Source organism: Leucoraja erinacea, chromosome 31 (assembly GCF_028641065.1).
Source record: "Leucoraja erinacea ecotype New England chromosome 31, Leri_hhj_1, whole genome shotgun sequence".
Lineage (NCBI taxonomy): Eukaryota > Metazoa > Chordata > Chondrichthyes > Rajiformes > Rajidae > Leucoraja > Leucoraja erinaceus.
This window is the reverse complement of record NC_073407.1, coordinates 25546003-25690181: the sequence shown is the minus strand read 5'-3', so window position 1 is coordinate 25690181 and position 144179 is coordinate 25546003.

The window sequence follows — 144179 nt, the reverse complement described above, 5'->3', positions numbered from 1 at the left end:
CGTACAAACTCCGTAGAGACAGCACCCGCGGCTAGGATTGAAACCGGGTGTCTGGCGCTGTGAGGCAGCAACTCTACCTCTATGCCCTTCGAAGCTTAATGATCAAAATATCTTTCAACTAGGCTGCTTGTTCAATAAATAGTTCTCCTTTATATACAATATATTGAGATATTGTCTGCTGGCTTCAGAGATTGGAACAAAGTGATTTTGTTAATCTAATAAATGCACAATCTTCATTTTATTATCGTCATTCACACAGCATTCAATTATTTACCACAAATTATTGATAACTCTTTGGTGCTGTTTAATTTGCACTTTTCTGAATTATCCATAAGGTCTTTGTGTTATCTTACTCATTGAACTGATCGTACTGTTAATCTGACCCCTGAGGGTTTTACACTCAGTAACAAGCGTTATGGCACTCCACTACATTGTACTAACAAGTTATTGCAGTATGAATTTAAGGGATTTTAATGGCCCAGCCAGCAGGCTTTTTTATCGTGCACTGTAAGCAAAGCCAATTTTAATAAGTTAATAAGTTCAAGGAGGAGAATAATGGGCCTGTCCAACTTAGGCGACTCTTTAGGCAACTGCTAGGGACTAATTTGAATGGAATTAACCTACGACACCTGGCAACCTACGACAGCACCTACGTCTACTTACGACAGCAAAAATTGTCGCCACTGTCGTCGAAAAAATTTCAACATGGTGAAAATGTTGCGGCAGTCGCATGTGCTCGCCCAAACTCAAACAATCGCCTAAGTTGGACAGGGGATATGGGGAGAAGGCAGAAACTGGTACTGATTGTGGATGATCAGGGCCAGATTTGGATGAAAACCCCCTCCGCATTGGTTTTCAGCGCTGGCGGCGAGGCAACGACTGGACAGCCATGGCGGTCAAATCTCCCACAATTCAAAGCGAGGGAGAAAGTGCTCAGCGCCGACCAGTTGCCATTGCAGTGTTGAACGGTAGGTGTCCTGCCTTGGCCAGAGGCCCCCCCTTCGAACTCGAGGCCCTAAGCTTCAGCTTGTCTTGTTTATGGGTAAATCCGGCCCTGTGGGTGATCAACCATGATCACATTGAATGACGGTGCTGGCTCGAAGTGCCGAATGGCCTACTCCTACACCTATTGTCTGTCGTCAATTGTCTATTGGCAGGCCCATAAGGCTACTCGGCCCATGAAGTCTACTCCGCCATTCAATCATGGCTGATCTATCTTCCCTCTCAATCTTTGTAGGGAGATGAATATATCAGATGACTCATTGCATCTGTGTCAGTTCCGAATTTAGTTTAGTTTAGAGATACAGTGAGGAAACAGGCCCTTCAGCCCACCGAGTCCGTGCCGACCAGCGATCCCCGCACACTAACACCGCCCCACACAAATTAGGGACAACTTGCAATTGTCCTCGGAGTGTGGGAGGAAACCGGAGCAGCCGGAGAAAATCTATGTGGTCACTGGGAGAATGTACAAACATCGTACAGACAGCACCTGAAGTCAGGATCGAACCCTGGTCTCTGGCTCTGTGTGGAGCTGTGAGCAGCTCGACCTCCTGTTAGCTAATGGTAGTTGTGGGCTGGGTGGGCCAAGGAGCATGCTCCCGGCCTGCACCTTTCTTAGATTTGATGTCTTTACCAAAAGCCACCTTTGTTTGGCCCTGACAAGTTTCGCACATCCAGGGAGATATTTGATACTCGGCTGATGTTTGTGTTTTTGTCGAGATGCCGCAGCAACAGCATGGATCAGGCAAAGCACAGATAATCTTCGCAAGGAAAATCTCCTTGTTAGCAGATTAAGGTGACAGATGTGGAACGCTTCTGGTGCTTTTGCATGACATTTACAATCTGTGTGGGACGCAGACAACTACTTGTCTTGATTCTTGATACTTGATGCTTGTCAACATCGGGGCTCAGAACCCTCGGCGTGCAGCTGGAGAGAATCGGCCTGAGCTACTAAACTTTTCTTGATTAGAACGGGTGTCAAGGGTTAACATAGAAACATAGACAATAGGTGCAGGAGTAGGCCGTTCGACCCTTCGAGCCTGCACCGCCATTCAATGAGATCATGGCTGACCATCCAACTCAGTATCCTGTACCTGCCTTCTCTCCATACCCCCTGATCCCTTTAGCCACAAGGGCCACATCTAACTCCCTCTTAAATATAGCCAATGAATTGGCCTCAACTACCTTCTGTGGCAGAGAGTTCCAGAGATTCACCACGCTCTGTGTGAAAAATGTTTTTCTCATCTCGGTCCTAAAAGATTTCCCTCTTATCCTTAAACTGTGACCCCTTGTTCTGGACTTCCCCAACATCGGGAACAATCTTCCTGCATCTACCCTGTCCAACCCCTTAAGAATTTTGTAAGTTTCTATAAGATCCCCCCTCAATCTCCTAAATTCTAGCGTGTACAAGCCGCGTCTATCCAGTCTTTCTTCATATGAAAGTCCTGACATCCCAGGAATCAGTCTGGTGAACCTTCTCTGTACTCCCTCTATGGCAAGAATGTCTTTCCTCAGATTTGGAGACCAAAACTGTACGCAATACTCCAGGTGTGGTCTCACCAAGACCTTGTACAACTGCAGTAGAACCTCCCTGCTCCTATACTCAAATCCTTTTGGTTATGGGGAGAAGGCAAGAAGGGGCAGGAGGCAGAGATCAGCCGTGATTAAATGGCGTAGTAGACTGAATGGGCCGATCAGCCTAATTCTACTTCTATAATTTATGAACTTGTAAATGGAAGCAACTATTAATTTGATGAAATGAAAGATCAGCTAGTTATTTGTTCTACAGAAAGACACAAAACGCTGGAGTAACTCAGCGGGTCTGGCAGCATCTCTCGTCAAGAAAAGGGATAGGTGATAATAGACAATAGACAATAGGTGTAGGAGTAGGCCATTCGGCCCTTCGAGCCAGCACCGACATTCAATGTGTTTCGGGGTGACGTAGACTCGATGGGCCGAACAGCCTAATTCCTCTCCTATAACTTGTGAAAACCTCTCCAGCACCCAGCCAGAAAATGGGCAAGACTTTTTACTTTACACATACAGGGTGAAAATAGGTCTTTCGTCCTACAGAGTCCATGCCGACCAGCGATCCGCATACAGTAGTAACCTAAACTAGTACTATAGAACACACTAGAGACAGTTTACAAATCTCCCCCAAAGCCAATTAACCTACAAACCTGTATGTCTTTAGAGAGTGGGAGGAAACCAGAGCACCTGGAGAAAACCCACGCGGTTACTGGGAAAACGTACCCACTCCATACAGACAGCACCCAAAGTCAGGATCGAACCCGGGTCTCTGTCGCTGCAAGACTTTATCTAAATGGTCCTACACAAGTTTCATTCATAGACGCTGAAAGCTGGAGTAACTCAGCAGGACGGAATGGGTGAGGAAGGAATGGGTGAGGAACTCCACCCCAAAACGTCACCGATTCCTTCTCTCCAGAGATGCTGCCTGTCCTGCTGAGTTAATTTTCTCCAGATTTTGGTGTCTATCTTTGGCTTAAACCAGCATCTGCAGTTCCTTCCTGCACGTTGCATTCCCGTTCCCCTTGTCCCCTAGCTTGTAATATTTCCCCCTCTCTGCTATTTTATTGAACACAGTTGTGAAAGTTGCTGCTGAATCGTTCTCCACTGACATTTCAGAAATTCTACAGCCTATCAAATTTAAAAACAAATCTGCATTTGCCCTTTGGGTCTTATTTGCCAAAATGTCCCATCTCTTTTATCTTTGTTCGTTTCCATTGTGCATTTTGTGCAGTTTTCCCCACATTGCTCAGACTGTTGTTTATTTTGGCTGCCAGCGATATAGTCAATTCAGCTTTCCAGCGCGTACATAATCCGCTTAAAAAGTTAAAGCTTATGGAGATTACTTGTTAACTTTGAAGGTGTCGTGGGTTGCCGCCATCAAATGCAGCTTCCATATCTGCCGTTTCATCGCGGACTTTAATCAAACGCGATCTGCCATCTTCTCTTGCGATTATACACCGTCAGCACTCAGACATGGCTCTGCTTTTACGCTGAGCTTGCAAAAAACAAGCCAAAAGAGTGCACACTGTTAATGGGAATGGCAGAGGGAGGGAGGAAGTGTGAATAAAGATCACACGTTCCGTAAACTTTCCGAAAGAAAAGCAGTGGGTTAATATTTGGTAACGTTTTCTAATTGAAATTCATCTTTATTCTTTATTCTCCCAGCGTGTGATGTATTAAAACTTGCACATTAATCTCCTAAAAATTGATTTCACTGATTGATTCGAGTTATGAGTAAACTCCCAGTGTTTTCTATATACCATGAGAAAATAGTTTTTGTTAATAGGGTACGTGAATAAATTATAGCGTCTCTCTTATGGCGAGGATGTTTCCACTAGTGGGAGAGTCTACGGCCCGAGGTCATAGCCTCAGAATTACAGGACGTTCCTTTAGGAAGGAGATGAGGATGTATATTGACGTATGTACATCCTATATACATATATTCAATGTATATTAACGATTTAGACGAGGGAATTAAATGTGACATCTCCATGTTTGCGGATGACACAAAGCTGGGTGGCAGTGTGAGCTGCGATGAGGATGCTATGAGGCTGTAGGGTGGCTTGGATAGGTTGGGTGAGTGGCCAGATGCATGGCAGATGCAGTATAATGTAGATACATGGTATCCACTTTGTTGAGAAGAACAGGAAGACAGATTATTAACTGAATGGCGTCAGATTAGGAAAAGGGGAGGTGCAATGAGACCTGGGTGTGCTTGTACATCAGTCACTGACAGTAAACATGCAGGTACAGCAGGCAGTGAAGAAAGCTAATGGCATGTTGGCCTTCATTGTGAGAGGATTTGAGTTTAAGAGCAAGGAGGTCCAACAGGGCACCTGGTGAGACCACACCTGGAGTATTGTGTGCAATTTTGGTCTCCTAATTTGAGGAAGAACATTATTGCTATTGAGGGAGTGCAGCGTAGGTTCACCAGGTTAATTCCCGGAATGGCGGGACTGACATATGATGAAAGAATGGGTCGACTGGGCTCGTATTCACCGGAATTTAGGATGAAAGCTGATCATATAGAAACATATAAAGTTCTAAAAGGATTGGACAGGCTAGATGCAGGAAAAATGTTCCCCATGTTGGGGGAGTCCAGAACCAGGGGTCATAGTTTAAGAATTTAGATGAGGAAAAACTTCTTCACCCAGAGAGTTGTGAATCGGTAGAATTCTCTGCCACAGAAGGCAGTGGAGGCCATTTCATTGGATGTTTTCAAGAGATTTAGATTTAGCCCTTGGGATTAAAGGAATCAAGGGATATGGGGAGAAAGCAGGGATGGGGTACTGATTTTAGATGATTAGCCATGATCACATTGAATGGCGGTGCTGGCTCGAAGAGCCGAATGGCCTACTCCTGCACCTGTTTTTTCTATGTTTCTATGATTCATTCTTTCATCTTTAGTTAGAGGGTGGTCAGAATCTATGGAATTCATTGCCACAGAATGCTGTGGATGCTAAGTAAATGGATATTTTTAAGGCAGAGATAGATAGATTCTTGATTAGTACGGGTGTCAGAGGTTACGGGGAGAAGGCAGGAAAATAGGGTTAGGAGGGAGAGATAGATCAGTCATGATTGAATGGCGGAGTGGACTTGATGGGCCGAATGGCCGAATTCTACTTCTATCACTTGTGATCTTATGATCTTATATAAGGTTATATGGTCATAAGGGACTCTACCACTGCGCCACTGTGCTGTCCTATTATAGTCACTAGTGTAGTTAAGCTAGGCTAAATTAAATTAAACTAAACTGCGGGACATTTCATTGTTTGGTGGTCATGTTAACCCTAAACCCGCTTACTCGCTCAAGTAGAAATAAAAGATCCACTGTATCTTCAAAGTCAAGTTAAGAAGACCCCCTTGACAGACTCAAGATGCTGGAGTAACTCAGCGGGACAGGCAGCATCGCTGGCGAGAAGGAATGGGTGACGTTTGGGGTCGAGACCCTTCCTCAGAAGGTCCCGCTGAGTTACTCCAGCTTTTGGTGTCTATGTTGGGTTTAAACCAGCATCTGCAGTTCCTCCCCACGCAAGCCACCCTTGATCACTTGGCCTATATTTAAACCACATAATACCGAAAAAGCCTGGCCATTCTCATACTTCTGAGAGGAAAAACTGTGGTTCAAAATTACTTTAATGATGGCAAACATTCAGGGGACGGCCTGAAAAAAAACCCATCTGAAAGGAAAATGATTGCCTCACTTTACGAGGTAACAAGCAAGCACGGCCTGGATTTGTTCAGGCGCGGTGCTGAAGAGGAATCGTGACGACTTCTATTGTCAGTGCACTCAGGGTTAGAATCATTGGAGCTCTGTAGAGGCATTGGAACTGGGCCAGAGAGCTGCGTTTCATGCCATGCCTTTGTTCTGCGGAGGTGAGGAGAGACTAAAAAAAGCATGAACAAAGGTTCCTATCACCTAAACTTTTGAACCTCTGAAGGTGCATGGCTTAGAACGGTTGGGAGGGATTATGGGATAAATGCAGGCAGGTGGGACTAGTGTAGATGGAGCATCTTGGACTGCATGGACAAGTTGGGCTGATGGACCTGTTTCTGCATTGTATGCCATTAAGTGTGAGAGGCTGTGCCAAATTCAATAGACATTGCTATTGTGAATGCCACTGCTCTTATGGAATTCGAGGTGAAATCACCATAAAGAGATAGTGCGGAAGTGTGATAACACTCCCTTTTGTGCACAAGTAACGATTAGTCCAATAGGTCTAATTTACATGCACCTTCCTGTAGTAGAACCGGTGTTTTGTGGTGCGATGCATCTTGGCTGTATTGAGCAATTATGTAACAACTATGTCTATCTTCGGTTTAAACCAGCATCTGCAGTTCCTTCCTAAACAATAGAGACAATGCTGCCTTAGATATATCGGAGAGGCCAAGCGCAGGCTCGGCGATTGCTTTGCGGAACACCTCCGCTAAATCTGCCTAAACCTACCTGATCTCCCGGTTGCGAAACACTTTAACTCCCCCTCCCATTCCCACACTGACCTTTCTGTCCTGGGCCTCCTCCATTGACAGAGTGAGGCCCAGTGCTAATTGGAGGAACAGCACCTCATATTTCGCTTGGGCAGCTTACAACCCAGTGGTATGAATATTGATTTATCTAATTTCAAGTAACCCCTGCATTCCCTCTCTCTCCATCCCCCCCCACCCAAGTCGCACCAGCTTCTCGTTCTCACCCAGCAAACAGTTAACAACGGCCTGTTTCCTTTGTCATCGTCACATCTTTGCATATCTTTAATTCATTGTTCTTTATCTCTCTACATCACTGTCTATATCTCTCGTTTCCCTCTCTCCCCTGACTAGTCTGAAGAAGGGTCTCGTACCCCAAACGTCACCCATTCCTTCTCTCCAGAGATGCTGCCTGTCCCGCTGAGTTACTCCAGCATTTTGCGTCTGCCTGTTCAAGAAGGAACTGCAGATGCTGGAAAATCGAAGGTAGACACAAGTGCCGGAGAAACTCAGCGGGTGCGGCAGCATCTATGGAGCGAAGGAAATAGGCTATTTTCCTTTTATAGCATTCTCTTTTGTGAGCAAGCAATGGTTATTTCAATTGAGGGCGGCACGGTGGCACAGCGGTAGAGTTGCTGCCTCACAGCTCCAGAGATCCTGGTTCGATCCCGACTACGGGTGCTGTCTGTACGGAGTTTGTACGTTCTCCCCGTGTCTCCGGCTTCCTCCCACACTCGATGACGTGGAGGTTTGTAGGTTAATTGGCTTGGTATGTGTAAATTGTGTGTGCAGGATAGCATTAGTGTGCGGGGATTGTTGGTCTGTGCGGACTCGGTGGGCCAGATGGGGGGGCTGTTTCCGTGTTGTTTCTCTCTAAACTAAACTAGAATCAACTCTTTCCTGTAGGTGATCATTATTCGGGTAGAATCCGGCTGTTGTGATGCGTTGCACCTTGGCAGTATTGAGTGCTCATGTGGCAACAATAGAAAGAATGCAGCCTTAGATAATAGTGTGTAACAATGGGGATCATTACTTCAGTTCGGTAGAAGTACAATTGGTGACAGGAGAAACAAACGTTGTCTCAGTTACATGAACAGAAATACGGGCGTGATACAGAGCAGAATACAATTGAACAAAATTATTACGTTCTGCTATTGTAGGAAGTGCAAAGAGAGTTGGCAATTAGTAAAGAATAAAGATCTGGATAAATGTTAAAGATAGAATAATACCTTAGTTTAAACCAAACCACAGTTCAAGTTCATCTTAAAGGTGATGTGTAGGAAGGAACTGCAGATGCTGGTTTACACCGAAGATAGACTCAAAATGCTGGAGTAACTCAGCGGGACAGGCGGCATCTCTGGAGAGAAGGAACGGGTGACGTGTTGGGTCGAGACCCTTCTTCAGATTCTTGCATTTTATCAAGATGCACCACAGCTTGGTTTGGGAACAGCTCCATCCAAGACCAAAGAAATTGCAGCGAATTGTGGACGCAGCCCAGACCATCATACAAACCAACCTCCCTTCCATTGACTCCATCTACACCTCACGCTGCCTCGGCAAGGCCAGCAGCATCATCAAGGACCAGTCACACCCCGGCCACTCCCTCTTCCCCCCTCTCCCATCTGGCAAAAGGTACAGAAGTGTGAAAACGCACACCTCCAGATTCAGGGACAGTTTCTTCCCAGCTGTTATCAGGCAACTGAACCATCCTACCACAACTACAGAGCAGTGCTGAACTACTATCTACCTCTTTGAAGACCCTCAGACTATCTTTGATCAGACCTGTGCAGGTTTATAGGTCAATTGGCCTAGATAAAATTGTAAATTGTCCCTGTGGTGTAGGATGAGGCTGGTGTGCGGGGATCGTTGGTTGGCACGGACTCGGTGGGCCGAAGGGCCTGTTGGCGTGCTGTGGTCTCAAAATCTCCAGAGCAGGTGAAGGCAGGTTGTCACTGTGGCCACACTGTATGCTGTTCCCTGGTTTCCCCGCATTAGGTTAGAAACGTACTGGGGACTTAGATTTGGTCGTGAGTAATGAGGAAGGATTAACATGGGATTTTGTGGCTAACAGTCCCCTGGGAGTTTGTAACCACAATCTGATGGAATTCACGAGGCAGTCTGTGTGTGCTAATGGTTGTATGACTTCCCAGGGGTCACTCCACTATCCCGTTCACCAATCTTAATGGAAGATTGAGGATACACAATGTGTAGGAATAAATGCCAAAAATATCCACTTAAAATTGATAAACTGCATCAGACCTCCAGACCTGTTCAAGTTAAACGTTAAAGCACAATCTAATATGTAATACAAAATATTTAAGAGGGAACTGCAGATGCTGGAAAATCTCAGGTACACAAAAATGCTGGAGAAACTCAGCGGGTGCAGCAGCATCTGTGATGCTGCTGCACCCGCTGAGTTTCTCCAGCATTTTTGTGTACCTGTAAAACACCATACTTGCCAGAATTAAATAAACCCCTATAGCCACTAAATGACAAGAAAATGTTCTCTGTTGTCAAAATAACGTCTTGTTTTGCTAAATGGACCTCCGTTTTATCAATTTAAGTCCACTCAGGAGAGGAAAACAAAGTCTACTCAATCCCTGACTCTCCATCACTAGTGTACAATGATCTGTTCATTAACTAAACCCCGATGAAAAATAAATGTTTTACATTGTGCATCAACTGCCGTGCCTCGCCTTTAGGGCCGAATATCACTATCAGCCTTGACTGCAAACGTATTGACGACAGACACGAAATGCCAGAGTAACTCAGCGGGACAGGCGGCATCTCTGGGGAGAAGGAACGGGCGACGTTTCGGGTTAAGACCCTTCTTCAGTGTGAGAGTCAGGAGAAAGGGAAACGAGAGATATAGATTTGTCGCCAGTGTGTGGAGGACAGTGTTAGTGTGCGGGGATCGCAGGTCGTTGCGGACATGGTGGGCCGAATGGCCGGTTTCCGCGCTGTATCTCTAAACTAAACTAAATTGATCCAAACCTAGGAATGCTTACGTATCTTGGAGAGGGGAAAAAATTCAGTTTCTCCTAATCTCAGATTTGTCACTGAGTCTGTGCTACTTGGCGTTTGCGCGGCAGGGTGGCGCAGCGGTAGAGTTCTTGTCTTACAGCCAACAGATTGAAGATAGACACAAAATGCCGGAGGATCTCAGCGGGGCATGGAGCGTCTCTGGAGAGAAGGAATGGGTGACGTTTTTGTGTCAAGACCTTTCTTCAGACTGCTGCTCCACTGGCAGTCTTCCACCAGTTGTCTATCCGTCAAGAAGAGGGAGGGTTTTGTTGGAAGCCGAGGATGGAAGATGTGGAGAGAGAAGAATTGTGTGCAGTTTTGGCCTCCTAATTTGCGGAAGGACATTTGTGCTTTTGAGGGAGTGCAGCGTAGGCTCACCACGTTAACTCCCAGGATGGCGGGATTGACATATGATGAAAGAATAGGTCGACTGGGCTTATATTCACTGGAATTTAGAAGGATGAGATAATATCTTATAGAGACATATAAAATTCTTAAAGGATTGGACAGGGCAGATGCAGGAAGAATGTTCCCGATGTTGGGGGAGTCCAGAATCGGCCATTTAGGACTGAGATGAGGAAAAACGTTTTCATCCAGAGAGTTGTGTATCTAGAATTCTCTGCCACAGAAGGTAGTGGAGGCCAATTCCCTGGGTGTTTTCAAGAGAGAGTTAGATATAGCTCTTAGGGCTAACGGAATCAAGGAATATAGGGAGAAGGCAGGAACGGGGTACTGATTTTGGATGATCAGCCATGATCATATTGAATGGCGGTGCTGGCTCGAAGCGCCGAATGGCCTCTACTCCTGCACCTATTGTCTATTGTCTATTGTTCTCGGAGGCCCGTCCTGTGGTTCCCACACGGGGTCCATTCTTGACCGTCGGTGCCACGCTGGACATCTGCCGGCAGCTCTCACCACGACTAGTGCCCGCGACGATTCCTCCTCCAGGTCGCAAGTTCATTCCCCACGCACCACGCGCCCACTAATTAAGCAGCGCGCCATGCCTTTCACCCGCTTCAACTCAGTTCCCAGCTGGCTAGAATTAGAATTAAACTAATTAAAATAATTAAGCTAATTACAGTCGGGCTTTCAAAGCCTGCCACAGTGCCACAGTGTCACAGAGTCGAGTCACAGAGTGATACAGCATAGAAACAGGTCCAACTTGCCCACACTGGCCAACATGTCCCATCTACACTAGTCCCACCTGCCTGTATTTGGTCCATATCCCTCTAAACCTGTCCTATCCATGTACCCGTCCAACTGTATCTTAAACGTTGCGATTGTCCAAGCCTCAACCACCTCCTCTGGCAGCTCATTCCTTACACCCTTCCTGACAAAGTTACCCCTCAGGTACCTTTTAAATCTTTCCCCCTTCCCCCTATCCATATGCCCTCTAGTTCTCGATTCCCCAACTCTGGGCAAGATTCTCTGTGCTTCTACCCGGCCTATTCCTCTCATGATTTTGTACTTTACATCAGATGCAAAGGCCTGTGTTCCATCCAGCATCAACATCAACATCTGCATTCCTTCCCTCACACACTCTGGGTTAAAGTCGTCACGGACAATGTAACTGCACAGAAGCACCATTTTTCATTTATTCCGCCAAGATGTAGGAATCAATAATTTGTGTTGGACAAAGGGATTTAATTGAATCATCCAGACCGTTCGATTGATTTACACAGTTTTGGATTAAATTAGAACGGATTAAGGCGGAGGAGGGCTGTGCCAGAGCCCCCAGCAGGTAGCTTTAGATAATGGAGGTTAACTTTCTACAAGTGTGGGAAAGAAAAGTTACAGCATTATATTGGCTGACTGTAATAAATAGAGTCATAGAGTGATTCAATGAGTGAGTCATAGTCAACTTGCCCACACCGGCCAACATGTCCCATCTACACTAGTCCCACCTGCCTGCATTTGGTCCATATCCCTCCAAACCCGTCCTATCCATGTACCTGTCTAGCTGCTTCTTAAATGTCGGGATAGTCCCAGCCTCAACTACCTCCTCTAGCAGCTTGTTCCACACACCCACCACCTGTGTGAAAGAGTCACCCCTCAGATTCCTATTAAATCTTTTCGCCTTCACCTTAAACCTATATCAGCCATGGCCATTGTTTCTATGTTTCAATGTCCTCGAGACCTCGATTCACCTCCTCTGGGCAAGAGACTCTGTGCATCTACCCGATATATTCCTCTCATGATGTTATACACCTTTATAAGATCACCCCTTATCCTCGTGTGCTCCAAGGAATAGAGTCCCAGCCTACTGAACCTCTGCCTATAGCTCAGACCCTCTAGTCCTGGCAACATCCTCGTAAAATGCTGCTGGTTTTCTCTTTATTTACTTTAAATAATTATTCCATCATTTATCAGCACACTAGACTTTGGAGCTTCTAACAATAGTTCTAATGTTTAGTTTATTTAGAGACAGGGTGCGTAAACAGGCCCTTCGGCCCATTGACCATGCCGACCAGCGATCCCCGCACACTAACACTATCCTACACACACTTGGGATGATTTACAATTATATTAAGCCAATTAACCAACAAACCTGTAAGTTTTTGGAGTGTGGGAGGAAACCCGAGATCCAGGAGAAAACCACGCAGGTCACGGGGAGAACGTACAAACTCCACACAGACAGCAACCATAGTCAGGATTGAACCTGGGTCTCTGGCGCTGTGAGGCAGCAACTCTACCGTGCCGTACTGTGTAAATACTGTTTGCAAGTATGATCACTTATTTTAACCCTGTATACAAATTATTAATCTGCAAATTAACCATAGCAGGTTGGGACATCACAAACCGCTGGCAATTATCTGAGGAAGGTTGACGACTCATTAGACAACGGGTGCAGGAGTAGGCCATTCGGCCCTTCGAGCCAGCACCGCCATTCACGGTGATCATGGCTGATCATCCACAATCAGTACTGCCTTCTCCTCGTATCCCTTGACTCCGCTATCTTGAAGAGCTCTATCTAACTCTCTCTTGACTCTTATCTTTTCTCTTTTATTCCGTTTCAGACGAGGTTATTTTTCCAGAAGGCTGTTATAAAGGAATTCAATAATCCAAAAGGCACGGTGAAACAGCAACACAGCACTGCTTCTGAAATTCACTTCCATTGAAGTCAACCGGGTTTGAACTTTGAATGTAAGATTCAACACGCTGGTCATACATTATAGCACAGAGTGGCAAACAACTTAATAATTTAATCTCTTTCAAATCATTCATACCATACGAAAGGTTTTCTAAAATTCCAGATTCATATGAATGAATATTTCATTGTCAGAAGTGTCTTCTTCTTCTTCTTGAGTACGGCGTGCACTGCCTAAAGTTGTAGGACAAGTTGTTCTGTTTGATCTTATTTGATTGTGCATGGCGGGTTGATTGCATTCGTCGAAACAGGGCAGACCACGTGAAGGTTGCAATCTCCCCCCCCCACAAGTGACAAGTCACAGTGGAATTCTTTGCTAGCATACACAAGGTTTGGGCAAATTGGGCAGTTTACACCCCAGCACGCTTTTTGCTGCATGCTACAAAAGTAGCATTGACAATGAGGAAAAGCCTCCACAGCGTTTATACCATGGATTCCCTATTTGCTTATTCTCCTGGGATACGACACTTGATCAACGAATAGCTGGAGAAATCTGACGGGCAGGCATAAACCGTGAATGAGTCCAACTGAAATATTTATGGATGCTATCTAAGTGCCCTGACTCAATGCTAATTAAGCCGCATTGAAGCCGCCGTCTCAAGTAAGGATCAGCCTTGCTGTGACAGAAACTGCATTAAGCTGCATGAAGAGCAGACACTGTACAAAGCAAAATGCCATTGAATTCAAAAAGATATTAGACACAAAATGCTGGAGGAACTGAACCCAAAACGGCACCTATTCCTTCGCTCCATAGATGCTGCCTCACCCGCTGAGTTTCTCCAGCATTTTTGTCTACCTTCGATTGTTCCAGCATCTGCAGTTCCTTCTTAAACATGACAAGCAATCTCATCTGGAGCAGAATTATAAACCAGTGGACATCACCAGTGAATAAAGGGGATAAATTCAAAAACTAATCTACTACAACACTATTTCAGTGAACAACTGGCGAGTCAATGAAATAACCTCCCAAGGCAAGTCGTGGATGCAACTAGACTTAATTCATTCAATTGCAAATTAAATAGATTTCTTTCACAAAATAACACTCGGGGGTACAACTTAAGACCTGGTGGATGGAGCATGTTGATGAAGTGAGGCGGGAGGAAACTTGTGTGGAACATAAATACTGGCTAAATCAAATTGGATTCAAGAAATGGGAAAATTAAAATCTTGCTTGCAGCAACACAACAGGTGTGTGTGGGAGGGAACTGCAGATGCCGGTTTAAATCGAAGATAGACACAAAAAGCTGGAGTAACTCAGAGGGACAGGCAGCATCTCAGGAGAGAAGGAATGGGTGACGTTTCGGGTCGAGACCCTTCTCAACGGGTATGTCTGTAGAAGGGTCCCAACCCGAAACATCACCCGTTCCTTCTCTCCAGAGATGCTGCCTGTCCCGCTGAGTTCATAGAAACATAGAAACATAGAAAGTAGGTGCGAGAGCAGACCACCAGGTCCATCGAGCCCGCACCGCCATTCGCTCATGGCTGAACACTAAACAGACACATTTACCCACAAACAGTAGACACAAGACACAGAACACAAGACACTACCCTCCCCTTTATACCGCTATCACCCCTCTCCACCCCAAGAACCTCGTGATCTCCTGGGGGAGGCAAAAAACCAGATAAAAACCCAGGTCCAATTCGGGAAAAAAATCCGGGAAATTCCTCTCCGACCCCAATCTAGGCGATCGACACTTGTCCAGGAGATCACTCAGGTCTTACTATACTAACCATACCTAGGTCCATATCCCTGCCCTCTCCCCGTAGCCCCTTATCCCCTTGGCAGCTAAAAAACCATCTATTTTAGTCTTAAATATATTTAAAGTTTCTGCTTCCACTGCTCCCTGGGGCAGTGAATTCCATAAATTAACCACCCTCTGGGTGAAGAAGTTCTTCCTCATCTCAGTTTTAAAAGAGCCCCCCCTTATTCTGCAACTATGTCCCCTAGTTCTAGTTTCCCCTAAGGGAGGGAATTGAATTTGCAGTGTCACATTGAATTAGACATCTCATCTCTTAAAAATAGCGGAGTCAGGGGATATGGGCAGACGGCAGGAACGGGGTACTGATTGGGGATGATCAGCCATGATCATATTGAATGGCGGTGCTGGCTCGAAGGGCCAAATGGCCTGCTCCTGTACCTATTGTCTATTGTCTATTGACAGCTGGAATGTTATTTCATGAGGCTGAGGCTGAGCCAGAACAGGTAACTTCTGAAACCCTTGTGACTAAAGGGATCAGGGGGTATGGAGAGAAGGCAGGTACAGGATACTGAGTTGGATGATCAGCCGTGATCATATTGAATGGCGGTGCAGGTTCCAAGGGCCAAATGGCCTACTCCTGCACCTATTTTCTATGTTTAAAAATTATTTTCCAAGAGTGAACAGTTTTTAAGAATTCCAGAGAGACTATGACTGAATGTGCAACCTCAGTTTAGTTTATTGTCACCTGTACTGAGGTACAGTGAAAAGCTAGAAAGACAATACATGATTACAATCGAGCCGCTTACAGTGTACAGCTACATGATAAGGGAATAACGTTTAGTGCAACGTAAAGCCAGCAAAGTCCAATCAAAGATAGTCCGAGGGTCACCAATGAGGTAGATAGTAGTTCAGGACTGCTCTCTGGTTGTGGTGGGATGGTTCAGTTGCCTGATAACAGCTGGGAAGAAACTGTCCCCGAATCTGGAGGTGTGCGTTTTCACACTTCTGTACCTTTTTCCCGATGGGAGAGGGGAGAAGAGGGAGTGGCCGGGGTGCGACTGGTCCTTGATGATGCTGCAGGCCTTGCCGAGGCAGCTTGAGGTGTAAAAGAAGTCAGTGGAGATAGACACAAAATGCTGGAGTAACTCAGCGGGAGAGGCAGCATCTCTGGATGGGAAAGAATGGGCGACATTTCGGGACGCCCCTTCTTCAGTGGGAGGGAGTGTGATGGTCTGGGCTACGTCCACAATTCGCTGCGATTTGTTTTTGCGGTCTTGGACGGAGCTGTTCCCAAACCGTGCTGCGATGCATCCTGAACTCAGCCCCAATTACTGCCTCATTATTTCATTCACGACTTACTGATCTGCGCATTCCGCCTATTGCAGGCCCTTTCAGCAAGGTGAGCAGGCACCTGAAACAATGACAAATGTCATTCATGTAACTGTCTCTCATCTCACCCAAGCCCATTGTCCATTCATTGCCAGTGAATAGATGATTCATTCGTACAAGACAGATTTACTTGGTGCTATCAAAGAGAATTAGGAATGTAATTATAAGCAGACAATGATTCATCCTGCAGAATAGATGAACCTATAATTACAGATAACAAAACTGCAGCAGGGAAAGGTATGAAATTTGACTCCTCTCCTTACACAGAACATGACTTATAATTGGCCGAGTTGCCAGTACAAGCCCACCTCAATGGAAAACACAGTTTTGTTTAGTTTAGAGGTACAGCACGGGAACAGGCCCTTCGGCCCGTTGAGTCCGCGCTGACCAGCGATCCCCGCGCATTAACACGATCCTACACACACTAGGGCCAATTTTACAAGTGATACCAATCTAATTACTTCCTGCGGCAGCTGAGGAAGCACAATCTGCCACAGGCAATGATGGTCCAATTCTACACGGCCATCGTAGAGTCTGTCCTCACCTTCTCCATCGTGGTCTGGTTTGGCTCAGCCACCAAGCACGACACCCGGAGGCTGCAGCGAATCGTCCGATCAGCAGAGAAGGTTATTGGCTGCAACCTTCCCTCCATCGATGAACTGTACACTGCAAGGGCCAGGAAGCGAGCGGGCAAGATCATCTCTGACCCCTCTCACCCTGGCCTCAAACTCTTTGAATCACTTCCTTCTGGAAGGCGACTCCGGACTGTCAAAGCTGCCACAGCCAGACATAAAAACAGCTTTTATCCACGAGTAGTTGCTCCACTCAACAGCCAAAAATCTGTAGCCTCCCTTTGATTTGGTATTTTGTTGGTTCACATGCTTGATCAATGGTGTTTTATCATCAATGTCTTATTATTATTAATGTTTAGTGTTTTCTGAGTCATTCGTAACTGTCACTGTATATCATGTTGTTACTTGTGGATGGAACACCAAGACAAATTCCTTGTATGTGAATACTTGGCCAATAAACTTACTTACTTACTTACTTAACTTTCAAACCTGTACGTCTTTGGAGTGTGGAGACCTCCCAGAGAGCTCCTGGAGAAAAACCCGTTCAGTTCACTGGATCAAACTGAGATCCCTGGCACTGTGAGGCAGCAACTCTACCGCTGCGCCACTGTGCCGCTGCTAGTGCAAGCCACCTCAATGGGACACACAGTGACCCATGTACAATGAAAGTCATTTTCATCACCAAACATGGCCATGCCAGCTGGAACCACTTCATCAAAAACATCTCCAGAGTGATGATTTGGTCCAAGGAATAGAATGGGGGAGGGGTGCACTTCACTAGCAGTAATGCTACTACAGCCGAGATAGAAACCAAACCACTAGTTTCCCTCTCTCCAGACTTAGTCCGAAGAAGAGTCTTGACTCAAAACGTGAGCCATTCCTTCTCTCCAGAGATGCTGCCTGTCCCGCTGAGTTACTCCAGCATTTTCTGCCCATCTTCGGTGTAAACCAGCATCTGCAGTTCCTTCCGACACATCTTGTTAAGAACACGGCCGAGCTGTATTTAAATCCCACTGTGAGGAAGGAGCTGATTGTGCCTGACCCTGTGGACCAGGCTCAAGTAGATTGCGAGGAGATGGATCCAGAGTCAAGTAGATCGCGAGGATGCATGCCACACTCATCAAGCTGGAAGGATTTGCAAGCTGGAATGGAGTAATATATTAACCAACAACTGAGGGCTCAGAGAGTTACTTCCCTGGTGCTTTTGGCTAATGGTGTCATGATCTCTTGAAACGTGTGAAGCAACATAGCTCCACATTGCAACATCTTGAATATAGAGCTGCTGATTATTGCTGCTGAAGGCTTTGAAGAGTCCACATTCTTCACACAGTAAGCAGAACAAGACAGATGCCTTGGTGTCAGTTAAAGAAAACTTTAAAACACACCAGCAAGCCTTTACTGAGGAGCGTCAAACACTGTGATCATTGGGAGCAATCTAGGAGATGAACAAAGATTCATCTGCGATGACCGACACAAAATGTTGGAGTAACTCAGCGGGACAGGCAGCATCTCTGGAGAGAAGGAACGGGTGACATTTCAGGTAGAGGCTATTTTTCAGACTCTGCCTCAGACTTTAGCTCAGACTTTAACTCAGAGATAAAGCATGGAAACAGGCGCTTCGGTCCACCGTGTCCACGCCGACCAGCGATCCCCGACACATTAACACTATCCTACACCCACTAGGGACAATTTTTACATTTACCAAGGAAATTAACCTACAAACCTGTATGTCTTTGGAGTGCGGGAGGTTGGTCTTGGAGGGGAGGATGCTCCTCAAACTGCGGAGCATTCTGGACAACACAGCTCACCCCCTCCGTGACACACTGGTCAACCTGAGGAGCATCTTCAGCAACAGACTGGTTCCACCAAGATGCAGCACAGAACGCTACAGGAGATCCTTCTTCCCTGTGGCTATCAAACTGTACAACTCCTCCCCCTTCTGTCGTGGGGTAGACTGAGACTGACTCCCCCCCCCCCCCCCAATCTTTGTACACCCCAATCCTGGACTTTCAACTCGTCACTTTCATGTAATGTTTCATGTATCTTGTCGTGGTTTTATGACTGTTGGCAGACCAGTTTCCCTCCTGGGATAAATAAATAAAGTTCTATCATATTGTATCGCATCGTATCTTATCGTATCGTATCGTATTGTACCACACTGTACCGTATCGCACAGCATCGTATCTCTCGCCAGAATTTAGAAGACTCGCTAGAATTTAGATGATTGAGGGGGGATCTTATAGAAACGTACAAAATTCTTAAGTGGTTGGACAGGCTAGATGCAGGAAGATGATTCCCAATGTTGGGGGAGTCCAGAACAAGGGGTCACAGTTTAAGGATAAGGGGGAAGTCTTTTAGGACCGAGATGAGGAAAATATTTTTCACACAGAGTGGTGGATCTCTGGAATTCTCTGCCACTAGAAGGTAGTTGAGGCCACAGTTCATTGGCTATATTTAAGAGGGAGTTAGATGTGGCCCTTGTGGCTAAAGGGATCAGGGGGTATGGAGAGAAGGCAGGTACAGGATACTGAGTTGGATGATCAGCCATGATCATATTGAATGGCGGTGCAGGCTCGAAGGGTCGGATGGCCTACTCCTGCACCTATTTTCTATGTTTCTATGTTTCTATGTATCGTATCGTACTGTACCATACCGTATCGTACTGTATCTTATCATATCGTACCTGAACCGGGGCACTTTAGGACTTTCCACGCGTGGACTGGACTTTGTAATTTGGGCTGCTGTGGTTTTCATCTTTTACTTTTTAAACAGCGGCAATATTAGGGCGACTGGATTTAGCGTTGCCCAAATGTAATTTTCTGTGCCGTGCGTATGAGACAACAAAGAACCATTGAACCATTGAGAGCCATTATCCATTAGTAATCGGCTTTGCGATTCAAATCCCATGACTAATAGACGCTGTCGTTGACTCTTAAATACCTCTGAAATTGAGTCAACTGCATAGCGAGATACGGCTCTGAAACATTGGGGATATGGGGAGAAGGCAGGAACGGGGTACTGATTGGGGATGATCACCCATGATCACATTGAATGGCGGTGCTGGCTCGAAGGGCCGAATGGCCTACTCCTGCACCTATTGTCTATTGTCTATTGTCGTGGTAGCTGAAACGTCCTCTAGTACAGAGCTTCTTAAACTAGCTCAGTGTCATTCACTCTTGAGTCTTTATCACAAAATTGCATTCACCCTCAACTACATTTTCTTCTGTTGTTTTGGTCATTTCCGTCTGATTCTCCCTTGGCTATAATGTTATGTATAATTTATCTTGTCACATGAGCAAAAAACATAAATTAACTCCTTTCTTTAGTGCTTATTTTATTCAACGTTTTGAATTGTCCCTAGTGTGTAGGATAATGTTAGCGATCGCTGGTCGGTGCTGGCTCTGTGGGCCGAAGGGCCTGTTTCCGTGCTGTATCTCCAGACTAAACTAAAACGCAACTCACCATGTCTATGGGGGATCATGACAGAAGCCGCCCCGTGGTGGTCCCCGGAAACGACGACACGATGGGCTCAGTGACGCCGATCAGGCGAACAACGCTGTCACCATTTTGGATGATGGCGGAAGCCAACAGTGTCGTCCGACACGCGAGCAAACGAACCTTGTCTATGAAATGGCGTGGAATATTAACGTCAAAATCATCTGTGCAATTCACTCTGCTCTATCCACTGTTCTAGTGACGTAAATCCATTAGTTTTATGCCCTGTTGTTGATTTGTTTTATTGCCGTGTAGACTCATGCTGTGGCTGGCCATGAAAGCCATAATTGCACTGTCAGCTCATAACTTCTGTGCAACAGAATGGCCCGCTGTTATCAGGCAACTGAATCATCCTACCAACAACTAGTGAGCAGTCCTGAACTACTATGAATAAGTTTATTGGCCAAGTATTCACATACAAGGAATTTGCCTTGGTTTGATTTGATTGGATTGGATTCAATTTATTGTCATTGCACTTTTCAGTGCAACAAAATGGTTTAGCCTGCAGTCATAACATAGAATAAATAACAAACACTCAACACAGCCCAAGTCGCAAAGTCATTGTCTCTTCCCTCCTTGCTCTCCCTCTGCGCTGAGGCAATCCAAGCCTCCGATGTTGTGACCCCGCCGGGTGATGGTAGGTAAGTCCCGCGGCTGAATCCGTGCTCCGCAAACGGGCCGGTTCAAACTCCGCGGCCCGGGGCGGTCGAAGCTGCCGTCCTCCAGTCCAGCGGACGCAGCTGTAGTTGCGGGAGCTCCGGAAAACAGAACTCGAGCTCCCGATGATGTCGTCCACTGGCCCGCGGCCGAGCCTCCGAGGCTCCAAAGTCGGGTCGGAAGTTGGGTCGCCCCGCAACCACAGCCCCAAAGTCGGCCAGCCTCGCGTTGGTAAGTCCTGGCTCTGCCTCCGCAGCCTCGAGATCAGTCGCAGTTCGAGGCCGCCAGCTCCGTGATAGGCCTCAGCGTAGACAGACACGGAGACGGGGGATACGGCAGGAAAGGTCGCATCCCCCCCAAAGGAAGAGTCAAAAAAAAAGTTACACCCACCCCCCACACACATACACACCGAAATAAACCAAAATAAACTGTAAAAACAAGTGAATTAAATAAAATACCAGAGCAAATGGAGGCGACCAAATTGGAGACCCTTGAACTATCTTTGATTGGACTATTCTCAAATTTATTTTGCACTTTATGGATTTTATTCCCGGTATCACATAGTTGTACACTGCGGATGGCTCAATTATAATGTATTGTCTTTCTGCTGACTGGTTAGCACGCAACAAAAGCTGTTTGCTGTACCTCGGTACACGTGACAATAAACTAAACTGAACTCAACTATCATTAGTTGATATGAAAAGCCAGAAAGAACACAATGGAGTTAGTGAATAGTGAAAAGCCTGGATAGAGCGGATGTGGAGAGGATGTTTCTGCTAGTGAGAGAGTCTAGGATCAGAGGCCGTAGCCTTAGAATAAAAGGGCGTACTTTTAGTTTAGTTTAGTTGAGAGATACTGCACGGATACAGGCCTTTCGGCCCACCGAGTCCGCACCGACCAGCAATCCCCGCACATTAACACCAACACTTTACATTTAGACCAAGCCAATTAACCTACAAACCTGTACGTCTTTGGAGTGTGGGAGGAAACCAAAGATCTCGGAGAAAACCCACTCGGTCACGGGGAGAACGTACAAACTCCGTACAGGCAGCACCCGTAGTCGGGATTGAACCCGGGTCTCTGGCGCTGCAAACGCTGTAAGGCATCAACTCTACCGCTGTGCCACCGTGCCGCCCCAGCAAGGAGACGAGGAGGAATTTCTTTACTCAGAGGGTGGTGAATCTGTGGAATTCATTGCATTAGAACGCTGTGGAGGCCAAGTCATTGGGTAGTTTTAAGGTGGAGATTGACAGATTCTAGGATTAGTACGGGTGTCAAAGATTATGGGGAGAAGGCAGGAGAATGGGGTTAGGAGGGAGAGATAGATCGGCCATGATTGAATCGATGGGCCGAATGGCCTAATTCTGCTCCTATCGTTTATGAGTTGCAGTTTTGGATTGCTCATTAATCACCATTTCAAAACTTTGGTCTCCAACAGCCCTCTGCAGCTTCTTCTTTGTCTGAAGAATGTTCAATGTAAAAGAATAAAACTCATGGGCTGTACGAGAAAAGCATGTTGTCTGCCAGAACACAACAAAGCAGGCTGTCTCTCACCAGCTCCAGACTAAATGTGTAGGAAGGAACACCAGATGTTGCTTCAATTCAAAGATAGACACAAAATGCTGGAGTATAGCCCCTGTCCCACTGAGGAGACCTAAACAGCAACCTCTGGTGACCTTGCCCACCACCCAAGGTTGCCGTGAGGTCACCAGAGGTTTTGGTCACTCTCCCTAATGGTCGAAGTGGTTTCCGCGTGATCGAGGCTTCATCTAGGTCGCTGCTATTTTTTCATCATGTTTAAAACCGGACTTGATTATAAATAGGTTGCCGTTTTAAAAATCGATCATTTTTTAGTCGCAGGTCTAGTCGAAGCCGGTTTTCTTCTTAGTCGAGGAAGGTTTTCAACATGTGTGTGGGAGATGGTAGGGAGGTTGCAGGTCACCTCGACCTTTGGGTGGCAGGCAAGGTCACCAGAGGTTGCTGTTTAGGTCTCCTAAGTGGGACAAGGGGCTTAACTCAGTGGGTTCTTTCACTTCGTCACATTCCCTCTCTCTACATCCCTTCCCCACCCAAGTCGCACCAGCTTCTTGTTTTCAGCCAACAAACAGCTAACAACGGCCAGTTCCCTTTATCATCATTGCTTTTTTGTGCATCTTTCATTCATTGTTCTTTATCTCTCTACATCACCATCTATATCTCTCGTTTCCCTCTCCCCCACCCAGCCTAAAGGAAGGGTCTTGACCCGAAACGTCACCCATTCCTTCTCTCCAGAGATGCTGCCTGTCCCGCTGTGTTACTCCAGTATTTTGTGCCTATCTAAGGGCTTCAGTCTGTAAAGGGCCTGTCCTACCAGCATGTGACTGCATGCGGCGAGCGCGACCTAACTTGGTCGCTTGAGCCCTACGGCCTCGCGGGACCGGACCCACTTCGATCGCCGGAGCCGTATGGAGTTGTGCGGGGCTGGTCCCGACATTGCGCGGGGCTCTGAAAAACCGACACTGTCCAAAAACTCTGTGCGGCAATGGCCTGTCGGCCTGTAGCTGCGTTGAGGCTGTACGCAGCGTCTCGACGCCGTAGCAGCGTCTTGACGGCGTACGCCTAGCGCGTGGCGTTGCGCGATGACATCACCGTGCCGTTGCGTGATGACATAACTGCCCGACGCCGTGCGACGTCCAAATTCAGTCGGCCCGCCTCCTGCCCAGCTGATTGGTGAGTATGATGTCGGGACCAGCTCCGCACAACTCCAGACGGCTCCGCGGTTGGAAGTGGGACCGGCCCCCCTCAAGCCACCACGTTTGGTCGCGCTAGACGCATGCAATCGCATGCTAGTGGGACAGGCCCTTAAGGTGTGCAGCAGGTTAAGAAGTAGAACGGTATCTGTGAGTTTATGATAATTATTTTTCGATGCATGCTCACTGCTGTCTTACTCTTTTGAAAGGACCACTACAGCAGTATTATTATACCAGTATAGCTTAAATATACAACTACTGACCAGCAGCAGTGGCACGGTGGCGCAGTAGTAGTCTATGTTTTTATGTAGTTTTTGTTATTTTTTGTTGAGGTGTGTGTGTGGTGGGGTGGGAGGGAGGGGGAAACTTTTAAATCTCTCCCTGCACGGGAGACCCGACCTTTTCTCGTCGGGTCTCCGTTATCGTTGGGGCTGCAACGAGGAGTGGCCTCCAACAGGAAGAGACCGGGGACTCTGGTGCCGACTCACCGTCGCCGTCGCGGGGCTGGCCGAGTCTGGAGCAGGTGTAGCGGTGGAGGAGCGCTGCTGCTGCTGCTGCTGCTGCTGCTGCTGCTGCTGCGGCCCGACCGGAGAGTCGGAGGCTTCAACTGCAGGTCTGTGGACGGCGGCACCGGGAGCCCGCGGGTCCCTGGAGGGAGACCGCTTTTCAGGGCTCCTGCAACGGCGACTTCTCCCGCCCGAGTTGCGGGGTTGAAGAGCTCCTGGAGCGGGGCCTGACATCACCGCCCCGCGCGGCTTGGAATGGCCGCGGGACTCTGCGAGCGCACGCCGGGGGCTCCAACATCATGGACCCGGTGTGCGACCTTGCACCACCCGGCGTGGCTTTAATGGCCGCGGGACAATCGCCATCGCCAGCCGGGGGCTTTGACTTTGACTCTGACATCGGGGGGGGGGGGGGGGGAGTGCAGTAGAGATATAAGTTTTTTTGGCCTTCCATCACAGCAATGTGATGGATGTTTATGTAAATTATGTTGTGTCTTGGGTCTATTTGTTTGTAATGTATGGCTGCAGAAACGGCATTTTGTTTGGACCTCAAGGGGTCCAAATGACAATTAAATGTATCTTGTATCTTGCTGCTCACAGCGCCAGAGACCCAGGTTCGATCCCAACTATGGGTGCTGTCTGTACGGGGTTTGTACGTTCTCCCCGTGACCTGTGTGGGTTTTCTCCGGGTGCTTCGGTTTCCTCACAAGTGTAAATGTCGTGCGGGTTTGTAGGTTAATTGCCTTCGGTAAATTGTCCCTAGTGTGTAGGATAGTGCTAGTGTGCGATGTTCGCTGGTCACAGCGCAGACTCGCTGGGCTGAAGGGCTTATTTCCACGCTGTACCTCTAAACTAAATTAAACTTATTTTTCTAATAATTTTCACAACTGTCTTCTAATGATTTTTAATATGTACTTTCCTATCGCCTCTACTTAAAACAAAAATAAATTTTACTGGAATAAAGTTAAAATTAAAAAACCCAACATATCTAAATGACAATAAGGCAGAGATAGATAGATTCTTCATTAGTACTTGGGCCTGGGTTTATGGGGAGAAGGCAGGAGAATGGGGTTAGGAGCGAGAGATAGATCAGCCATGATTGAATGACGGTGTAGACTTGATGGGCCGAAAGGTCTAATTCTGTTCCTATCACTTATGAATTAATGAACATATTGAATTCCGATTTCTTTCTGAACTGTTATTTTGTTCTTTAAGCTTGCTCTGTGCAGAGTTTTTAAAAAAGGAAAATGTTTTCATTCAATCTATCAATAGCTGATCTTCTCCCTGCAAATCATGTCGGAGATTTTCTTCCTTCGAAAAACATGGGCTTTCAAAATGAACACTGACTCAACACGGAGCTGCTGCATTTCAGAGATTGCATCAATCACCCTTCTATTTGATTTCTCGGGACGCGACAAGTTTGACTGCTGTTTTGTGGATTGGATCTTGCATTTCCGTTCAGTTTCTCCGTCCATCATAAACACAGAGATTTCACTTCCAGTCTCAAATATAAGCATCAGCGTGACAAGAGAAACAACTCACATCCTTGAAAAGATAAGCGGCACGGTGGCGCAGCGGTAGATTTGCTGCCTCACAGCGTTTGCAGCGCCGTGGACCCGGGTTCGATCCTGACTACGGGTGCTGTCTGTACGGAGTTTGTACGTTCTCCCCGTGACCTGCGTGGGTTTTCTCCGACATCTTCGGTTTCCTCCCACACTCCAAAGACGTGCAGGTTTGTAGATTAATTTGTTTGGTATAATGCGTACATCTTTGGAGTGTTGGAGGGAACCAAAGATCTCTGTCGGGTCTCTGTCGGGCCTAGCACCGTGGAGCGGTCTCCAACCGGATTGACAGTCGCGGAGCCTGCGAACTTACTTACCATCGTGGAGCTGGCCATGTTCGGAGCGGGAGGAGCTGTGGTGGCGCGCTGCTACGACCCGACCCCAGAGATTCGGAAGCTCCAGCCGCCGGCCCGGTGGACGGTGACATCGGGAGCCCACGGGTCCCTGGTGGGAGACCGCTTTTCCGGGCTTCCGCAACGGCGACTTCTCCCGCCCGAGTTGCGGGGTTGAGGATGACCTGGAGCGGGGCCTTACATCGCCTGACGCGGCTTTAAATGGCCGCGGGACTTATTTACCATCGCCTGCCGGGGGCTCATATCACGGAGAAAACCCACGCAGGTCACGGGGAGAATGTACAAACTCCGTACAGACAGCACCCATAGTCGGGATCGAACCCAGGTCTCTGGCGCTGTAAGGCAGCAACTCTACCGCTACGCCACCGTGCCGCGCAAACTATTAAAATGACTAAGATACTTAACGGACTAGATTTTTTCTCACACGAGGGTCCAGAATAAAAGAGCATCATCTCCAGTATTTTGTGTCTGTCCTTTAAAGACTGATTGATGACAGATTTGTGGAAGAATAAACTATAGTACATTGTTGTGCTGCCAGGCTGATAACAACCTGGGCTGAGGCCAACTTACTTACTCTGATAAACTACTGTTACCAAGAAACTGAACATCATTTAATAGCCTACCTATCAAAGCAACGATTTAGTATTAACTTTAAGTGGATCTATAATTCTAGTGTTGAAATAATAATCCATACAAAGATTCATAAGCTATATTTCTAGTCTTCCAGCCTTCTCAACATAAGTTGCAAGTTTCGTTTAGAGATACAGCGTGGAAACAGGCCCTTCGGCCCACGAGTTAGTGCTGACCATTGATCACCGGTACACGTGGACTTGGTGTGGTGGGACCGCCGTCAGTAGCGGGAAGGGGGGGGAAACAAGGGAGGACCCGACCCGGGTACTTTGTAACTTTTGCGGCGCCCTTTAGATGGTGACTCTTTGTATACCTTGGCTGTGCAAGCAAAGAATTTGACTGTGACTTGAAACATGAGGGAATAAAGTATTCATTCTTGGCAAGTTGGACCGAAGGGCCTGTTTCCATGCTGTATCACTCTATGACTGGGTAAATGCAACACATTGTTTGGCAAAGCTATGATAGAATGAAGGTGGAAATATTACAGTAACTGTCCCATAAGGGAGTGGTTGGTATACACGACTTAAAGCCAGACTAAATCAAAAATAGAGGAAGGAATACAGAGCCGGAAAGAAAATGAACTATGAATGATGACAGATTAACCTGAGGGAGCACTGAGCTCATCACGGGGACTTCAGAGAGGAAATTAAAAGTAAATACAAGAGATAAAGTGAGAGGATGAGAAAAGATTGGAAACAAACAAAAGGGAATACAAGAATAATCTGTGGGCATGTGACCAGGAAAAGAGTTTTAGTTTAGTTTGGTTTAGTTTAGTTTAATTTTAGTTACAATTGAGCCATCCACAGCGTACAGATACATGATAAAGGGAATAATGTTTTGTAATTGTAAGAGAAACATAGAAACATAGAAACATAGAAATTAGGTGCAGGAGTAGGCCATTCGGCCCTTCGAGCCTGCACCGCCATTCAATATGATCATGGCTGATCATCCAACTCAGTATCCCGTACCTGCCTTCTCTCCATACCCCCTGATCCCCTTAGCCACAAGGGCCACATCTAACTCTCTCTTAAATATAGCCAATGAACTGGCCTCAACTACCCTCTGTGGCAGAGAGTTCCAGAGATTCACCACTCTCTGTGTGAAAAAAGTTCTTCTCATCTCGGTTTTAAAGGATTTCCCCCTTATCCTTAAGCTGTGACCCCTTGTCCAGGACTTCCATCGGGAACAATCTTCTTGCATCTAGCCTGTCCAACCCCTTAAGAATTTTGTAAGTTTCTATAAGATCCCCTCTCAATCTTCTAAATTCTAGAGAGTATAAACCAAGTCTATCCAGTCTTTCTTCATAAGACAGTCCTGACATCCCAGGAATCAGTCTGGTGAACCGTCTCTGCACTCCCTCTATGGCAATAATGTCCTTCCTCAGATTTGGAGACCAAAAAACTGTACGCAATACTCCAGGTGTGGTCTCACCAAGACCCTGTACAACTGCAGTAGAACCTCCCTGTTCCTATACTCAAATCCTTTTGCAATGAATGCTAACATACCATTCGCTTTCTTTACTGCCTGCTGCACCTGCATGCCTACCTTCAATGACTGGTGTACCATGATACCCAGGTCTCGCTGCATCACCCCCTTTCCCAATCGGCCACCATTTAGATAATAGTCTGCTTTCCCGTTTTTTCCACCAAAATGGATAACCTCACATTTATCCACATTATACTGCAGGTATAGAAAGAGGTGGGGCTGTTCAGAGACTAGAAAGGAAACCCATTCATGGAAGCAGTTGATTCTCCTCATGGAAACCATGGAGGGATCTCCAGAGATGCTGCCTGACCTGCAGAGTTACTCCAGCACTTGTGTAAGAAGGAACTGCAGACACCCAAGATAGACACAAAATGCTGGAGTAACTCAGCGGGACAGGCAGCATCTCTGGAGAGAAGGAATGAGATGCAATGGATGGAAAGAAAGAACCAGTCGTACTATTCCGAGAGGTACACAAAAAAGCTGGAGAAACTCAGCGGGTGCAGCAGCATCTATGGAGCGAAGGAAATAGGCAACGTTTCGGGCCGAAACCCTTCTTCAACTATCCCGTACTATCCCGAGATGCTGCCTGTCCCATTGAGTTACTCCAGCACTTTATGCCCTTTCATGGAAGGAGAAGGTAAGACTAAGGTGCCCCTGAAGAAAGTGTTGCTGTTCTAAGGTGACTAAATAAATGGCATTATATGATCCCACAAAGGTTTATTGGGAAAGAACTCTGATGTGTGTGTAAGTATATATATATATGTATATATAAGAGAATTCTTGAGGCTGTAATCGCTGCCAAAGGTGCCTCAACAAAGTACTGAGTAAAGGGTCTGAATACTTATGTAAATGTGATATTTCAGTTATTTATTTTTAATTACTTTGCAAAAACCTGTTTTGACTTCTGGGGTATGGTGTGTAGATTGATGATAAAACAAAATGAATGTAATCCATTTTAAATTAAGGCTGTAACATAGCAAAATGTGGAAAAGGTGACAGGGTCTAAATATGTTCTGAATGCACTATAAATCTAACTCTCTCTTGAAAATCAGAGAAAAACTCACTAGATCACCCGTATGATGAAATAGCCACAACGCTGCTGCACTACCTTTGATTATGATCTTCCCAAAACATTGGTGATAAATCAAACGGGTGTCCCTATCTGTAGAGAGACTTGTATATTGTACCACTGTGCACACTGCAGAGTACAGGGGGAAGTTTAGTCTGAGTGTCTTTAAATGCAAGCCATCAATCTGTGGTACGGAGCAAGCATATAAGAAGTCCAGTCTAGGTGCTCAATACTGATGGCGTTGGTTATAAGATCCTGACAGCCAAGCAAGGTCGTATTAGAGTTGTATGCTCGTTACCCTTTGGGGAATATTGGGACTGAGTGACGGCATCACTTCCGTTTATATCAGTTGCCTCCACCGCCAAACTCTCAGCTTGCGTTTTACCGCCTAGCTGAAGACAATCTTAGTTTGACAGAGGATCTCGACCCAAAACGTCACCCATTCCTTCTCTCCAGAGATGCTTCCTGTCCTGCTGAGTTACTCCAGCTTTTTGCGTCTATCTTCGGTTTAAACCAGCATCTGCAATTCCTTCCAGCACTGGAAGTTTTGGTTAGTGTAGTTTAGTTTAGTCTAGAGATACAGTGCAGAAACAGGCCCTTTGGCAATCCCCGCACACTAACACTATCTAGGGACAATTTACAATTTTACAGAAGCCAATTAACCTACAAACCTGAACGTCTTTGGATTGTGGGAGGAAACTGAGATTCCCGGATAAAAACCCACGCAGTCACGGGGAGAACGTACAAACTCCGCACAGACAGCACCCGTGGTCAGGATCGAACCCGGATCCCTGGCGCTGTGAGGCAGCAACTCTACCGCTGCATCACCGTGCCGCACCACAAACCCACTGCGTTTGCCTGTTGCATTCCCTGCACCTGGGGCGATGCAGTCGAGTGGCAAAGTGCAGTTTGAACAACGAGGTAACATATCAGGTCTCGTACTGCAGATAAAGAAATGCTCGTCAGTGGATGGTTAACACAAATGCCTTTTCAGCCAGACACAAAGATGAGACTTTTGTGGCATCTGTTACTAATTGAACCCATGGTGTTGAAGGAATTCCTCATGTAAAGATTTCACAGTGAAAGGAATCAAAGCAAACAGAAATAAAATGAATAAACCTATCTGTAGGGACAGACTTTGATTAAATTAATAAAATAAATATGTGTGCATAATTACATTCACAAGTCGTTTTTGTAGCATTTGAATTGAAAATACAATGCAGATTTTAATTGTTGCTGTCTGGAGAAGATTGTAAATTGGCAGTGTAAGTTACAGATGACATTTAAAGAATAATGCAATCCACCAGTTGTAGGTTGCCTCTGCTAATGACTGGCTGGCATCTCTGGAGAGAAGGAATGGGTGATGTTTTGTGTCGAGACCCTTCTTCAGACTCAGTATATGTGTGTGTGTGTGTGTTGTGAGTGAATATCTGGGTGTTTGCGTCTGAGTATCTGTGTGTCTGGTATGAGTGTCGGCTTAAATGTTTGTGTGTGTGTGTGTGTGTGTGTGTGTGCATGCATGTGCATGTGTGTGTGCATGTGTGTACAGTATGTATATATACACATACTCTGAACTTTTTTATGTTTAAGAAAGAACTGCAAATGCTGGAAAAATCAAAGGTAGACTAAAATGCTGGAGGAACTCAGCGGGTGAGGCAGCATCTATGGAGCGAAGGAAATAGTTGGCCCGAAACGTTGCCTATTCCTTCTCTCCATCGATGCTGCCTCACCCGCTGAGTTCCTCCAGCATTTTTGTCTACCTGAGCTTTTTTATGTTTTGTTTAGTTTAGTTTAGAGATACAGCGTGGAAACAGGCCCTTTGGCCCACCGAGTCCGCACCGACCAGCGATCCCCGCACACTAACACTATCCTACACGCACCAGGGACTAGTTAGAATTATACCAAAGCCAATTAACCTACAATTAACCTACAAACCTCTACGTCTTTGGAGTGTGGGATGAAACCAGAGCACCCGGAGAAAACCCACGCAGTCATGGGGAGAACGTGCAAACTCCGTACAGGATCGAACCCGGGTCTCTGGCGCTGTGAGGCAGCAACTCTACTGCTGCGCCACCGTGCCTCCCTACTCCCACTTCGCCCTCATTCTCCTTCTCTGCTAAGTATAAGATTATTATCACTTACAGAGGATGTCAAGTCAAGTCAAGTCAAGTCAAGTTTATTTGTCACATACACATACGAGATGTGCAGTGAAATGAAAGTGGCAATGCTCGCGGACTTTTGTGCAAAAGACAAACAACAAAACAACCAAACAAATTATAAACACAATCATAACACACATATTCTTTTACATAATAAATAATGGAAGGAAAAACGTTCAGTAGAGTTAGTCCCTGGTGAGATAGGCGTTTACAGTCTGAATGGCCTCTGGGAAGAAACTCCTTCTCAACCTCTCCGTTCTCACCGCATGGCAACGAAGGCGTTTGCCTGACCGTAGCAGCTGGAACAGTCCGTTGCAGGGGTGGAAGGGGTCTCCCATGATTTTATTTGCTCTGGAGTTGCACCTCCTGTTGTATAGTTCCTGCAGGGGGGTGAGTGAAGTGCCCATAGTGCGTTCGGCCGAACGTACTACTCTCTGCAGAGCCTTCTTGTCCTTGGCAGAGCAATTCCCAAACCAGATGGTAATGTTCCCGGACAAGATGCTTTCCACCGCCGCTGCGTAGAAGCACTGGAGGATCCTCGGAGACACTGAATTTCCTCAATTGCCTGAGGTGGTAAAGGCGCTGCCTTGCCTTACTCACGAGTGCTGAGGCTTGTGATGCCCATGTCATATCCTCGAAGATATGGACTCCCAGATATTTAAAGGTTTCATTTACAAAATGAAAAACGCTGATATTTTCTTCACGGGTTCTGACGGACCCTCTGAGCAACAAGAGCATTTTCTGTTTGTTCTTGGTAAAATTGAATACATTAATCTGACTTTGAACGTGTGCGGTCTGCTATCTTTACCAGGGTCCATCTAGGTTTCCCAGGAAAGAGACCAAAACCTGGCGGATTTTATCAATGAAGTTTCCCTTAGTGACATTGCTAATTGACACGTACTAGGAGCTGTTTGGAACAAGCTGCCAGAGGAGGTAGTTAGGGCAGGCACTATCCCAGCTATTCAGAAACATTTAGACTGGTACATGTGGCTGTCGAAGAAGGGGTCTGAAGAAGGGTTTCGGCCCAAAACGTTGCCTATCTCCTTCACTCCATAGATGCTGCTGCACCCGCTGAATTTCTCCAGCATTTTTGTGTACCTTAGACTGGTATATAGATAGGACAGGTTTAGAGGGATATGGGGCAAACACAGGCAGGTGGGACTAGTGTTGATGGGACATGTTGGCCAGTATGCACAAGTTGGGCCGAAGGGCCTGTTTCCATGCTGTATCACCTTCTGACTCTATGAAACTCTATCCCAACTCAATGAAACTACAAAATACATCTGAAGTTAAAGCAAATAATTGGAAACTTGAAGCTCTAAGTATAAAAAGGAGGACAGCTAGTTGCAGTGAACAGCAAAATGATTGTGTCTAGCTAATATATTTTGTGATGCTGGTTGAACGATAATTAGGACACGAGGGATTATTTTACTTATTTCTGATCGTCATTCAGATCTTTACTGCATACCTGAGGGACCCCGTTAGGCCCACGGTATATGATTAGGCTAATGGCAGCCAGCACTCATCAAATGCTATCTCAATGAGAAAATAATAACAGAACCAACCCTTCACCACAAGAATAAAGACCAAATTCAGATTCAGATTCAATTTTAATTGTCATTGTCAGTGTACAGTACAGAGACAATGAAATGCATTATGTTATCAGGGAAATCAAAGTTCCATTCTTGAATACAGCGTTGAGACAGGCCGTTCGGCCCATCAGATCCGCACCCGCCAGCGATCCCCGCACACGAACACTATCCTACACACACACTGGGGACAATTTACAATTTTTACCGAAGCCAATTAACCAACAAACCTGTACGTCTTTGGAGTGTGGGAGGAAACCGAAGAACTCAGAGAAAACCCACATAGGTCACGGGGAGAACGTGCAAACTCCATACAGACAGCGCCCGCGGTCAGGAGTGAACGCAGGCCACTGGAGCTGTTGGAGCGGCAAACTCTCCCGCTGCTCCACTGTACGTCAAGTGGCAGAACCATACTTACCAAATAGTGAAAGGCCTGGATAGAGTGGACGGCGTAGAAACAGTTTTTCCACTCATGGGAGAGTCCAGGAACCGAGGTCAGAATAAAAGGACGTACTTTTAGGAAGGAGATGAGGTGGAATTTCTTTAGTCAGAGGGTGGAGAAATAATTGCCACAAAAGACTCTGTAGGCACAGGTTCTCTTGCCCAGAGTAGGGTAATCGAGAACCAGAGGACATGGGTTTAAGGTGAAGGGGGAAAGATTTTATAGGAATCTGAGGGGTAACTTTTTCACACGAAGGGTGGTGGGTGTATGGAAGGAGCTGCTAGAGGAGGTAGTTGAGGCTGGGATTATCGCAACGTTTAAGAAACAGTTAGACAGGTACGTGGACAGATAAATTGATGAATCAATACTTTATTATCACATGTTAGATGTCACAGTGACATGGATATTTTTAAGGCAGAGATAGATAGATTCTTGATTAGTACGGGTGTCAGGGGTTATGGGAGAAGGCAGGAGAATGTAGAGATAGAGAAGAAGGGAGAAGGGAGAGATAGATCAGCCATGAATGAATGGTGGAGTAGACTTGATGGGGCAGAATGGCCTAATTCTGCTCCTATAACCTATGAACATTCGGCCTGTGAACTGTACCCCAGAATTCCATTGCAGAAGTCAAAGGAAGCTTTGGGTTGGAGCCAACTAAATGATGTGTTGTCGTTCCGCTGACTGTCTATAGCACGCAACAAAAGCCTTTCACTGTACCTCGGTACATGTGACAATAAACTAAACTGAACTGAACTATAGTTGTGAAGAAGCATGTGGTGGAGCTGGCCACAACTCTAGACAAGCTGGGCCATTAATGTCACACGTCTGGCTCCTATTAAAGAACATGAAAGATTGCCCAGAATAGGAAAATTGTCCAGAGATGAAACAAACAGGCCCATCCGCCACAACTAACTATCTCCGATCATCCTGTATTTCAGTTTCATCGAAGTGACAGACGAGGTTGGCAACAGTGTGATACTCACATCTCACATCAGGGTTCTGCCAAGACAACTGGTCTGCAGATCTCATTGTGGCTTCAACCCATTGGCATCATGGTTCCTTTGACCTGGGTTCAAAGCGAGACACAAAATGCTGGAATAACTCAGCGGGACAGGATGCCTCCCTGTGGAGAGGAGGAATGGGTCGAGACCCTTCTTGTGGGTCATTAATGTTTTATGTGTCATTCCTAACTGTTACTGCATGTCATGTTGCTATTTGCAGGCGGAGCACCAAGGCAAATTCCTTGTATGTGAATATTTGGCCAATAAACTTATTACTTCATTCATTCTTCAGACTCAAGAAGGGTCTCGACCCGAAATGTCACCCATTCCTTTTCTCCAGAGATGCCTGCTGTCTGTCCCACTGAGTTACTCCAGCATTTTATATCTATCTCTTCTTGTGTGTGGCGTGCACAGCCTAAAGTTGTCGGACAACTTGTTCTATTTGATCTTATTTGATTGTGCACGCCGGGTTGATTGCATTCGTCGAAACAGAGCGGACCGCGTGAAGGTTGCAATCTCCCACCCCATATCTATCTCTGATTTAAACCAGCATCTGCAGCTCCTTGTTACACTGATTTGTTTTTCTCATCTTTAGTCTAGTTTGGTTTAGTATCGCGTGTACCGAGGTACAGTGAAAAGCTTTTGTTGCGTGCTAATTGGTCTGTGGAAAGACTATTGATGATTACAATCGAGGCGTCCACAGTGTACAGAAACAGGATGAGTTCATGAATTGTACGAACGTGTATGTACAGACAGCGCCCGTAGTCAGGAACGAACCCGGGTCTCTGGCGCTGTAAGGCAGCAACTCTACTACTGTGCCACCGTGCTGCCCCACTTAATATTCACATCACCACTACACTGCTCATATGATACAGCAATAGATCCAAGGAGACAATTTTTTCAACGGCTAATCATTTGTATTAGTTTGTTGATTTGACACCAGAGAGAATGAAATTCAATAGCAAACATTCATATGATGACTGTAGGACAATTGTCAAATGTGACCGAGCTATAGATTCCACCCACGACAAGATCAAATCAATTGCATTGACCATGAAGTCAACTTTGCTTGCTATTTTTCTCTGAGGGAAACTGCTCTCTGCTAATCAGCTGTCATCTTTTCCACTGGTTATTTATGAAGTGCTGTGGGGAGCATAAGCTTGGTTGACTATGATGCACTGGTATGCTTCAGGCATCCTTGACGGTTCTCATCGTTCAAGGAAGAAAGTCTGTGCCAAGCCAAGTGGCACGGCGGTCCAGTCTAGTTCAGTTTAGTTCAGAGATACAGCGCGGAAACAGGCCCTTCGGCCCACCGAGTCCATGCCGGCCAGCGATCCCCGCACATTAACACTATCCCACACACACTAGGGACACTTTACACACAGACCAAGCCAATTAACCTACAAACCTGTGATTCTTTGGAGTGTGGGAGGAAACCAAAGATCTTGAGGAAACCCACACAGGTCAAGGCGAGATTTTACAAACTCTGTACAGTGAGCACCCATAGTCGGGATCGAACCCGGGTCTCGGGCGCTGCAAGGGCTGTAAGGCAGCAACTCTAGCGCTGCGCCACTGCGGGTTGCTGCCTTACACCGCCAGAGACCCGCGTTAGATCCTTACCAAGGGTGCTTGGCTGTACGGAGTTTGGACGTTCACAAGTTCATAAATGATAGGAGCAGAATAAGGCCATTCGGCCCATCAAGTCTACTCCACCATTTGATCATGGCTGATCTATCTTTCCCTCCCAGCCCCATTCTCTTGCCTTCTCCCCATAACCCCTGAACCCGTACTAATCCATTCTCCCTGTGACATGTGGGTTTTCTCTGGGTGCTCCGGTTTCATCCCACACTCCAAACATGTGCAGTAATTGTTACAGTAATTGGCTACAATAAAATTGTAAAAAGCCCCAAATGTGTGGAATAGTGTTAGTGTACGGGGTGATCACTGGTAGGTGTGGACTTGATGGGCCGAAGGACAAGTTTCCGTGCTGTATCGCTAAACTAAACATAGAAAGGTAGAAACATTGAAAATAGGTGCAGGAGTAGAGGCCATTCATCCCTTCGAGCCTGCACCGCCATTCAATATGATCATGGCTGATCATCCAACTCAGTATCCTGTACCTGCCTTTTCTCCATACCCCCTGATCCCTTTAGCCACAAGGGCCACATCTAACTCCCTCTTAAATATAGCCAACGAACTGGCCTCAACTACCCTCTGTGGCAGAGAATTCCAGAGATTCACCACTCTCTGTGTGAAAAATGTTTTTCTCATCTCGGTCCTAAAAGATTTCCCCCTTATCCTTAAACTGTGACCCCTTGTTCTGGACTTCCCCAACATCGGGAACAATCTTCCTGCATCTACCCTGTCCAACCCCTTAAGAATTTTGTAAGTTTCTATAAGATCCCCCCTCAATCTTTTAAATTCTAGAGAGTACAAGTCGCGTCTACCCAGTCTTTCTTCATATCACAGTCCTGACATCCCAGGAATCAGTCTGGTGAACCTTCTCTGCACTCCCTCTATGACAAGAATGTCTTTCCTCAGATTAGGAGACCAAAACTGTACGCAATACTCCAGTTGTGGTCTCACCAAGACCCTGTACAACTGCAGTAGAACCTTCCTGCTCTTATACTCAAATCCTTTTGCAATTAATTCTAACATACCATTCGCTTTCTTCACTGCCTGCTGCACCTGCATGCCTACTTTCAATGACTGGTGTACCATGACACCCAGGTCACGCTGCATCTCCCCTTTTCCTAATCGGCCGCCATTTAGATAATAGTCTACTTTCCTGTTATTGCCACCAAAGTGGATAACCTCACATTTATCCACATTATACTGCATCTGCCATGCATTTGCCCACTCACCCAGCCTATCCAAGTCACCTTGCAGCCTCCTAGCATCCTCCTCACAGCTAACACTGCCCCCCAGCTTCGTGTCATCCGCAAACTTGGAGATGTAGACTTGAATAAGTCTAAATCAGGGAAGGTAGACTTGATGGGCTGAATGGCCTAATTCTGCTCTTATCACTTAAAAGTTATGAACTTGTAAGAAAAATGCGAATATCTTCTAGTTACAATTTAAAACTTGGGATCAATAATCTGTGCGCAAAACCAATCTTCCTACAACAGGGCACAATGCATCTTGGCATTGATTTTGTTCTTGACGTTTGGAACATTGGAAAAGCTGTGAAGTTTCCATTGAAAATGTCAGTAGAAAAGGTGCAATAGTGGTACTGTTCGTAAAGCTCCCAATGAACAGAATGATAATTGATCAGCAAACCAGTTACAGCCTTAGACACCAGCCCAGATAAACCTTGGTAATGTGCAGCAGTGATGTATGACGGTACTTTTGTTATTCTCGCACACATCGTTATTGAAGATGCACTGTTTTCAGAGGTTGTTAAATTTAGTTTAGTTCGGGGATGCAGCGCGGAAGCACCGAGTCCGCGCCGACCTGCGATTCCCACACGTTAACATTGCCCCTACACACACACACACTGGGGACAATTTTACATTTATACCAAGCCAATTAACCTACAAACCTGTGCGTCTTTGGAGTGTGGGAGGGAACTTGGAGCACCAGGGGCAAACCCACGCAGGTCATGGGGAGAACGTACAAACTCCGTACAGACAGCGCCCGTAGTCAGGACCAAACCTGGATCTCAGGCGCTGTGAGGCAGCAACTCTACCTCCGTGCCACACAAATTGTGTTAAATGCCAGACTGTTCGGCATGGACTTGTAGGGCCGAGATGGCCTGTTTCCGTGCTGTAATTGTTATATGGTTATATGGTTTAAGTGTGAGCCAAGGATGAAAAAATGGTGTAGGTGAAAATGGTTAAGTGTTGCACGTTAGGTGGAGAGTAGGGGAGGGGTGTGGGGGGGGGGGGGGGGGGGGGGAGGGGGGGGCAGGGGGGGGGGGGGGAGGGGATGATGAGCCTAGATGACATTTCAGATCAGGACAATTCTCTGGACTGCTCGCTATTATAGTCTAGCTTAATTTTATTTTAGATAGACACAGAGCCCATGGAGTAAGCCACAGGGTCAGGCAGCATCTCTGGAGAAAATGGATGGGTGACATTTTGGATCGGAACCCTCTTTCAGACTGAAAGTAGACTGGGGAGGAACTGGATGTGTTTAAGAAGGAACTGCAGATGCCAGAAAAATCGAAGGTACACAAAAATGCTGGAGAAACTCAAGTCAAGGCAAGTTATGAGTGAAGGACATAGGCACATACGAGATTGAAATGAAAGGCACTGTGAAAAACCCAAGGGTGAGGCAGGTTATGGAGTTAGAAGAAATAGGCAACGTTTGGGCAAAAACCCTCGGTTAGGGTTAGGGTTAAACGTTGCCTATTTCCTTAGGAAATAGGATTCAATCGATTTTCAATTTTAATTGTCATGGCCGAAACCCGAAACGTTGGTTAGGTCCTTCGACCCGAAAACCCTGTTTCTCCAGCATTTTTGTCTATTTCCTTCGCTCCACAGATGCTGCCTCACTCGCTGAGTTTCTCCAGCATTTTTGTCTACCGTCGATTTTTCCAGCATCCGCAGTTCTTCTTTGAACACAAGAGGTTAGGATATGATTTTAAAAACATACTTGCCGCAGAATTGCCGCATATTCTGAGCCGGGGACTGAGCAAAGAAAAGGGGACCATTTCATTTTGTGAAGATTAAAGGCAAATACAAAGAGATTGAGACGCAGAGGAGCCCTGTCCTTTAGGGCAATGCTTTGTAAGCAACGCACTGGATTGTGTAAAATACAATCAGCTACTCGCTATGTGTGAAGAATGTTTCAAGTACTCTGTGTGCGGTGCACAGGCAATGATTTCCAGCACTCGAGCATCAGTGTAGGGAGGAACTGCTAGACAAACCGAAGATAGACAAAAATTGCTGGAGTAACTCAGCGGGTCAGACGGCATCTCTGGAGAGAAGGAATGGGTGACGTTTCGGGTTGAGACCCTTCTTCAGACTGATCTACTTTGAAGAAGTTCTTCATAGATGCTGCCTCACCCGCTGAGTTTCTCCAGCATTTTTGTCAAACCTTCGATTTTTCCAGCATCTGCAGTTCTTTCTTGGACAGTCCATGTTTTGACATAGTTTATTTTAGCTTAGTTTGGTTTAGTGTAGAGATACAGCGCGGAAACAGGCCCTTCGGCCCACCGAGTCCACGCCGACCAGCGATTCCCCGCGCATTAACACAATCCCCTACACGCCAAGAACAATTGTCAATTTAACCAAAGCCAATTAACCTTCAACCCTGTACGTCTTTGGAGTGTTGGAGGAAACCGGAGCACCCGGAGAAAATCCGTGCGGGTTACGGGGAGAACGTACAAACTCCGTACAGACAGCACCCATAGTCGGGATTGAACCTGGGACCCTGGTGCTGTAAGGCAGCAACTCAACCGCTGCGCCATCGTGCCGCCCTTAAATGGAATCTATGTAAGGGAGGTTGGTTTGTGTGACGGTCTACAATTTTTTTTTTAATTGCTGTTTTTTCCACCCACAATATTTAATATGTAAAATAATATGCGATTCTGTTCCATTCTGTTTGTAGTCTGTGTGGTTGTTTGTTTGTTTGTCTTTTTGCACAAAGTCCGCGAGCATCGCCGCTTTTCATTTCACTGTACATCTCGTATGTGTACGTGACGAATAAACTTCAGTTGAGTTCATTGTCACGTGTACAGAGGCACAGTGAACAATCTTTTGTTGCGTGTTATCCAGTCGGTGGAAAGACAATACGTGATTACAATCGGTCCATTCCCAGCGCAGATTCCTGATAAGGGAATAACGTTTAGTGCAATGCTCCCAAACCATTAACATTTCAGAAAGAAAGACTGAATATTTAAAACTCAAGGTCATTTCTTTTTGATCAACGAAATCCATTAGTCTGGCGGAGAGTCTGCAGGCACAAAGGCAAACAGCAAAGCTATCAGAACAGTCTGTGAACTTACTTCAACCAAGTAATGATCTTTCTTCACTCCATCATCGCACACAGACACTCTCTGACTCATTTCTTTATTAACCAATTTTAATTTTTTTCTCGCTCTGGGAACAACTCATTTGCTCCCAATTGACATCAATCACTTAGAGACATTTTTTTAAATTCTTGTGACCAATGAACCATCAAATAACATACCGTTCCTTAAAGGAAACAAATTATTTTTTTGGGGCACTTTAGTGAGATCATATGATGAATGTTTGACCAAAGAAGCACTTTGTTTTATTTGATCTCATCGAGCTGATAAAGTCTGTTCCGTCCAGACTTTGTCCAGCACAGTCTACACACCTTCCTGAGAAAGGACATTAGACAAACCAGGAGTAAAGGGCCTGTCCCACTTACGCGACCTTTGGCTGGCAAATTAGGCGACCTCGTGGTCGCTTGAGGCGTACGGGCCTCGCGGGGCCGGTCCCACTTAGGAGCGCGGAGGCGTATGGAGTTGTGCGAGGCTGGTCCCGACATCGCGTGGGGCTCCGAAATTCCTGTAATGTCTGAAAATTTAGCGCACCAGCGGCCTGTCGGCCCGCGTACGCATGCTGGAGCATTGCAGGTGTACGCAGCGTCTTGACATTGTACGCAGCGTCTTAACGGCGTACGCCTAGCACGTGGCGTTGCGCGATGACTTCACCGCCCCGCGTGGCGTTGCATGATGACTTCACCGCCCGAAACTGTGCGACGCCCAAATTCAGTTGGCCCGCCTCCTGCCAGCTGATTGGTAAGTAGGACGTAAATGGCGTCACTCGCGAACTTAGCGCATACTTAGCGCGTACTTAGTGCGAACTTCGCGTGAACTCCGCTTCCGTTTGGTCGCGCCAAACGCACGCAATCGCATGCAAGTGGGACAGGCCCTTTAGATTTGGGGAATTACAGATTATTGAGACAACAACAGGGTCACAAAGGCGTCGGGGACTTGGGGTGGAGGGGGCTGCACCGAGGAATCCCTTGCAAACTGTTCCTCTCGTGGTTCACAGACTCGCCAGCCGCCTGCCACTTCTGCGGGCTGGCAGAGTCTGTGTACCACGTGTATATGGAGTGTGCGAGGCTGCAGCCCGCTGTTCCATTATGTAAAGGGGCTGCTCCTTGCATTCTGGCTGCACTTCTCACCCACCATCCTCATCTTTGGACCCCCTGTGTGTGGAGGGGGGAGGTTAGGGCCGGGGATGTCCTGGGTGGGTTGCTGCTGACCAAGCTGGACATCCGTGAGTCACGGCGCCAGGCGGAAGGTGGCTCTGCCCGAGCTGGCTGCCTGCCCTTTTTCCGGGGTTATGTCCGTGCCCGGGTGGTGTTCGTGAGGGACTGCGCGCTGTCCACGGGCACCCTGGGGGATTTCCGGGATTGCTGGGCACCGCGTCGGGTTGAATTATCGTTCGTCATGTACTATGGTGGTGGGGTCTGGTTTGTTTTTTACTGTGCTGTAGATATTATATTAATATTTGAATAAATATTTTTGATTAAAACATTTTTTTTTTAAAGATTCACAGTGTGTCGGCACGGTGGCGCAGCGGTAGAGTTGCTGCCTCACAGCGCCAGAGACACGGGTTCGATCCTGACTACGGGTGCTGTTTGTACAGAGTTTGTACGTTCTCCCTGCGACCTGCGTGGGTTTTCTCCGGGCGCTCCGGTTTCCTCCCACACTCCAAAGACGTGCAGGTTTGTAGGCTAATTGGCTTGGGTAAAATTGTCAATTGTCCCTGGTGTGTGTAGGATTTGGCTGGGGTACGGGGTGAGGGCTGACTTTTTCACGCAAAAGGTGGTGGGTGTATGGAACGAGCTGCCGGAGGAGGTAGTTGAGGCTGGTGCTATCGCAACGTTTAAGAAACCGTTAAACTGGTACATGGATAGGAGAGGTTTAGAGGGATATGGGCCAAACGCAGTCAGGTGTGACTAGTAGATGGGACGTGTTGGCCAGTGTGGGCAAGTTGGGCCGAAATGCCTGTTTCCACGCTGTATCACTCTATGATTCGATGGTGATCAACGACATGATGAGACTAACAGGCTTTGTGCAAGATTTTGCTGACCGATGTGGCAGTTTCAAAATTACTGTACTCACACGTTGCACGAACAGTTTAGCTAATCAAAGCCTTTCTCTTACACCCCTATGCCAGGCATTGTAATTATTCCACGGATTAGCATATTGAGCCGTTAAAATCCTGAGGTTCATTGCGTGCATTAGCATAATGCTCATCTTTGTATCCATCTTCAGGTTTAATTGGAACATTATACGACACAAAGCTGGGCACGGCTAAAGGATGCAAAAGGCACATGTTGGAAGCACTCCAGGAAAAATTATTTTTATAACTAAACTTACAAGGCGCATTTGCTAAATGACAGCCTGTGTAGTTGCAATTTGGATGAAACATGAGTGTGGGATATCTACAGATGTTTGGTGATTTGGACATTCTAGTCATCGTTTAAACAAGATTTTACTTACGAAGGTAGAGACAAAATGCTGGAGTAACTCAGCGGGACCGGCAGCATCGCCGGAGAGAAGGATTGGGTGGCGTTTCGGGTCGTGACCCTTCTTCAGACCGAGAGTCGAGGGGAGAGGGAAGCTAGAGATGTGGAAGGGAATTGAAGGAATGTAAGGTGTGAAAAGGACAGATGAAAGCAGAAAGCAGAGGGAAGGTGTTCGGGTAAAAATTTTTGTGTTGAAAATTTTCAACACGATGAAAATCCAGCAGCGACCAGAACAAGGTACGACTATTTGGGCGACTAATAGTCGCCCAAATAGTCGTACCTTGTTCTGGTCGCCGCTGGATTTTCAACGTTTTGAAAATTTTCGCCGACCTGCAACGACCAGTGACGGGTGCCGGCAGTCGCCGAAAAAGTCACGTAAGTGGGACAGGCCCGTAAGAATATCACCGTGACTTGTCACATGTGACAATAAACTATTATTCATTCATTCAAATATAGAATGGTTCATTGACAGCTGAGGAGAAGGTGACAATGAGGCCTACATACCGTACAATTAATTGGAGATAGAATAGGGTTTAGCCACAGTTGTACAGGGTGGAGGTGAAAGGATTTCATTCTTCAGTTGTTGGTACTTGTGACAATTAAACCTTTAATTAAACAATTAAAAAAAAAGGGGATCTTATAGAAACTTACAAAATTCTTAAGGGGTTGGACAGGCTAGATGCAGGAAGATTGTTCCCGATGTTGGGGAAGTCCAGGACAAGGGGTCACAGTTTAAGGATAGGGGGGAAATCCTTTAAAACCGAGATGAGAAGAACTTTTTTCACACAGAGAGTGGTGAATCTCTGGAACTCTCTGCCACAGAGGGTAGTTGAGGCCAATTCATTGGCTATATTTAAGAGGGAGTTAGATGTAGCCCTTCTGGCTAAGGGGATCAGGGGGTATGGAGAGAAGGCAGGTACGGGATACTGAGTTGGATGATCAGCCATGATCATATTGAATGGCGGTGCAGGCTCGAAGGGCTACTCCTGCACCTAATTTCTATGTTTCTATGTTTTGATTTTTGAGTAAGAAAAAAGGGTTACCCCTGGCTTAAAATCTAGGACAACTGAGTTCTGTCCAAGCAATATTCAGCCATCATTGATTACAAGTATACAAGGTGTGGAAGAAATGTGATTTACAGTAAATAAGGCAAGATACTGTATACACAAAAAGCTGGAGTGAGTCAGCGGCTGAGGCAGCATCTCTGGAGCGAAGGAATAGGTTGACGTTCCGGGTCGAGCCACTTCAGTTTAGTTTAGAGAAGTCCACACGACTAGCGATCCTCCACACTCGCACATTTCCCTGTTGGTTTAATGTTAATTCCTTGTTTTAAATTGCTCAGTGCTGAAACAATGCTTGTGCATTGATGTATCAGTAAACATATCTTTGATTGATTAATGCAGAGAAATATGTATCTTGTTGTTTGCTGCTCGCTGCACAGTATCATGAATCATCCGTATCTTTACATCTGCATCTAAACTTTGTTTTCCACCTTGGTTCTGAAAAAGATTCACGTTTGTTTTCCCCCCCCTATTGAAAATCTATCACTGGTTGGTATTATTGACTTCGAGTCATAGAGAGATACAGCGTGGAAACAGACCCTCTGCCCAACCTGCCCACGCTGACAGACAATGTCCCAGTTACACTAGTCCCTTCTGCCTGCATTTGGCCCATATCCCTCCAAACCTGTCCTATCCATGTACCTGTCTAACTGTTTCTTAAACGTTGGGATAGTCCCGGCCTCAACTTCCTACTTTGGCAGCTCGTTCCATACACCCACCACCCCTTGCGTAAAAATGTTACCCCCCAGATTCAAATTAAATCTTTTCCCCTTCACTGTCGGTGGCACAGTGGCGCAATGTTGCTGCTTTAGACCCCAGTTCAATGCTGACTATGGGTGCTGTCTGTACGGAGTTTGCACGTTCTCCCTGTGACCACGTGGTTTTCATCCGGGTGCTCCGGTTTCGTCCCACACTCCAAAGACGTACAGGTTTGTCAGCTAATTGGTTTCGCTAAAATTGTAAAATTGTCCCTAGTGTGTGCAGGATAGTGCTAGTGTGCGGGGTGACGGCTGATTGGCGCAGCCTCGGTGGGCCGAAGGGCCTGTTTCCGCGCTGTTTCTCCAAACTAAACTACACCTGCACATTTTTGGAGTGTGGAAGGAATCCGGAGCACCTGGAGAAAACCCACGCGGTCACAGGGGGAGAATGTATAAACACTGTACGGACAGCACTGGTAGTCAGGATTGAACCCAGGTCTCTGGCGCTGTAAGGCAGCAACTCTACCGCTGTGCCACCTTGCCGCCACCTGTATTAATAATGTTAATCCAGAGCTTTGAAATCCAAATTCCCTCGATTCTGTTTAAATATTCTAAACATCTATTGGATTTTGATTCATGTGTTAGACTGTTAATACGTCTTGATGTAGTGAGGGTGGGAATGGGAGGAGAAGTGAATTAAAATACTCTCCCTGCATTAAACTTAATTGCTTTGAGAGCTCAGGCTGCCAAAGTAGGTCAGTACACAATCCTACACCTCTCTGTTTGAGTTCTCAAGGAGCCCAGAGGAGGTCTGCTCATTGCCTGTTGGGGCTCAGGGGAGGCAAAGGTCGAGAGTTACAGAGTGTTTTATTGAGTCTGAAGAAGGTTCTATACCGAATCAAACCGTCACCCATTCCTTCTCTACAGAGTTGCGGCCTGTCCCACTGAGTTACTCCAGCATTTCGTGTCTATCTTCAATGTAAACCAGCATCTGCAGTTCCTTCCTACACTATGAAATACTTACTCGCAGCAGCACGACAGAATATGTAAACATGGTACACTGTAAACAATAGAATAAACGAGAAAAACATGTGTGTGTATGTATACATGTACATACAATGAAGATAGACGCAAACTGCTCGAGTAACTCAGTGGGCCTGACAACAACTTCGGAGCGAAGGAATAGGTGATGTTTCGGGTTGAGACCCTTCATCTGAAGAAGGGTCTCGACCTGAAATGTCACCTGTTACTCCAGCTGGTTTTTTTCAGTTTAAACCAGCATCTGCAATCCTTCCTATACATGTACATAACACACACACACACACACACACATATATATATATATACAGAGATACTGCCCGACCCGCTGAGTTACTACAGCATTTTGTGTCCACCTTCGATTTAAACCAGCATATGCATTTCTTTCCTACACACAGCCACATATATACACACACAGGTAGACAAAAGTGCTGGAGAAACTCAGCGGGTGAAGCAGCATCTATGGAGCGAAGGAAATAGGCAACGTTTCGGACCGAAACCCTTCTTCAGACACACATATATGTGTGTGTGTGTGAATATATATGTGTGTGTATGTATATATACATAACACACATAAACACACATAAACACACACACACACACACACACGCGCGCACGCACGCACGCACACACACACACACACACACACACGCACACACACACACACACACGCACGCACACACACACACACACACACACACACACACAGTATAAGCCCCTATCTATGTAGTTAAGAGCTTATTTGAGATTGTAGTGGTTTAATAGCCTAATGGCTGTAGGGAAGAAGCTGTTCCTGAACCTGGATGTTACAGTTCTCAGGCTCCTGTGTGTGTGTGTGTGTGTGCGTGGCCAGGGTGGTGTGTGTCTCTGATGATGCTGGCTGCCTTTATGAGGCAGCGACTGCTGTCAGATGTACCTGTACATTGTACATTGTAGATCCTGTACATTCTATGTGTGCATTGTAGATGCTGAGCATTGCCTGCAGGGATTCCAAGTGAGACAAGCTTGGCAATTCTGAGCACAATACCCAGCGGCCATGAAGAACAGCCTTCATAAATGACCCAGTGCTCTGACTAGCATCCCAGAGGACCAGGTATTGTTGAACAACTTGTTCTACGGAGCTTACAGTAGAACAAACTTGGCAGCAGGAGAAAGAGAGAGAGGCACGTACATGAACTGGCAGCCGAACATATAGAAAATGGGTTACAAGGCGAGTGAAAATGTGATAATAGACAATAGACAACAGGTGCAGGAGTAGGCCATTCAGCCCTTCGAGCCAGCACCGCCATTCAATGTGATCATGGCTGATCATCCCCAATCAGTACCCCGTTCCTGCCTTCTCCCCATATCCCCTGACTCCGCTATTTTTAAGAGCGCTATCCAGCTCTCTCTTGAAAGTATCCAGAGAACCTGCCTCCACCGCCCTCTGAGGCAGAGAATTCCACAGACTCACCACTCTCTGTGTGAAAAAGTGCTTCCACATCTCCGTTCTAAATGGCTTACTCCTTATTCTTAAACTGTGGCCCCTGGTTCTGGACTACCCCAACATCGGGAACATGTTTCCTGCCTCTAGCATGTTCAAACCCTTAACAATCTTATATGTTTCAATGAGATTACCTCTCATCCTTCTAAACTCCAGAGTGTACAAGCCGAGCTGCTCCATTCTTTCAGCATATGACAGTCCCGCCATCCTGGGAATTAACCTTGTAAGCCTACGCTGCGCTCCCTCAATAGCAAGAATGTCCTTCCTCAAATTAGGGGACCAAAACTGCACACAATACTCCAGGTGTGGTCTCACTGGGGCTCTGTACAACTGCAGAAGGACCTCTTTGATCCTATATTCGATTCTTCTTGTTATAACAATAGAGAGGTGAAAATTATTCAACGTTGGGGGGGAGGTGGAGGAGGTTGAGCCAATTTTGAAGAGGGCACAAAACGCTGGAGTAACTCAGCGGGACAGGCAGCATCTCTGGAGAAAAGGAATGGGTGATGTTACGGGTCGAGACCCTTCATCACACTGAGAGTCAGGGGAGAGGGGACCGAGAGATAATAAAAGTTACACAGAACAAATGAATGAAAGGTGTGCAAACTGACAGGTCGATGCCACCAATGGCGGTCAAGGAGAGATGGAGCCCACAATGGTCCATTGTTTGCTGTGGGGAAGGTGGTAACGAATGACACAAACAGTGAAACTCAGCAGGACGCTAATGAAACTAGTACGATGACTAGGGTGGGGGAGTGGATGGAGGGAGAGAGGGCAAGCAAGGATTATTTGAAATTAGAGAAGTCAATGTTCATACCGCTGGGGTGTAAGCTGCCCAAGCGAAATATGAGGTGCTGTTCCTCCAATTTGCACTGGTCCTCAATCTGACAGTGGACCAAACACAGTGGACTCTGGCGAGGGCATATTTAATAGAGATGTGGAAATATTAAACTTGCCATTTGATGTCTCCAATCTGTAATTAGTTATGAACAAAAGCAAATAAAATATGAAACTAAATGGTGAGGCACGGTGGCGCAGCGGTAGTGTTGCTGCCTCACAGCGCCGGGTTCGATTCTGACTACGGGTGCTGTCTGTATGGAGTTTGTACGTTCTCCCTGTGACCTGTGTTTGTTTTCTCCGGGATTTTCGGTTTCCTCCCACATTCCAAAGACGTACAGGTTTGTAGGTTAATTGACGAGGTATAAAGGTAAATTGTCCCTAGTGTGTGTAGGATAGTGTTAGTGTGCGGGGATCGCTGGTTGGTACGGACTCGGTGGGCTGAAGGGCCTGATTCTGCGCTGTATCTCTAAACTAAATTAGAATAAAGACACAGTAAGTTAGAAGGTATGAAAATAACATAAACATTCAGAAACAAAGAACTGTAGATGCAAGAAGCAAGTCTGAAGAAGGGTTTCGGCCCGAAACGTTGCCTATTTCCTTCGCTCCATAGATGCTGCTGCACCCGCTGAGTTTCTCCAGCTTTTTTTTTGTGTAACCTTCGATTCTCCAGCATCTGCAGTCCCTTCTTAAAAACTGTAGATGCATGTTGATGTACAAAAGTACACAAAGTGCTGGAGTAACACAACAGGTCAGGCAGCATCTCTGGAGAACATTGGTAGGTGATGTTTCAGGTCGAGACCCTTTTTCAGGCTGCGGAAGGGTCTCGACATGAAACGTCACCTTATCCATGTTCTCCAGAGATGCTGCCTGACCCGCAGAGTTATTCCAGCACTCTGTGTCCTTTTGTGAAGTGGTCTGAGTGGATTATACCCACGCTACTGCATTGACCCTTTGACACTGTGGCCTGAGTGATATTCAAGCCTTGGAAACAGTGCAGTGGAGAGGTCTGAGGGCACTCCTGAGCACCAGAAGACACGAGGCATTAAATATCAAAGAAAAGTGCATCAGAATTCATCATTTTGAATCATATGAAGAAGAGTGATGAGGTTTAACTACGTAAATGTAGGATTTGGTCAAAAAAATTATACTTAATGATATTTCCACACAGTGCAGCAATACCTTGTGCCAAAGTGCATAACTGTACATGGCAATTATGACTGCACACTAGCACTATCCTGCACACACTAGGGACAATTTGCACTTATACCAAGCCAATTAACCTACCAACCTGTATGGCTTTGGAGTGTAGGAGCCAACCGGAGCACCCGGAGAAAACCCATGCAGGTCACAGGGAGAACGTGCAAACTCCATACAGACAGCGCCCGGGTTCAGGATCGAACCCGACTGTCCGGCCATGTAAGGCAGCAACTCGACCAGTGCACCACCGTGCCGCACCCTTGTGTTTTAGTCAATGATAGCAATGGAAGAGGAGATGGAATAGTGAATGCTGAAAAATATTAGATTCTAAGCGTCCAAATCTTATACTCTATCTGTGTGCAATGAAGAACTTCCACAAAGTCATGATCATGAATGAGTGATAAGAATAGAATTAGGCCATCAGGTCTACTCTGTCATTCAATCATGGCTGATTCTGAAGAAGGGTCTCGACCCGAAACATCACCAGAGATGCTGCCTGTGCTGCTGAGCTACTCCAGCATTTTGTGTCTACCTGATCTATCTCTTCCCCCCAACCCCATTCTCCTGCCTTCTCCCCATAACCCCTGACACCCGCACTAATCAAGAATCTATCTATCTCTGCCTTAAATATATCCACTGACTTTGCCTCCACAGCCGTCTGTGGCAACAAATTCCACAGATTCACCACCCTCTGACTAACAAAACTCCTCCTCATCTCCTTCCTAAAAGACCGACCTTTAATTCTGAGGCTGTGGCCTCTAGTCCTAGACTCTCCCACTAGTGGAAACATCCTCTCCACATCCACTCTATCTAAGCCTTTCACTATTCTGTACGTTTCAATGAGTACCCCCTCATTCTTCTAAACTCCAGCGAGTACAGGCCCAGTGCCGACAAACGCTCATCATATGTTAACCCACTCATTCCTGGGATCATTCTTGTAAACCTCCTCTGGACCCTCTCCAGAGCCAGCACATCCTTCCTCAGATACGGTGCCCGAAATTGCTCACAATATTCCAAATGCGGCCTGACCAGCGCCTTGTAGAGCCTCAGCGTTACATCCCTTATACGGGTAAGTATAAATATCAGTTGACCTCATATCGAGTGAAACAGAAATAGATTCTTGGATACATTGTCTGCATTGACCATTGACATTAATGCTTCGCGAACTGGTTTTGTACTCCTGACATTGCCATTAACATCTCCCCGTGTGTATATCGCCTGTCCACCAGAGGCCATTTACAGTGGCCAATTAATGCAACCACGTTCACATCTCTGGCGTGTGGGAGGAAACCGAAGTGCCCAAGGGAAAACCACGCGGTCACAGAGAACACGCAGGCAGCCCGCTAACGGTGTGGGAGGTCAGGATTGAACCGAGGTCACGGGGAAACAGTGCATCAGCAACTCTACTAGTTGCACGAGAAGCTGCCCCAATCTAATGATGTGCCACAGATCCAATGTTGAGCGACCTCTCCGTTCATTAACAGATAGGAGAACAAAATACAAAAAGCCAAATCATTATTTTGAATGATAGGACGGTGGCGCAGCGGTAGAGTCGCTGCCTCTCAGCGCCAGAGACCAGGGTTCCATCCTGACTACGGGCGCTGTCGGTACGGAATTTGTAAGTTCTCCCTGTAACCTGTGTGGGTTTTCTCCGAGATCTTCAGTTTCCTCCCACACTCCAAAGACGTACAGATTTGTAGGTTAATTGACGGTGTAAATGTAAGTTGTCCCGAGTGTGTGTAGGATGGTGTTAGTGTGCGGGGATCGCTGGTCGGCGCGGACTGCTTTTCACTCTAACTCGGTACAAGTGACAATAAACTTCACAAGCTCATAAGCTTACGGGTTATAGGAGCAGAATTAGGCCATTCGGCCCATCAAGACTACTCCGCCATTCAATCATGGCTGATCTATCTTTCCCTCTCAACCACATTCTCCTGCCTTCTCCCCATAACTCTACTCATGAAGAATCTGTCAATCTCCACACAGTCTGATGCAGGGTCTCAACCCAAAACATCACCCATTCCTTTTCTTCAGATGTGCTGCCTAACCTGCTGAGTTGTTCCAGCATTTTGTGTCTATTTCCAACTGTATAAGTCACACATACATGAGCTGTACTGTTTGCTAAACTTCAAACTACCTGTAGAAAGCGCAGAATCTTTTCTAAGGTATGAGTAATTATTTGAAGATGCTGGCAAAACGCTCCTGCCCAGCAGATAGAAAATGAGGAAAAGCTGGCATGAAGGATATTCTGCCAGCAATATGATTGAGCTTAGATATTCACAAAATCCTGGAGTAACTCAGCGAGACAGGCAGCTTCTCTGGAGCGAAGGAATGAATGACGCTCGGGGTCGAGACCCTTCTTCAGACTCTGGCCTCGACCCGAGACGTCATCTATTGCTTCTCCCAAGAGATGCTGCCTGTCCCGCCGAGTTGAGTTACTCCAGCATTTTGTGCCTATCTTCGGTTTAAACCAGCATCCGCAGTTCCTCCCTTCCTACAGAGCTTCATTTCTCGACGTTTGCATCTCAAAGAGCGATGAAGGATTTTGCGAAAAATAATCGCCAGGCATATTCATCAAGGAAAAGCTGAGGTTCTTTGTGCAAGCTTTACTAATGGTCAGCAGTGGAGTTCGAGGCATGTTAATGATAACCAACAGTAATGAAGGCTCTCATGCTGTTTCTTGATGCTTCCACATTCTAATTTACTTCTAATGAAGCCTCTTTGCAACATCACCTCCGGTGACTATCAATGTTATTTTATAGAATCGGGGAGCAGCGTAATTAATTAAAAGTTTGTTATTACTTCTGATAACTCCTGGTGGCCATTTTAGATGGATGTGACTCTTCATTCCATTAAATTGAATATAAAATGACTACAAATGCAACATTTCCTGTTTGATGTTGGAAGATTGGCATCAAAGTTTGGTTGAATGAATCATGACTAAATGAATAACATTTAGGTGATATATAAATAATATCAGATGCAGATACCAGCTTCCTTCATCTGTTCTTTATAAAAGAAGGATCGTGAAGCAGACAAAAAGCCTCCGGGACAATGTCTTTTAAGCTGAAATTAATTTCTCACGAGGCAATCACAGGGACAGTTGTGAAGGAGAAATGAAGATGAGATATTACTTACAACCCAGTGGTTTGAATATTGATCTCTCAAACTTCAAGTAATCCGTGCATCCCCCCTCTCTCTGTCCCTCCCCCACCTCTGGTCGTTGGACGAGTTTCAATGTGGTCCTGGTGAATCTCATTGTCTGTAACTCATTTTAGAGTCTTGGGGTCATAGAGTGATACATCGTGGAAACAGGCCCTTCGGCCCAACTTGCCAACACCAGCCAACATGTCCCAGCTACACTTGTCCCACCTGCCCGCGTTTGGCCCATATCCCTCCAAACCTGTCCTATCCTTGTACCTGTCTCACTTTATCTTGTACGTTGGGATAGTCCCAGCGTCAACTACCTCCTCTGGCAGCTCGTTCCATGCACCCACCACCCTTTGTGTGAAAATGTTACCACTCAGATTCCTATTAAATTTTTTCCCCTTCACCTTAAACCCATGTCCTCTGGTCCTCGATTCCCCTACTCTGGGCAAAAGAGTCTGTGCATCTACCCGATCCATTCCTCTCATGATTTTATACACCTCTATAAGATCACCCCTCATCCTCCTGCGCTGCACGGAATAGAGACCCAGCCTACTCAACCTCTCTCTACAGCTTAGACCCTCTAGTCCTGGCAACCTCCTCTGTACCCTTTTCAGTTTGACAACATATTATCTATAACATGGTGCCCAGACTGTAAATGCAGCCTAGCCATCACCTAGCCCACACTAACAATGACCTGTTTCCTTTATCATCGTTACTTCTTTTAATATATAATATCTTTCATTCATTTGTTCTATATCAATCTATATCACCATCTATATCTCTCGTTTCCCTCTCCCCTGACTCTCAGTCTGAAGAAGGGTCTCGACCCGAAACGTCACCCATTCCTTCTCTCCAGAGATGCTGCCTGTCCCGCTGAGTTACTCCAGCATTTTGTGTCTGTCTTCGATTTAAACCAGCATCTGCAGTTCCACCCTACACCACAATAGTATGGATCTTATCTGGAATTTCAAACACATGCAGTTTGGTAACCAACTGTTGCGAATGGTGAAACATAATATTGATGAATGTTGCAGAGTGGCCAAGCATGATCTAATGTCCAAGGCCGCCAGTGTGAATAATAACCCTTTAAGAATTGAATAAAGTACTTTCCACTCTAACTTTCCAATCTACTGTATGTGCCTGTCCTAGCTGTGGCTGTCAAGTGCAAAGTAGCATCCTCAACTACGCAGACGACACCTTGAGAATTACAAATGATAGTTATGAATGAAGATGGCTTTTCAGACAAATATATTTCTTGGCTGCACTGTCAAGAGAAATGCGATTGAAATATGATTTTAGAACGTGTAGGAAAGGACCACAGCAGTCTGAAGAAGGGTTTCGGCCCGAAACGTCGCCTATTTCCTTCGCTCCATATATGCTGCTGCACCCGCTGAGTTTCTCCAGCATTTTTGTGTACCAAGGGACCACAGATGCTGGTTTACGCTGAAGATAAACACAAGATGTTGGAGTAACTCAGCAGGACAGGTAGCAACTCTGGGGAGAAGGAATGGGTGACGTACCAAAGATAGACACCAAATGCTTGAATAACCCAACAGGTCAGGCAGCAACTCTGGAGTCAATGGATAGGGTTTAGAGTGAGAGAGTGTTTCAAATAATTCCCTTCAGAGGTCTGAAAAAGGATCTCGACCAGAAACGTCACCTATTCATTTTCTCCAGAGATGCTGCCCGACCCGTTGAGTTGTTCCAGCACTTTGTGTCTATTTCCAACCTTCCTGTTTAGTGAAGATACAGTATCTCTCTTATTTAACTTGAACAGAGCAAAAAAAGAATAACTCTTTGAGGAAACAAGGAACTGCAGATGCTGGTTTACAATAAATGACACAAAGCGCTGGAGTAACTCAGTGGGTCAGGCAGCATCTCTGGATTATGTGGATGGGTGATGTTTTGGGTTAGGGCCTTACTCTTTAGAAATAGACTGAAGCTATTGCATATTTCAAAGGATTGGTTTGTATATTGGTCTGCACACATTGACTCTACCGTTTGTAAAATCCTCGCGATTTAACAATGTGGTTCCATCAATCTTTCAGCTTCCATTTAAATTTTAGTTTAGTTTAGAGATACAGCACGGAAACAGGCCCTTCGGCCCACCGAGTCGGCGCCGACCAGCGATCCCCGCACACTAACACTGTCCTACACACACTAGGGACAACTGGACATTTATACCAAGCCGATTAACCTACAAACCCGTAGGTCTTTGGAATGAGGGAGGAAACAGGAGAACCCGGAGAAAACCCACGCAGGTCACGGGGAGAACGTACAAACTCCGTACAGACGGCACCGATAGTCAGGATCGAACCTGGGTCTCTGGCGCTGTGAGGCAGCAACTCTACCGCTGCGCCACCGTGCCGCACTAAGAATGTTATCCAGTTTTTCTTAAACCCCTGTCCCACGGTACGAGTTCATTCCAAGAGCTCTCCTGAGTTTGCCCTGATTGGAACTCGGAGATTTACGGTAATGGCCGCTCGTCGGTACTCGGGGCTCTCGTGGACATTTTTCAACATGTTGAAAAATCTTCACGAGTCTTCCCGTGCTTACCTGCCGTTAGCGAGTCTTCTTGAGTACCTGCCGTTAGCGCTAAGAGACGTCCCCGAGCTCTGACGTACCTGCTTATGTTCATTCCCTGTGCTTACCACAAGTGATTGTTTTTAAAACCCGGGAGAGCTCTTGGAATGAACTCGCACCGTGGATCAGGGCTATTAGAGTGAGGTTGGCCCTAGAGTGGTTGAGGCATGCGTGTACAACACAGTGGTTCAGCTGCGGGGAAAGAAAATCAGTCAGCGGTTGATTTTGATGGTATGAAACTGACATGGAACAGACAAAGAGCCAGTCAGAGTGGAAATAAAGGCCTACTCCATTACAGTGTAGACATTTTACAATGCATGAACTCAACATAGTTGAAGGTTTTCAATTTGTAGTCTTCACAGGGAGACAGTCAGTTATCAGGTGTCTGCTTGAGCGGAACTGATTGTAATTCTTCTGAATGCCACGGAGGCCCAGACTACAATCGATCACACAGGCACTTCCTCACACGCTCTGATGAATGGTACTGTCCGGCGAAGAGCCTGTCAGTCAAGAGACAGAACAAACTAAAAGTGTCACAAGTAGAATCCTCCACTCAGTCCATCTTCCATTCAGTGCATTAGGCTGAGGAGCCTCATGTCAGCTGGGATTGGAATACGAGGAAGAGGGGGAGCAAGCTGGGACTCTATCCCTTGGATATACCTCCGCTCTGTCCCCCTAAACCTACCTGAACACCCGTTTGCCAAACGCTTTAACTCCCCCTCCAATATGTACAATATGTGTCGGAAGGAACTGCAGATGCTGGTTTGCAGACACAAAATGCTGGAGTAACGTTTCTCTGAACACCTCCGCTCAGCCCACCTGAACCTTCCTGATCTCCCGGTTGCTAAACACTTTAACTCCCCCTCCCATTCCCACACTGACCTTTCTGTCCTGGGCCTCCTCCATTGTCAGAGTGAGGCCCAGCGCAAATTGGAGGAACAGCACCTCATATTTCACTTGGGCAGCTTACACCCCAGCGGTATGAACAAGTAACCCTTACTTTCCCTCTCTCTCCATCCCTCCCCTTTCCTAGTCCTCCGACCCGTCTGACTTCCTGATTACATTTTTTCTCTGCTTTGTTGTTACCTTCTCCTAGCTTACAATGATCTGTTCTACATCTTCCATGATCTCCACCCCCTTTGATGTCTCATTCTCACACCTTATTCTTCCTTATCTCTGCGTCTCCCCCTCCCCCTCCCTTAACTCTCAGTCTGAAGAAGGGTCTCGACCTGAAACGTCACCGGTTCCTTCTCTCCAGATATGCCGCCTGTCCCGCTGAGTTACTCCAGCAGTCTGTGACTATTCCTTGGAGCGCAGTAGCATCTTATAAAGGTGTACAGAACCATGGGTGACGTTTTCAGTCGCGACCCTTCTTCAGACGACTCAGGGGACAGGGAAATAAGAGATATAGATGCAGAGAGATATAGAACAAATGAATGAAAGATATGCAAAAAAAGTTGGGGCAGTGATGGAGAGAGAAGGAATGCCGGGGCTACATGTAGTTAGAGAAATCAATATTCATACCGCTGGGGTGTAAGCTGCCCAAGCGAAATATGAGATGGTCATCCTCCAATTTGCGATTAGCTTCACTCTGCCAATGGAGGAGTCCCAGGACTCCCAGAAAGGTCAGTGTGGGAATGGGAAGGGGAATTAAAGGGTTTAGCAACCGGGAGATCAGGTAGGTCCAGGCGGGCTGAGCGGAGGTGTTCAATGAAACATTACTCCAGCATTTTGTGTCTATCTTCAGTGTAAACCGGCATCTGCAGTTCCTTCCAGCACATATTGTACCTTCCACTTAGGGCATCTAAACATTGTGGTCTGTGTGTGCAACTCACATTGTTTAATAAAAAACAAGTATAGTATTGATTAATGTGTTAAAACAGTTTAATCAACAACTCCATTCTCTCCACAGGTTTGTCACGTGACAGGGAGGCCTTGTCAGGTGACAGGAAGTTTGACCATGTGTATAAAAGATGACCCTTTACAGCTGGTGAGATTCTCATCTTTGGGTTGGAGTGTGAATGGTGACAAGGGCCAGAATGGAAAGTAGTGGAATGCTTAAATCTGCTGTAACCAGTGATCTAGAACTACAGAAGGTGTGTAAGTACCCTGATTTGCTTAAGTCCTGTCTGTTTTGCTTTTGGATGAAACAAGTGAATTTCCCGTTGAAGTTTTGGAGCGGCACGGTGGCGCAGCGGCAGAGTTCAATGGCGTGGTAACAGCTAGCTTCTTTCAGCTTCGGACAATAGATAAAATAAAACAATTCCTCCAGTTTGATGACCTGGAAAAGTTCATCCACACATTCATCTCCTCCCGCCTAGATTACTGCAACTCCCTTTACACTGGCATCAGCCAATCTTCCCTGTCCCGCCTGCAACTGGTCCAAAACGCCGCAGCGAGACTCCTGACGGCACCCGAAAAAGGGACCACATCACCCCGATCCTGGCCTCTCTCCACTGGCTCCCTGTGCGGTTCCGTATAAACTTCAAGATCCTCCTCCACATCTACAAAGCCCTCAATGGGCTTGCCCCCACCTACATAAAAAGTCTTCTCACCCACCACTCCACCTCCAGGCCCCTCAGATCGGCCGACTTGTGGTTGCTGAATATCCCACGGTCTAGGCATAAGCTCAGGGGCGACCGTGCCTTTGCGGTTGCAGCTCCTAGACTGTGGAACTGCATCCCCTTTCCCATCAGAACTGCCCCCTCCATCGACTCCTTTAAGTCAAGACTAAAGCATTATCTATACTCCCAAGCCTTTCCTGACGTCCTCTGAGTGAGGGCTACATGTATAATGTATGTAATCTGTTTTGTTGTGCTATTCTTATAACAAATGTAAAGCACTTTGGCCAACGAGAGTTGTTTTTTAAATGTGCTATATAAATAAATGTGACTTGACTTGACTTGACTAGAGTTGCTGCCTCACGGTGCCAGAGACCCGGGTTCGATCCTGACTACGGGTGCTGTCTGTACGGAGTTTGTACGTTCTCCCCGTGACCACATGGGTTTTCTCCGGGAGCCTTGGTTTCAACAGACAGACGCCGCCTGTAGTCGGGATCGAACCCGGGCCTCTGGCGCTGTGAGGCAGCAACTATACAGCTGCTCCATTTTGGCGCTCTTCACCCCAGTTCTTCTGAATAGACCTTGTGTTTAAGAAGGAACTGCAGATGCTGGAAAATCGAAGGTAGACAAAAGTGCTGGAGAAACGCAGTGGGTGCAGCAGCATCTATGGAGCGAAGGAAATAGGCAACGTTTCAGCCCGAAACCCTTTGGGTTTCGGCCCGAAACGTTACCTATTTCCTTGGGTTTCGGCCCGAAACGTTGCCTATTTCCTTCGTTCCATAGATGCTGCCTCACCCGCTGAGTTTCTCCAGCACTTTTGTCTACCATCGAAATAGACCATGACACATGGTGCATTGTCTACTGTCTCCATGGATGAGCAGGGAGAGAGAGAGAGAGAGTAAAACAAACAAAACAACATAGATAGCAGATGATATGTGATTATGTTACATTCTGTTTGTAGTTGGTTTGGTTGTTTTTTTGTTTGTCAAGTCCGCGAGCATCGCCACTTTTCATTTCACTGCACATCCCGCATGTGAATGTGGCGAATACACTTGACTTGACTCGATAGGTTGTTACTGTAATGTAATTCAGCTTTCTTTGTCTGAAGATAGACACAAAATGCTGGGCCAGCTCAGCGGGACAGGCAGCATCCCGGAGAGAAGGAACGGGTGACGTTTTTGGTTCGAGACGTTCTCTGCGTAGTTTGGCTTGTGTATGCTTCTATCTGCATGCACAGTTGACTTTGGTTCTTAACCATCCAAAAAAAAAACCCCCAAAGATTTTTGATGTTTTAAGTACACTTTACATGGATGAACATGTCTCTGGGGTGGCAAACAAGGGAGCCGAATTAATTAGTTGGCACTTTGAAAGATTGCATGAACACAATGGTGCAAATGACTTCTTTCCACGCACTGTGATAATAAGTAAAATATCCCATTTAGCCGGAATAAGAACTTTTATGCTGATTATCCACATTATAGGAATCCACTAATGGAGTAATTTACAACTTTCAACCATAGAATTACAGTTAAAATGTTAGCAACTTAACATTTATTTAATACCCTGTTTTCTGCTGTTTTAAGTTAATGGATGCACAATATTAACATATTTATTTCAGAGGGATGATTGCTCTTATTCAACACCTAACAAAAGAAAGGTAGATAAATACCTTGCACTTATTTCCTGGCTTCAACGTGTAATATTTCATGCCCCACGTTGTTTTATTTTTTTTAAATGACTTTTCAACTTTTATTTCATGCCCCACTGAGAGTAGGGAAGATTTGACATTTTTTTTAGGGGTAACATGAGGGGGAACTTTTTACTCAAGAGTGGTTGTGTGGAATGAGCTTCCAGTGAAGGTGGTGGAGGCAGGTTTTGTTTTTATCTTGAAAAATAAATTGGATAGTTATATGGATGGGAAAGGAATGGAGGGTTATGGTCTGAGCGCAGGTGTATGGGACAAGGGGAGATTATGTGTTCGGCACGGACTAGAAGGGTCGAGATGGCCTGTTTCCGTGCTGTAATTGTTATATGGTTATATTATATTGGAGCATTGTCTTGAATTTTGTGTGATTTTGTTTCTTTATTATTCAAGCCTGCACTTGACTCCAAAGATTACGATAGCTTTTGTTACAGCCACCCAAGTCTATACTGAGCTTTATCTGTCAACTTTGGAGAATATTGCTTGCAGTTCTGGTTGCCCTGTTAGAGAGTTATAGCCCAGTCCCACGGTACGAGTTCATTCCAAGAGTTCTCCCGAGTTTGCCCTGATTCGAACTCGGAGATTTACGGTAATGGCCGCTCGTCGGTACTCGGGGCTCTCGTGGACATTTTTCAGCATGTTGAAAAATCTTCACGAGTCTTCCCGAGCTTACCTGCCGTTAGCGAGTCTTTCCCGAGTACCTGCCGTTAGCGTTACGAGCCGCTAAGAGACGTCCCCGAGGTCCGACGTTCCCGCTACGTTCATTCTCCGTGCTTACCACGAGTTTGATTTTTTTTTTTAAACTCGGGAGAGGTCTTGGAATGAACTCGTACCTTGGGACAGGGGTTTTAGATTTAGCTCTTGAGGCTAACGGAATCAATGGATATGGGGAGAAAGCAGGAACGGGGTACTGATTGTGGATGATCAGCCATGATCACATTGAATGGCGGTGCTGGCTCGAAGGGCCGAATGGCCTACTCCTGCACCTGTTTTCTATGTTTCTAATACAGGGAGGATGTGGAGACTTTGGAGAGGGGTTAGACGAGCTTTATCAGAACGCTGCCTGCATTAGAAGGCTTCCGCTCCAAAGAGGTTGGATAGAACTGGACATCTGGAGCAGCAGAGATTGAGGGGAGATGTGCTGGAGTTTACTGGAGATGTTGAGCGCAAGGAATGTTCACACTGAGTGGCGGGGAACGGGGGCCAGGAATGCATTGGTTCCATCAGCTTGCTGTGTCTATCTTCCATTGCAAAATGGTAAACCAAAATTTCTAACCTCCACCGATTCTGTGTGCCATTCCAATTCTCAAACACTGGGAACCGGAGCGGAGTACCCCGTATGCATTGCCTCGAGCAATTTTTAATGAAGCGTTAGGTGCGTAAATGTTTTGCGGTTTTCAAACAACCAACAATAGCAAAGATGATTTTTGCTGGTGGACCAAAATGCTGGAGAAACGGGTGCAGCAGCGTCTGTGGAGCGAAGGAAATAAGCAGTGGCGGACTAGCCAGGGTGTCAGCTTGCCTGATGGCAAGTGGGCCCCTGATGAAGTGATAGCAAGTGGGCCCCTGTTAAATGATAGCATTGTAGTTGTGGGTGGGGCCCCCTTTGTCTCCTGACAACCAATATTTTTAGACCCAGTCCGCCACTGGAAATAGGCAACGTTTCGGGCCGAAACCCCTTGGGTTTCGGCCCGAAACATTGCCTATTTCCTTCGCTCCTTAGATGCTGCTGCACCCGCTGAGTTTCTCCAGCATTTTTGTCTGCCTTCGATTTTCCAGCATCTGCAGTTCCTTCTTAAACAAAGCTGATTTGCTGATGTTCTGAATCTTTTGCCTTAATGTTCCATAGTGTAACCCCTATTAGAAGCAAAAACAATGTGTACCATGGCTGCTCGTCTAAAGGTTATTTATCCCACTAATGTGCTTTGCAGTGCTTATTCCTTCCAGGCTAACATTATGCAGGTTTAAAGTGCAAGCGGGTTGTAATTTGTGTTTGCGTGCTCCAGCCTATTGGATTTTGTTCCTCCGTCATTAACAGACTGACTCGGGTATTTTGCTCTCTCCATGCTTGGGAAAGTTTAGATTAGTTCTTGAGGGATACAGGCCCTTCTGCCCACTGAGTCCGGGCTGACCTGCGATTCCCCTATACTAGCTCTATCCTACGCGCACACACACACGCACACGCACACGCACACACACACACACACACGGGACATAGAAAATAGGCCATTTGCCCCTTCGAGCCAGCACCGCCATTCATTGGGATCATGGCTGATCGTCCCCTATCAATAACCCGTGCCTGCCTTCTCCCCATATCCCTTGACTCCACTAGCCCCTAGAGCTCTATCTAACTCTCTCTTGAATCCATCCAGTGACTTGGCCTCCACTGCCCTCTGTGGCAGGGAATTCCATAAATTCACAACTCCCTAGGTGAAAAAGTTTTTTCTCACCTCCGTCTTAAATGACCTCCCCTTTATTCTAAGACTGTGACCCCTGGTTCTCGACTCGCCCAACATTGGGAACATTTTTCCTGCATCGAGCTTGTCCTTTTATAATTTTATATGTTTCTATAAGATCCCCCCTCATCCTTCTAAACTCCAGTGAATACAAGCCTAGTCTTTTCAATCTTTCCTCGTATGACAGTCCCGCCCCATCCCAAGGATCAATCTCGTGAACCTACGCTGCACTGCCTCAATCACAAGGACAATTGACAATTCTTACCAGAGCCATTTAATCTACAAACCTCTGTGTCTTTGGGATGTGGGAGGAAACCAGAGCACCTGGGGAAAACCCACACAGGTCACGGAGGGGGAGACTAAGAGACATGGGAAGGAACAGTAGAGGAATTGGAGGGCGTGCAGTGAGAGAGGGTGTGGTAGAATGCGTCAGAGAGAGGAGGTGAGGGACCGGAGTTGGTGGAACCTTGTACCTTCCCGTTACCTCTGGTTCTCCCCCTTTACGACTCTCCGTCTGATGAAGGGCCTCGACCCTAAACACCACATATTTGTTTTTCTCCGGCGATGCTGCCTGATCCTGCTGAGTTACTCCAGCTTTCTGTGTCCACACCATTCTATATTCTAGCTGGCCATATTGCCTTGTTAGATTGAATCATTTTGGGTGGACACAGAATGCTGGAGCACTTTGGTCAACGAGAGTTGTTTTTTAAATGTGCTATAGAAATAAAAATGACTTGACTTGTGATACAAATAGCTGGAGTAACTCAGCTGGACAGGCAGCATCTCTGGATCAAAGGAATGGGTGGCGTTTTGGGTCGAGACCCTTCACACGGAGTCGGGGAAGAGGGAGACATGGAGATGGAAGGCTAAGGTGTGAAAATGAGAGATCAAATAGGATGGGGATCAAATAAATTTGACTTCTCTAACTTCAATTAACCCTTGCTTTCCCTCTCTCCATCCCTCCCCCATCCCTGTTCTCCAACGAGTCTGACCGTCCTCCTGATTAAATGTTACCTTTATATTCCTCGTTGTCAACTTCCCCGAGCTAACCATGATCTATTCTACATTTTTCCTTGAACTTTGTCCCCTTTGATCTCCCATTTTCACACCTTCCCTCCCATCTCAGTGACTCCCTCTCCCCTGACTCTCGGTCTGAAGAAGGGTCTCGACCCGAAACGCCACCCACTCCTTCTCACCAGAGATGCTGCCTGTCCCGCTGAGTTACTCCAGCTTTCAGTGTCTATCTTCAGTGTAAACCAGCATCTGCAGTTCCCTCCTACACAACTAATATTGGGGATTTAGTTTCTGCAGTTATTCCTGCACTCTTAAGGGTTAAGTACTGTAGGCCTGTTATCTTTGGTTGGCAAGATATGAATTGCAGAAAGGGAGATGGTTTATGCGTAGGTCAGGTGGTAAAACATACTTGAGTAAATGGCTCCAGAATTACCCACTTGCTGAGGTGAATGAGTAATTGGACCATGAATCCTAATTTGATAAACTGAGCAGGAAAATGGAGACGACCATATGATTTTGGCATGTGCGGGTGGAGTTAATCGGTCAATTAATTAATATTGAACAGCACAGCTACAAAGGATGGCAGTGTAAATCCAACACTCTGAATTAGTAGAAAAGGTGATAAAGTGAAGCTTTTAAATATCCATTTGTAATAAAAATATTTTTAACAATGCTGCAAGGAATTATTCATAAGGAACTTTAATCGGTTTGTTTTGCTTTGCTTTACAAAGTTTAATTTGGTTTGGAGATACAGTGCAGAAACAGGCTCTTTGACCCACTGAGTCAGTGCCGACCAGCGATCCCTGCACGCCAACGCGCGTTCCCACACGCGCTCTCACACGCTCACAAACACGCGGCCGCTCTCAATCACACGCACACTCACTCACACACTCACTCTTCTTATGGCTTGACATATGAAGGCCCTTGTGCCAAAAGTCTTTGACCATACCATCTGCCTGTGAATCCACCTTCCACGAACTATGAACAAAGAAATGAAAGAGATACAAGAAAAGTAATGATGATCAGCAGTGTTAGCTGTGTGCTAGGTGAAAATGAGGTCTATAGATAATGGAACTCAGCAGGAGGCTAGGAAAAACGGCTTGGGTGGGGAGAGGGGATGGAGAGACGGGATGCAGAGGCTACTGGAAGTTTGAGAAATCAATATTCACTTGTTGTGAACTGAATTGAATACTTTAATGTCACAGGTCACAGTCAAATTCTTAGCTTGCGCACCCAAGGTATGCAAATAGTGGCCATGTAAAGGGCACTGGCAAAATATCCTGCAACAGGTCGCTCTGTGTTCTTCTCTTTCCCCCCCCCCTCCCCCCACTCATGGCGGCTCACCCGTGGCCAGGCCCCCTGTCCGCTCACCGATTAGCATGCAACAAAAGCTTTTCCATGTACCTCGGTACACGTGACAATAAATTGAACTGAACTGAGAGGCCAGGGTAAGGTGTGAAAATGAGAACTCACTGAGACTGCGATGCTGCTGCTCAGGCAGTTGTGGAAGTTGAAAGGACGCCGGGGATTTTCGGATAGTTTCGGAGGCAACATATCAAGCTGGCTAATCGAGCTAGAGGGACTGGAGTAATTAAAGGGTTCATTTATTCAAGGGACAAAACAACCATTAGAATGCGTAATGATTGGAATAATTGAACGTCGGTCAATCAACCGTTCGTTGTGGTTTTATTATGCTTTCATGGAGAAGGCAAAGTCAAGTGTTATCCTTTTATGAGGTGTTCTTTTGAAAATTTAATGCAAAGATTAATCTTGCATTTTAAGCACATCTGTGAGCAGATCCTCAGCTACTAGAAAATAGTTGCACACTGCGACCAGCATTCCGATAAGTGAGCCCGTATTGTTTTAGTTTAGTTAACGATAATGAGGGATTACAAAATGCTGGAGTACCTCAGCGGGACAGGCTGGAGAGAAGGAACAGGTGATGCTTTGGGTCGAGACCCTTCTTCAGACTGGGCGTCAGGGGAGAGGGAAACGAGAGATATGCAAATGTTCACAACAAATCAGAGCCGGTATATGTTTGGTTTACTTGAGAGATACAGGACGGAAACAGGCCCTTCGGCCCATCGAGTCCGCGCCGACCAGCGGTCCCCACACACTAGCACTATCCTGCACACTGAGGAGAATTAGCTTACAAACCTGCATCTGCAGTTCCTTCCTACACTTATATGAAACCTGTCTGAAAAAGGGTCTCGACCCAAAACGTCACCCATTCCTTCTCTCCAGAGATGCTGCCTGTCCCGCTGAGTTACTCCAGCAACTTGTGTCTATCTTCTTGTATGACCATCTTTTGTATTAATACTGTTGACAATTAATGGAGGATCGGGTTTTTCTTCGAGATGTTGGAAGGGGTCTACTGTATATGGGCACTGAAATGTAAAGATAGTTTTGTTTAGTGATACAGCGCGGAAACAGGCCCTGCAGCCAACTGAGTCCGCACCGACCAGTGATCCCCGCTCATTAACGCTATCCTTTCCACGCTAGGGACAATTTTACATTTGTACCAAGAACATTAGCCTAACGTCTGCACGTCTTTGGAGTGTGGGAGGAAACCGAAGATCTCAGATAAAGCCCACGTGGTCACGGGGAGAACGTGCAAACTCCATACAGACAGCACCTGTAATCGGGATCGAACACGGGTCTCTGGCGCTGCAAGGGCTGTAAGGCAGCAACTCTACCGCTGCGCCACCGTGCCGCCCTTGAATCCCAAGTTAATGATCGCATCTAATGATAATCAAGTAATGCCCCACTCACAGTCAGGCTTGGATAACTAAATGTTCTTTTAATGGGAGGACGATGAAATCTAGTGTTAAACACCATAGTGAAGCAGTTCTCTCTCAGTGCCTCAGTGAACTTCAATGTGATTAGGATCAACCCGATAAATTATTTATTTTGCTTGTTTGAGATACTTATTCCACTTACTGTAACTTGAAATTAAGGGCCTGTCCCACTTAAGGGACTTTTTCGGTGACAGCCGGGAAATAGGCTATCGCCACATGGTTGTGGGGTGACGCCTCAAATGTCCAAACTTTTTTCTTGTCGCTGCTGGATTTTGAAATGTCCAAAACCTTTCAGCGACAGTGGGCTTGACGTTGTCTTGTCCTGTCGTAGGTTGTCGCCAGGTGACGTTGGTTGTTGCCGGGTGCTGACTTTGGTGAATTCCATTGGCGACTACCTACATCAACCAGCGACTGAATTGTCTTCAGCTGGCTTCAGTTGTAACCGACAAGGTCGTTGCTTGTCGCTGGTGGACGTAGGTTGACTTCAGTTGTCGTAGGTGTGGTCGTTTGTGGATGTCCTCAGACGCGAGGAATTTGGTTGTCGGTAGCTTGCCGTCGACTAGGTGGTATGTTGTCGTAGACATTGTCGTGGGGGGGCCCAGTCGCCACTGTTTCGGCTGTGACAGTTGCTGGCAGTCACCGTAAAAAATCACCTAAGTGGGACTGGCCCTTTAATAATAGTAATAATACATTTTATTTATGGGAGCCTTTCAAGAGTCTCAAGGACACCTTACAAAAATTTAGCAGGTAGAGGAAAAACATGTAAGCGGAATGAAATAAATAGTAGAGACATGACTAGTACACAAAGTAAAGACAGAATTCAATACAAAACACAATATGAGGCAATGAATGCACAGATGAAAAGGGAGGGGGACGTGGGGCTAAGGATAGGCAGAGGTGAAGAAATGGGTCTTGAGGCGGGACTGGAAGATGGTGAGGGACACGGAATTGCGGATCAGTTGGGGGAGGGAGTTCCAGAGCCTGGGAGCTGCCCTGGAGAAGGCTCTGTCCCCAAAACTGCGGAGGTTGGATTTGTGGATGGAGAGGAGACCGGCTGATGTGGATCTGAGGGACCGTGAGGGTTGGTAGGGGGAGAGGAGGTCAGTGAGATATCGGGGGGCCAGATGGTGGAGGGCTTTGTAGGTGAGGATCAGGATTTTGTAGGTGACCCGGTGGGAGATGGGAAGCCAGTGAAGTTGTTTGAGGACTGGAGTGATGTGATGCCAGGATTTGGTGTGGGTGATGAGTCGGGCGGCTGCGTTCTGGACCAGTTGGAGTCGGTTGATGTAGGTGGAGCTGATGCCAAGGAGAAGTGAGTTGCAGTAGTCCAGTCGGGAGGAGATGAAGGCATGGATGAGTCTTTCAGCAGCGGGAGGTGTGAGAGAGGGTCTGAGTTTGGCGATGTTGCGGAGATGAAAGAAGGAGGTTTTAATGACATGGCGGATGTGAGGCTCGAGGGAGAGGGTGGAATCAAAGATCACGCCAAGGTTGCGGGCCTGGGGAGATGGGGAGACAGTGGTGCCGTCGATGGTGAGAGTGGGGTTATTGATTTTGCTGAGTGTGGATTTGGAGCCTATGAGGAGGAATTCTGTTTTATCGCTGTTGAGTTTGAGGAAGTTATGTTGCATCCAGGTTTTTATAGCTGACAAACAGGAGTTGATATGGGAGATGGGGGGGATTGTGGGGGGATTTGGTGCCAAGGTAGATCTGGGTGTCATCGGCGTAACAGTGGAAGTCCAGGTTGAAGTGGCGGAGTATCTGACCAAGGGGGAGGATGTAGATGATGAAGAGGAGGGGGCCGAGTACGGAGCCTTGGGGAACGCCTTGAGTGACTGTGGCTGTAGCAGACGTGTGGTTGTGGAGAGAGGTGAAGTGGGATCTGTTGGAAAGGTAGGAACAGAGCCAGCTGAGTGCAGAACCTTCAATGCCAAGGTCCCCAAGTCTGGTAAATGGTGCATTCAGAAAGCAGTCGGACCCCTTCACTTTTTCCACATTTTGTTACGTTACTGCCTTATTCTAAAATGGATTAAATTCTTTTTTTAACATCAATCTACACACAATATCCCAGAATGAAGAAGTGAAAACAGAAGGGTCTTGACCTGAAATGTCACCCATTCCTTCTCCCCAGAGATGCTGCCTGCCCAGCTGAGTTACTCCAGCTTTGTGTATGTATCTTTGCTGTTATTTCAGGCAGTTTTGCTTTCCCATGTCCTTTTGTTTCTTCCTTATGTAATGTTCCAGTTCTAATGAGCATTCTCATCCCAAGGTGGGTAATGCATTGTTGAAAGTTTACAACCAGACACACAGCACAAAAAGTTAACACTGAGTTAACAAAGCAGTCAGAAAAACATGACAACAAAGAAGCAGGGGAAGGCATGTACTGCAAAATGCTTTTCCCAAAGAAAAAAATGGTGCATTGTAAATAGCAAAGTGTGTAGGAAGGAACTGCAGATGCTGGTTTAAACAAAGTGCTGGAGTAACTCATACCGAAGAAGGGTCTGGACCCGAAACGTCACCTATTCCTTCTCTCCAGAGATGATGCCTGACCCGCGGAGTTACTCCAGCACTTTCTATTCAAACAGCAGAGTATGTTCAGTACATTTTGATTCTGGTGTTTCTACCATTCACATTTCCTCAGTTGTCATAATTCCATTACAGACATGCGATGCATCTGCCCTTGAACCGTTATCAACGCCTCCACAACTAATAAGCTGTTCCATTCCAATAATTAGCACCGGATTCCAACAGTTCCGTCATCATCACTGCTGAAAATTGCATTTGAAAAATGGAAAATAGAAAGGATTGTGTGATTGAGGAACCAGCGGTCAAGTCAAGAGTCAAGTCAAGAGAGTTTATTGTCATGTGTTCCAGATAGGACAATTAAAATTGTGCTTGCTGCAGCACAACACAATATTGTAGGCATGAATACAGATCAGATCAGTGTGACCATATACCATAGAATATATATCTATATATATGTATATCTCTATATCTCTATATATATCTCTATATATATCTCTCTATCTCTCTATCTCTCTATCTCTCTATCTCTCTATCTCTCTATCTCTCTATCGTTCTTGCATTTTTGTAGAAAGAAAGTTAAAAAGCAGGATAACCGTCAATGCGGCACGGTGGTGCAGCGGTAGAGTCGCTGCCTTACAGTGCTTGCAGCGCCAGAGACCTGGGTTCGATCCCGACTACGGGTGCTGCCCGTACGGAGTTTGTACATTCTCCCTGCGCGGGTTTTCTCCGAGATCTTCCACACTCCAAAGGCGTACGGGTTTGTAGGTTAATTGGCTTGGTATAAATGTAACTTGTCCCTAGTGTTAAGGTTATTGTTGGTGTGCTGGGATCACTAGCTGGCGTGGACTCGATGGGCCGAAGGGCCTGTTTCCGCACTGTATCACTAAACTAAACTCATTGATGATATATGTACAACTGAAGTATAAAGTGGTTTCATTTCCAAATGCGACGTATTCCTGAACTCTCTGTTCCACATACCTCCTCTTCCCAGTGGCAAAACACCTTCACTCCCGCTCCCATTCCCACACTGACCTTTCTGTCCTCCTCTTCTGTCAGTCAGGCCACACACAAATTGGAGGAACAGTACTTCATATTTCGCTTGGGCAGCTTACAGCCCAGCAGTATGAGTATCGATTTCTCTAACTTCAAGTAACTCTTGCTTTCCCCCTCTCTCTCTCAGTCCCTAGCCCACCCTAGTTCACCAACTAGATTCACTGTCCTCCTGATTAATTTTCCTGTCTGTACGCCTCCTTGTCACCTTCCCCCCAGCCTACGGTGAACCATTCCTTGATCAACTTCTGCTTTGATCTGTCCATTTCACACCTTGCATGTTCTTTGTGCCCTCCCATATCTCGTTTCCCTCTCCCCTGACTCCGAGTACGAGGAAGAGTCTCGACTAGAAACGCCACCCATTCTTTCTCTCCAGAGATGCTGCCTGTCCCATCTTCCTTTCCTGTGAGGAGATGAGCTTGCAAGGCTCCAAAATTCAGTTTGCCTGGCTTCTTCCTCCCCCCCCCCCCCAAAAAAAAATTATTTTTTTTTTTCCTTCCTTGATATTAAAATCCTCTCATATGTGAAGTCCATGAATTTGGCTTGTATTCCATAAAGTGGAACTCAATCAGACATACTGGACTACACTGGGGCCGACTGAGAGATAATCCCTCCAGCAACGGAAGCAGGGAGTTGAAAGCATGAATGGATCCTCTGAACAATTCCATCGGGAGTCTGAATTTCAAAAGGCCTGGACAGAGTGGGTGTACAGAGGATGTTTCCACTAGTGGGATAGTCTAGGACCAGAGGCCACAGCCTCAGAATTAAAGGAAGTTCCTTTTGGAAGGAGATGAGGAGGAATTTCTTTAGTCAGCGGGTGGTGAATCGGTGGAATTCTTTGCCACAGACGGCTGTGGAGGTTAACTCGTGCTTATTTTTAAGGCAGTGGCTGAATTAGTCCAGCATTTTGTGTCTATCTTAAAAGAAAAGGGAAGACGAGACAAAGCTGGAGTAACTCAGCGGGGCAGGCAACATCTCTGGAGAGAAGGAATGGGTGAAGTTTCGGGTCGAGACCCTTCTTCAGACCATTTGTCCAGTGATTTAGTTATTTTATTGGCAAGATGAGTTCTGTACTGAATCTTCCAACAAGATGCAGGACAGAACGCCACAGGAGATCCTTCTTCCCTGTGGCTATCAAACTGTACAACTCCTCCCCCTTCTGTCGTGGGGTAGACTGACTCTGACCCCCCCCCCCCCCCCCCCCCCTCAAATCTTTACACATCCCCAATCCTTTCCACACCTCACTTTAATAACATGTTCCATGTATCTTGTTTTTTAATGACTGTTGGCAAACCAATTTCCCTCCAGGGATTAATAAAGTTCTATCGTATCGTAAGACATTGACGGATGTTTTTAAGAGCAAAGAATTGATGAGGAGGAATTTCTATAGCCAGAGGGTGGTGAATCTGTGGAATTGAAGCTGTATTGTCCAGGACGCTCCGCAGTTTGATTCTAAACTTTAGAATCTTACCTCAAGAGGTCCTCTATTCACAGTAGATCTGTTTTCCCGAGTTGGGCAAGTAATGCTGTATTTTTCTGCTGACAATTGATAAGCTTCCTTGGTTAGCAAACCTTGCGAAGCCCTCTGCCCTGTTTTGCTGCCCACTGACCCGTCGTTGATAGTTTAATGGAGTGTAGCAGCTGACCTCAATCTCTCGAGTCCATCAGTAGAGTCGCCCAACATCTTCACGAGCTTTGGCCCCAATCATTTCAGTTCGAATCCTTGAATTTGTCACCAGGTTGAATTGAAAAATATGCACTCATTTCTGTGATGTTATTTGATGTGTGTCTCTCTCCTTATTTCACTTGGGGGGGAAAAATGGTTGTTGATAGCAACGAGGCATTTATTTGCCTCGTGCTTCTTGTACACCAGGATCAATATTTTCAATTTTTTGGAGGGCGCAGAACTAGAGTTAAAATCATTCTTGTGAGTATTTGTGAATCAGTGGTCTTCAATTTGCTTTTATCCCATTTCACCTCTTCCAACCCTATGGCCCTGCTATCAACTGGAATTACTTGTTCAAAGTAGGCAGCACAGATTGAGTCTCACAGGATTTGCTTCTGTCAAAGTATTTCCATTCAGCACACTTTATCTTGAAAGGTAAAGCTGGCCAGTATGATTGCTGCTTCTATTTGTCTTTAGGCAAAAGTGTTTACTCCAGTCTATCTTTTAAGTTCTGTAGGTTTTAGATGTTGCTAAGTTCCTCATAGTTTTATTGCAATTTGCGACGTATTTAATCTTTACTGAGTGGCGTCATTGGAAAGATGAGCAAAAAAAACCCCAAAGATACTGGAAGAACTCAATGGGTCAGGCAGCATCTGTGGGGGGAAATGGACAGACTTGATCTGTGCAAGGAGGAACTGTAGATGCTGGTTTACACCGACAATGCTGGAGTAACTCAGCGGGACAGGCAGCATCTCCGGAGAGGAGGGATGGGTGACGTTTTGGGTCGAGACCCTTCGTCAGACTGAGATTCATGGGAGAGGGAGACACAGAGATAAGGAAGTGAAGGTGTGAAAACGAGACATCAATGGGGATGGGTATGAAGGAGAATAGGTCATTGTCAGCTTGGGGAAGCTAACAATGACCTCGAGATAAAATTTAATCAGGGACAGTCAGACTGGTCGTAAAACTTGGAATGGAGAGCAAGGGTTACTTGGGTTAAGTTAGAGAAGTCGATGTTCATACCGCTGGGTGTAAGCTGCCCAAACTTAATATGAGATGCCGTTCCTCCAATTTGCGCTGGGCCTCACTCTGACAGTGGAGGAGGCCCAGGACAGAAAGGTCAGTGTGGGAATGGGAGGGGGGAGTGTTTAGCAACCGGGAGATCGGGTAGGTTTGGGCTGAATGAATGGAGGTGTTCAGTGAAATGATCGCCGAGCCTGCGTTTGGTCTCACCGATATACAGCCGTCCACACCTGGAACAGAGGATACAGCAGAAGAGGTTGGAGGAGGTGCAAGTGATTTGGGGTGGGATCCTCCTTTAGATTGATCAGTCGAAAGAAGGGTCCTGACCCAAAATGTCATCTGTCCATTTCACTCTTCTTGCCTCCAGAACGTTTGCCATTTGCTAAAGATTCCAGTATCTGCCGAGTCCAATCCTTGCACACTTGCCAATTTTGTAAAGGAATTAATGAAATAAAAATAAAATTAGAAAAATAATCTATTTTAGAAACATTGCTAACAAAAATAGGTTATAGCAGAATTTGGGCATTCGGCCCATCAAGCCTACTCCGCCATTCAATCATGGTTGATCTATCTCTCCCTCTCAACCCCATTTATTCTCCTGCCTTCTCCCCGTAACCCTGACACCCTTATAAAATTAACTAATGAAATCTATCTTGTTTTGCCCCTTTGTTTTGCAACCATATAATCTCCATTGAAATGAACGGACTTGTGAATTATCATAAAATCAAGCAGAGCCAAAAGCACCATGCTCGGGATCAGATACCTATTGATACCTATCAGATACCTAAGAACCTCGACGCAGCAGTTTGACTGCCTAACCGGGGGAGAAGAACAGGGCAGAGAAGTCTTTTGCCTTCCATCACTGTGAAGAGGGGTTTGGACATTCACTGTGATGGATGTTTGTGTGAAACTGTGTTCATTGTGTGTGTTTTTTTTTTTACTGTTATGACTGCAGGGAATGAGATTTCGTTCCAACTTGTGTTTGTTTGAATGACAATAAAAGGCATTCTAATACCAATCTCATTTACCATCCCTTGCTCTCTGCCCATCTAAGCCTTGTTAATTCCAGCTAGATATGCCTGTAAAAAAAAAAGGGCCCCGACCCAAATCGTCACCTATCCTTTTTCTCCAGAGATGCTGCCCGACCTGTTGAGTTGCTCCAGCACTTTGTTTCTCTGCCAGAGTTCGATAGAGCTCTTAGTGCTAATGGAATCAAGGGATATGGGGAGAAAGCAGGAACGGGGTACTGAATGACCGACTCCTGCACCTAACTTTCGATGTTTCACTAAATTGTCGCTAATGTGTGGGATAGTCCAAGTGTACGGGGTGATCATGGTCAGCTAGGTGGGCCGAAGGGCCTGTTTCAACACTGCATCTCCAAAGTAAAACTAAACTACCAGGCATGAAGATGTGCGAGGTGAACTATTAAAACAGAAACTGCTGGAGATACTCAGCAGAAACTATGGAGAATGAAATAGCGTTAACATTTCAGGTTCATCACCTTGTATCACAACAAGTGTGCTAAAGATTTTAACAAACGATGAGCCTGAAATACCAAGCTGCCTTTTTTTAACGCTGACTTTGTATTTCCAGCAGTATGTGTCTCAGCGTTAGTGAGCTTCATTATTCTGGTGATCTTCCAACAATCTTTCCCAGTTATAAGATGCCAGACATAGGTTTCACTGCAATGGGTTCATATATTGGCCTTGGGGGCATTCCCTTCCGATAAGGAGATGCTTTCAAATAAAGAACACAAAATGCTGGAATAACTCAGCGGGCCGGGTAGTATCCCTGGAGAACTTGGATAGGTGGCGTTTCATAGGTGGTTGGGACCCTTCGTCAGACTGATTCATGTTCCTAACTATTCATGCTTGTATGCTAAGTCTGGCAAGGAATCTATCAGCCAAAGGGCAATAGGCTACCCTTCTTCAGACTATCAATGGTCCTTTCCCAGTAGGGAGGAACTGCATAGACATAGAAACATAGAAAATAGGTGCAGGAGTAGGCCATTCGGCCCTTCGAGCCATTCAATATGATCATGGTTGATCATCCAACTCAGTATCCCGTACCTGCCTTCTCTCCATACCCCCTGATCCCTTTAGCCACAAGGGCCACATCTAACTCCCTCTTAAATATAGCCAATGAACTGTGGCCTCAACTACCTTCTGTGGCAGAGAATTCCACAGATTCACCACTCTCTGTGTAAAAAATGTTTTTCTCATCTCGGTCCTAAAAGACTTCCCCCTTATCCTTAAACTGTGACCCCTAGTTCTGGACTTCCCCAACATCGGGAATAATCTTCCTGCATATAGCCTGTCCAACCCCTTCAGAATTTTGTAAGTTTCTATAAGATCCCCCTCAATCTTCTAAATTCTAGCGTGCAGATGCTGCTTTACACTGAAGATATGGAAGACACCTTTCCATACCTCCAACCTTTGTCTCCCCTGAAGGCAGACAAAAGTGCTGGAGAAACTCAGCGGGTGCAGCAGCATCTATGGAGCGAAGGAAATGGGCAACGTTTCGGACCGAAACCCTTCTTCTTCTTCTCTCCCCTGACTCAGTCTGAAGAAGGGCCTCAACCCGAAACGTCACCCATTCCTTCTCTCCGGAGATGCTGCCTGTCCCACTGAGTTTCTCCAGCGTTTTGTCTGGCCTTGACTATCAGTCTGAAGAAGGGCCCTGTCCCGAAACATCTCCAATCCATTTTCTCCAGAGCTGCAACCCGAGTTACTCCAGCATTTTGTGTCTATCTATGATCGTTGATTATGTTGGCATATTTCACGATTCACTGTGACGTATAGTTGGAGTTGACGGGAGAAGGCTAGTTTGTGCGATTGACTTGTTTGTGTGTCACCTCTCAGCAGTTTCTTGTATCTCTGCGGCACGGTGGTGCAGCGGTAGAGTTGCGACCTTACAGCGCGAGAGACTCGGGTTCGATCCTGACTACGGGTTCTCCTCGTGACTTGTGTGGGTTTTCCTCCCACACTCCAAAGACGTACAGGTTTGTAGTTTAAATGGCTTGGTGTCAAATATAATATTGTCCTTGGTGTGTGTAGGGTAGTGTTAATGTGTGGAGATCGCTGGTGGGTGCGGACTCGGTGAGCCTGTTTCCGCGCTGTATCTCCAAACTAAAAGTTCTAACTAAACCTCTATAACTGGCCTGTAAGGTCGGCATTGACTCAGTGGGCCGAAGGGCCTCTCTGGGTGATGACTCTCCGACTCTTTGACACCGATTGCATTCTGAAACTTGCATTGATGAAAATAATCTCTTTCCAAATGAGCAGTGCTTCAAGCAAAACCAATTACACATTTGGAGAAATATTGTGACATTCTGTTCCGTGAAATCTGATCACTGCCAACTTAAAACCTCCAGGGAGACACGATATCTCTAATAATGTCAAAAAACAATCACAATACGAGCAGGTTTACCACTGACAAAGAATGTAAAGCAAGTGACTTTTGTCCCAGAATGATCAACTCTGAATAATGCGGCCTTTGTGATGATGGTATCTCCTTGTTTATGGCGTGCACAGTCTAAAGTTGTAGGACAACTTGTTCTATTTGATTGTGCATGCCGAGTTGATTGCATTCGTCGAAACAGGGCAGACCACGTGAAGGTTGCAATCTCGCACCCAGATGGTGGTATGTGTTGTCAGGACTAGAGGGTGTGAGCTATAGGGAGAGGTTGAATGGACTGGGATTCTGTTTGGAGCATAGGAGGATGAGGGGTTATCTTACAGAGGTGTATAAAATCAGGAGAGGAATAGATTGGGTAGATGCACAAAGTCTTTTGCCCAGAGTAGGGGAATCGAGGACCAGAGGACAGAGGTTTAAGGCGAAAGGGAAAAGATTTAATAGGAATCTGAGGGGTAACTCGGGTGGATGTATGGAACGGGCTGCCGGAGGAGGTAGTTGAAGCAGGGACTATCCCAACGTTGAAGTAACGGTTAGACAGGTACATGAATGGACAGGTTTGGAGGGATATGGACCAATCGTGGACAGATGGAACTAGTGTAGCTGGCACTTGTTGGCTGGTGTGGGCAAGTTGGGCGAAAGGGCCTGACTCTAGGACTCGAATACGAGCATTTAGTCACACTCCCTGTGGTCCTGTTTTAATGAAGAATAATTTGTCCGATTCACCATCTGAACTGCGGTACGTGCTAGCCAAGGTCAAGTAACTCTCTATAGTAAGAAATATTATCCTCTATCACCGCTCCAAGATCACACAGCATACGAGATGAATCATTGATTATCCAATACCTCGGGCTGTTGCAACTTGAGGGGTTGTATTGTTTTAGACAGTGGATGTCTTTCAGCTAACATCGTAGGGTTCCATCTTCCCAACTACAGAGGAATAGATGCCTGCAGGAGTACACAACTCGACTGGCATTCTAGATGATTTTGTCTGCTTAAGCTACAAGACTCTGCTCCAAATAAGTTGGAAATAAGCAAATTCAGCTGAATTTCCCCCCCGAAAATCCATTGCTCTTTAGTTTAGCTTGGAGATACACCGAGTAAACAGGCCCTTCAGGGAAGAGGGCAAGATAGATCAGCCATGATTGAATGGCGGAGTAGACCTGATGGGCCGAATGGCCTTATTCTGCTCCTAGAACTTATGAATATTTCAAAATATAATGGTTTTTAAAATATTAAAACTCCGCTAGTTCATTCTAAAGGGCCTGTCCCACTTTTCCCAGTCCTTTGCCGAGTTGAAAGGACCTTTTTAAATAAAAATAAAAAATAAAAAAATCTAGATTTTTGTGATCTACGAACTCCTCCTCCTATGTTTTTACTCATGGACTTTTTTGTCATGCTGGAAAAAAGTCCCTACTTACCTGATGCCCCGAGTGTTTACGGCTGGCATAACGAGCCGCTACGATGTATCTACGGACTAGCTACGGTCATTCCCCGAGTTCGAATCGAGGGGAAAACTCGGGAGAATTCATGAGTAACTTGGGGAAGTGGGACAGGCTGTTACAAACAGGACGCATGTGTTCCACTCTTTAGATGTTGTTAACTAATCAATTGGAAACCATTTCTGGTTTGCTGGCTGAGGTAAATATGAATGTTGTCTGCTGTATTGCCAGCTTGCAACACTAAAGCCTAAGATGCTCTGAATCTCTTTTGAAAAGAGCCCTGACAGCAAATGATGTTAGAAAGTGCAAACCATGCTACAGAGATTAAAGGAAGTTTGTGGGCACCATTTGTTAAGATCAAACGCGGGTATAATAGATTTTATTTCTCAACCACTGAATTAAATTTCATTGACATCCTCGTGGTTTAAATCAAGTCTGCATGACTAAATGTGGTACAACATGTACTTGGATGTGTCAGCGGGTGGTTCTATCTCCGCAAAGGTACCAAAGCCAAACCTGTCCACATTATTCCAGTTAATAAATCTCTTGAAGCATTGTCGTCAAACATAGTTCCAGCTACTCCGCCAATATCGGAAAGAATGGGCACACATTGCTGGAGTAACTTAGCGGGTTACAGGTCTGTCCCACTTACGCAACTTTTTCAGCCACTGCCGACACCCGTCATAGGTTGTTGCAGGTCGACGAAAATCTTCAGCATGTTGAAAATCCAGCGGTGACCAGAAAGATGCTACGTCTCTTTGGGGCGACTGAGGAGACGAGTCACGACCATATAAGCGACATCATGTCGCGGGGTGAATGAAGCCTGTATGGTCGTGAGTAGTCGCCCAAAGAGTCGTACCTTGTTCTGGTCGCCGCTGGATTTTCAACATGTTGGAAATTTTCGGAGACCTGCCGCGACTATGACAGTTGCCGGCAATCGTCGAAAAAGTTGCGTAAGTGGGACAGGCCCTTCGGGCAGCATCTCTGTGGAAAAGGAATAGGTCACTGAAGATGGACACAAAATGCTGGAGTTACTCAGCGAGACAGGCAGCATCTCTGGAGTCACGTGAAACATAGAAACATAGAGGAGTGGCCATTCGGCCCTTCGAGCCTGCACCGCCATTCAATATGACATCCAACTCAGTGCTGTACCTGCCTTCTCTCTCCAGCGAGACGGGCCACATCAACTCTGCCAATGAGTAAAGGGCAGAGAGTAGAGATTCACCACTCTGTGTGAAAAAAGTTCTTCTCATCTCGGTTTTAAAGGATTTCCCCCTTATCCTTAAGATAAGGGTCTAGTTGAGTTTATTGTCACGTGTACCGAGGTACAGTGAAAAGCTTTTTATTGCGTGCCAACCAGCCAGCGGAAAGCCAATGCATGATTACAATTTAGCCTTCCACAGTGTACAGATACAGGCTAAAGGGAACTCGAGACTCTCAGACTGAGACCCAGGGGAGTGGGAAAATAGAGCTATGAAAAGGTACAAAGAACAAATTATGTTGAGACAGGTCAAGTGTAGGAAGGAACTGCAGATGCTGGTTTAAACCAGAGATAGACACAACATGCTGGAGTAACTCAGCGGGTCCAGGTGGCATCACTGGAGAGGAGGAATGGGTGACGTTTCGGGTTGACTCCCTTCTTCAGTCTGAAGTCGGTCAGTTACTCCAGCATTTTGTGTCTCTCTTTGAGAAGGGTCATGTTTGAAGGGCAAAGTTCATAAGGAATAGGAGCAGAATTAGGCCATTCGGCCCATCATGTCTACTCCGCCATTCAATCATGGCTGATCTATCTCTCCCTCCTAACCCCATTCTCCCCATAACCCCTGATACCCATACTATTCAAGCAAGTATAATGATGAAGTCGGAGGCAATAGAGTGATGTGGAAAGCTGGGACGTGATGAATGTTTAACCATGTCTACTTTTTTTTTAAAACAAAGATATTTATTCAAATATCAAAATAGTATTTACAACACAATAACCAGACTGATTCCTGGGATGGCAGGACTTTTATATGAAGAAAGACTGGATAGACTCGGCTTGTACTCGCTAGAATTCAGAAGATTGAGGGGGGATCTTACAGAAACTTACAAAATTCTGAAGGGGTTGGACAGGCTAGATGCAGGAAGATTATTCCCGATGTTGGGGAAGTCCAGAACAAGGGGTCACAGTTTAAGAATAAGAGGGAAGTCTTTTAGGACCGAGATGAGAAAATTATTTTTTACACAGAGAGTGGTGAATCTGTGAAATTCTCTGCCACAGAAGGTAGTTGAGGCCACAGTTCATTGGCTATGTTTAAGAGGGAGTTAGATGTGGCCCTTGTGGCTAAAGGGATCAGGGGGTATGGAGAGAAGGCAGGTACGGGATACTGAGTTGGATGATCAGCCGTGATCATATTGAATGGCGGCGCAGGCTCGAAGGGCCGAATGGCCTACTCCTGCACCTAATTTCTATGTTTCTATGTTTCTATCAGCCATGATCATATTGAATGGCGGTGCAGGCTCGAAGGGCCGAATGGCCTACTCCTGCACCTATTTTCTATGTTTCTAAAACAGAACCCACCACCATCGTACAAGACAAACACATATACTAAGTAAACTACTAAACAACTAGGACCCCCTCAGTGCCCGGCGGTCACGGCAATCCACCAGGATGCCCGTGGACAGCGTGTAGTCACTTTCTAGTACCACCCGGGAGTGGACATAACTCCGGACAGGCAGCCAGCTCGGCCAGCCATGTGTGTCTACTTTTCCTGAGTTTGACAAGGTTATTAAAACTCTTGCATGGAATCCATGAGTCTGGTGTAATGTTCCTTCCGCCGACCTCTGCAGTCACCTCTCCCCGCAACTTCTCCGCTAAAGCACTGTTTTCTTCGTCCCATTAGCCGGGAAACAATTTCTCTGCAGCACCTCGGCTGCATAGCAAATGAGGGGTCATGGAACTGTTGTTAAGGTTCTGCCAGCTGTAGGTAGTTACGGCTTGCTTTCACTCGCATCAAGCACATGCAATCTTCAATAGCGGGCACATCAGGCATTAGACTTCTGATCACATCGCCCAAAGTCCTCCCAGCGCCCACAACTCTGCACTAGACGGCAAGTAAAGAACCAAGATAATAATAAGCAGCAGCGTTAAATGACTCTATGCAGATCCCACGGAACTTTCTTCTGGGTTTCCTCAACCATGGTGGAAATTCTCTGCTTTGGAAGGAGCCGCAGATGCTGGTTTACACCGGAGATGGGCACAAAAAGCTGGAGTAACTCAGCGGGACAGGCAGCATCTCTGCAGAGAAGGAATGGGTGGCGTTTCGGGTCGAGACCCTTCCTCAGACCGAGAGTCGGGGGGAGGGGAGAAGGGACGTGAAATGAGAGAGATAAACGGTGATGTGGAGCAAATGAATAAAAAGGTTTGCAAAAAAGTAACAATGATAAAGGAAGCAGGCCATTGTTGGCTGCGGGTTAGTTGTAAACGAGTTATACAAGCAATGAAACTCAGGACGACAGCGAGACTAGTACAATGGCAAGGGTGGGGGAGAGAGGGAGGGGATGCAAGGGTTACTTGACGTTCGGGAAATCAATGTTCATACAACTGGGGTGTAAGCTGCCCAAACATTTTGTGTCTATCCATTCCTATAACAGTCGCCCATTGACACCAGCTCCACCTGCCTGCTTTAGACCCATATACCTCTAAACCTATCCTCTCCCTGAACCTGTCCAAATGTGTTTTTAAACAGTGTGATAGTAGGTAATTGAGTCAGGTACTCTGCCAACTTGCGTCAAATACCTACCACCCTTTGTGTAAAAAAGTTGCCCTTCAGATTCCTATTAAATCTTTCCCCTCTCACCTTAAACCTAAGTCCCCTTTTTCCATTTATTATTGAAATTGCATAAGATTTCATTAAAATCGAATCAGTTTTCATGCACTTGCACTTTAAGGGACGGTGGAACTGTTTACTTTTATTTTCCAGCTTGACCGACACGAATATTTCCATAACTTTAAAGAAAATACACTTGTTAAACAATCCAGAATGTCTGCACCCAGAGAGTAGTTCGATTGTGTTTAGTCCAGGTTAGTGTAGAGACACAGCCTGCCCACTGAGTCCACACCGACCAATGATTGCCATACACGAGCTCTGTCCTACACACTTGGGACAAATTACAGAAGATGTTTAACCAACAAACCTGCACGTCTTTCGAATGTGGGAGGAAGCTGGATGTTCATCAACTTCCAACCTCAAAGAACTACGATCTACTATCTGTCTATCCTGAACAGCACCTTGCGAAACATCACTGGGTGCCAGTCGAGCAGCTCCCTATACTTGCAGGCATTCCGCCTGCAATGCTGTAAGACTTAGTTTAGTTTAGAGATACAGACCAAACGGGCCCTTCAGCCAACCGAGTCCACTTCGACCAGCGATCCCCACCCATTAACACTAACCTGCACACACTAAGGACATTCTTACATTTACACCAATTAAGCCAATTAACGTACAAACCTGCACGTCTTTGGAGTGTGGGTGGAAGCCGAAGAGTTTGGATAAAAAACCCACGCAGGTCACGGGGAGAAGTACAAACTCCGTACAGACAGCATCCGTAGTCAGGATCGTACCCGGATCTGTAGCGCTGTAAGACAGCAACTCTACCGTTGCGCCACCATGCTGACCTTTTCCTCTACATTTCTTCTACGTTGTCCCTAGTGTGTCGGATAGAACTAGTGTACATAGAAACATGGAAACATAGAAAATAGGAGCAGTAGTAGGCCACTCTGCCCTTCAACCAGCACTGCCATTCAATATGATCATGGCTGATCATCCAAAATCAGTACCCCGTTCCTGCTTTCTCCCTATATCCCTTAATCCCATTAGCTCTAAGAGCTAAATCTAACTCTCTGTTGAAAACATCCAGTGAATTGCCTTCTGTGGCAGAGAATTCCACAGATTAACAACTCACTGGATGAGAAAGTTTTTCCTCATCTCAGTCCTAAATGGCCTACCCGTTATTCTTAAAGGAGTTGTGTATTGGGACTGAACAGCGTTAGAACTATGTGTACGGGTGATCGCTGGTCGGCGTGGGCACAGCGGGCAGAAAGACCTGTTCCCACGCTTCTTCCCATTTCCTGGAAGATCCCCTTAAGGTGCAAAACAAAGTCAAGTTGACAAATGATGGGCGGGAGAGTGTGACAGTGGGAATATCTTGTCGGCTGCAAGAAAGCTTTGTTCAAGGTAAGCTGTTCTGAAAGATTATTTTTGACAACCGTGAAGGTTCCCCCTGAAGCGTTGATTGATCAGACCAAGGTGTGTGTTGTATGTGCTGCGTTACTATGAGCACCAAGGTGACCAGTCGCAGTCGTGAGTGGGAGAGCCAGCAACATTAACACTGCAGCAGAAATGTACAGACCTGCGGTTGCTCTCAAGAAACAGGAAACTCAAACCAGCATTGGTCAAGTCAAGTTTATTTGTCACATACACATACGAGATGTGCAGTGAAATGAAAGTGGCAATGCTCGCGGACTTTTGTGCAAAAGACAAACAACAAAACAACCAAACAAATTATAAACACAATCATAACACACATATTCTTTTACATAATACATAATGGAAGGAAAAACGTTCTGTAGAGTTAGTCCCTGGTGAGATAGGCGTTTACAGTCCAAATTGCCTCTGGGAAGAAACTCCTTCTCAACCTCTCCATTCTCACCGCATGGCAACGGAGGCGTTTGCCTGACCGTAGCAGCTGGAACAGTCCGTTGCAGGGGTGGAAGGGGTCTCCCATGATTTTATTTGCTCTGGAGTTGCACCCCCTGTTGTATAGTTCCTGCAGGGGGGCAAGTGAAGTTCCCATAGTGCGTTCGGCCGAACGCACTACTCTCTGCAGAGCCTTCTTGTCCTTGGCAGAGCAATTCCCAAACCAGATGGTAATGTTCCCAGACAAGATGCTTTCCACCACCGCTGCGTAGAAGCACTGGAGGATAAGCACTGATGTATAATCGACTACATACATACATACATACATACATACATACATACACAAGACAATATACACAATGGAAAGGTTATGCTGATGGAAGAGATGTACAGAGCTGAACTGAGACATCCTGAACTGTGTCCTGACTATTCACAATACAGTGTAATTTAAAAGAAAATCTGCTAATGTTGGTTTATACCAAAGATGGACACAAAATGCTGGAGTAATTCAGTGGGTCAGGTAGTACGTCTGGAGAAAATGGATAGGTGATGTTTCAGGTCGAGACCCTTCTTCATACTCAAAATACTGATCCAAAACGTCACCAATTTCGTTTCTCCAGAGATGTTGCCTGGCCTGTTGAGTGACCCACTCCAGCACTTTGTGTCCATGTAGTTAGATAAAGCTGTGATCATCACATCAGAGCCGAGCTACTGAATGAACAGAGGAATCAAAAGCCACACTAAGTCAATGTGAATTGGTGGTAAAAATGCTAACATTCTGCATGATAAAAATCAATAGTTAACCCTTCCCGCAGAATAGCTCTTGGGGCTAACGGAATCAAGGGATGTGGGGAGAAAGCAGGAACGGGGCACTGATTCTGGATGTTCAGCCATGATTATATTGAATGGCTGTGCTGGCTTGAAGGGCCGAAAGGCCTGCACCTAATTTCTATGTTTCTATCTTCCAAATAAAATAATGGTTTGGACTTGATTGCTATGGAGAGGATGCACAGAGTTTTCACTGGGCCGTTGGTAGGGAAAGTGTTTCAGCTGTGGGAAGGTCTGGATAGGCTGCGAGTGTTTCTTTTGGAAGCTGACTACGAGATGACTGAATTATACCAAGGAATGAGGGGCATGAAAAAGGGTGAACAGGAAGAACTGTTTTCCTTGAGCAGAGATGTCAATACTCATGGACATAGATTTAAGATTTAGAGGGAATTCTGAAGAAGGGTCAATAGACAATAGGTGCAGGAGTAGGGCATTTGGCCCTTCGAGCCAGCACTGCCATTCAATGGCTGATCATCCCCAATCAGTACCCCATTCCTGCCTTCTCCCCACATCCCCTGACTCCGCTATTTTTAATTCCCAACCCAAAACATCACTGATCCATTTTCTCCAGAGACACTGCCTGACCCACTGAATTACTTCAGCATTTTGTGTCTTATCTATTCACAGTACAAATCTGTTATCAATTCTTTAATCTATTTGTTAAATCCAGAAGGTACTTATAGGCTTGTCCATATTCCCGCACAGTTTGAGAATTGTTTTTGCTTTACCCGAGGTCTGTCTTTTGTTCTACACAGTTCAGAATCTCTGCAATGGATGTTTTGTTCTTGGTTTTCTCCAAAAGAAAATGCTATTGCATGAGTAGCACAACATTCTCTGCACTAAATTGAATCTGTCATTTCCTTTCACGTTCTGTCAATATAGCTTGGTCTTCAGAAAGCCAGTTGGTGCTCCTCACAATCTCCCCAAGACTTTCTTCAGCGTTATTTCAATACCTTGTTCTCTCTGAGCTTTTTCAAATATAACTACTCATAAAATCAAAAGATAATGGGGTACTGATGTAAAGGACTCATTCCATCATTTCTTCAGCCAGAGGGTGGTGAATCTGTGGAGTCCATTGCCGCAGATGCCAGTGGAGGCCAAGTCATTGGGTATTTTTCAAGCGGAGATCGATAGGTTCTTCAGTAGTAAGTGCGTCAATGGTTTGGGGGGGGGGGGGGGGGGGGGGGAATGGGTTTGAGTGGGAAAAATAAATCGGCCATGATTGAATGGCGGAGTAGATGCGATGGGCAGAATGGCCTAATTCTGCTCCTGTCTTCTGGTCTAAGAGTTGCCGAGTCATACTGCATGGTATGAGGCCCTTCAGCCCTTGTTCTCCAAGTTGAGATGGGAAAGATTTAATAGTAATCCCTAAGGGCAACTTTTCCCACACAGAGTGTAGAATATTTGGAACGAGCTGCCAGAGAAGGTTGTTGAGGCAGGTACTATAACAGGATTTGGATAGGTACATGGATGGGAATGTTCAGAGGGATATAAGCCAAATGCAGGCAGGTGGGACTAATGTAGTTGGGGCATCTTGGTCTAGTTGGGCTGAAGGGCCTGTTTCCATGCAATATGACTCCTGACTCAATGTCTCCTTGACCCTAAGTCACTATTTCACTATGACTCCATGACTCTATGACTCTATACCATAAAACATGAGATGGGCAATTCTTCAACTCTTCCATTCACAGTTGACCTTTCATCTCAGTGCCAACCTCATACAGTAACCCTATGTTCCCCAATTTCCTTAAGGTCATAACTTAAAGTAGCATATTTTCTTCAGAGCCACCAACAGCTCGGATATTCAAAGCTACAATGATTTTGACATGGTGCAGCGGTAGAGTTGCTGCCTTGCATATAGCACCAGGGAACCGGGCTCCATCCGGTCCGCGGGTGCTGTCTGTACGGAGTTTGACAAAAATGCTGGAGAAACTCAGCAGGTGAGGCAGCATCTATGGAGTGAAGGAATAGATAAAGTTTTGGGTCGAGACCCTTCTTCAGACTAAAGAAGGATCTCTACCCGAAATGTCACCTATTCCTTCACTCCATAGATGCTGCCTCACCTGCTGAGTTTCTCCAGCATTTTTGTCTACCTTCGATTTTTCCAGCATCTGCAGTTCTTTCTTAAACATCTGTACGGAGTTTGCACGTTTTCCCCGTGACCTGCGCGGGTTTTCTCCGGGTGCTCCGGTTTCCTCCCACACTCCAAAGAAGCACACTTTTGTAGGTTAATTGGCTTTGGAAAAAATTGTAAATTATCCCTAGTGTGTGTAGGATGGTGTTAATATGCAGGGATCGCTGGTCGATGCAGACTCAGTGGGCCGAAGGGCCTGTTTCCGCGCTGTATCTCTAAACTCTGAACTGAACACTGATGATGAAATGAAATTGTAATTTCATTACAGATCGTGTTCAAATTTATTGATCAACACGGTCAAAGTGTATGCCTGTGTCCTGATCGTGAATATTTGAACTCGAAGGGATTATTTCATCACAATAAAGTCACTTTTCTGATATGTTTTGATAGTCCCGTGACTCAACAAAGCTTTATGACTTCATTGTACATTAAACACATATTTGGCACATCATGATTAACCTTTACATTTTCAACAAGTTTGGTGCCCTTCAAAAGCTGTTTGCTTTATCAATGAAATCAAGTGTACACCACCTACAAGTTGGAATTAATAGCCAATAAAGCCCATTAAATTTCTCAGCAACTCGTGCTTTAATCATCTGTGTGAGGAAGGGTATTGATTAGAAATGTTGCCAATTCTTTCTCTCCAGCGATGCTGAGTTACTCCAGCATTTTGGGTCTTCCTTGTTGCCGGGACATGTTGGCCAGTGTGGGCAAGTTGGGCTGAAGGGCCTGTTTCCATGCTGTATCACTCTGTGGCAATTTAATTCCATTATCCGTGTTGTGCATCATTCATTTCACCGTGAAGAACACTGTGAGGAATTGTTCATCGTAATAACTAACGTCTTTGACGAAAGCACTGGGTCACCTGTTGCCTTTTATCTCTTGACAATGTTTCTTTATAATCAATTATGTCATGTTTTATCTTTTGTGTCGATCAAAATCTAAATAAGTTTTACAACTCTGTGGTATGAATATTGATTTTTCTAACATCAAGTAATTCTTGTTCCCTTCTCTCTCAGTTCCTTCCCCACCCAAGTCGTATCGGCTTCAAAGTCCTCTTGTTGAGTCTCATTGTCTGCAACTCATTTTCACCTCTCACACAGGCCTGTTTCCTGTTCAATCGTTATTTTTTTTTTTGCATATCTTTCATTCATTTGTTCTTTATCTCTCAACATCACCGTCTATCTTCCCTTTCCCCTGACTCTCGGTCTGAAGAAGGATCTTGACCCGAAACATCGCCCATTCCCTCTCTCCAGAGATGCTGCCTGACCCGTTGAGTTACTCCAGTCTATCTTGTGCTTAGAGGGCAGTGGAGCGGCGATTGGCTTTTTTAAAAAATCTCGTGTCAATGTTTTTGTAATTAATTATGTCGTGTTTTATCTTTTGCGTTGATCAAATTCTAAATAAGTATTTCTGCCTAAGGGTTTTGTCACATTCCGCACGCTTCAAGAAGATGTGAAACTGCAGTCTCATCAGGAGGATGTTGTCATTCTCAGGAGCTCTTGGATGTGTGAATTGGCACCATAGCCTTTGGCTGACATTGATTGAATATCTCTGCAGAGGATTTAAATTCTCAGTTCCACTGGGACCATTTGCGGTATTTAGCTCTGGGTTTTTAAAAGGCTCAGCAAGGAAGATTGCCCCAGGACATGACGACCAAGGCTCAGAGTGAAATCCCACGGGAAACGGGAATAATCTCCGCGAAGAGCCGCCTGAAAGAACTAAATTATCTATTTACAATAGCTTGCTTATTTATGATCTTTGAGATGCAGCATGGAAACAGGCCCTTCGGCCCACCATGTCCACGCTGAACAACATGTCCCAGCTACACTGGCCCCACCCGTACACCAGTACTATCCTACACATGAGGAACAACTCACAATTGCCGATTAACCTACAAACCTGTTGGTCTTTGGAGTGTGGTAGGGAACTGGAGCACCTGGAGAAAACCCACGCAGTTCACATTGAGAACGTGCAAAGTCCATACAAATCGCACCTGTAGTCGGGATGGAACGGCGCTGTGAGAACTCTACCGCAACTCTACCGCTGCGCCACCGTGCAGCTCCCCAATTTCAGTGGAGACTTTCAATGTTCTATTTTTCCCTGTGCTGGACTGCACCAGAAACCAGCAAGAAATAATTATAGCTGATGATTTGATTGTGAAATCTTCCCAGTTTGGCAGTTCCCAGTTAAATTCGAAGAGCATCTCTAGTGATTTTACAGAATTAGGGTTTGGGCAAACAAAATTCACCAATTAGATCAGGGTTCTGTTGAAAGCGTTTCTACCTAAAATATTTAAATATTTTGCATCTTATGTTATTGGAATAATATCATTTAAAAAAAACCTTTCACTAGCATTCTAATCTCTTAACATCCCTCTCGTTAAACGTTGCGATAGTCCCTGCCTCGACTATCTCCTCCTGCAGCTCATTCCTTACATACTCCATCCTTTCTATGACAAAAATTACCCCTCAGATTCCTATTAAATCTTTCCCCCTTCACCTTAAACCTATGCCTTCTGGTATTTTGTATTTATCTGTATTTATTTATTTGTATTTAGACTCTAAACACTTTTATTTAGAATGCTGCCTGCAAAAGATAAAGTCTTTACATTTGTCCTCTTATTAATTTTGTGAATTCCAGCATTATTAAGATTTATTCTTAGATTTGTGCTCTATCCTTTCCTGTGCTAATGTGTGCATCATTCCCCATCCTTGCTCATTAACATTGCCTGTGCTCTGATTTACTACAGTGTGCCCTCTTGCTTCCACTATTTACTTTTAAATCCTTCCTATTTCCCTGGAACACTGCTCATTAGAACACTGGTCCCTGTAGGATTCCTGTGCAAGACATGCTCTCTTTACCTCACTGCAACTGTTGGCTCCCCGAAAGCCCATTCCCCCACAAACCACCCCTTGAAGAAGGGTCTCGACCGAAATGTCAATGTCACCCAGAGATGCTGCCTTCCCTCTGAGTTATTCCAGAGATGCTGCCCTGTCACGCATTCTATTAGAAACTCCAGCAATTTGTGTACCACGGCTTTCGAGTCACCGCATTTTAATATTCTCTATCACAACTATTTGCCTCCTGTGCCAAACATTAACTCCCTCTTAAATATAGCCAATGCACTGGCCTCAACTACCCTCTGTGGCAGAGAGTAAGATCCAGTGACTGTTGACCTCTGAGGGTTTTAAAGGATTTCTTCTTGCTTTGCTGTCCTAGCTTCCCCAACATCGGGAACAATCTCCTGCATCTAGCACAACCCCTTAGAATTTTGTACCTATAAGATCCTTTTAATATTCCCTACACTATCGGTGTGCCAAATTAACTTTAATAATCCAGATTTACTATTAGATGTTGCTTGGTGTAGCTCCTCATTCGTTTTTCCAACCTTCGGTGTTAACTTTTAGATTTACTATTAGATGTTGGTTTGGTGTTTGTTCGTTGGTCTTTATTCTTTGATCTTTGGTGTTTGGTCTTTGGTTGTGTGTTTGTTGATTTAGTCGGGTGCTGCTGTGGCGTTTGGTTTGGTTACGTTCGACAGCGTGGAGGCAGCTCTTAGATCCATCGAGTCCACCCGCACACTCGTTCAATGCCTCTGGGGCAATTTACAGAAGCCATTTAACCTGCACGTCTTTCGAATGTGGAAGGAAACTGGAGCACCCAGAGAAAACTCACGGGATGAGCGTACAAACTCCGTACAGACGGCTCCAGGGGCCAGGATCGAACTTGGGTCTCTGGCGTTGTGAGGCAGCAACTCTACCGCTGCACCACTGTGCCAACCTGAACATCATCCGCCCTTTTTCTCCAGAGATGCTGTCTGACCCACTAACTTTGTGTCTACCTTTGGTGTAAACCAGCATTAGCAATTCCTTGTTTCTACAGGGACATTTGTTGCCAGAACTATTGTTTGGAATTTAAATTTGACATTAATTGAAGTGGATTAAGTCTGTACAAAGAGACATTGAAGCACATATTTGACAGCATCATTGAAAATGTCCTCCTTTTCTTTAATTTGGGGTGTTCTTTATTCTGTCTTGAAACAAAGAAACATAGACAATAGGTGCAGGAGTAGGCCATTCGGCCCTTCGAGCCTGCACCGCCATTCAATATGATCATGGCTGATCATCCAACTCAGTATCCCATCCCTGCCTTCTCTCCATACCCCCTGATCCCTTTAGCCACAAGGGCCACATCTAACTCCCTCTTAAATATAGCCAATGAACTGACCTCAACTACCTTCTGCGGGAGAGAATTCCAGAGATTCACCACTCTCTGTGTGAAAAAAGTTTTCTTCATCTCGGTCCTAAAAGATTTCCCCCTTATCCTTAAACTGTGACCCCTTGTTCTGGACTTCCCCAACATCGGGAACAATCTTCCTGCATCTAGCCTGTTCAACCCCTTAAGAATTTTGTAAGTTTCTATAAGATCCCCCCTAATCTTCTAAATTCTAGCGAGTACAAACCGAGTCTATCCAGTCTTTCTTCATATGAAAGTCCTGATATCCCAGGAATCGGTCTGGTGAACCTTCTCTGTACTCCCTCTATGGCAAGAATGTCTTTCCTCGGTTTAGGAGACCAAAACTGTACGCAATACTCCAGGTGTGGTCTCACCAAGACCCTGTACAACTGCAGTAGAACCTCTCTGCTCCTATACTCAAATCCTTTTGCTATGAAGTATAGAAGTATTTAATATTGAGGGGTACAGGACTAGAGGTCAGAACCTTTTCCCCCAACACTAGAGGGTATATCTATAAGATAAGAGGGGGAAAGTTTAAAGGAGTTGTGCGGGGCAAGTCTTTTACACAGAGTGGTGGGGCCTGGTGGTGGTGGAGGCAGATACAGCAATGGTGTTTAAGATGTTATTAGATGGTCACATGGAAGTGGATATGGACCATGCAGATGTGATATGGACCAGGCAGATGTGATATGGACCATGCAGATGTGATATGGACCAGGCAGATGTGATATGGACCAGGCAGATGTGATATGGACCAGGCAGATGTGATATGGACCATGCAGATGTGATATGGACCAGGCAGATGTGATATGGACCAGGCAGATGTGATATGGACCAGGCAGATGTGATCAATTTAACGTGGCATCATGTTCGGCACAAACTTTGTGAGCCGAAGGGCCAGTTCCTTTGCTGTAAACATAGAAAATAGGAGCAGGAGGAGGCCATTTAGCCCTTCGAGCCTGTACTGTCCTATGTTCAATGTTCTATCCACCATGTGTCTTTTGCCTCTAACTATATATTTGTACATTTTTTTTTGTTTAGTCTAGTTTAGAGACACAACTCGGAAACGGGCCCTTCGGCCCACCGAGTCCGCGCCGACCAGCGATCCGAGCACACTAACACTATCGTACAATTTACAGTTATACCAAGCCAATTAGTCTGCAAACCTGTACGTCTTTGCAGTGTGGGAGGAAACCGGTGCACCCGGAGAAAACCCACGCAGCTCACGGGGAGAACGGAGAAACTCCGTACAGACAGCGCCTGTAGTCGGGATCGAACCCGGGTTCCTGGCGCGGTGAGGCAGCAACTCTATCATTGTGCTACCGTGCAGATGAGATCAGTTTAACTCAGCATCATGTTTGGCACATACATTATGGGCCGAAGGGCCCGTTCCTGTACTGTGCTGTTCCTATGCTCAATGTTCTACGATCTATCCAACATGAATCCTTTGCCTCTAGTAATTATTTCTTGGTAAATCATTTTGTTATCGTACTTTTGTTTTCACTGCGGTTACATCCATGGTGTAAGCTGCCTTGGAAGATGACTAGAGGTAAATATCCTTCAAAGGCATTGTGCATTTTCAATTGGAACGACAAAGCATTGCAGGGTAAAGTTAACAGCTCGGCATTTAGCCTTGTCTTCTTCAATTGGAAACGGCACGTACAATAAAACCAGGAAACAGTGACTCTCGTAGAACTGTTATTGCTATTTTCTTGTCTCTATTCAAGCTGGGTAAACAGCTTAAATATATGCATTACATGGTAAGCTTCAATAAAATAATTACTGTCTGAATCGCGGTTATTTTCTGCCATTGTAACAACATTCTTCGATGGGCCATTGCCTCTCATCCATTCTATTGTTTACAACGCTGGGATTAATGGTACAAAAAATACCCTCATTATAATGCTTACACCACTGGTACAAGCTGCATAGATGTCACCTTGGGGAGAAGGGTAATGAGGGGTTTACACTAGTTTCATGGGTCTTAATAGGTGGGGGCAACAATTGGTGCGAAAATGCCATTTAAAAAAAAAAAAAAAAATTATTAGATGAGTATTCTGCCAGAAATGTGTGAACTTTGGTAGAATCTTGCTGCATTGACAAGGTCAGCTTTAGATTTGATTTAGATTAGAGATACAGCGCGGAAACAGGCCCTTCGTCCCACCAAGTCCGCGCCGACCAGCGATCCCCGCACATTGACACTATCCTACACACACCAGGGACAATTTTACCAAGTCCATTAACCTACAAGCCTGTACGTCTTTGGAGTGCGGGAGGAAACTGGAGCACCCGGAGAAAAACCAACGCAGGTCACGGGGAGAACGGACAAACTCCGTACTGACAACACCCTTAGTCGGGATCGAACCCGGGTCTCTAGTGCTGTAAGGCAGTAGCTCTACCTCTGCACCATTGTGCCAAACTGACAACTGGTGCCGTCTGTACGGAGTTTGTATGTTCTCCCCGTGACCACGTGGGTTTTCTCTGGGTGCTCTGGTTTCCTCCCACACTCCAAAGATGTACAGGATACAGAGATTATTTACAAGGATGTTGCCAGGACTAGAGGGTCTGAGCTATAGGGAGAGATTGGGACTCTATTCCATGGAGCGCAGGAGGATGAGGGGTGATCTTATAGAAGAGTTTAAAATCATGAGAGGAATAGATCGGGTAGATGCACAGAGTCTCTTGCCCAGAGTAGGGGAATCGAGGACCAGAGGACATGGGTTTAAGGTGAAGGGTGAAAAGATTTAATAGGAATCTGAGGGGAAACCTTTTCGCACAAAGGGTGGCGGTCACATGGAACACGCTGCCAGAGGAGGTAGTTGAGCCTGGGACTATCCCAACGTTTAAGAAACAGTTTGACAGGGAAATAGATAGGACAGGTTTGGAGGGATATGGACCAATCGCAGACAGGTAGGACTAGTGTAGATGGGACATGTTGGCCGGTGTGGGCAAGTTGGGCTGAAAGGCCTGTTTCCATGCTGTATCACTCTATGACTGAATATGGGATGATGATCTTGTGACAACAAAAGATACATAGAAACATAGAAAATAGGTGCAGGAGTAGAGGCCATTCGGCCCTTCAAGCCTGCACCGCCATTCAATATGATCATGGCTGATCATCCAACTCGGTATCCTGTACCTGCCTTCTCTCCATACCCCCTGATCCCTTTAGCCACAAGGTCCACATCTAACTCCCTCTTAAATATAGCCAATGAACTGGCCTCAACTACCTTCTGCGGGAGAGAATTCCAGAGATTCACCACTCTCTGTGTGAAAAAACGTTTTCCTCATCTCGGTCCTAAAAGATTTCCCCTTTATCCTTAAACTGTGACCCCTTGTTCTGGACTTCCCCAACATCGGGAACAATCTTCCTGCATCTAGCCTGTCCAACCCCTTAAGAATTTTGTAAGTTTCTATAAGATCCCCCCTCAATCTTCTAAATTCTAGCGAGTACAAACCGAGTCTATCCAGCCTTTCTTCATATGAAAGTCCTGCCATCCCAGGAATCAGTCTGGTGAACCTTCTCTGCACTCCCTCTATGGCAAGAATGTCTTTCCTCAGATTAGGAGACCAAAACTGTACGCAATACTCCAGGTGTGGTCTCACCAAGACCCTGTACAACTGCAGTAGAACCTCCCTGCTCCTATACTCAAATCCTATACCTGGCAAAGAACGCATTCTACACTTTGTTTGGGCTCCTGGCATTCAATAGAGGTAGAGAAAGAAAGAAGGGAGAGCAGGCTTATTGATTTAAGGAGAATAGTGCACTACTGGAGAGAGATTGTTTTGGAACGATGTTGGACTGGGTCGATCTGTTAGTGGTATTGCACTGCAGAGGATGAAGCATGAGACAGAACATCCATGATCATATTGAATGGTATATTGTTTAGGCCTGCTTCTTAGTTTAGTTTGGAGATACAGCGTGGAAACTGGTGCTGCAGTAACTCTGGCTCTGGCAGCATCTCTGCAGAATATGTATAAGTGACGTTTCGCGACAGTCAGCTGATCTTCTGAGTTCAGTCGCTGTAGATTAGTGGCTCATGTTGCGAGTCGTGCTTTTGTAGTTACGCCCACTAGCTTATTAACGTCGCGGTCTACTGCACTCCGCAGTCTAAACCAACAGCCGCTGGTCTCGGCAAGGCCAGCAGCAGAATCAAGGACGAGTCGCACCCTGGCCACTCCCTCTCCTCCCCTCTCCCAACGGGCAAAATATAGAGAAGTGTGAAAACGCACACCTCCAGATTCAGGGACAGTTTCTTCCCAGCTGTTATCAGGCAACTGAACCATCCTACCACAACGAGAGACCAGTCCTGAACTGCTATCTACCACATTGGAGACCCTCAGACTATCTTTGATCGGACTTTACTGGCTTTATCTTGCTCTAAACGTTATTCCCTTATCGTGTATCTATACCTGTCAATGGATCAAGTCAAGTCAAGTTTATTTGTCACATATCATACGAGATGTGCAGTGAAATGAAAGTGGCAATGCTCGCGGACTTTTGTGCAAAAGACAAACAACAAAACAATCAAACAAATTATAAACACAATCATAACACACATATTCTTTTACATAATAATTAATGGAAGGAAAAACGTTCAGTAGAGTTAGTCCCTGGTGAGATAGGCGTTTACAGTCCGAATGGCCTCTGGGAAGAAACTCCTTCTCAACCTCTCCGTTCCCACCGCATGGCAACGGAGGCGTTTGCCTGACCGTAGCAGCTGGAACAGTCTATTGCAGGGGTGGAAGGGGTCTCTCATGATATTGTTGGCTCTGGAGTTGCACCTCCTGGTGTATAGTTCCTGCTGGGGGGCTAGTGAAGTTCCCATAGTGCGTTCGGCTGAACGCACTACTCTCTGCAGAGCCTTCTTGTCCTTGGCAGAGCAATTCCCAAACCAGATGGTAATGTTCCCGGACAAGATGCAATCCCGGATCGATTGTAATCATGTATTGTCTTTCCGCTGACTGGTTAGCACGCAACAAAAAGCTTTTTCACTGTACCTCTGTACACGTGACAATAAACTAAAGTAGGTTAGAGTTACAGCACGGAAACAGGACCTTCGGCCCGCTGAGATCTCACCGACCAGGGACCACCCTGTACAATAGCACTATGCTGTTCAGTAGGTACAATTTACAATCTTTACGGAAGCCAAATAACCTACAAACCTGTACGTCTTTGGAGTGGTGGAGGAAACTGGAGCACCCGGAGAAAACCCACGCAGGTCACGGGGAGAACGTACAAACTCCGTACAGACAGCACCCGTACACTCTGGGCCATTGCCTCTCTTATCCATTTTATTGTTTAGAAACCCGGGTCCCTGGCGCTGAGAGGCAGCAACTCTACCGCTGTGCCACCGTGCTGTCTCTCGTTCTCTTGTCTCAGATTCCACTGCTGTGACTACACTGTGGGCTGCTCACTAGTGGGAAGAATATTGAGAAAAAAGCTTGCTGCATGTTGTAAAAATGTGCATAAAGTTACAGTGATGGCAATAGAGACCCGGGCCTATACTGGACTTTTGCTGATGCCTTCACATCTTTCCTATAACGCAGCATCTAGAAATGAACACAAAACTCCAGCTGAGGCCAGACCAGTATTTAATAAAAAATCAGCATGACTTCTGTGCCTATAATCTCCAGGCCTCTCTAGAAATAGCCCAGTGTTGTCAACCTGCCCTGCTAAGGTCAATAATCCTTCTACACTTACGGCACGGTAAGTTACTGCCTCACAGCGCCACAGAGACCCGGGTTCGATCCCGACCACGGGTGCGGTCTGTAAGGAGTTTGTACGTTCTCCCCGTGACCTGCGTGGGTTTTCTCCAAGACCTTCGGTTTCCTCCCGCACTCCAAAGACGTACAGGTTTGCATGTTAATTGTCTTGGTATCAATGTAAAATTGTGTAGGACAGTGTTAGTGTGTGGGGATCGCTGGTCAGCGTGGACTTGGTGGGCCGAAGGGCCTGTTTCTGCGCTGTATCTCTAAACTAAACTAAACTGAAGAAGGGTCTCGACCCGAAACGTCACCTATTTCCTTCGCACCATAGATGGTGCCTCACCCGCTGAGTTTCTCCAGCATTTTGTGTCTAACTTCGATTGTTCCAGCATCTGCAGTTCCTTCTTAAACTAAACTAAACATCCCTCCAAGGCTCTGCCAAACACCCTTTGCCAAAGTGCATCATCACACATTTCTCTACCTTAAACTCCATCTGCACATTCCATCAGCTGAATAAAGAAAGAAGGTTATTGGTAAAAGAATGAAAAATGGCAGCAGGATATTGATGTTTCTACACAGTAAGTGTTTGCGATTTGGAATAGAGCAGAATGATAATGGAGGGTGATTCTGTTTGTTGTGTTCAAAAGATAGAAGGGTAAGTATCAGGAATGCTGGAACTAATGGAGAAGGTGAGAGGACTAGAAGATAGACACAAAGTGCCGCAGTAACAATAGACAATAGGTGCAGGAGTAGGCCATTCGGCCCTTCAAACCAGCACCCCCATTCAATGTGATCATGGCTGATCATCCCCAATCGGTACCCCGTTCCTGCCTTATCCGCAGGTCAGGCAGCATCTCTGGAGAAAAAGGATGGGTGATGTTTTGGGTCGGGACTCTTCTCTTGTCTGATGACGGGTCCCAACTTTGACACGTCGCCTATCCACATTCTCCAAAGATGCTACCTGACCCACTGAATTACTCCAGCACTTAGTGTGTTTTTTTGTTGTTTAACCGGCATCTGCAGTTCCTTGTTTCTGCACTATGATGTTCACTGCTGCCTTCTTAAGGCCAATAAAAGGTCTCCTTCCGGGCAAGGACTGTTGCCAGGTCTGGAGAGTCTGAGCTCTAGGGAGAGGTTGAGTAGGCTGGGACTCTATTCTGTACGGAGTGACCACGTGGGTTTTCTCCAGGTGCTCTCGTTTCCTCCCACACTCCAAGATGTACAGATGTACAGGGTGCAGAGATGTTTTACGAGGATGTTGCCAGGACTAGAGGGTCTGAGATATAGGGAGAGGTTGAGTAGGCCTCCTTGGAGCACAGGAGGATGAGGAGATATCTTATGGAGGTGTATAAAATCACAAGAGGAATACTTGGATAGACGCACCGAGTCTCTTGCCCAGAGTAGGTGAATTGAGGGCCAGAGGACATAAGTTTAAGGTGAAGGGGTAAAAATAGGAATTTGATGGGTAACATAAGGGTGGTGGGTGTATGGAACGAGCTGCCAGAGGAGGTAGTTGAGGCAGGGACTATCCCATCGTTTAAGAAAAAGTTAGACAGGCAAATGGATAGGACGGGTTTGGAGGGATATGGGACAAATGCGAGCAGGTGGGACTAATGTAGCTGGGACATGTTGGCGGTGTGGGCAAGTTGGGCTGAAGTTTCCACACTGTATCACTCTATAACTAGTGTAGCAGGGACATGTTGGCCGGTTTGGGCAAGTTGGGCTGAAGTGTTTGTTTCCACACTGTATCACTCTGTGACTATTTCCCTGATCCCGTAAGTCATTATAAAAATAACTCTGTGGACCAAGCCAAGCATCCAGGAGTTTGAATATCACCATAGCAACACTGTGGAAATGAAGCAGACATTTAAGTAACTCTTGATTTACAAATCTAATATCATTAATGGTGATCATGAAACTACTCCATTACCATTGGGGGGGAAAAAGCTTTTGGTTCATTAATGTTCTTTCCTGTATGAAAGATTTTGTCCAGCTCCAATGGCAGACTCATGACTATTTGACGGCTTAGTTTGGTTTAGGGATACTGCGAGGAAACAGGCCATTCGGCCCACCCAGTCCACGCCGACCAGCGATACTAGCACTATCCGACACACACGAGGACATTTTTACAATTTTTACCGAAGCCAATTAACCAACAAACTCGCACGTCTTGGGAGTGCGGGAGGAAACCGGAGCACCCGTAGAAAACCAACACAGGTCACGGGGAGAACGTGCAAACTCCGTACAGACAGCACCCGTAGTCGGGATCGAACCCGGGTCTCTGGCGGAGCATTCGCTGTAAGGCAGCAGCTCTACCGCTGTGCCACCGTGTCCCTAAACAAAAAACTAAACATGACATCAATATCTACATCGGGCTCTATGTTGCAGAGGACAGCTCTCTTTATCTTTTGTGACCAAATCATCATTGTGCCCCTTTTGCAAAGAAGCAACTGTAGGAATCCACCCAGATGAGAGGAACCCTGCAAACCAAATTCACAGTTTTAAAGAGAGTATCTAAGGCTGCAATAAAGAAGACATCTGCGATGATTATAGTTCGTCAACATTTTCAGCAATCACGAGGACGATTAATTTTCCTTCTGGCTTATTTTCTGCCCCTGAACACGAAGCTCTAACTACACTCCTCGCGCCCTGCTGAGATATTCCCATTCCCACGTCACCTACCTTCACAAACTCTCTCAGTTAGCCCCTTATGTGTGGCTGCATCGCAGTAGTCGTGGACTATTCTAGGGAGAATTTTTCTCATTCAATGTTGATGTAGTTTAGTTTAGTTAAGTGACATTTAGTTTAGTTTTGTTAGTTTAGTGTAGTTTAGTTTAGTGATACAGCATTTTAAACAGGCCCTTCGGCCCACCGAGCCCGTGCTGACCAGCGATCCCCGACACACCAACACTACCCTACACACACACTAGGGACAATTTTCATTTACACCAAGCCAATTAAGAGTCAAGTCAGAGTCAAGAATGTTTTATTGTCATTATGTCCAATGCTACACAAAACAATGAAACTCTTACTTACTGCAGCAAGTAAGGATTTAATTCTAACGCCTTTGGGAGGAATCAAAAGTTCTCTGAGAAAACCCACGGAGAACGTACAAACACCATACGGACAGCACCCGCGATCAGGATCGCACCCAGGTCTCTGGCGCTGTAAAGCAGCAACTCTACCACTGTGCTGCCCCAACAACCTCAGTACAATTCTAAATTGTTCCCAGTGTGAGTAGGGTAGTGTTGATGTGCGGGGATCACTGGTCGGCTCAGACACAAGTGGGCTGAGATGACTTTTTCCCCTGAGTCTCTAAACTATGCTAAGCTAGAGCGGTCTCTCAAGAAGAGGGAATCAGTAAAGCCAACATGAAGACTACAGCATCAAACAGAAGACCATCGCCCAGGGTTGCCTTGAATGGGCGAGAGATCAGCCTGCAGTTGGGGACTTTGGCCCACCGAGTCCTCACCAAACACTAACACTATCCTACACACACTAGGGCCAATTTACATTTATACCAAGTCAATCAACCTACAAACCTGTATGTCTTTGGAGTGTGGGAGGAAACCGGAGCTCCTGGAGAAAACCCACACAAGTTCCATGCACCCACCACCCTTTCAGCGAAGGTTGCATCCCAGCTGTTATCAGGCAACTGAACCACCCTACCATCAGTTAGAGAGCGTTCCTGACCTCCCATCTACCTCCTTGGAGACCTTCAGACTATCTTTAATCAGACGTTACTGTACTTGCACTTGCTCTAAACAGTACTCCCTTTATCCAGTATATGTACACTGTGGATGGCATGATTGTAATCATGTATAGTATTTCTACTGGTTCGTTAGCACGCAACAAAAGCTTTCCACTGCACCTCGGTACACGTGACATTACACTAAATTTCAACTTTGTGTTCACGATGTAAGGTTACCTTGAAGGTCGTCATAAATAATATTGCCTGACCTATCCACTATTCACATTAGTGAGGGGCCTCCAAAAACATGAGGTATTTACGGATTCTCGTCGGAGAAGGGTCTCGACCCGAAACGTCAACCATTCCTTCTCTCCAGAGATGCTGCCTGTCCCGCTGAGTTACTCCAGCGTTTTGTGTCTATCTTCATCTACAGTAGTTATGGACATTTGGTAAAAAAAAAGTTATCATCATGAATGTGTTTTCATTTGCTCAACACAAGTGTAGATAAATTGGACATTTCCCTCACCATGGTGCCGAGTTTAACAGCTTTTAAATAGTGCAAGAAAGTCTGAATAAATCTGGCAATTATCCTCTCATTTATATGTAAATTATGCAAACTTAGCCCCATTTAAAAGTTGCACAGATATAAAAAAAACATGAGTCAGGACAAAAGTGTACTCTTAATTTTTTAACAAATCATCTCTGGTCTTGCAATTACTGTTTGAACAGTCCTTTTCTGTCTATTATTGTTAGTTTATTTGTCTAAAGTTATTTTTGTTTCGCATAGTTTAGAGATTTAGAGCATGGAAATAGGCCATTCGGCCCACCGAGTCTGCGCCGATCAGCGATCCCCGCATACTAATGGCCCTGTCCCACTGTACGAGTTCATTCCAAGAGCTCTCTGGAGTTAAAAAAAAAATCAAACTCGTGGTAAGCATGTAGAATGAACGTAGCGGGTACGTCGGAGCTCGGGGATGTCTCTTAGCGGCTCGTAATGCTAACGGCAGGTACTCGGGAAGACTCGCTAACGGCAGGTAAGCACGGGAAGACTTGTGAAGATTTTTCAACATGGTGAAAAATGTCCACGAGAGCCCAGAGTACCGACGAGCGGCCATTACCGTAAATCTCCGAGTTCGAATCAGGGCAAACTTGGGGGAACTCTTTGAATGAACTCGTACAGTGGGACAGGGGTTTAACACTACCCGACACCCATCTCTTCTTCCCACCGTGCAACCACCGTGCCTCTTCTGCCGAAGTTTTGATTGTCATGAAGGAGTAGAAAACCTGCTGGAGATGTCTTTGTTTAGTCGGCCAGTCACGTGACATGGTTAGAAATGAACTAGAACTTGCTGTAAAATCTTCGAACCGAGAAACAATACCAAGATTGAATCCTTTGCATCTTTCGACTTATTCCACAGCGTGGAATCACACTAGGTATATGAAACGAGTCGCTGGAGGAGTTAGTTGCGGCAGGTACCATTGCAACGTTTAAGAAATATTTGGACACAGGAACATGGATAGGACGGGTTTGGAGGGATAAGGGCCAAACGCAGGCAGGTGGGACTAGTGTAGATGGGGCATGTTGGCCGGTGTGGGCACGTTGGGCCAAAGGGCCTGTTTCCGCGCTGCATCACTCTATGTGACTGCATGATTCTCTGCATGATTGACTTCAATCAGAAAGGCTCTGAAGAAATCCCACCCACCAACTTTAACATGATAGGTGTACAGCTCCAGTACACAAAAGTGCTGGAGAAACTCAGCGGGCGCAGCAGCATCTATGGAGCGAAGGACAAAGGCTACGCTACTGTACAGCTACCACTGGAAAGTTGAAGCAATTCTATACATGTTTCAATCAGGGCCTCTGGCTGTTGTGTAGAAGATCTTTGCCCTTCAAATACAGCAAGAGTGAACAGACGTGTGCGAGCAGTTGGAAGCAAAATCAATCTTTTATGGTTCTTCTCCTTCCTAATAATCCGGAAAAAAAACTAAATTTGTTGGTGAGTTGGAATCCTTCAATCCTGAAACGTATCAGCTCCTCTTCTTTAAACCCCTCTTATATAAGTTGCCACTGCTTTCCCTGGATAGAAGGTCAAGTCATTTGTGTGCGGCACGGTGGCGCAGCAGGTAGCGTTGCTGACTCACAGCGCCAGAGACCCAGGTTCGATCCTGACTACAGATGCTCTCTGAACGGAGTTTGCATGCTCTCCCCGTGGGATTACCCCGGGTGCTTCAGTTTCCTCCCACACTCCAATGACGTACAGGTTTGCAGGTTAATTGGCAACAATTTAATGTGTGTGTTAATGTGCGGCTACTGCAGGTCGGTGCGGGCTAGGTGGGCCAGTGGGCCTATTCCCACGTTGTATTTCTAAACTACACTAAACCAAACGTGCAGGTTTATAAGATAATTGACTTTGGTAAAATGGGATCTCGGCGAAAACCCACGCGGGTCACGGGGAGAAGGTACAAACTCCGTACAGACAGCACCCGTAGCCAGGATCGAACCCGTGTCTCTGGCGCTGTGAGGCAGCAACTCTACCGCTGCTCCACCGTGGAAGCCGGAAAACCCACGCCGGTCCCGGGGAGAGTGGGAATGGGAATCCAAAGACCATATCCACCAGGTTCAGGTCCAGCTAAAGACCATTGGGAAAGCCTGATGGGAAACAATTTGTATTCAGAAGTTCCTAAGCGACACATTTAGTGTAGGATTTAATTTGGAGATAGAATTTGGGCGGGAGGATGAAACAAAATGTTTTTGCACTCTGGCACGTGAATTGTTGCTTTGTTGAAGAGTACTTACCTGCCAAACTAATCAGAGTAACCATGTGTGATGTTACTGTCATTTTGGCAGCTTTAATGTGTGATGTTTTATCATGTGCTATTTCTGGTATTTTTCAGTTGCCATTACTCCCATTACAATAGAATTGGATTTCGTCCCATTTAAAAAAAAATCCAGAATAGGATGTTTTCCCGAATTGCCTTCTTGAAACTCTTAAGGGGCTGTCCCACTGTACAAGGTAATTCAAGAGTTCTCCCGAGTTTCCCCTGATTCGAACATGGAGAATTACGGTAATAGCTACTCGGGGCTCTCGTGGACATTTATCAACATGTTGAAAAATCTTCACGAGCTTACCGCATTTCCCGAGTACCTGCCGTTAGTGTTACGAGCCGCTAAGAGACGTCCCGAGCTCCGACGTACCCGCTACGTACATTCTACGTACTTACCACGAGTTTGATTTTTTTTTTTTAAACTCGGGAGAGCTCTTGAATTAGCTCGTACAATGGGACAGCCCCTTAAAGCCAAAGATCCTATAACGGAGCAAGATAGGCTACTCTTTCTAAATGCAATGGGCTGACTTGTAGTACGCAACGGAGCGAAACGTGGGCCATTGTACATGAGTTTGAAATGATTACATGTACAGTATCATCTGCAATCTTTTTGCTGTTCCTTGTTCCATGTGACAATAATAGCCCAAACCTATCTGTTCTCAATGAGGTTGCTGTAAGGACATATTAAAAAAAGGGAATTTAAATTTATCTAGCAAAAAGGAATACGGTGTATTCGGGAGGCAGAGGAGAGATAGTGGTTAGATTCTGGTTAGACCCTTCCAAATCTGAGGAAGGGTCTCGACCCGAAACGTCACCAATCCTTCTGTCCACAGATGCTATCTGTCCCGTTGAGTTACTCCTGCATTCTGTGTCTACCTTTGGTGTAAAACAGATCCTTCCTCCACATTTAACAGTCAAACCTGCAGGTCTTTGGAGTGTGGGAGGAAACCAGAGCACCCGGAGAAAACCCACGCAGGTTAAGGGGAGAATGTACAAACTCCGTACAGACAGCGCCCGTGGTCGGGATCGAACCCGGGACCCAGGCGCTGTGAGGCAGCAACTCTGCCACTGTGCCGCCCTTTAAAGCATGAATAATCTAACCTACCAGGGCACCATCTAGGTGGTGGAGATAATGATCCAAAAGAAATGAGGGGAACTCAATTTGGTTCATCAAGAAGTGGGAACAAATCGAACCGATGAGCAAACTTGTGGAACACATTTGGTTTGTCAGATTATAATGATGGATAAGAACTGCTGTATAAAAGATTGATTCAGTCTCCAGCATCTCATATGCGTCTGTCTCATTCCCGCTCTGTTTGAAGTGCAGAAAAGATTGCTACCAATGCAACTCTTTGACAATGAGAACACCCAGAGGCCATGCTTGAATAATGTAGAAATATTTTGTCTTTTCTCAGAAAGGTCATAGTTATCGTGCTACGGTGGAATATGTCTGATTGAAGGGAATGAGTTCAGTGTATGAATGGTGGAACTGAGTCAGCTTTAAATGATGGAATTGATAAAATGAAGGTAGGTTAGCAGTTCGTAGCGAGATCATTGAGTTTAGGAGCTAGGAGGTCCTACTGCAGTTCCTGGTGAAAGCGCACCTGGAATATTGTGTGCAGTTTTGGTCTCCTAATTTGAGGAAGGATATTCTTGCTATTGAGGCAGTGCAGCGTTGGTTCACCAAGTTAATGTCCCAGGATGGCGGGACTGACATATGGTGAAAGAATGTGTCGAGTGGGCTTGTATTCACTGGAATTTAGAAGGATGAAAAGGGATCTTATAGTAGAAACATATAAAATTCTTAAGGGATCGGACAGGCTAGATGCAGGAAAAATGTTCCCCATGTTGGGGGAGTCCAGAAGCAGGGGTCACTGTTTAAGAATAAGGGGTAGGACATTTAGGACAGAGATGAGGAAAATCTTTTTCACCCAGATAGTTGTGAATCTGTGGAATTCTCTGCCACAGAAGGCGGTGGAGGCCAATTCATTGGATGTATTCAAGAGAGTTAGATATAGCTCTTTGGGATAACAGAATCAAGGGATATTGGATGAAAGCAGGAACGGGGTACTGATTCTGGATGATCAGCCAGGATCATATTGAATGGCGGTGCTGGCTCGAAGGGCCGAATGGCCTACACCTACCTTCTATGTTTCTATGTTCTTAATGTGCTCGGTCAATGCCGATGTTAGCTCACACTCACCGGCAAGTGCCTTTGGTGCCTTATCATTTACTGTATTGGACTTATCTGGATTGGATCCAGAGACTTAAGAAATTCAGATATTAGAACCTTGAGCAAAACACAAACCGCTGGATGGAATTAAATCCTGTGGTATTAGTTTATTCCCTCAGTCTCTAGAGGGCCCTGGCCCAATTCATAGGGAACTCAGACAGTCAGGCAGCGTGTGTGGAGGGGATGAACAGCTACTGTTTCAAGCTAGCACCCTTTCTTCAGACTGAGAGATTGAACTAAACCTTCAGGAATAAATTCCATCTGACAAAGCTCTACCCAGCTTTCCATCTTACTAATATACCACTGTAGCCTTGGACAAGTCCTTCATGACAAACCCTTCATGAGGATGTTGACAGGACTCAAGGGTTTGAGCTACTGGGAGAGTTTGGGCAGACGAGGACTATGTTCCACAAACTGTAGCAGACTGATGGGTGATCTTAGTCACGGGGTGGAAACAGGCCCAACTAGCCCACACTGGCCAACATGTCTCAGCTACATTAGTCCCACCTGCCTGTGTGTGGCCCATATCCCTCCAAACCTGTCCTATCCGTGTACCTGAATAAATATTTCTCAGACAAGGATATACAGTAGTGAGTCTTGGTTTATACGCTCTAAACGTTAGAAGATTTCCTTCGGATCTTATAGAAACTTACAAAATTCTTAAGGGTTTCTCCAGGCTAGATTTGTGTAAGATTGTTCCCGATGTTAGGGAATCCAGCAAGGGGTCCCAGCTTAAGGATAAAGGGGAAACCTTTAAAACCGAGATGAGAAGAACTTTTTTCACACAGAGAGTGGTGAATCTCTGGAACTCTCTGCCACAGAGGGTAGTTGAGGCCAGTTCATTGGCTATATTTAAGAAGGAGTTAGATGTGGCTTTTGTGGCTAAGGGGATCAGGGGGTATGGAGAGAAGGCAGGTACGGGATACTGAGTTGGATGATCAGCCATGATCATATTGAATGGCGGTGCAGGCTCGAAGGGCCGAATGGCCTACTCCTGCACCTAATTTCTATGTTTCTATGTTTCTAAACTGAAGTAAACTACAAAGATTGGAGTGCAGGCCATCAGAATTTTACTAATGTCACACTGAGGATGCAAAGTTCATGTTGCTTTTCTTTGCAAATAATTAGAAAAGCTCCAGCATGCTCAATAATATTTCTGGAGCAATGTGACCAGAAACAGATTAGCTGGTGGCTCAATCATTTCCTAGTTGTAGGATCACAATGTGTGGTAAATTGGCTGGTGCTTTTAGCGAGATTAAAGTCACATTTATCAGCCGCGATACACTTTAGAAAACGATATAAATGCAAATTATTTTTGGCTTTTAAGTAATTTCTTAAAAACACCGATAGCCACTGCCTTGAAAATGGAAATTGAAGGAACCATTTGTGGAAGATAGTCACAAGAAGCTGGAGTAACTCAGTGGTCAGGCAACATCTCCGGAGAGAAGGAATGGGTGGCCATTGGTAGAACTGGTGCTGCACTGCACTTAAATGGTCTATTTTTTTTTACTGCTGGTACATGCCGACCAGCGATCCCCGCACACCCACAAAGGGATCAATGTTTACATTTTCCAAGCCAATTAACCTGCAAACCTGCATGTCTTTGGAGTGCGGGAGGAAAATGGAAGATCTCGGAGAAAACCCACGCAGGTCACGGGGAGAACGTACAAACTCCGCACCCTGTAGTTGGGATCAAACCCGGGTCTCTGGCGCTGTGAGGCAGCAACTCTACCGGGTCTCTGCGCCACCGTGACTGCCCCTTCAATGGTGGCAGGTTCAACGGTGGCGGGTTTAGTTGGTTACCTAAAATTGGAGCATTCAACCCTCATACCGTTGGGGCTTGTTGGCCGGTGTGGGCAAGTTGGGCCAAAGGGCCTAATTCCACTCTGTAAGACTCCATGATGTTAAATTCTATCGTGTATTGTGTTTTTTTAATTCGAATGGCTGTATGGTAACTAAAATCTCACTGAGCCAATTGGTGTATGTGACAATAAATGTAACGAACTTGAACTTGGCTCTAATTTTTGTTCTTATGCATTAGAACGCTATATATGAGGAATTTATTTCTGTAGTATATCCTGAGAGAGAGAGTGATTATGATTAATTGTGGAGTCGTTTCAGCGGCATGCTCAAGGACTTCAATTTATTTTTCTTCAGAGGATCACCAGAACCACATTTTTGGAGTTAGATGTGTCTCAGATAATCTTTAGCAGGTGGAATCATCTCAGCGAGGAATCGCCTCAAATAAATGTTGTGCCACAAGGTAATTCAGATATTTTAATTTGTTACTAGTTTTAAAAAAATATATAAATCGAGAGGGCTGAACTTTCAGGTGAGAGCAAGGATTTTGAAAGGGGATTTAAGGGTTGGGTATTTTACAGAGAGACTGGTTGGTATCTGCAAAGCAGGCAGCTAGAATGCCACAGTAGCCAGTGGAGGCCAAGTCACCGGATGTTTTCAAGGGAGAGTTAGATTTAGCTCTCAGGGTTAACGGAATCAAAGGATATGGGGAGAAAGCAGGAATGGGGTACTGATTTTAAATGATCAACCATGATCATATTGAATGACAGTGCTGGTTCGAAGGGCCGAATGGCCTACTCCTGCACCTATGTTTCTATGTAGATCAGAGGGGGCAGACATACCCCCATCCATATAAACAGGACTGAGGTGGAGCGCGTCTCCAACTACAAATTCCTCGGGGTACACATCTCGGAGGATCTGTCCTGGTCCCTCAACACCTCCAAACTGATCAAAAAGGCACAGCAGCGCCTTTACTTCCTGAGGAGGCTCAAGAAAGCTCACCTGTCCCCCCAGATCCTGACTAACTTTTACTGCTGTACCATCGAAAGCATCCTGACCACCTGCTTCACGGTATGGTACAGCAGTTGCACCGTAGCGGACAGGAAGGCACTACAACGGGTGGTGAAAACCGCTCAGTACATCATCGGTGACCCGCTCCCTGCCATGGATGCCCGCCACCGAAAACGGTGTCTGAGACGGGCCGGGAAGATCATCAAAGGCCCCTCCCACCTTAACCATGGACTGTTTGCCCTCCTCCCATCAGGGAGGCGGTACAGGAGCCTCAGGTCACGTACCAGCAGGATGAGGAACAGCTTCTTCAACAACACTATCACATTGCTGAACTCGGAGTCCCGCCGATAGATTTCTCCAGTCTCTCCGTCCACATTGTTTGCTTATTCTGTATTTTTATTTCTATATTGCACTATTACTACGGACTGACGCTAAACTGCATTTCGTTGTACCCATACTTGTATCTGTGCAATGACATTAAAGTTGAATTGAATTGAAGATAAAAGTGCTGGAGAAACTCAGCGGGTGCAGCAGCATTTATGGAGCGAAGGAAATAGGCAACGTTTCGGGACGAAACCCTTTGGGTTTCGACCCGAAACGTTGCCTATTTCCTTTGGGTTTCGGGCCAAAACGTTGCCTATTTCCTTCGCTCCATAGATGCTGCTGCACCCGCTGAGTTACTCCAGCACTTTTGTCCACCTTCGATTTTCCAGCATCTGCAGTTCCTTCTTAAAAACCTATGTTTCTATGTTCTACAATTACTGTATTTAAGAAGAATTCAGACACGCTTATGGCTGTGCCACTGAAGGCTGTGGAGGCCAAGTCAAAGGGTACTTTTAAGGCAGAGATGGACAGATTCTTGATTGGTACGGGTGTCGGGGGGTTATGGAGAGAAGAGACGTGAATGGGGTGAGGAGGAAAAGATAGATCAGCCATGATTGAATGATGGGCCAAATGGCCTAATTTGACCTGATGGGCCAACTGGCCAAATTCTACTCTGATCACTTATGAATTTATGAATTTAACTAGGCAATTCTTATGCAGGCTATTAGGATTGATGTAGATGGTTGGAAAAGATTCAGATTCAGATTCAAACTTTATTGTCATTGTGTAGTGTACAGTACAGAGACAACGATATGCAGTTAGCATCTCCCTAGAAGAGCGACAAAGAATATGAGCAATAAATAAATATATTTACGTGCATACAGTCATATGCATTTAGTTGCAATGTACTTTTTCCAATTAAAATGGAAGGAGTGAATCTGATAGGGGGGGGGGGGGGGGGGGGGGGGGGGGGGGGGTGGTGATTGGCAGTCATCGAGGTGCAGTGTTGAGTAGTGTAACAGCCGCAGGGAAGAAGCTGTTCCTGGACCTGCTGGTCCGGCAACGGAGAGACCTGTAGCGCCTCCCGGGTGGTAGGAGGGTAAACAGTCTGTGGTTGGGGTGAGAGCAGTTCTTGGCGATGCTGAGCGCCCTTCGCAGACAGCGCTTGCTTTGGCCAGACTCAATGGAGGAGAGCGAGGAACCGGTGATGCGTTGGGCAATTTTTACCACCCTCTGCAATGCTTTCCGGTCGGAGACAGAGCAGTTGCCATACCATACTGTGATGCAGTTGGTAAGGATGCTCTCAATGGTGCAGCGGTAGAAGTTCACCAGAATCTGAGGAGACAGGTGGACGTTCTTCAGTCTCCTCAGGAAGAAGAGACGCTGGTGAGTGTTGAGCAGTGTTGAGGTATTGTGGGTCCAAGAGAGGTCATCGGCGATGTTGACCCCCAGGAACCTGAAAGCTGGAAACACGTTCCACCTCCGTCCCGTTAATGTGGATGGGGATGTGCGTGACGCCCCTGGACTTCCTGAAGTCTACGACAGACATGGTGGGCCAAAGGGCCTGTTTCTGTGATGTATGACTTACTCATCTTTGAGTTTCTATCTCCATTATTGGGTTTGTATGTTATTTTTTAAAGGTTTATTGAAATAATACTATTCTATATAATAATAATCTAATCCAGGCAATTTCCAATTAAACCTCCTTGCAACAATAAAACACTAATCTTCTTGACTCATCTCTGAATCCCATTCGAATCCCACTGAAGAACAATTAATTATAACTAGATTCGATACCTTGATCTACAAATATTTGTTTTAGATTTTTTTAAAATTATTTTATCATTTGACTTTGTTGGGGGGGGGGGAGGGGGGAGGTTCTAGTCTTTGATTTATGAAGCTATTGTTTTACTTAGGGTACAGATTGGAATACATTATACTAATCATAAATTCATAAATTAGGCCATTTGACCCATCAAGTCTACATCGCCATTCAATCATGGCTGATCTATCTCTCCCTCCTAACCCCATTCTCCTGCCTTCTCCCCATAACCCCTGACACCCGTACTAATCAAGAATCTATCTATCTCTGCCTTTAAATATATTCACTGACTTGGCCTCCACAGCCTTCAATGGCAAAGAATTCCACAGATTCACCACCCTCTGACTAAAGTCATTTCTGCTCATCCCCTTCCTAAAAGAATGTCCTTTAATTCTGAGACTGTGACCTCTGGTCCTAGACTCTCCCACTAGTGGAAACATCCTCTTCACATTCACTCTATCCAGGTACTTTTCAATGAGGTCCCCCCTCATTCTTCTAAACTCCAGCGAGTACAGGCCCAGTGCCTTCAAACGCTCATCATATGTTAACCTACTCATTCCTGGGATCATTTGTGTAAATCTCCTCTGGACCCTCTCCAGAGCCAGCACATCCTTCCTCAGATATGGTGCCCAGAATTGCTCACAATATTCCCAATGGGGCCTGACCAGCGCCTATTAGAGCCTCAGCATTACATCCCTATTTTTACTTATGGTCTGAAGAAGGGTCTCGACCCGAAACGTCACCCATTCCTTCACTCCAGTGAAGCTGCCTGTCCCGTTGAGTTACTCCAGCATTTTGTGTCTATCTTCAGTGTAAACCAGCATCTGCAGTTCCTTTCACTCATTTGCTTTTCAGTTGACAGAATTATGCTTAATAATACTTATGGATCTGCTTTATGAATATGTAATCATATACTTCATAAGACATAGGAGCTGAATTAGGCCACTCGGCCCATTGAGTCTGTGCCACCATTCGATCACGGATGATCTATTCTTCACACTCTACCCCATTCTCCTGCCTTCTTCCCTGTAACCTTTCATTGGCCCTCACTGATCAAGAACCTATCTGTCTCCGCTTTAAAAAATACCCTATAGCTTGGCCTCCCCCACCATCTGTGGCTGTAAATTCCACTGATTTGCCACCCTCTGGCTAAATAAATTCCACCCATTCTTGAGGAAATCCTGTAGAACATAAAATAACTTGGCATTTATGGGGTTTCAGTTTGAGAATGAGGTTTCCATTTGTGCTATTTTTTCTTTTAGACTTGTCACCATTAGGGCGGCGCGGTAGAGTTGCTGCCTCACAGCGCCAGAGACCCGGGTTTAATCTCTGTATCTCTGTATCTCTGTGACTGTGTCTCTGTGTCTCTGTGTCTCTGTATCTCTGTGACTCTGTGTCTCTGTGTCTCTGTGACTCTGTGTCTCTGTGTCTCTGTGACTCTGTGTCTCTGTGTCTCTGTGACTCTGTGTCTCTGTGTCTCTGTGTCTCTGTGACTGTGTCTCTGTGCCTCTGTGTCTCTGTGACTGTGTCTTTGTGAGTCTGTGAGTCTGTGTCTCTGTGACTCTGTGTCTCTGTGACTCTGTGTCTGTGTCTCTCTGTGACTCTGTGTCTCTGTGTCTCTGTGTCTTTGTGAGTCTGTGTCTCTGTGACTCTGTGTCTCTGTGAGTCTGTGTCTCTATGTCTCTGTGTCTCTGTGACTCTGTGACTCTGTGACTCTGTGTCTCTGTGAGTCTGTGTCTCTGTGTCTCTCTGTCTCTCTGTCTCTGTGACTCTGTGACTCTGTGTCTCTGTGTCTTTGTGAATCTGTGAGTCTGTGTCTCTGTGACTCTGTGTCTCTGTGAGTTTGTGTCTCTGTGTCTCTCTGTCTCTCTGTCTCTGTGACTCTGTGTCTCTGTGAGTCTGTGAGTCTGTGTCTCTGTGTCCCCGTGTCCCCGTGTCCCCGTGTCCCCGTGTCCCTCTGTCTCTCTGTCTCTCTGTCTCTCTGTCTCTGTGACTGTGATTCTGTGACTCGGTGTCTCTGTGAGTCTGTGTCTCTGTGAGTCTGTGTCTCTGTGTCTCTGTGTCCCTGTGTCTCTCTGTCTCTCTGTCTCTGTGACTGTGATTCTGTGACTCGGTGTGTCTGTGAGTCTGTGTCTCTGTGAGTCTGTGTCTCTGTGTCTCTGTGTCTCTCTGTCTCTCTGTCTCTCTGTCTCTCTGTCTCTCTGTCTCTGTGACTGTGATTCTGTGACTCGGTGTCTCTGTATCTCTGTGATTGTATCTCTGTGACTTATTATCTGCTTCCATACTAATTCGATTAGCTGCCGTCTAGTTTTCTATTAAAATCTCATGTGGTTATTTGTGGGGTGCGATCTCCGTTGATCAATAAATTTACTTTACCGGGGGCTGCTGGGATCCTTTCAGAAGCCAATGAAAGATAAATATTTCTCTGATATTTTTTGTTATTAATAGGTCATTTCAAGTCTTCCATTGTGGTGTTTCAAATTGTTGTGAAAAGATCACAAAATTTGGCAAGGTAGTTTAAACAAAATCATTGTTAGGCTACCCTTTGCAATGATTTTCTTGCAAAGTTGCCATCATTTAAGACGTAGAGGGGAGAGTTTATCAGGACAGGCCTGAAGTTCACTTGTTTATCATTTATCCTGCACTCATCGAGCCACTGGAAATAACTGGTCATCTACAGTTTTTAAGAAGGAACTGCAGATGCTGGAAAATCGAAGGTAGACAAAAGTGCTGGAGAAACTCAGCGGGTGCAGCAGCCTCTATGGAGCGAAGGAAATAGGCAACGTTTCGGGCCGAAACCCAAGGGGTTTCGGCCCGAAACGTTGCCTATTTCCTTCCGTTGCCAAACCCTTCAGGGACGAAACCCTTACAACAAACACTTTTATCTACCTTTGGTCAACTGCAGTTGGCAGGCCAATGTCTCAGATTTACTGATAGAAATCTCAGCAGAACAATGGTTAACATCAACCAGGAGAGATGTTCTCTTTTATAGAGTCATAGAGCCATACAGCGTGGAAACAGTCCCTTCGGCCCAACTTGTCCACGATGGCCATCTTGCCCACACCTTTAGTCAGAAGGTGGTGAATCTGTGGAACTCATTGCCATAGAGGGCTGTAGAGGCCAAATCAGTCGATGCAGGGATAGATAGATTCTTCATTAGGTGTCAAGGGGAACGGGGAGAAGGCGTGAAAATGGGATTAGGAGGCAGAGATCAGCCATGATTGAATGGTGGAGTAGACTCGATGGGCCGAATGGCCTAATTCTACTCCTATAACGTGTGAATGTGTCCCAGCTACACTAGTCCCACCAGCCTGCGTTTGGTCCATATCCCTCCAAACCTGTCCTATCCATGTACCTGAATAACTATTTCTTAAAAGTTGCTGCCTCAACTACCTCCTCTGGCAGCTTGTTCCATACATCCATCAGTTACCCCTCAGATTCTGATTAAATACTTTCCCCTTCACCTTAAACCTATGTCCTCTGGTCCTCGATTCCCCTACTCTGGGCAAGAGACTCTGTGCAACTACCCGATCTATTCCTCTCATGATTTTATACACCTCTATAAGATTACCCCTCATCCTCCTGCTCTGCAAGGAATAGAGTCCCAGCCTACTCAACCTCTCCCTGACCTGCAAGGAATAGAGTCCCAGCCTGCTCAACCTCTCCCTATAGCTCAGTCCCTCAAGAGACAGACAGCATCTCTGGATAGACGGAATGGGTGATGTTTCGGGTCAAGACCCTTCTTCTGAAGAACAGCACCCGTAGTCAGGATCGAACCCGGGCCTCTGGCGCTGTGAGGCAGCAACTCTACCGCTGCGCCACCGTGGTATTTAAATACGGTGGTGTAAGATAATGTCACGATAACAAATGCATAACGTTTCTCAAAGTCATCTGGTAGGTTTTACTGGTGTGGGAATGGTTTGAAAGCACTTATTCGCCTGTCATTGAAACAGCACGCAGAATATCCTGTAAATTGATTCATCTGTTGCCATGGAGGTCAAAAGGAACTGTTTGCTGATAATGACAAAGGAGTTCTCAAGTCCAGAGTTTTATCTTTCATTTTGCCACAGTGACAATTTATAATCTAAGATGCCAGGACTCGAGGGTCTGAGCCATAGGGAGAGGCTGGGCAGGCTGGGACTGTTCCTTGGAGCTCAGGAGGATGAAAGGGTGATTTTCCATCTTGTGTCCATCTTGTTACAAATGTTGACCTCGCTGTCATCGTCCGTCCTGAACAGGACGCAAGCCTCCGGCGACAATCAGTGGGAGCCATCACTTGTGGCAATAGATGATGGCGGTAGCAGAACCCAGGCCCCGCGGGGTCTGCTGTGGGCCCTTCTGCTATGGGGCCAGGGTGATGTTATACAGGTGTACAAAATCATGGGAGGAATAGATCAGGTAGACACACGCAGCCTCTTGCCCAGGGTAGGGGAATCGAGGATCAGAGGACATGGGTTTAGGCTGGGACTCTATTCCTTGGAGCACAGGAGGGTGAGGGGGTGATCTCATACAGGGAAAACAGAGATATGGAAGGGCAGATAGGGAACGTAAGGTGTGAAAAGGACAGATCAAAGCAGACGATGTTAAAGGAAATGTACAATGTACAAATTTACACCATTCCCTATTCCCCTCACCCCTCACCCCTCTCTCCTCACTCCCCCTCTCCCCCCCCCCCTCTCCTCCCCTCTCCTCCCCCCCCTCTCCTCCCCCCTCTCTCCCCCCCCTCCTCTCTCCCCCTCCCCCCCCCCCCTCTCCCCCCCCTCTCCCCCCCCCTCTCCCCCCCCCTCTCTCCCCCCCCCCCCCCCCCCCCTCCCCCCCCCCCCCCTCTCCTCTCCCCTCTCCCCCTCTCTCCTCCCCTCCTCTCCCCAGTCCCCCTCTCTCTCTCCTACTCCCCTCTCTCTCCCCCCTCTTCTCCCCCCCCCTCTCTCCTCCCCTCTCCCCCCCCCCCCCTCTCTCCCCTCTCCCCCCCCCCCCCCTCTCCTCACCCCTCTCTCACCGCCCACCCCCTCCCTCCCCTGTGTGTGTGTGTGGGGTGGTTACTATGCGTTTTAAGCCACAGCATCCGCCCCCCCCCCCCCCTTTGTTCAGTGACCCCCCCCCCCCTTTGTTCCGTGACCCCCCCCCCCCCCCCCCCCCCCCCAAAAAAAAAGTCCACCAAACATTTCTTACTCTGCCGTAACGCCATTTAAAACTCTGCAGCACATTTTTTAATCTTGTCCTTACACAGACCTATTTCAGGCTCGTAAACTGTACAACGAACATAATTGGCAAGAGAGTTAAATGAATGCCAGTTTAATTGCAGAATATAAACTGAAGGAGGAGCATTAATGTTGCACCCTCCGTGACCTTACGATGCTCTCAAAGCACTCTATAGACAATTAACTATTTTAAATATATATTTGCTGTTGAAATATCTTGAATACAACTGCCAATTTGTGCACGGCAAATGGCCACAAAGTTAAATAACCAAAGGATCTATTTGGAAACGAGGGACAAAAGATTGAAAAGCAAACCTAAGTTCACAAGTTCGTCAGCGGTGGCTTACGGTTTGCAGTTTAGTTTATTGCTGCGGGGACCGAGGTACAGTGAAAAGCTTTTGTTGCGTGCTAACCGGAATACGTATCTGCATGCCAATGGTATGTGGGAGGGAACCGGAGCTCCCTGGAGATACAAACTCCACACACAGTCAGCACCTGAGGTCAGGATCGAACCCGGGTCTCTGGCGCTGTGAAGCAGTGACTCTACCAGCCGCTGGTGAGATAGGAGCAGAATTAGGCCATTTGGCCCATCAAGATCACCACCATTTGCTGATCTATCTCTCCCTCTCAACTCCATTCTCCTGCCTTCTCCCCATAACCCCTGACACCCGCACTAATCGCCTTCAGTTTTAGAGAAACAGGCCCTTCGGCCCACCGAGTCCGCACTGACCAGCGACCCCCGTACACTAACACTACCCTACACACACTAGGGACATGTTTGAGATGGCACGGTGGTGCAGCGGTAGAGTTGCTGCCTCACAGTGCCAGAGACCCGGGTTCAATCCTGACTACGGGTGCTGTCTGTACGGAGTTTGTACGTTTCTCCCTGTGACCAAGCCAATTAACCACATAGGTCACGGGGAGAACGTACATACACCGTATAGGCAGCACCCGTAGTCGGGATCGAACCTGGGTCTCTAGTGCTGAAAGCGCTGTAAGACTGCCCCGTTTAATTTTTTCTGCTAAACTGGCACGATGGATTTGTTTACCTGCACCATGACACGTGGGAGGATTAAACCACCTTCCCCTCAGCTATCAATGAAACATTCTACATTTCCTTAACTTCGTCTGCTTTGATCTGTCGTTTTCACACCTTGCCCTTCCATTTCTCTAGACTTCCTCCCCACTGACTCTCACTGAGGAAGGGTCTCGACCCCGAAACGTCACCCCTTCCTTCTCTGGGCGGCGCAGTGGCGCAGCGGTAGAGTTGCTGCCTTACCGTGCTTGCAGCGCCGGAGACCCGGGTTCGATCCTGACTACGGGAACCGTTGGCACAGAGTTTGTACGTTCTCCCCGCGATCGCGTGGGACTTTCTCCGAGATCTTCGGTTTCCTCCAACACTCTAAAAACGTACAAGTGTGGCTTGGTGTAAAAGCTGCTCCTAGTGTGTGTCGGATAGTGTCAATGTGTGGGGATTACTGGTCGGCGTGGACCTGGTGGGCCAAAGAGCCTATTTCCACACTGCATCTACTAAACTAAACTAACAGATCCTCCCTGACCCGCTGAGTTTCTCCAGATTTTTGTGTCTATCTTCGGTGTAAACCAGCATCTGCAGTTCCCTCCTGCAACAGTGAAGGCTAGGTCTATATAACTTAGAAATATTAGTGTTGCCATGTACTTCGCATACAATCTTGTATTGTTCATACCTTTCGCCCCTTATCTTTGCCTGACTTGATGTTATTCAACAATGCTATCCCCACAATCCTGAGGCCAACATGTTGTACCACTTGTGTTCTAGATCTGAAGTTAACAGATGGATGGAGTCATGAAATCTTAGTGTGGAAACAGGCCCCTCGTCCCAACTTGCCCACATCGGCCAACATGTCCCAGCTACATTAGTCCCGTCTGTCTGCGCTTGGCCCATATCCCTCAAACCTGTCCTATCCATGTTTCTTAAACGTTGGGATAGTCCAAGCCTCAACTACCTCCTCTGGCAGCTCGTTCCACACACCCACCACCCTCTGTGTGACAAAGTTAGCCCTCAGATTCCTATTAAATTTTTTTTCCTCCTCACCTTAAACCTATGGTCCTTGATTGCCCTTCTCTGGACAAGAGACTCTGTGCGTCTACCCGATCTATTCCTCTCATGATTTTATACACCTCTATAAGATTACCCCTCATCCTCCTGCGCTCCAAGGAAAAGAGACCCATCCTGCCCAACCTCTCCCTATAGCTCACACCCTCGAGTCCTGGCATCTTAGATTATAAATTGTCACTGTGGCAAAGTGAAAGATAAAACTCTGGACTTGACAACTCCTTTGTCATTATCAACAAAGTTTCTTTTGACCTCCATGGCAGTAGATGAATTAATTTACAGGATATTCTGCGTGCTGTTTCAATGACAGGCAAATAAGTGCTTTCAAACCATTTCCACACCAGTAAAACCTACCAGATGACTTTGAGAAACATTATTCATTTGTTATTGTGAGATTACCTTACACCACCGTATTTAAATGGCGCGGTGGCGCAGCGGTAGAGTTGCTGCCTCACGGCGCCAGGGGCCCAGGTTCGATCCTGACTACGGGCGCTGTTTGTACGGAGTTTGTACGTTCTTCCCTGTGACCTGGTGGGTTTTCTCCAGGTGCTACGGTTTTCTCCCACATTTGAAAGATATGCAGGATTGTAGGTTTGTTGGCATTGGGAAATTGTAAATTGTCCCTGGTGTGTAGGATAGTGCTAGGGTACGGGGTGATCGCTGGTCGGCGCGGACTCGGTGGGCCAAAGGGCCTGTTTCTGCGTTGTGTCTCTAAACTAAACTAAAAAAAAAATAAACTAAGGCATTTGTGCGAAACCTATAGTGTAATACTATAGTGTAATAATTACCGGCAACGGCGACTTCCCCCGCTCAAATTGTGGGGTTCAGAGTGACCTGGAGCGGGGCCTTACAACGACCGGCGCGGCTTAAATTGCCGCGGACTTGCTAGCGCCCGCCGGGGGCTTTGACCTCGACTTCGGGAGGGAAATGGAGAGCAGGGGAAAGACAAGACTTTGCCTTCCATCACAGTGAGGAGGAGACTCGCTGTGATGGATGTTTGTGTAAATTATGTCAGTGTGTGTCTTGATTCTTTTCTTGTATGGCTGCAGAAACCAAATTTCGTTTGAACCTCATGTGAGGTTTCAAATGACAAATAAAAGGTATTGTATTGTATATGTTAGGAAATGTAATATCAGTTTAGTTTAGAGATACAGCGTGGAAACAGGTCCTTCGGCCCATCGAGTCCGCATGGAATTTGTCGGCCTGTGGCCTGTTACTGCGCTGTATCTCTAAAGTCTAAAGCATTTAAATCAGCTGCAGAGAAGAACAATATGACACTCAGATAAAGAATCTAAAGTAATACAGTCTATGAATGGGCACCAGTCCAGTGGAGAGACAACTTTAATCTGAGTTTAGACGAGGCATCTTCATCAGGTTACTGAAGGTTGTGTGTAAGAGATGATAAAGGTGAGAGGGGTCAGCACAATTTGTGTAAATGTCATTATTTATAAATCCCTAAAGACTTGTAACAGATACTCAAAGCCAACTTATCTTGAAAGGTTAAACAAATTATTATCCTCTCCAATTTTCTTCCTCCTAAACTGATTTTCGATGTTGTTAAGAATTCTGTGAGTTTTTGGTTCCATTTTCTGACAATAGACATTAGTTAAGTTTGCGTTGTCATATGTAACCGAGGTGCAGTGAAATGTTTTTTTATCATGTGCACTCCAGTAAAAGGAAAAACTATATGTTATTCCAATTAAGCTGTCCACAGAGTACTGACAAAGGACAAAACACTTAGTGCAAGATAAGGTTCGATTGAAGTGAGTTCAAGGATCTCCAATTTGTTGGATGGGAGGTCAGCACTGCTCTCTAGCTGGTGGGAGGATGGTTTAGTTGCCTGATAACAGCTGAGAAGAAACTATCCCTGAATCTGGAGGTATGCGTTTTCACACTTCTGTAATCTTGTAATGCCCCTGTCCCACTTAGGAAACCTGAACGGAAACCTCTGGAGACTTTGCACCCCACCCAAGGTTTCCGTGCGGTTCCGCGGAGGTTGCAGGTGGTTTCCGGAGGTTGCAGGTAGTGGAAGCAGGTTGGGAGACTGACGAAAACCTCCGGGAACCGCACGGAAACCGCACGGAAACCTTGGATGGGGCGCAAAGTCTCCAGAGGTTTCCGTTCAGGTTTCCTAAGTGGGACAGGGGCACAAGGCAGTAGAAAACAAAGATCCTACAGCGAGCAAGATAGTCCACTCGACGAAAAAGTAGTACGGTCATGGGCAGATTCACGGGTAATTTTCGCCCCATTTCCGTAACCGGCTTCCGTCTCCGCACCAAAGATCCCGTAGCGGAGCAAAGATACTAGTGCGGAGACGGAAGCTGGTTACGGAAACATCCTCGTAAAAATAAAAGTTATTTGGGAAAAATCTTCTCCTCATTTTCAGAATTATAATTTATTAACCCAAACTGTTCCCCCGCAACGTTGATTACACTGCGGGTCGGGTCGGGTCGGGTCCGGTTATGGAAATGGATGACACAGCGGTAGAGTTGCTGCCTTACAGCAGCGCCAGAGACCCGGGTTCGATCCCGACTACGGGTGCTCTCTGTACGGAGTTTGTACGTTCTCCCCGTGATCTGCATGGGTTTTCTCCGAGATCTGGAGGGTTGTGTTGGTGTGCAGGGTGTTCGCTGTTGGGCACGGACTCGGTGGGCCGAAGGGCTTGTTTCCGTGCTGTATCTCTAAACTAAACTAAACTAAATGACATTCAATATTCTAAAGGTGAAATTACATAGAAGAGTTATGCTGCCTCCTCAAAGTCCAAAATGTTAGCATAGAATGTTGAAACATGTTCATAAGTGATAGGAGATGAATTAGGCCATTCGGCCCATTGAGTCTACACCACCATTCAATCATGGCTGATCTATCTCTCCCTCTCAACACGATTCTCCTGCTTTCTCCCCATAACACCTGACACCCGTACTAGTCAAGAATTCGTCAATCTCCGCCGTAAAAATATCCACTGACTTGGCCTCCACAGCCGTCTGAGGCAATGAATTCCACAGATTCACCCCCCTCTGGCTGAAGAGTGGGTTATGCACAATCTGCTTTTGTTTTAATTGATTTACTTTGACAACAAAACTGGCAAAAACTCTGGGGAAAGTAACAATGTCTTCTCATCATCGTCAGAGGTTTAATTGTCACATCTACCGACATCAGAGCAAAGACATTCTTACTAGCTGCAGTATAGCAGGGCAGTACACCCAGTACTCATAGATTTAAAGTTGAAGACACTCACCATATGAAGCTGATCAGCGTGAGACAGTTCTTTGCCAGTTCCAGGAGAAAAATTGCTCAATGTGTGAACTTAGTTTTCAGATTAAAAATGTATAATTTATAATTTATTATATTGCACGGTGGCGCAGCGGTAGAGTTGCTGCCTAACAGCATCAGAGACCCGGGTTCGATCCTGACTACGGGTGCTGTCTGTATTGTATTGTGTTGTATTGTATTGTATTCAAATTTATTGTCATTGTCTCAATTTGAGACAACGAAATGAATTTCCCTTACAGGCAGTATCATAAAAAAAATCACAAAAAAATAAATAATATATATATATAAATAATAAAACATATTAAAAATAAAATTGAAATTGAATTAAAAAAAAAAAAAAAAGTAAGTAGTTTTTACGTTCTCTCCGTGACCTGCGTGGGTTTTCTCCGGGTGCTCCGGTTTCCTCCCACACTCCAAAGATGTACAGGTTTGTAAGGTAATTTTCTTGATATAAATGTAAAACTTGTCCCCAGTGTGTGTAGGGTGGTGTCAATGTGCGGGGATCGCTGTTCGGCACTGAGTTGGTGGGCCGAAGGGCCTGTTTCCGCGCTGTATCTCTAAAACTGAAAACTAAAAGCCAGAACTCATAGATTTAATGCTGGAAGACAACGTGTGTAGCTGATCAGCATGAGGCAGTTCTTTGCCGGTACCACGAGAAAAATTGCTCTCTTAACTCAATGTGTGAACTTGGTTTTCAGATTTTAAATTATTTTGAAACTGGGAACTTTCCACACGTACCCAAAGTCCTAGCTGTCCGAAAGGTCGACAATTTATCCGAACGCTGCACTATTCTCCAGTGTTATCATGGCAACAAGTTGTACTTTTGTACTGAGCTTTGAGTCAGAGGGCAGATTGCAGATTTATGTTCAAGATCCTTCTGTGACTTACCGAGATCCCAATACAATTTATCCAGTATAATATTTTAATAACCTTTCAGTATATTTGTCAAGCAATACGGAGTGTGCAAGCTTAATATATATATAGCTGGATAGAAATGAAAGGGACCGTTTTGTCCTTGGAAATGAGGAAGTCAGTTTAGCCTGAATTCAAAAGAATGGTGAAAGCCAGAAAGTTATTCATCTTGGGACAAGCTTTAACTTTCCAGTTTAGTTTAGTTCAGTTTACAGATATAGCATGGAAACAGGCCCTTCGGCCCACCAGGTACGCGCCCACCAGCGATCCCCGCACACGTATGCCCCTGTCCCACTTAGGAAACCTGAACGGAAACCTCTGGAGACTTTGCGCCCCACCCAAGGTTTCCGTGCGGATCCCGGAGGTTGCGGGTGGTTGCCGGAGGTTGCAGGTAGTGGAAGCAGGTAGGGAGACTGACAAAAACCTCCAGGAACCTCCAGGAACCGCACGGAAACCTTGGGTGGGGCGCAAAGTCTCCAGAGGTTTCCGTTCAGGTTTCCTAAGTGGGACAGGGGCATAACATTATCTTACACACATCAGGGACTATTTACATTTACACCTGCACATGATGGTGGTGAGGGGGAAGTAGGAAAAAGGTCCAAGTACAGATGTCTGGCGGGGGAGAGGGAAAGGGGGAATGTTTAGTTTAGAGATACAGCGCGGAAACAGGCCATTCGGCCCACAGGGTACGTGCCGACCAGCGATCCCCGCACACCCACGAGGGATAAGTTTTACATTTACACCAAGCCAATTTACCTACAAACCTGTATGTCTTTGGAGTGTGGGAGGAAACCGAAGATCTTGTAGAAAAGCCATGCAGGTCACGGGGAGAACGTACAGACTCCGTACAGACAGCACCCGTGGTCGGGATTGAACCCGGGTCTGTGGCGCTGTGAGGCAGCAACTCTACCGCTGCACCACCGTGTTGCCCATTGCTTCCTAATTGGTTTGGCAGGGATTTCTCATTGTAATTTTCATGATGCAATTGACAAAGATTATTGGCAAAAGTGGATTTAGATTGGCTTTCATGTTCCAGCTGCTTATATCATTATCTAATTAAATGGCTTATTCAAAAAAATTAAATTAACAATTGTTGCATTCTTCAAATAACTTCCCAGGCATAATTGTACTGATAGGAGCAGAATTAGACCATTTGGCCCATCAAGTCTACTCTGCCATTCAATCATGTTTGATCTATCTCTCCCTCCTCACCCCATTCTCCTGCCTTCTCTCCGTAATGCCTAACACCAGCACTAATCAAGAACCTATCTATCTCTGCCTTAAACTTATCCATTGACGTGGCATTCTGTGGCAAATAATTCCAATATCCACTGACTTGGCCTCCACAGCCTTCCGTGGCAATGAATTCCACAGATTCACCACCCTCTGACTAAATAAATTCCTCCCAAAAAGAACATCCTTTAATTCTGAGGCTGTGACCTCTAGTCCTAGACTCCCCCACTAGTGGAAACATCCTCTCCACATCCACTCTACCCAGTCCTTTCACCATTTGACAAGTTTCAATGAGGTCCCCCTCCCCTCATCCTTCTAAACTCCAGCGAGTAGAGGCCCAGTGCCGTCAAATGCCTCTCATCATATGTTAATCTAATCATTTCTGGGAACATTCTTGTAACCTGGACCCTCTCCAGAGCCAGCACATCCTTCCTCAGATGTGGGCCAAAATTGCTCACAATATTCCAAATGTGGTCTGACCAGCACCTTGTAGAGCCTCAACATTACATCCCAGTTTTTTTATTCTAGTCCTCTTGAAATAAATGTCAGCAAATGCTTATTTTAAATCTTCTGCAGGTTATATTTTCCTATTTTCTTACATAAATGTCCTCCTTAATGAAAGGCCAAAGCATCCTTTGTAGCAGATATTTCATTAAGTATCTTCAGATTTCCATAACTGGTTCTCTTGTGCATAAAATCATGAGGGGAATAGATCGGGTAGACACACAGAGTCTCTTGCCCAGAGTAGGGGAATCGAGAACCAGAGGACATAGGTTTAAGGTGAGGGGGGAATGATTTTATAGGAACATGAGGAGTAACTTTTTCCCACAAAGGGTGTTGGGTGTATGGAATGAGCTGCCGGAGGAGGTAGTTGAGGCTGGGACTATCCCAATGTTTAAGAAACATTTGGACAGGTACATGGATCGGACAGGTTTGGAGGGATATGGGCCAAATGCAGGCTGGTGGGGCTAGTGCAGATGGGACATATTGGTCGGTGTGGGCAAGTTGGGCCGAAGGACCTGTTTCCACGGTGTATCAGTCTATGACAACCATTTTTATAAAATATGTACGACTTTGACCACTGAACAGCCCTCTATCTATGTTGTTTAAGAAGGAACTGCAGATGTCTGAAGAAGGGTTTCGGACTGAAACGTTGCCTATTTCCTTCGCTCCATAGAAGCTGCTGCACCCGCTGAGTTTCTCCAGCACTTTTGTCAGCCATCTATCTATGTTCAGGCTAGAAAAACAATTTTCAAAGCTTGACAATTTCCTTCTACAGAATCCCGGGATTTAGCCATGCCGCAAATGGAAACTCAATCAAGATGCAACTATAACGAAAGCCGTGCCAAAGACCCAATTTTCAAGGGCATGGTATTTGATATCATTGAACAGCCTGTCAGAATGATGTAAACGTTATTCTGATACTCTGTGCAGGACATGAGCAACTTGCTTCTGAGGCCTCCATAATATCAGGGTTGTTGCCACAACGCAACAGAAGCATCTGTGCTGAAATTGATGTTCAGGAAATCTATTTCCTTTGGCTTATCCAGATAACGAAGGCATCTTCACTGCGATAAGGCTGCATGATCAAGGTCCACACTTTCCATCCCAAGTATGAATAGGTATCCTTGTCCTCATGCCATCGTGTAATCTACCCTGCCTCAGGCTTTCTTGGGTCAAGGTTAACCTCCACCGAAGATCGACACAAAAAGCTGGAGTCGAGACCCTTCTTCAGACATTTCGTAACTTTCAACATTTGTTTTCTCGGGCTAGATAAGAGGGTGCATCTGCCTTTTTTGTTCTTTGTCTGACAAAGAAAAGAATCGAAGATCGACACAAAATGCTGGAGTAACTCAGCGGGGCAGGCAGCATCTCTAGAGAGAAGGAATGGGTGATGTTTCGGGTCGAGACCCTTCTTCAGGTCACTCATTCCTTCTCTCGAGAGATGCTGTATGTCGCGCTGAGTTAAGGGCCTGTCTCACGGGCATAATTTGCCATGCGCCATGCAGATGACACGCAAAGATTTTGTACGTCCCAAAATCCTGGGGCGCCGTGCGTGACGCTGCCTACGTCACCACCCACCGTGTGCACATCATGTGTGTGTCGTGGGTCGTGACGTGCAAATGTCGCCCAAGTGGGACAGGCCCTTTACTCCAGCATTTTGTGTCTATCTTTGGTTTAAACACAGCATCTGCAGTTCCGTCCTACACACAGAAAATAATTGAATGCTTATGTTAAAAGAGCTTGAAGTATTGTTAAAGCAGTGAATAGTTGTGGGTGATATTGATGCGTCTTTAGGAGAACAGAACAATAGGCCAGCCAATATTATCTGTCCTTGGCATAAAGACAGTATCTGACTTCATTGAGTCATCCATCCGTGCTGTTTCAATTGGAGGGTTACTCGATCTATTGAGGGCAATACATATATTCAACAGAAAGAGAATGTCCCGTTTTAAAAGCACTGTCCAAGTGTGAAAATGAGAGAGGCTACTTGCTCAAGAACAGCATGAAAGGTTGCTTTAGAAAATGAACAACGTCATTACTTTCGGAAGCTTTTTCACTTGAGGAAGCCATTCTCCTGTGTATTATTTCACCAAATGTCCCACAGGGGTGTGTGTGTGTGTGTGTGTGTGTGTGTGTGTATGTGTGTGTGTGTGTATATGTGTTTAGTGTGTGTGTGTGTGTGTATGTGTGTAGTGTGTGTGTGTATGTGTTTAGTGTGTGTGTGTGTGTGTGTGTGTGTGTGTATATGTGTTTAGTGTATGTGTGTGTGTATATGTGTGTGTGTGTGTGTGTGTGTGTGTGTGTGTATGTGTGTGTGTGTGTGTATGTGTGTGTGTGTGTATGTATGTATGTGTGTGTGTGTGTGTATATATGTGTGTGTGTGTGTGTATGTGTTTGTGTGTGTGTGTATATGTGTTGTGTGTGTGTGTGTGTGTGTGTTTATGTGTGTGTGTGTGTGTGTGTATATATGTGTGTATGTGTGTGTGTGTATATGTGTTTATGTATGTGTATATAATGTGTTTGTATAATGTTTGTGTGAGTGTGTATATGTATGTGTGCATATATGTTTGAGTATTAGTTTAGTTTAGTGATACAGTGTGGAAACAGGCCCTTCAGCCCACTGAGTCCGCGCTGACCAGCGATCCCCGCACACTAACACTATCCTACACACACTAGCGGCAATTTACATTTACACCAAGCCAACTAACCGACAAACCTGTACATCTTTGGAGTGTGGGAGGAAAACAGAGATCCCGGAGAAAACCCACGTGGTTGGGATCGAACCCGGGTCTCTGGCGCTGTAAGGCAGCAACTCTACCGCTGCGCCACCGTGCCACCAAAAGTGAGATGAAAAGTGAAAAAGTCAAAAGTAAACTGACCAAGGGGTTCGGTCAATGAGAATGATTTTGGATACTTTCTTGAACCGTGACCTTTTATCACAGAAATGTGAGCATGGATTCTCTGCTAAAGGCTTCCTTTGTGTAATTGGTTGATGAGCAACTTAAGTAAAATGAATCTGGGCAGCTTTCAGGCATCTCGCTGTAAACAGCTAGCCCACAGCAGAGAACTGCTCTCATAATTGGCCCTAATTGGCACAAAATAACATCAGAAGTATGAAACGAATGTGATTCTAAAGGTTATTCATGTTAGCTCTCAGCAATTTGGCATTTTGCAGACGGTAAAAGTGATTCCATCGAACATTTCTGAAAACACAAGAGCATTCTTTAAAGACGTCACTAAACTGAAGCAAGATATTCTCCCGCAAGTTTTGTGCGGAAAGCTATTTAAAAACTTTGATTATTACAAAGTTATTTTTAAAAATCATGAAAGTTTAATAAACAGTTCGACAGGTGTATGGATAGGATGGGTTTGGGGCGATATGGACCAAACGCGCGCTGGTGGGACTAGTGTAGATGGGATATGTTGGCCGGTGTGGGCTGAAGGGCCTGTTTCCGTGCTGTGTGACTCTATCATTCTATGACTCTATAATGGACCTGACCCACTTACCTGACTTTTTAGGTGACTACAAGAGACTATGAGGTCACCACCTGTTCGCCGGAGGTTGCCGGAGGTTGCCGGAGGTTGCCGGGGTGTCACCTGCATGGTGGTGAGTAGTTCCCGCATTCTCTTAACTAGTCGCGACTACATTCTGGTCGCCGCTAATTTTTCTATTATTTTTTTAATTTTATTTTTATTAGCAGTACAGTAAATCACATTAATACATCGCATATATCTTATTACATTATGTTGTACCACTGCATTTTTTGAGCTTTAAAAAAGATAGAAATAAAAGAAGTAAGGAAAGTAAGCAAGAATCGTGAAGGTGCAGGAAAGTGTTGGGAGAAGAGAACCCCTTAGGGAAGGAATTAGAGAAGGAAGCAAAGAAAAGAAATAAGACCCTAGAAAGAAAAGAAAAAAAGAAGAAAGGAAAAACAATCGCTCTATTGTAACACAAAACTCCGCAAAAAAGGATATACCAACCATGTTTTTATTAATAATTTATTTTATACCCCCCATTACCAGGTAGCCTTTATATTTTAACTTATTATTGCACCTTATGCTTGTAATAGTTCCATAAATGCAGACCACGTCTTTTGGAAGTGATCTGCTTTACCTGCTAGGAGGAGTCTGATCTCTTCCAAGTGTAGTGTTTCGAACATGTTTGAAATCCACATTTTTGTTGTTGGTATTGGAGCATTTTTCCAAAATTTAAGTATAAGCTTTTTCCCCGATTATTAGCCCATAATTAAGTAAGTTCTTTTGAAACATATTTAATTCTGGGTTACCTTCCGATATTCCAAAAATGATCCATTCTACTCTGGGTAGTAGTTGTGTTTTAAATAATTTTGTGAAGATTTCAAATATTTCGTTCCAGAATTTTTGAATTTTTATACAGAAAACAAAAGAGTGTGCTATGTTAGCTTCTTGTAACTGACATTTATCACAAATGGGTGAGACATTGGGGAAAAGTTTATTTATTTTAGTTTTTGAATAATACAGTCTGTGTAATGTTTTATATTGGATTAGAGTATTTTTAATTTCGTTGTACATGGTTCATGTTGCAATGACAATAAAGAAACTATTCTATTCTAGAGTATGTCGTATGTTGGCCGCTAATTTTTCAACATGTCGTGGTGTCACTGTGCCCGCGGCTTTGCACCGTGTGAATTTCACTCAGACAGCGCTCCCTCCGCTTGCCCCGTCCCCCGCCTGCATAACTGACGGGCAGCATCTATGGAACGAAGGAATAGGTGACGTTTCGGGTCGAGACCCCTCTTCAGACTGATGAGAGTGGCATAGTGGCAGTCTGAGGAAGGGTCTCGACCTGAAACGTCACCCATTCCTTCTCTCCAGAGATGCTGCCCATCACGGTGGAGCAACTGGTAGAGCTGCTGCCTCACAGCGCCAGAGACCCGGGTTCCCAGGTTCGATCCTGACCTTGGGTGCTCTCTGAGTGGAGTTTGCACGTTGCGGTTTAGTTTATGGGCGGCATGGTGGCTCAGCGGTAGAGTTGCTGCCTCACAGCGTTTACGGCGCCTGAGACTTGGGTTTAACCCTGACTACGGGTGCTGTCTGTACGGCGTTTGCACGTTCTCCCCGTGACCCGCGTGGATTTTCTCCGGGATCTCCAGTTTCCTCCCACATTCCAAAGACGTACAGGTTTGTCGGTTCATTTGCTTTGGTATAAATGTATATCGTCCCTAGTGTGTGTCGGATAGTGTTCGTGTGTGGGGATCGCTGGTCGGTGCGGACTCGGTGGGCTGAAGAGCACGTTTTCACGCTGTATCACAAAACTGAACAATGATGACTAGATTCATGTGTACATCACATTGGCATATGCAATTCAGTTGGAAGCTTGGACCAAAAGATGGCAATAAAACAGAGACATATTACTTTCTGCAGTTCGTTAAGCATTAGACACATCTCATCAGTTAAAGAACATTGTGACAGTGCTTTACTGCTCGGCATTCTGACTTCCACTGAATCTTCAATAAATGTTTGATGTACAGATAGTATAACAGGCTCTGATTGTGCATCATGGAAAATAATCGCAGGCTGACTGTCCTTGCCACAAACCAATTTATCTGGCACTAGATGGCTGGCAATATAATTGGCTTCAAATGCAAGCACTGTAATAATCTGCTCCGTGCGGGCGGACTTTTATCAGGGTTGCAATTGTCTTGGTCTTTTCCCTTCAAATAATAACAATTTCAATTTGAAATAATTGTCAGCATATTAGTGGGTCAGAACCATTTTACAAGTGGAGCTTCCAACTGCTTGCTTTGGTCGGGGTTGAATTTGAGCTGCACTCTGCTTTCAAGGCAACTGAATGATCTGCAAATCTGCCCACCAGCCAACCTCTGCAGGCTAATTACAACATCACAGGGAGATTGAACATCGGAGGAACAGGCCCTTCAGCCCACTGTTCCACGGCAAATGTAATGCCAAGATTATACTCTGGAGTTTAGAAGGATGAGAGGGCATCTCATTGCAACATATAAGATTATGAAGGGTTTAGACATGCTAAAGGCAGGAAACATGTTCCCGATGTTGGGGGAGTCCAGAACCAGGGGGCCACTGTTTAAGAATAATAATAATAATAATAATAATAACTTTATTTGTTAAGCACCTTAAAAACAACCAAAGCTGACCAAAGTGCTGTACAGGAAAAAGAAAACAAGCAAGACATCATAAAACAGGCAGAACAACAGAACATACAACTAACACGAGGCGCATAAATTACATACGAAAATTCAAACAATAAATTAAAAAACATAAAACACGAGTACGAACAACGCAGCAAAACCAAGCAAATAAAGTTAATAAACAATTCAACACCTCACTGGTCTACAAAGGCCACGGAGAAGAGATATGTATATATAATAAGGATTAGGCCATTTAGAACGGAGATGAGGAAAATCTTTTTCAACCAGAGAGTTGTAAATCTTTGGAATTCTCTGCCTCAGAATTCACTGGAGGCCGGTTCTCTCTGGATGCTTTCAAGTGAGAGCTAGATAGGGCTCTTAAAAATAGCGGCGTCAGGGGATATGGGGAGAAGGCAGGAACGGGGTACTGATTGTGGATGATCAACCATGATCACATTGAATGGCGGTGCTGGCTCGAAGGGCCGAATGGCCTACTCCTGCACCTGTTGTCTATCGTCACTGTGCCACCCTTAGCCAAGGGGTACGGAGGTGAGTTGTCCAGTCAGACAAGGGTTAGTATGAGGAAGGATAGTGGAAATGTATTTCCGAAATAATATTTGAAGATTTAAAAAAAGTGATTTTCTAATTGGGACTAAGGTGGATTGAGAAAGCACTTATTAAACGGATGACAAATGTTGAAACGTTGTGTGGGAAGTTCTGCAAATAATTTGCACTCAGCAACACTCTACAAAACGTAACGCAATGATGACACGATAATCTAGAATTTAGTGCTGTTCTTGAGAGATAAATATTGGGCATTACATCGAGATTTTAGTTTAGTTTAGTTTAGAGATACAGTATGGAAACAGGCCCTTCGGCCCACCGAGTCCGCGCCGACCAGCGATCCCCGTACACTAGGGATAGCCTATAATCATGAGAGGAATAGATCGGGTAGATGCACAGTCTCTTGCCCAGAATAAGGAAATCGAGGACCAGAGGCCATACAGTAGGTTTCAGTTGAAGGGGAAAAGATTCAATAGGAATCTGAGGGGTGAATTTTTCACACAAAGGATGGAGGGTGTGTGGAACGAGGTGACAGAGGAGGTAGTCGAGACTTGGACTATCCCAACAGTTAGACAGGTACATGGATAGGACAGGTTTGGAGGGATATGGACCAAACGCAGGCAGGTGGGACTAGTGTAGCTGGGACATGTTGGCCGGTGTGGGCAAGTTGGGCCGAAGGGCCTGTTTCCACGCTGTATCACTCTATGACTCTGTGACAAACGCCGGTCACGGGTTAGAACGTACAGACAGCGCCCGTAGTCAGGATCGAACCCGGGTCTCTGGCGCTGTGAGGCAGCAACTCTACCGCTGCGCCACCGTGCTGTGCTGTGGGATTGCTCCACCAAGCAGTTTTGTGATGTCTTTCATCACTAACAAAGACTCTTGTTGAGGCTAGCTAGCATTTATATGCCTGCAGGAGGTCGCTTTGCATCTTTCCTTTTCCCACTAACTAGCCGTCACCTTTAACACCTGCCCTCTGAGATTTTTTTTTGCATTTCTAAGACAGAATTACAATTACACTGCCCCGGCTCAGCGGTGTGTTTTCACAACAGTGATGATGAGGAATTATTTCCTGAATGAATGTAATTAAGAATATAACAACTTGGATCTTATTTCGCAGTGAGCAGACCGGGGTAAAGTATTGGTGTGAAAGTAAATTGTCTTGTTAAATATAATTGTGTGGGTTTGCGTTTTATTGTACACAGAAATGAAGGCTATTGTTTAACGGGGTGGGAATAAAGTTGGCCACACAGGGGATGCCACAGTGGAGCTGAGAGACCCGGGTTCGATCCTGACTACAGGCGCTGTCCGTGCGGAGTTTGCACGTTCTCCCCGTGACCTGCGTTGTTTTTCTCCGGGTGCTCCGGTTTCCTCCCACACGTCAAAGACGTGCTGGTTTTGTGGGTTAATTGGCCCTCTGTAAAATTGACCCCAGTATGTTGGGAGTGGATGAGAAGGTGGGATAACATAGAACTAGAGTGAATGGGTAATCGATGGCCAGTTTGGACTCGGTGGGCCGAAGGGCCTCTTTCAAGGGTGCCGTATGTCCAAGCGAAACTTAACTAAATTGAATTAGGAGTAAGTTATGTATGTGAGAGTGTTTACAGCTCCAGCACCATCTCGGAGTTTCTCCAATCATCTTTATATCATAAGGTAACATTTGGTGTGGTTCCACAGACACTGAGTGGATCCATGTTATGATATGCCCGAGTTATTTATAGTTTAGAGATACAGCGCGGAAACAGGCCCTTCGGCCCACCGGGTCCGTGCCGACCAGCGATCCCCGCACACAAACACTATCCTACACACCCTAGGGACAATTCTTTTACATTTACCAAGCTAATTAACCTACAAACCTGCACGATTTTGGAGTGTGGGAGGAAATTGAAGATCTCAGAGAAAACCCACGCAGGGAGAACGTGCAAATCCCTGCAGGTTTGTAGGTTAATTGGCTTGGCGTATATGTGTAAAATAATTGTCCCTAGTGTGTGATGGGTGGTGTTAGTGTGCGGGGATCGCTGGTTGGCACGGACCAAGTGGGCTGAAGGGCCTGTTTCCACGCTGTATAAACTAAAACTAATCTAATTTGACCTACAATTCTTAATGGGTTGGACAGGCTAGATGCAGGAAGATTGTTCCCGATGTTGGGGAAGTCCAGAACAAGGGGTCACAGTTTAAGGATAAGGGGGAAATCTTTTAGGACCGAGATGAGGAAAACGTTTTTCACACAGAGAGTGGTGAATCTCTGGAATTCTCTGCCACAGAAGGTAGCTGAGGCCACAGTTCATTGGCTATATTTAAGAGGGAGTTAGATGTGGCCCTTGTGGCTAAAGGGATCAGGGGGTTTGGAGAAAAGGCAGGTACAGGATACTGAGTTGGATGATCAGCCATGATCATATTGAATGGCGGTGCAGGCTCGAAGGGCCGAATGGCCTACTCCTGCACCTAATTTCTATGTTACAAACCTACACGTCTTTGGAGGGTGGGAGAAAACCGGTGCACCCGGAGAAAACCCACGCAGGTCACGGGGAGAAAGGACAAACTCTGTACAGACGGCACCCGTGTACAAGTTCCAGTTGTACATGTGTGAACGTTGACGTTGTAACCAGGCATTGCAAGCATTTCTCTTTTGCTGTAAATGATTTTGAAATGGGCAGACTGTTCGGTGGACACATGTGCAAGCTTTTGGAGCCACCCAGCTGATTACACTTCGAAGTATAACCAGTGACAGCTTAATTACCCATCAGGTACAAACTACCGACTCCCGTTACTTGGGAACTTTAAACTCCCAGCTCCTCACGATGTGACAGCTAAACAAATATCGTAAAGTTCTAGGGGAGTTAAAAAAGTGCCTGGGAATAAAACTGTCAGCCTACCAATCCATCATACACAGGGCACACAGCAATAATTGCTCTAACAGAGAGATAAATCTACATTGAATGTTCAACTGATGTCCTGGCTTGCTACTCCTAGACTGACTGGTCGGACGGCTGTGTGGGTGTGCGTGGGTGTACAGAACCTGCTGAGTTACTCCAGCTTTTTGTGTCTATCTTCGGTGTAAACCAGCAGCCGCAGTTCCTTCCCGCACATTTCGTCTGTCCCACTGAGAAAACTCCTCAAGGTTTGCCCAATTTGAAGAAGTTCTCCTCTCTCCGACGTGTCTCGACCCGAAACGACACCCACTCCTTCTCTCCAGAGATGCTGCCTGTCCCGCTGAGTTACTCCAGCTATTTGTGCCTATCTTCGGTGTAAACCAGCAACTTCCTACACACAAGGAATGGGCTTAGACTAGTGCTAGATGGACAGTGCGTAGAGAAGGTGAAAGGCCACAGGAAGGAGAGCAAAACGTTTAGCTTTATTAGTTTAAGAAGAGTCTGACAAAGGGTCTCATCCCGAGACGTCACCTATTTTATTTTCTCCACAGACCAATTGAGCCTGACCCAATGAATTACTGCTGCTTTCTGTGTCTATCTTCCATCGATAAGTTTAGTTTAGTTTAGTTTAAAGATACAGCACGGAAACAGGCCCTTCGGCCCAGCGAGTCTGCACCAACTAGCCATCCCCGTACACAACCACTATACCACACACTAGGGACAATTTACAATTTTACCGAAGCCAATTAACCTACAATCCTGTTTAAGAAGGAACTGCAGATGCTGGAAAATCAAAGGTAGACAAAAATGCTGGAGAAACTCAGCGGGTGCAGCAGCATCTATGGATCGAAGGAAATAGGCAACGTTTCGGGCCGAAACCCTTCTTCAGACTGCTACATCTTTGGAGTGTGGGAGGAAACCGGAGCACCCGCAGAAAACCCACGCGGCCACGGGGAGAACGTACAAACTCCGTACAGACAGCGCTCTGAGACGGCTCTCTTGTACTGCGCCCCAGCAGGATTCGATTCCAAATGATAGCAATTCCTCTATTTCAGCTTCTAATCTGTAACGTCAGTACTCTGTACTTGTAAAGTACAAGGAAACGATGTGTTCACGAGGGAGTTCGATTTAGCTCTTAGAGCTAAAGGGCCTGTCCCATGATGCGAGTTTACCCAAGAGCTTTCACGAGTTTAAAAAAATAAATCAAACTCGTGTACAGGGTAATTCATCAATAGTATTTTTTTACTCTTGATAAATTTTTAACAGTAGCAAAAACGTCACGAGTTTCACGAGCTTACCGCATTTCCCGAGTACCTGCCGTTAGTGTTACGTGCCGCTATGAGACGTCCACGAGCTCCAACGTACCCGCTACGTACATTCCACGTGCTTACCACGAGTTTGATTTTTTTTTAACTCGGGAGAGCTCTTGGGTAAATCGTGGGGGGTCAGGCCCTTAATGGAAACAAGGGATGTGGAGGGAAAGCAGGAACGGGGTACGGATTCAGTCTGAAGAAGGGTTTCGGCCCGAAACGTTGCCTATTTCCTTTGCTCCATAGATGCTGCTGCACCCGCTGAGTTTCTCCAGCATATTTGTGTACCTTCGATTTTCCAGCATCTGCAGTTCCTTCTTAAATACTGATTTTAGATGATCAGCCATGATCATAATGAATGGCGGTGCTGGCTCGAAGGCCCGAGTGGCCTCCTCCTGCACCTTTTCTATGTTTCTAAAGAGACAAATCTAGTTTCTGGCAAGCACAGAACCCCAATCTTTCTTGTAAAAATGATTTTGTTTTGGAAAGTAGACATAAAAGCTGGAGAAACTCAGCGGGTGAGGCAGCATCTATGGAGCAAAGGGAAATAGGCAAAGTTTCGGGTCGAGACCCTTCGTCCGGTCATGCCTGTAAAAAAACGTCACAATGCTAAACAACTTGCTGTAAATGTAATAAGCAGTGGAAACATGATAGTAAACAGTGCATGTTTAATCCATACACGTGGGTCATTTGGCCTCATAGTTGAGTTTACCCTCAGTGTTACTTAGTTCATTGGCATGAATCAATATAAACCAAGCTGCGGACCCTCAAGTATTGGGCAGGAAGGAACTGCAGATGCTGGGTTTTTTTTTAATTAGAAGCAGTGTACAAAAGTATATGACATAATACATTTATTGTACAGCTTCAATTTTAATTTTTTGCAAAGATGAAATAGAAAAAGAGAGGAAGAGCAAGAAAGACAGAAAATGAAAGAGAAAGTGAATGTGTGTAAGAATAGAACCCCTAAACTACCGAATGAATGTAGTCGAAGTGTGATTAAGTAAAAGAAATAGGAAAAACATAAAGAAATAAAAAGACAAAAATGGAAAAAAAAAAAAAAAAAAAAAAAAAAAAAGTGTTGATATACCTACCTCATTTCTCTCACCCAGATGCTGGTTTAAAACGAAGATAGACACAAAAAGCTGGTGTAAAGCCCCTGTCCCATGATGCAAATTTACCCAAGAGCTCTCCCGAGTTAAAAAATAAATTAAACTTGTGGTACTTCATCACGAGTATATTTTTAATCTTGGAAATTTTTCACACCGTTGAAAAAACTTCACGAGTTTCCGCGTTTCCCGAGTACCTGCCGTTAGCGTTACGAGCCGCTACGCGATATCCACGAGCTCCGACGTACCCGCTACGTACACTCTACGTATTTACCACGAGTTAGATTTGTTTTTAAACTCGGGGGAGCTCTTGGGTAAATTCGCATCGTTGGACAGGGCCTTTACCTCAACGGGACAGGCAGCGTCTCTGGAGAGAAGGGATGGGTGACGTTTCCTTCTCTTCCCTTCTCTCCAGAGACGCTGCCTGTCCCGCTGAGTTACTCCAGCATTTTGTGTCTATTTTTGGGAAGGAATAGCGTTGGGCGGCGCGGACTCGGCGGGCCGAAGGAACGGTTCCCACACCACATCTCTGAACTAAACGAATGTTCTCTGTACACGGCGCTGTCCAATAAATGTTTTGGACGCAGCCAGTCGACCAGCTGAATTCTGAGCGTTTTCTTCCAACTCAGCACAAACACTGCAGATCACAACTTCATGGGGATAATTGGCCCAGCAACATCACTCCTTGTGTTGATCACACCCTTGACATTTGATGAGAAGCAAATGTTTTGGGATAATTCAGATCCAAGCGCATCTTCAGCTATTTAGTAGAGAGGAAAGAAAATCGACTTTGCTCCCAAAGGATTCACTGTGTATGTGAGCAAGGCCCAGTGAAACTCTCAATAATATTAGTTTAGTTTTGGAGAAACTGCGCGGAAACGGTCCCTCTGCACCGACCAGCGATCCCAGCACGCTAACACTATCCTACACACACCAGGGACAATTTACACTTACACCAAGCCAATTAACCGGCACTCACCCCCCTGCAGGAACTATACAACAGGAGGTGCAACCCCAGAGCAAACAAAATCACGGGAGACCCCTTCCACCCCTGCAATGGACTGTTCCAGCTGCTACGGTCAGGCAAACGCCTCCGTTGCCATGCGGTGAGAATGGAGAGGTTGAGAAGGAGTTTCTTCCCAGAGGCAATTCGGACTGTAAACGCCTATCTCACCAGGGACCAACTCTACTGAACGTTTTTCCTTCCATTATTTATTATGTAAAAGAATATGTGTGTTATGATTGTGTTTATAATTTGTTTGGTTGTTTTGTTGTTTGTCTTTTGCACAAAAGTCCGCGAGCATTGCCACTTTCATTTCACTGCACATCTCGTTTGTGTATGTGACAAATAAACTTGACTTGACTTGACTTGACTTAACCTACAAACCTGTACGTTTTGGAGATGTGGGAGGAACCCGAAGATCTAGGAGGAAACCCACGCAGGTCACGGGGGGAAGGTACAAACGCTGTACAGACTGCACCCGTAGTCAGGATCGAACCTGGATCTCCAACACTGCAAGCGCTGTAAGGCAGTGACTCTACCACTGTGCCACCATGCAATAATGTCACAATTCATGTTCTCTATAAACCACCTTGGAGATTTAGTTACTAGGATTGAACGAAAAAGTTCTGAACAAGATCTTTCTGACCAATTCCCTTGACATGATCTTACAAGGAGATGAGAAGGAATTTCTTTAGTCAGAAAGTGGTGAATCTGTGGAATCTGTTGCCACAGACGGCTGTGGAGGCCATGTCAATGAATATTTTTAAGGCGGAGATTGACAGATCTGCGATTAGTATGGGTGTCAGGGGTTATGGGGCAAAGGCAGGAAAATGGAATGGTGGAGAATGTTCTGCATCAGAACTCCAGCAGAGTGGACTGGAATCTGGAGAGTTTGGGTCTCTGGCGCTGCAAGGCAGCAACTCTACCCCCTCGATGTGCATCTGGAGAAATTGGTGAATCATTGGCGACATACCAAACTTCCATAGTCTTAGCGTCATAGAGAGATACAGCGTGGAAACAGGCCCTTCGGCCCAACTTGCCCAAACCGGCCAACATGTCCCAGCTGCACTAGTCCCACCTGCCCACATTTGGTCCCTATCCTTCCAAACCTGTCCTATCCATGTACCTGTCGAACTGTTTCATAAATTTTGGGATAGTCCCGGCCTCAACTACCTCCTCTGGCAGCTGATTCTATACACCCACCACCCTTTGTGTGAAAAGGTTAACCCTCAGATTCCTATTAAATCTTTCCCCCTTCACCTTAAACCTATGCCCTGTGGTTCTCGATTCCCCTACTCTGGGCAAGAGATTGTGTGCATCTGCCCGATCTATTCCTCTGGTGATTTTGTGCACCTCTATAAGATCACCCCCTCAACCTCCTGTGCTCCAAGGAATAGAGACTCAGCCTCTCAGCCAGGACATAGAGGGACGCTGGGTGAAATCTGCAGAACATGTACTCAGAATGTCACCAGAACGTGCGCCTAAGATATCAATGACATGGCAAGCTGACGGAAGAAGGACAAGAGGCCGACCAAAACTCACATGGAGGGAACATTCCCGAAGGATTTGGAGGCCGTGGACGTTGACCTATCGAGGGTGGAAGACGTCTCACATGACTGAACCGAATGGCGAAAGCTTGCTGCCCGATGCACTCTACAGTGTGGGAGGAACTAAGTCTAAGCAAGTCTACTCAACCTCTCCCTGTAGCTCAGACACAGTCCTGGAAACATACTCGTAACTCTTCTCTGCTCTTCTTGAGTGAGTTGGATTGAAATTGAATTGAATTGAATTGAGGAAGGGGTGGAGGGTTGGGGATAACTAAGGAAAACCAGGCATGGAGGAGGGGGACGAGCAATGGGGACCCGGCATGGGGGGGGCAGCCGTGGGGGGGGGGGGGGCTCTGCGTCTCCGTAGTTTTTGCAAGAAAGCCCACCTGGAGGGGGACCACCTGAGGTAGGTACAGGTTGCACCGGCGGAAGGAAGGCAAAGGAGATGCTTCTTTCCCTCAAGATGGTTATTTGTGGGGTGCGATCTCCAGTGATCAATAAATTTACTTGACTTAGGGTGCTGGGATCCTTTCAGAAGCCAGTGAAAGATAAATATATCTCTGTTATTTTTTTAGTTATTAATAGGTTGGTTCAAGTCTTCCTTTGTGGTGTTTCAAATTGTGGTGAAAAGATCACAACATTTGAGAAGGTAGTTTCAACAAAATCATTGTTAGGCTACCCTTTGCGTTGATTCTCTTGCAGTTGCCATCATTTAAGACGTAGAGGGGAGAGTTTTTCTGACAGGCCTGAAGGTCACTTGTTTATCAATTATCCTGCACTCTTCCAGCCACTGGAAAGAACTGGTCATCCGCAGCTTTCAAGAAGGAACTGCAGATGCTGGAAAATCGAAAGTAGACAAAAGTGCTGGAGAAACTCAGTGGGTGCAGCAGCATCTATGGAGCAAATGAAATAGGCAACGTTTCCTATCTCCTTCGCTCCATAGATGCTGCTGCACCCGCTGAGTTTCTCCAGCTTTTTTGTGTACCTTTGCTTCTTTCTCAAGTTTGGAGCTGAAATCCGAGCATGAGCTCAAGTAGCCAAAATGTAGTCAGAACGTCAGCCATTCCTTCTCTCCAGCGATGCTGCCTGTCCCGCTGAGTTACTCCAGCTTTTTGTGTCTGCATCAGGTTCACTGCATCCACAGTGATCCTTGTGCCTTACCTGGCCTGTCTCCGAACATGCCCGAAGCTGCAATAAAAGTGGCAGAGTAATTAATGGCTTCTGCTCTGAAGCCTGCAATGTCTTGCCGATATATGAAAGCCTCGGTCTCAAAGATTTTTTTTTCTTTTATTGTGGAGCCTCGAGGAATGTTTCCACAAAGGAGTATTCGTCAGTACTCGCTGTGCTTGGCCTTTCTTTAAACATGAGGTTGTGACTAGGAGAAGGAATTTTCACAAGGGACGTTTGCAGCCTTCAGCATCTGAACAGCCACAATAAAAAAACCATTCAACTTCCATCAACATGCCTACAATCCTTGGAGTCCACCTGTTCATGCAGCTGACCTTTTCAAAGGACTACTTGCAATGATAACTAATTAAGGCTTTTCAACTTCTTTCATCCGTTGCAACTCTCACAAAGCATTGATTTTTTTTTTCCCCCCTTTAATTTCAGCAGTTCATTTGTTTATTGAAATGATTTTACACTCGGGATCCACATGTCACCAGGAACTCTGCACTGTTTTTTCTTTACTGAAATAAAGAGTCAAGAAGGGTCTCGAACTGAAACGTCACCCATCCCTTCTCTCCACAGATGCTGCCTGTCCCGCTGAGTTACTCCAGCATTTTGTGTCTATCTTCGGTGTAAACCAGCATCTATAGTTCCTTCCTACTCTAGTTAACTGAGAGGCAGCCATCATGGTTTGGAGTTGTATAGAGTTATGTATGGATGACAAATTTCCTTTCTTGGAGGATATTATTGAGCCAGATAAGCTTTTAATGACAGTTTCATGATAATTGTTTAAGAAGGAACTGCAGATGCTGGAAAAATCGAAGGTAGAAAAAAATGCTGGAGTATCTCAGCGGGTGAGGCAGCTTCCATGGAGCGAAGGAATAGGTGAAGATTTGGGTCAAGAAAAAATGTATTTATTATTCTTAAAGTCACATACACTGAAGTTCACCGATCTGGTTAAATTTAAGACTGCGCAAATCATGTACAAAGCAAGAAATAATTTACTTCCAAGAAATATACAAAAACTGTTTATGGAAAGACAGGGTGGGTATAATTTGAGAGGGGAACATAATTTAAAAAAACTCAATGTCAGAACAACTCTTAAAAGTATGTGCATAGCAATCTGTGGTGTGAATTTGTGGAATGGTCTGGAACAGGAGATAAAACTTAGCACAAGCATAATTCAGTTTAAAAAGATGTACAAAAACACTTGTTTAAAAGGATATTGGGATGAGGATAGGTGATTGTGATATTTGTTATACTGATTGTATTGGGAAGGGTGATTATAGAGTGATGGGTTGTATATATGACTAAGATACTGTATAGTATATGCGGGTTTTTTTTTTCTTTTTCTTTTTTCTATGGCTTTGTAAATATTTGATTAGTGTTCAAATGTAAATAATTTGGTGTACATATAGTGGTTGGTGTACATATGGTGTACATATCTATATTACTAAAAGTCTGTGCTTGACCGGTTTTGGCCATCTGTGCTGAGATTTCCTAGAGAACGCCGCCACCTACGGCCGTCATTTTTGGCCACCTCGCTCAGAGCCCCCCTCCACCGCATGTGTGCCGAGGATTTTTCCCGTCGATTAAAAATGACAGAGATATTAATGATTTTACACAATTCCCCATTCTCTCTGCTGCCCCTGCTGGCGGCAGGGGGGAGGGACTATAAAACCAGGAAGTGGTGTGCCTCAATCAGTATCTGCAAGCTGGAGGAAGGCAGAGGATCACGTTTCCCTGAGCTGTGAATAACACTGAACACATGTCTACTCGAATGTAAGTGTCCTTAGTGGTTCTAAAATGCTTGCAGAACGCTTGCCCCCCCCCCCCCTCTCTCTAGATGTGACTGCAAGTTGGGGCTATGCGTCAGTAGATAGGGTGGTTATGGGGTAAAAGGAGCAAATTAATAATATTAATATAATATCAAGGGGATAATTAGCGTGAGAGCGGGGGGGGGGGGGGGGATAGTTAGTGTGTGTGACGCTGTGTGCCGCCTCCCCCCACCCCCCCACAACCGCACATTGGGGGAACAGACCCAACGGGTCTGCACTTGGTCTAGTAGCTGCTAAATTTGTATGAGATAATTACAAGCAGTTGAATAAGAGGTGGGAATTAATAAGCTTTAGCTTCTTCCTTCTGCTTTTCGGACACATATGATTTAATTTATTTATAGATATTGTTTATGACACTTTATAAATATTTGTGTTTTGTTTTTTGTATGCTGTTTCACATTTGCTTTTTATTCTTTTATTCTGTCCGAAATAAATAAATAACTAATAAATAAATAAATAAACAGTTGTTTAATGACAACCAAGAACTTACAATTTGTACAATGGGCAGTGCTCAAAATAAATTGTAAACCTCGGTATATTTTTATTTCTGCAGTGCGTGCTATTCAGCGATCAAAACAGCAGAGAAAAATCAGCAAGTTTGGGAAAAGTTGCTTGTTCAGGTAAAATTAATGACTTCAGTAGACAATCAGCAGTGTTGTGTCAAGGAAGTAGTGACAAGGAAGTAATATTGTTCTTCATTGCAAAGGTGTGAGATAACAGGGAGAATCTGTAACAGTTACACAGTGTACTGGTGAAGTAGAACTGACGTATTGTGTAGGAAGGAACTGCAGGTGCTGGTTTAAACCGAAGATAGACACAGAAAGCTGGAGTATTAAAGCCCTGTCCCACGGTACGAGTTCATTCCAAGAGCTCTCCCGAGTTTAAAAAAAATCAAACTCGTGGTAAGCACGGAGAATGAACGTAGCGGGTACGTCGGAGCTCGGGGATGTCTCTTAGCGGCTCGTAACACTAACGGCAGGTACTCGGGAAGACTCGCTAACGGCAGGTAAGCTCGGGAAGACTCGTGAAGATTTTTCAACATGTTGAAAAATGCCCACGAGAGCCCCGAGTACCGACGAGCGGCCATTACCGTAAATCTCCGAGTTCGAATCAGGGAGAGATCTTGGAATGAACTCGTATCGTGGGACAGGGATTTAACTCAGCGGGACAGGCGGCATCTCTGGAGATAGGGAATGGGTGATGTTTCGGGTCGAGGCCATTCTTCATTGTGCTCAGTTTTAATTGATTGTTTAGTTTAGTTTAGTTTAGAGATACAGGGCGGGAAAGGCCCTTCGGCCCACCGAGTCCATGCCGACCAGCGATCCCCGCACACTAACACTATCCTACACACACACACACACACACACTAGGGACAATTTTGCAATGATACCAATCCAATTAACCTACAGACCTGCACGTCTTTTGAGTGTGGGACCCCTTCTTCAGACCGTTTGAACCGTTGTAATTGTTTGCCACTTCAGACTTCAGTCTGAAGAAGGGTCTCGACCCGAAACGTCACCCATTCCTTCTCCCCAGAGATGCTGCCTGTCCTGCTGAGTTACTCCAGTGCACTTTGTGTCCATATATAGCTTGATTTCTATTATTTAATCTTTCCCGATGCTCTTTATTACTCTTGTTTGTGTTTCTAGTGATGAAGCGTTTGTTTCTGAATGAATCACTATTGCTGGTAGCTCACTCCATACATGCTGTGCAGGCAGTCAGGGACTGATACTGTGTTCAGGCTGCCTTTGTGCACTTTGACAAGACGTGAGCAGTCTTTAATTTTTCTCTCACGGATAACTACCATGTCTCAACATGGAGAAGCGATGCAGTCCGGATTTACACTCTGAGACAGCCCCAGCCTACTTCATTCACATCACCCCCTGCCGAGCCTTCTGTTGTAGCGAAGAGGGAGTGAGAGGTTCACGAACTTCAGGAGCACAGTTGGAGGTGGGTGCATGAGGTTAATCCGGGAAGACTTGCCAACAAGCAAGGCTGTGAACATTAATCCAAGTCAAACCAATGCAACGCATGGTAAACACACTACAATACCGCTGAGATGCGGAGAGAATTTTAGTTGTGAATTGTTTGCCACGGAAGACTAGAAATTATAATCCTGCCTTTATCTTGCATAACCAAGAACAATTTTACCATAGCCAATTAAGCTACAAACCTATCTAATGAGGTACAATCTACCTCAGTGGAAAACCTTGGGCTATCTTTGATCGGACTTTACTGGTTTTATCTTGCACTAAATTGTATTTTTTAATTTTTTTTAAATTATTTTTAACCTTTTTCTATGGTTTGTATTGGAACTAATTATTTAATTTATGTAAGCACTTTGGTGTCAATGCGAGTTGACTTAAAACGTGCTATATAAATAAAACTTACTTACTTACTTACTAAATGTCATTCATGTTATTCCCTTTAGCATAAATCTGTACACTGTGAATGGATCGATCATGTATAGTCTTTCCACTGACTGGTTAGCATGCAATCAAAGCTTTTCACTGTACCTCGGTACACGTGGTCCTTCTTCCCGAAACGTCACCCATTCCTTCTCTCCAGAGATGCTGCCTGTCCCGCTGAGTTACTCCAGCATTTTGTGTCATTGGAGGTAGTTGCGGCTGGCACTATGGCAACAGCTACAGTAAGATACAGTTAGACAGGTACATGGATAGGACAGGTTTGGAGGGATACACAAGCAGGTGGGTCTAGTGTAGATGGGACATGTTGGCCGGCGTGGGCATGTTGGGCTGAAGGGCCTGTTCCCACACTGTATCAGTCTATGACTCCAGTTTGTATATGTCTACCTCAGTCTATTTCCCCCACAGAGGCATTTTTCATTTGGGGGATTCTCACTTTTGATTCATTTTATAAACACAAATAGAAAAGTCTCACGGATTTTCATTCCACAACCAAACATTTGGTTTATTAGGTGAATTTAATTTTGCACAATTTAATTCACCTGATAGACACAAAGTGCTGGAGTAACTCAGCGGGACAGACAGCATCTCCGGAGAGAAGGAATGGGCGACGTTTCGGGTCGAGACCTTTCTTCAGACCGAGAGTCAGGGGAGAGGGAGTCTAGAGCTATGGAAGGGCAAGGTGAGAAAACAAGAGATCAAAGCAGACCATGCTCCAGGAAATGTAGAATGGTTCATTGATGGCTGAGGGGGAGGTGACAACGAGGTATACAAGCGGTAAAATTATTCAGGAGGGCAGTGAAACTCGTCGGAGAACTAGGGTGGGGGAGGGACAGAGAGAGAGAGGGAAAGCGAGGGTTACTTGACTTTCGAGAAATAAATATTCATACCGCTGGTTCGTACGCTGCGGTGTAAACCGGCATCTGCAGTTCCTTCCGACACACTTCATTCACCAGTAAATAAGTCGACATGACAAATGAGAGCGCACAAGAGTCTCAAATATTAATTTGAAATATCGTAAGATCGCAGCATCTGGCAATCTCTTTATTTTTGAAGTGACAAGCTTCTATTCTCTTGACCTTTTCCACAGCCTGCACGGGAATCAGAACATTTCATTCACTTTTGCCTCCCCTGAGGAAGCCTTTATGTTTGGCTTAAGCCCAGATAATCCACAATCACTGGCCGGCTTTCAGATCTCAACCGCTGTCTGCGTCTCTCCATCTCTAATCTCTTGTTGTTTAATTTTCCATTTCCTCCTTGCATGCCAGTCCGTCTGATCTCTTTACATCTTTCAGGCTTTTCTGAGCCTCAATCTGGTACTTTTTACCTGTTACAGTGGCGCAGCGGTAGAGTTGCTGCCCTACAGCAAATACAGTGCCAGAGATCGATCCCGACTACTGGTGCTGCCTGTATGTACTTTGTACGTTCTCCCCGTGAGCTTGTACGTTCTGCCCGTGGCAGTGTTAGCTCGAAGGGCTATGCACCTATTGTCTATTGTCTGTTGATCTGCGTGGGTTTTCTCTGAGATCTTCGGTTTCCTCCCACACTCCAAAAACGTGCAGGTTTGTATGTTAATTGGCTTGGTGTAAATGTAAACATTGTCCTTAGTAGTTGTAGGATAGTGTTAATGTGCGTCAGTGGTAGCGGGTAAGTCATTTGGTATTGACCGAAGATCCCGGAGAAAACCCATGCAGGTCACGGGGAGAACGTACATAGTATATACAGACAGCACCCGTAGTCAGGATCGAACCTGGGCCTCTGGCGCTGTGAGCGCTGTAAGGCAGTAGCTCTACTTGTGGCGGCACGGCGGCGCAGCGGTAGAGTTGCTGCCTCACAGAGACCCGGGTTCGACCCTGACTACGGGTGCTGTCTGTATGGAGTTTGTACGTTCTCCCCGTGACCTGCGTGGGTTTTCTCCGAGATCTTCGCTTCCCTCCCACACTCCAAAGAAGTAGAGGTCTATAAGTTGATTGGCTTGGTATAAATGTAAAATTGTCCCTAGTGTGTGTGTGTAGGATAGTGTTGGGGATCGCTGG